Source organism: Microtus pennsylvanicus, chromosome 6 (genome assembly GCF_037038515.1).
Source record: "Microtus pennsylvanicus isolate mMicPen1 chromosome 6, mMicPen1.hap1, whole genome shotgun sequence".
In the NCBI taxonomy this organism is placed as follows: domain Eukaryota; kingdom Metazoa; phylum Chordata; class Mammalia; order Rodentia; family Cricetidae; genus Microtus; species Microtus pennsylvanicus.
The window spans coordinates 108,080,593-108,212,812 of NC_134584.1; the positions used below are offsets into that span (position 1 = coordinate 108,080,593).

Here is a 132,220-nt window from a genome sequence, read left to right on the forward strand (position 1 = left end):
CGTTCGGACTGTCCACTTCGATCCGCTGCCATCCACCCGCAGCCGGACACACCTGGCGGGCACGCCCTCTACCTGCCCAGGGCCACCTGGCGCCCGCGCTCCGTGCCCAGCGCTCGGGGCTCGGGTCCCTGCGGGCCAATGGGGAGGCGGCTCCGAGCACCAGCAGCGTCCCACCGAGTGGCCAATGAGAGCCCGGCATGCAAATGAGCAGGTGCGGTGGCGGCGGGCCCGTTGCGGCGGCCCGGGCTCCCGAGATGTTAGAGACGCGCTGGGCGGCCGCGGAGCAGACGGCCGGGCTCCGAGCTCCGAGCTCCGCTCTCCCGCCATGGCCCCCGCTCCGCCCCCCGCCGCCTCCTTCTCCCCCGCCGAGGTCCAGCGGCGCCTGGCGGCTGGTGCCTGCTGGGTCCGCCGCGGGGCCAGCCTCTACGACCTCACCGGCTTTGTGCGGCACCATCCTGGGGGCGAGCAGCTGCTGCGGGCGCGGGCTGGCCAGGACATCACTGCCGACCTGGATGGGCCACCTCACAGACACTCGGACAACGCCCGCCGCTGGCTGGAGCAGTACTACGTGGGTGAACTGCGAGTGGACCCTCAGGTACCAGCCGGCCCGGGGCACACCCCACTCCCTGCTTCCCACCCCTCCCCCAGCCCGCCACTCCAGAGAGCCCAGATCACCTGCCTGCCCTCTTGGAGAATGCAAGGTGACAGCGGCCGCCCTCCCCACCCTCCGCTTCCCCAATTTCTTTCCAGGTTGTTAACAGGTCACTACCCCCTTTCCTGCCGCCAGGAGCCTGCCCTTCCTTCCTCTTCCCAGCGCTAGTCCCTGACCTGGCTGAATCCTCCTTTCAACATGTCCCTTCTGCAGCCTCTGCCCCTTGACAACTTGGATTCCTGATTCTGGCCCCAGCCACCACCACCACTTTTCTCTCTTCTCGTCCTTCTTTTTTATCGGCCTTTCTGGTCTTCTCTTTCTGGTCTTCTTTCTTGTTTCAATAATAGGTTCCTGGGGTCACCTGACCTCCCGAGCACACCACTCTCTTGATTCAAGGAGGCACAGCAAAATAAAGTTCTGCTCAGCTAGCTCCCAGGGCTCCGGTGGGTGGGGGAACTGGACAGAGTTCTATAGATGATATCCTCCAGTCCCTGGTTTTATTTCTATCCTAAGCAGTGTTGTGGGTGTGAAAGACTGAATGTGCCTAAGCCAGCTTGCTAAAGAAAAGAGCTCTATCCTTCCAACCCGATGCTAGGTTGTGTACTGTTGCCTGGTCCAGGCTGCTTGGGTTTTTACCTTCAACACACCTCATTTTAGGATGTGAACACAGAGGTTCCATGAGGTTCTATAAAATGTCTGAGATCAAACAACTAGGTGGTACAAAAATCAAATCCAGAATCAAAGCCGTCTCCATCCCGAGGATCCAAGGGCTGGGAACACAGTCCCTATCTACAGAAGTCTTGGTAGATTCAGGTTCGAGCCAAGCTGATGCCTTGTTTCCAAGCCTGGCACAGGACTGGTGATTAGATGGGAAGCAGCGTTTGTTCCTTGTGGCTTACTCTTGCTTCCAAGTGCGTTTAGCTCTTTGGATGAAAGGGCAGGTGGCGCACTGTTCTAGGAGACCTCTCTTGCTGTCTTATCTAAGCCTTATCTTATTCAGTCACTTGGTTCTTAAGTGGGTTGACAACACTGGCTAGGCACCAACAGACATTAAAGAAAACATAGTTCCCATTCATAGAATGAGCATGCTGATGGGGAAAGGAGGGACCCTATTACCCACATGATAATTATTTAAATGCATCTCATTCATATGTATAATATTTACATGTTGAGTCTGGCTGCAGATTTCAGAGAACAGGTTCAATAAGAGCTACCTTGAGAAAGTGACATTTTTACCAAGAGCTAATTGAAAGATGGAGCTTGGCTAGACAAAGTGGTGGGAAGAACATTACAGACTGGGGGGCTGGGGGCAGCATGGATGAGAAAAAAAGAGTATGATACAGCCAAGAGACAGCAATAGGACCAAGGTGACTAAGGGTTATCAGGCAGAGGGAAGAGGTGGAAGCCAAAAGTCACTGGGGCTTGATCACATGACCCTCAAAGGTTGTGGTCCAGGGCTTGACTTGTGGTGCCACGGAAAAGCCAGAGGATTTAAGCAGGGGAGTGGCATGAAAGATTTGCATCTTTGGAAGAGTATTCTGGCTCCAGTGACAAGAAGGAATGGAGGGCACTCCAGGGGATGTGACGAGACCAGAGGGAAGGCAGCTGTTATAGCGCCATCACCTTGAATAGAAAGAGAACGGAGATTTCATAACTGAAGGATTTGAGAGCTTTCATAAAGTGCCCAGACTTGGCATTCCACAATGGGAGCCCAGCATGCTATGGGAAGCTGGTGTTTAGTGTCAGGTCTTGCTGAAGGAACAGAAAACTTAGCCAAAAATTGAGTACAGACATTGACAAGAGGTTGGGACCAGAACACTGGAGACCTCCAAGGCCTGTGACAGCTGACAGGCCTGCATTGTTTTGTAACCGTGTTCTACAGACAGGAGCCGGAGGATGTGGCCTTTCTACTCGGCACCATCCTGAATGGCACTCCCACCCTGGATGGCCTCACCTACGTACTTTGCCAACCATCCAGCGTTAGGGTTTGATTTTGCTTTGTCTTGTCCTGCCTGACCCCTAGGGATAGCTCAGAGGCAAAACCCAGTTCACCTTTGCCTCCTACTTCTTCTCTTCCCTGTTACCGAAGAGTCCTGGTGCAGTCATGTTTCAAATATCCTTGTTTCCCAACCTGAGGATGTAGAAAGAATCTACCAGTCCACCTTCAAACCCACAGCAGCCACAGTTACTCACGGTCCAGTCTCCCGTCACTGTTGGCAGAGCGCAAATGCAGAACCGAGTTCAAGGTTCTCCTTATTTTAGCTTACGTTTTCTTTGGTGGGTTTTGTTTGTTTGTTTCATTTTGTTTTGTGAGATATCTTGCCGTTTAGGTCAGGCCGGCCTCAAACTCGACCCCTCTGCCTGGGCCTTACAAGTGAAGGGATTACAGACATGCCTTACTATAGCAGTGAAGGGGTTACAGGCATGCCTTACTATAGCAGGCGAAGTTCTCTTTAAACTGAAGGAGAAAAGCAGTCAAAGAAGAAATCAGGCAGGAGTGGGGTGTCCATTAAAAGAGATGACTAGATAAGCCCCCACGTTACCTTCTCTCCTGCTGGATTCAGGGTGCTGACTCCTCTGGGAGGTAAGAGCCCTCTCCTGTTGTGTGAGGAGCGAAAAGAAAATCCTGTGAACTAACTGTTGTCCCCCGCCCCTAGGGACCCTTCTCCAGCCTAGCCCTTAAGTGGGGGCACTCTATATCTTCTGTGGGCCCCCGTCACTTATCTCCCCTCTTCCCCACTTTGCCACACCCCCTATGTACACACTCTCTCACACACTCACACACACACACACACATTCACACTCACACAAAGGCACATACACGGAACAAGTCAGACTTGTTTGAGCTAACATACTGTGGGGTAGGGGAGATGAGCTGCTCACCTTGAACAAGTGAAAGCCATGGCTGATGGAGGAAGCTGGCCCCTGACTATCCTAGGCTGCCAGAGGCCAGTTGGATCAAGCTCCTTAGCCTAAACACTGACAGCTGTGCTCTCCCACCTGCAGACACGAAGCCCAGTTTTTGAGTTGTGATCACCACTTCCAGCAAAAAACGAAGCAGGGCTGCCGAGATGGCCCAGTGGGTGAGGGTGCTGGCTACAAGCGTGATCCCTGGGATCTGTGCAGTGGACCAGCTGGCCTCTGACCCAGCTCTGTGGACTCTGCACATGCAAACAATAAAATAAAAACATAATCTAAAGAGAGAAAGAGGCAAGGAAGGGATTTTGTGTCTAACCCTCCTGCCGATCCCACAGATGTTCCCTACTTTGGTCCCCCGTGAGTCTCGGTCACGGCGCTTTACAAACAACTGACACACCACTTGAGTTATAATATTTGATATTCATCTCTACATAGACTCAGTTTTTATTTTAGCATTTCCTGACCCTAAGTGATAAGACCAATGGAATCGCAGATCTTTTGTTTATTTGGTTTTGTATTTATTTTTTTGACACTGTGTCTTTCTACATAGTCCTGGCTGTCCTGGAACTCACTGTGTAGACCAGGCCAACCTCAAATTCAGAGATTCACTTGCCTCAGTCTCCCAAGTTCTGGGATGAAAGATGTGCTCCACCACACCCAGACTTTTAAATACTTCAAAATAAATATAAATTTTGTGGGAGGGAAGACAGGTATGATGTAGCCCAGACTGGCCTCAGATTCACCACGTAGCAGAGGATGACCTTGAGTTTTTGATCTTCCTGCCTCTACTACCCATGTTCCAGAATTAAAGGCATGTTCTATCATGCTCAGTTTATGTGATGCCAGAAACCAACTTAGGGCCCTGGGCATGCTAGGCAAACAGTCCATCAACTGAGCTACAAGTTGTCTCTTGTATCTCCTAAGACCGTCATGGGTACCACTTGGACCCGTATATAGGAAAGAGTGATATAAGACTTCTTAAACATAGTGTTCTGTGGGTCATCTGGGCTTTAATGGAATTGTGTATGGGAAAACGTATGAGTCTTTGTGTTTCTGGAGAGTTCTAGCTTTCATCACAGCCCAACCCAAGTCCTCTGACAACCACAAATCTGCCACCAAGGAAACAGTAACAGTCAGAAAGAGACCTGTGTTTTCCCCACATGGTATCACAGACCTAGATGGTTCTTAATCAGAGACCAGTGAGATATGAGCTACCTGCCTGAGAATACCCCCAAGCAAGGTAAATCTCAACTCTCCAGACTATAGCAATGAGGTAGCATAATGTCTGGAGGACTTGAGAGCCACATAGGATGTGTCTCTGAGTGACTGGGAAGCCCACAGCTTCTGCCACCTATGGTTCTGCTAGGCTTTGTCATACACGTTGAGAGCTTCAGGGCTTGAGTGATTAAACGGGAAGGGAATCTAAATACAGGAAGCCTTGGGGTCCCCTCCCTTCTCTAAAGCCCTGGAACATCTCCCTCCAGCACAACCCTACTTGGAGGTCTGAGCTGAAACCTAGGGGAGCTGGGAACCTACCTCCACATGCGTTGTGGGGTGGGGATAAGAGGTCGGCTAACTGAATTCGTTGTTAAGGGCTTCTTCACACAAGGGCCTGCCTGGCCCGTTAAAGGTTGCCATCCATTTCCAACTGCTCTGGCCTGCTGTAACACCAGTAAGTCTTACATGAAGGATGAAACCAGGGCCATCTAGTAGCACATCCGGAAACCTGGCCACTGATTACATGTCCAGATCCCAAGAGTGTTCCCTGGTATCACTCCAGACTGGACTCTTGGAAATCCAGAAACACATGAGAGTTATCACCTTTGGAAATACTGCCAGAAAATACCCCCAAATGATGCCCAGATGGCTTCTGTCATCCTTTCTCCCCTTGCTTTTTGGTGGGCCCTCTCTGACCCCATATGATACACATTGTTGCTTCACATGTGGTTTTGGTTTATTGAGACAAGTAACAGATACACCATCCTCTCCAAAACCTACCTTGCGGGCTGGAGAGATGGCTCAGAGGTTAAGAGCATTGCCTGCTCTTCCAAAGGTCCTGAGTTCAATTCCCAGCAACCACATGGTGGCTCAAAACCATCTGTAATGGGGTCTGGTGCCCTCTTCTGGCCTGCAGACATACACACAGACAGAATATTGTATACATAATAAATAAAAAAAAATATTTAAAAAAAAAAACAAAAAAAAAAAAACAAAACCTACCTTGCTACTGAAGCTGCCTTTGCCAGGGTCTTGTGAGCTTCCCTTCCCTGAAGCTGGCGGGTTATCCCCTGCTCCTCCCTGGCCTGGCAGCGGTCCTGAGGTTGACCTCTACCTTTGCCTCAATGACTCTTTTACCCCTCTTGGATACCTGATCCTTTTGGTTTTCTGCCTGAATTCATTTCCATTGCTACTGTAACAAAATGCCACAGGCAGAGATTTAAATCCACACCCGAGGTATCCTCTTACCCTGGAGGTCAGAAGTCGGACATGAGCAGGAAGGGCAGCATTTTTTTCTAGAGTTGCTAGAGCCACCTGTCCTTGCCTTTTCAGCTTCCGGGGTCAGCCTGTATTCCTTGAGTGACCACTAGCCGGTGTCTCATTACTCTAGCCTCAGCTTCCGGCATCATAACTCCACCTCTGGCTCCTCTGGCTCAATCCACCACTTATAATGCTTTTAGGCTTATATTGGCTACACCCAGACAATCCCAGATAATCTCCCCCAGTTCGATCCTTAATTTACACCTGCAAAGTCCTTTTGACAAGTGAAGTAACATACTTACAGGCTTCAAGTATGGACCCCGGGAAGAGAGAGCATTGTTCTTCCTACCATGCCACCCGTATCCCTGGTTACTATCTCTCAGTCTCTGTGGCTGCATTCTCTTGCTTTTCCTCTGCCAGAAAAGAGGGAACTGCTTAAAACAACCAAGGAGTTCGACCCAGTGGACCTCAGTGACTTTTCTTCTCCACTGCACCATACATGTGGAGGTAGGTTCCCAGATCTCCAAGCTTTCAGCTCAGACCTCCAAGTTGGACTGTGCTGGAGATGTTCCAGGGCTTTACAGCAGGGAGGGCACCTCAGGGCTTCCTGTAAGTGCCTTTTTACCCAGGTAAACCCTTCTATTGCTACGACCCAGAGGAAGATGTAGGACTCTTCAACACTGGCAGTGAGCTCTTGTCTCCTGGCAGCCAGCAGTACCTCCCAGAGGCAGCTCTGATCTTAACCTCTGCCACTACCAGCTGTTCTGTTCTGTCTCGGAACCTCCCCTAAAAGTCATTGCACTCTCTCGAGGGTGGCTTCCTTCACTCAGTATCTCCCCTGGGGATACTCAGTGTTTCTCCATCTCTAACCACAGCTATCTCTGAAGCTTGCCCTGACCTGAAGGATCCACAGACAAGTTGAAGGGGGAAAAATGGTGACTAATTGAAAAAAGAAAAGTAGGAGACTCGACAGGTGACAAGCTTGTCCTCAGGAGCCCCTTTAGTATCCTTTCTAGACACTCTCCCCTGCTGTGACTCTACCTTGGCCAGAGTCCCATCGTGCTCCTCATTGCAGCACTCTCCTGGGAAGGTCACCCCAGTGACCCACATTGCATGTGACAATTCAGATGAGAGCTTGGTCATGTCGTGGCATCCTCATTGGATCCCCGTGGCACCATCTCAAAGGTTTTGTCTTGTTTTCTCTTATCTCTTTCTCTAGAACATCCCTTTTCCTTCTCTGAAGTCCTTGTAGCATTTTACCTAGCCCGATTTATTTCTCTCAGGGGATCTTCACTGCCTGCCTTGTCTTTCGTCTTGTCTATGAAATTGCAAACTCTCTGAGGCGTGGACTTGTCTGCCTCACCCGAGTTTCACTGGCACACTTGTTCTTGCCTATGGGAACTACGAGATAATTTGAACAAGCCAAGGAATGGGGTGCTGGGAAAACTGGGTTGTGTGTATAACATAAAAGATAATAATTCAAAAATTAAAATGTATGGAAACTACTTCCTGTTCCTTTATTAGCTAAATGGGTTGGCATTGGTAGAAAGGAGGGAGTCTCTTGTTTCTGTCTTTGCTCGCCAGTGTTTCAGCCGGAGTGACGGGAGCATATTCCTCACCCAGACACTGCTGGTCACTTCCTTTCAGACTTCCTCCAAGGGCTAAGAGTGAATCCAACCATAGGAAATAGGAATAAAGCCAGTGTGGTACACATCTGTAATCCTGGTGCTCGGGAGACTAACACGGGGGGGATGGAGAGTTCAAGGCCAGCTCTGGCTGTATATATTGACCCTATCTCAAAAGAAAAACAATAGTCATCAATCAATCAATCAGTCAATCCGTCTGGATGTAGTGGTATGTGTCTGTAATCCCAGCACTTTGGAGCAGAGGCAGGAAGATTGTCACAAGTTCAAGGCAAGGGGAAGGCAATTGGGATACCACCTTGCTCTCAGGGTGTGACTAGTTCCCCAGTGGCTCTTAACACCTGCATGATATACATAGGCATGACACAGGTCGCCTGTATTTCTAGGGTGAGTTATCTTTTCTGATGACTTCTCATGCAAATTTCTCTAGAGCATGCAGTCTTTAGGTATGCCCCTCCCCCCTCTCTCACTGTGTGTGTGTGTGTGTATATGTGTGTGTCTGTGTGTGTGGTCTGTGTGTCATTCTCTGTGTCTGTCTGTCTCTTCCCCCCTCTCAGATTTATTTGTATGTATCTTATATGTATGAGTGTTTTGTCTGACTGTATATATGTGCACCGTGTTCATGCCTGGAGTTGATAGAGGTCAGAAGAAGGTGTCATATCCCCTGGGACTGGAACTGCAGACAGTTGTGAGCTGCCATGGGGATGGTAGGAATTGATCCCAGGTCCTCTAGAAGAGCAGCCAGTGTTCTTCACTGGAGCCATCTCTCCCGCCCCCAGGTAGTGGTGCTCAATCTTCTCTAGCTGCCGCCCCTCTAAGGTGGACACACAACTCTTGCTCTCCGTCTCTCTTCCTCTCTACAACAGAAAGAACACCCAGTCAGTAATAAAGAGGGGGTGTGGACAACAAGCCCAGTGCTCAGTGATGTACTTGCAAAGCTTATGACTGAAAAATATGAAGCCCCGACTTGGTGTTTTATAATGAGAAGCATTTCTCCAATACATAATTATGGGAATACTTTTACTTCCCATTTTTATAATATATTATGTGGTGTGTAAGTAGTAGTATCATGTAAGCCAATTTTAGGGGGTTTGCTTTGATGTATTTGAACTATGGTGTATACAAGAAGCCTGAACACCCTGTTATGGGAAAGCTAGTAGCCAGAATTTCCACTGTTACAAGTACATGTGGTTCTGTAGAGTGAGCTGGACAGTCGATAACATATCTGGTTGATTATTACTTACGTGAATTAGTCATAATTTCTTCTTGCACAGGAAGGGGAAATAGGATTCCATTGGCTACATCCTTCTCAGCTTGGTAAGACTCCTCAGCATTGCTTAGCGTTGCATAAGGCCCAGGTTTCCTACTGCAAAATGAGTCAGAGTTTTGGGGGAGATTTCTTTAGAAATCTGGTTTTAGCTTATGAATTCAAATAATACAACCCTATTAATTGTTTTCTAGTGGTCCCTATTCATATGTAGTAATGTAGTAATTCATATGTAGTGATGAAAATATAGGGCTGGGATGTGGTTCAGCTTGTAGACTATTTCCCTAGCATGCACGAGGGCCTAGGTTTGATCACTAGCACCCTATTAAGGCCAGCATGGTGGTGCATGCCTATAACCCCAGACTGGAGAGGTAGAGGAAGAAAGAGCCCACACACACAAGGAAAAGAAAGGAAAGAAAGAAGGAACGAAGAAGGAAGGGAAGGAAGGAAGCAAGGAAGGAAAAAAGAAAGTCTACAAACTAGGTCACAATTTACTCATGAACATCAAAGGAAAGACTTGGGGTGGGGGGTTGTTGTAGTTGCTGTTGTTTTCGGAATCCCATGTGCCTGAGTCTTACCTTGAATTCTCACCTCCAGCTTGTGCCTCCCAAGTGCCCACATCACAGGTGTGTGTACACATTACCATACCCATCTCCAGGGTTTGTTTCGTTGCCATTTTCTGAGACATAGTCTTGCCATGTAGCCCAAAGTGAGCTCCAACTCGGAACCTACCTGCCTCCGCCCCTTACAAGCATGTGCTACCACATCCTGATTGTTAACTCATTATAAGGCCTGCACTTGAAACTCCCTGCATTGGAATAAATGTGGCTTCTGTGATCGATAATACCCCAGGTCAGGGCGAATGCCAGATCAGCCTGGCTTTTTGGATGCTCTCTTTTGACCCTGGCAAACCCTTGGGTGTGCCAAGTTTAACCACCTTGGTGATATAGGGTGCCACTAAAAAAACAAACAAAACCTCAGCTGGTTCCGGGTTCTAAGTAGAAGGGCCATTGAGTTCAAGGATAAAAAGTCAAAGTGCCTTAAATGAAGGACAAGGGGATGGGAACTGGCTAGCTCTTAAAAAAGGAAAAAAAGACACTGGAATCAACACAGGCAGTTTCTCAGAAATGCAATAGTAAGCAACAGGCCAGTATCCATTTCTAAACTCCATTCTGAGCACCTCCCAGCAGGATTAGCTTGTATTGCTTTAGCAAGTTTATCTGAGGACCAGGGGCTTCTCCTAATCCCTCAATGAACAGGTTAGTCCCTTTGGGGGGGGGGGTCTCAGCTTTTAATTAGCTCACTTTCAATATTAACAGGCCTGGCTATGTCAGGTCCTTATTTACAGCAGAGTTGTGAGTTTTCTCTCATCTTCCCTGACTCATGAAACATGGATTTTCACACTGATTTTTCAATCTCACTCCACATTCTGCTATGTCACACGTAGTCAGATGATAGCAATCGCCAACCAGGAGAGGTGGGACACTCCGGTGGCCTGGGAGAAGCTGGAGGAGGAGCTGCTGATGGAGCAGCAACAGTAAGAGCACTGACTGTGAGCTTGACAGGGTCTGAACTCGATTGAACCGATTGTTTAGATTAGACTAGCTTCTGGAAGTCGCTGTATGGGGTTATCTTGATTAGACTGACCGAGATAAGTTGCTCCACCCTAAAGGAGAGCCTTGCTGTTCTCTGGGCTTGGATCCAAGGGTGCGTAAAGAGAAGGAAGCTGGCTGACAATGGGATTTGATCAATCTCTAATCCTGACCGTGGCTGCCCTGTGTGGCCGGTTACTTCAACTCCTTCCCTTTCCTGCTGTGATAGATAGACTGTACCCTCAAACTGTGGGCACCAGGAAAAAGCCTTCCCTTCCTTAAGTTGCTTTTGTCTGAATATTCTATCACAGCAACAGGAAAGAGGCTGAATTTCTATGTCATCAGCTGGCAGATACCTGCATGCTAAGTCAGTTTTGCCGCACTTTGTGACTGGAGTCTTTAGGGACTTGGGTAACTACCTGATGCCAGTAACTTATAGAACTAACAGTAAGGTGGCTTAAGTTTGTTAAGCAATTTGCATTTTAAATATATTTATCATAAATTATTTTTCACTTGAATTCCTTCTTAAGATTGTGTGTGTGTGTCTGTGTTTCTTTCTGCACAAGTTGATATGCATCACATGCATGCAGGAGCCCTCAGAGGCCAGAGGAAGGCTTCAGATCTTCTGGAACTGGAGTTACAGATGATTGTGAGTCACCACGTGGGTCCTGGAAAGGGAATTCTGGTCCTCTGCTGGAGCAGTAAACACTCTTAACCACTGAGTCATCTCCTTAGCTTTCCTTCCTTCCTTCCTTCCTTCCTTCCTTCCTTCCTTCCTTCCTTCCTTCCTTCCTTCCTTCCTTCCTTCCTTCCTTCTTTCTTTTTCTTTAAGACAGTGTCTCTCTGTATAGCCCTGGCTGTCCTGGAACTCACTCTGTAGACCAGGTTGACCTTGAACTCAGAGATTTGCCTGCCTCTGCCTCTGCCTCCTCCTCTGCCATCACACCAGACTCTAATTTCTTTTGAACCCTTGGAGTAGACAGAGCAGATTGTTTAGCTGAGAGAGCTCCCTGGGTGGTATTCCCGTTAATTCAATGGGGACAGCTGTGCATGACATTAAGCCAGTGGGGAGCAAGTGATTTCGTTTGGAGTAAGCTGGGGTGATTCAGGGTCCCTCTTAACCTCCTGCTTGGGCTTCTCAGCCTTCTGAAGATGGAAAGAGGATCCTTAGGTTGGTTGTTTGCCTTCCGGCCCTCATTGACTGTCTCTGCCTCGTGGACTGTGCAGGAGGGGACAAAAGGAGTGGGAACATTTTGCTTCTTTCCACGAGCCTGAACTCTGCCCATTGAGACGTTGAGTGTACATCTTCAGCTGGCGCTGACTCCAGTCAACTGACCTGGAAGTCAATCTCGACAGTCAGCTTAGATAGCGGTTTGACCTGAAGAGAGGGGAAAAGGCATGTGTCATGGCATGTATGTTGCACATGTGCCTTTGCAGAGTAAAGACGAATGGAAGCAAATCAGGTCCGGGAATGTGGCTCAGCTGGTAGAGTGTTTGCTTAGCATGCACAAGGCCTGAGGTTCTATCCCCAGTACTGAATAAATGAGGTGGCTCAGCACTCGGAAGCAGGAGAATTGGAAGTTCAAGGTTATCCTCAGCTACACAGTAAGTTTGATGCCAGCCAGAGCTACATGAGACCCAGCTCAAAACGAAAGGAAGAGAGAGGGAGCAAGGAAGGGGGTGGGAGAGAGAAAATAAAGTTAGTTCTGACTCCCCTGTCCCACCTTTTCTGAGTGCCTTTTCATGTCAGGTTATAGTTATAAAAAATGTCCCAGAGTAGATACCAAGAGAGAACCTGCCAGGTGCAGGGAAGAGGAGCGTGGCCTGATGGGTAAAACAAACACTGACAGACAGTCAGGCAGACAGCAGGCAGACATGAACTTGTTTTCAGAGGCAGGCAGCCTTAGTAAAGGGAGTATATGCTACATGGCCTTGAGCCTTACATGTGCCAAAACTGTGGCCTTCAAGAAGGCTCCCCTGGATTGTTCCAGATGGTGGGTATTGTACCTTCTAAAATGACCGGGAAGGAGCATCAAGTCCACCATATCCCAGATATTCTGGTTTCATGTTTCAATGGATAGTAATCAGAACTCACTAAAGACATTTCATTAGATAGATGGTTCTCAAAGGTTCATCGTGTTTGCAAGCATTCAGTGTTCTCAAAGCTGAGATAGTACCTTTTAAAAATTAAAATTGCACATTATTTTTCTAATTTATTTTTTATTTTATGTGTTTGGGTGTTTTGTCTGTACGTACGTCTGTGTACCCTGTACTTGCTTAGTGCCCATAGAGGTCAGAAGAGGTCATCAGATACCCTGGGACTGTTACAGACAGTTGTGACCCTCCATGTGGACTAGGAACTGAACAGCCAGTGATCTTAACCACTGAGCCATCTCTCCAGCCTCCGCACTTACTCATCTGTGCATGCGCATGCATGTGTGTGCATGCGTGTGTGTGCACTAACCACCATATGTATGCGGAGAGCAACGGTGAGAGTTATTACTCTCCTTCCATTATGTGAATCCAGGGAATTAAACTCAGGATTTCAGGCTTGGTGGCAAGTGTGCTTACCAACTAAACCATCTCATCAGCCCCCAAACCTGTTTTCTCCTTCTCATCCTCTTCCTCCTCCTCTTCTTTTATGGTTTTCCTTCCAGACAGAGTCTATATCGCTTCACAACTATATTTGTTTGTTTTGGTTTTTGATTTTTGGAGACAGAGTTTCTCTATGTAGCCCTGGCTATCCTAGAACTCTCTCTGTCAACCAGGTTGGTCTCAAACTCGGAGATCCACCTGCCTCTGCCTCCCAAGTACCAGGATTAAAGGCGTGCGCCACCACTGCCTGGCTTAAATTAACATACTAGTTACATATTGGTATACTCACAACTCAAATGACTGAAAGGAATGTGCAGACAAATGACTGTCCCTTTACCCCCAGTCCTCTCTGCGGCTGCACTGAAACACTGCACATGCACACATGGGTAGTCTTCTCCATTTCCCACTTAAAGGATTCATGCAAAACACATGGCTCAGGACCCTGCTGCATTCTTTACCTGGTGACATATTCTGCACCTCTTTCTATATAGCAGCATAGGAACATTTATCTGTTTACTTCATCTTTAACAGCTGATCCTCTTGATGTTTCCCCCTAAAACATACACATGCCTGCACAATAATTCTCAAATACTTGGAAATAAACTTGTAGCATTAACATAATAATGTGCATTTTGTATTTTGATGGATATTGTCAATCGCATCTAAAATGACTATACCGGGGCTGGAGAGATGGCTCAGCGGTTAAGAGCATTGCCTGCTCTTCCAAAGGTCCTGAGTTCAATTCCCAGCAACCACATGGTGGCTCACAGCCATCTGTAATGAGGTCTGGTGCCCTCTTCTGGCCTGCAGGCATACACACAGATAGAATATTGTATACATAACAAATAAATAAATAAATATTTAAAAAAAATAAAATGACTATACCAATTTTTTTCTTCTCTTTTTTAATGTTTCTAGAACTATCTTGTTGTTTTCTTTGTGAAACAGGTTCTCACTATGTAGCCCAGGCTGCTGTCAAAATCATGGTTGTCCTGCCTCAGCTTTCTGAGTGCTGTAATTGCAGACCTGAACCACTGAACCGCCAGTGACAACTTTGTGTGTGTGTGTGTGTGTGTTTAAATACAGAGTCTGTATTTAAAGATTCTACCACTGCGCTGCATTCCTAAACTTTATGTCAATGAGAACTCTGTCCAAACGTCAGTGAAAATGCTGGTTTCCCCGTGTCCTCGCCAATGGTGTGTATTATTTTCTTTTCTAAATTCTTCATTAATGGCTGAAGAAAAGCATTGTCTTTTTTTCCTTTAGAAAGTATGAGTTCAAAGTATCTTCCTGTTACTGACCTGCTACATCTATTCAGTAAAATGCCTTTCATACCCTCTCCCTATTTTTTACTAACTAGATGCTCTTTTTCTTTTGAAAATTCTACTCATTTATTCAGTGTGTGTGTGTGTGTGTGTGTGTGTGTGTGTGTGTGTGCGTGCGTGCGTGGCTTAGTTCTCTCCTTCCACCATGTGAGCCCTGGGGACAAACTCAGATCATCAGGCGTGGGAGCAAGCGCTTCCCTCCCAGACACCCACCTGCCACTCTGCTCTGTCACTCCTTAGATATAAAAGATCTTATCCAGTTTCAGTCAGCTCTATTACTAGTTTCCCTTTACTTTTCATTTGTGTTTGTTTTATTTAAGTGTTTTTTTTTTCCCATAAGAATTCTTGACATTTCCTTTAAAGAACAGTTATCCGGGGCTGGAAAGATGGCTCAGCCATTAAAGGCTAGGCTCACAACCAAAAACAAAAGTTTCTCAATTTGGTCCTTCTTACCAAGAATTCCTCCTTTAAGATTTTATACATTTTTTAAAAAGTAGCATTCTGTTAATAAGCAGTGCTTAATGTTTTTATCTGTGCTTAAATGTTTTGAGCTATGCTTTTCTTGTTATTTTTTTAAATTATTTTACTCCCTAGAATTTTTTTTTTGGATGTAAGAATCAAGCTTTTTAATTGATCATTCTGTTTTAATGTTTTCCTACTGGTTCTTTGAAGCTCACATTTATCACATACCAATAATTTGCATACATATTTAATACTTCCTGGGAGCTCCATTTTGTACCAAGGAAATCAAAGGGCTGGAAGTGAGGGCGGTGGCAGACTGCTTACATAAGGCCTCGGGTTTGATTGCCAGCACTCCGAAAAATAAACATCAACAGCAAAACACATTAATATCATTGTGTGCCAGTACATGCCCTAAGCGTAGCACTAGGAGGGCTGAGGCAGTCAGACCATGCTCTCGGGACTAGCCTAGTCTAGACAGTAAGACTGCATCTTTAAAAATATAGCTTTTTTATCTTTCCATTCCAAACAAGGGACTGCTCCACTAAGAAGAGCAAAGTGAAGGACAAGTGCTGAGGGTCACACTGTGCGGTGTCCCTAGCCTTGGGGACATAACGTAGGTGAATGAATCTAACCTCTAGAGGCTGGAGCAGCTCAGCTTGCCCTCAGCCCTGTGGTCAAAGAGCAAGTTCATGCTGGGGTTTGGAGGGTCCAAAAACGAAGGTTGGAGAGGTCAGAAGTGGGGGCTAGCTAAGAATTTTTGGAATGGCCATGAAATTCTGGAGAATGCAGAAAAGGGGAGAGTTGAGGAAGGAAAATGTAGCAGCAGCTTTGTCCTTGAACTCAGTGTTAGAGCAGGTCCCACACACGGCTCTGTGTTGGCAGCCTGGGGCTGCACACTCTGCCTACAGGTCAGGGTATGCATGTGGATGCCTAGAGGCTGAGAGAGCCGAGAAGTTGTCTTATTTACTAGCAGGGCACCTGATGTCTCTCCTGCAAAGTCCTGTACACCTCAGACCTCTTGTCCCTGCGGTCAAGGAACCTGGACACTTCTTTCCTCTTCCTGTTGTTTTCATCCCACAAGGAGCTTATTTATCAAATGCGCTCCTTGGGGGCAGGAGAAGCAGCTGCGTGTTAAGTGTGCTTACAGCTCTTAAAGAGGGCTTGAGTTCCATACCCAGCGCCCCCATTGGGTAGCTCATAATTACCTGTAACTACCAGAGGATCTGACATCTCTGGCCTCGTGGGCACCTGCACTCATATGTACATACACACATAATTAAAAATAAATAAATAATAATAAATCTTTAAAACAATGGACTCCTGGTGTAATGGAAACACTATATCTTGATTAGAGCATTGCCTTCACCTGTAAGATCTGTACATCAGGAGCTAGTATGACGGACGGCTCAGCAAATACAAACACTTGCCGCACAAGCCTCACAATGGGAATTCCGCACCAGAGAAGCATGTTGGAACACCAGATGTGGTGAAGTGTAGCTATAATTCCAGCATTCCTACGTTGAGATCGAGATGAGAGCCAGGAAAATGTCTGGAAGCTCATGGTCCAGCTAGCCCGGGGCACGCAGTGTGGTAGAAACTAGGGATCTTGCCTCACGGTGTTAACAGTTATCTTCAGACCTCCACACACACGTCATAGCACACACGGACGTATACACACAAAGATGATTGTGTCACTTGGAATATGAAAATAATACCCAATCAGAAAAAAAAAGAAGGCAAGTGAGCTTAACACAGATTTTGCAATTATTACCTCATTGCAAACAGCTTTGTAACTGCAAGAATTAGATATTGGTATGCACAAACTTTAAATAAAATTTTTTAAAATATTTTTTCCTCCCTCCTTCTCTTTTGCCGTTCCAGCTCTTTCTCAAACTCATGGCCTCTTTCTTTGACTTTATTCTCTCTCTCTCTCTCTCTCTCTCTCTCTCTCTCTCTCTCTCTCTCTCTCACACACACACACACACACACACACATAAAGGTACAGCCTACTGAGTCCATTTTGTGTTGCTTGTATTTTCCCATCTAATCTGCAATGTCAGCCTTCACTGGGATTCTTCAGGTCTTGTTTAGCACCATGCTGAGATTTCATGGTGTAGCTATATAAGTTTTTAAAGAGCAAATAGAGGATTGGGAATGGAGCTCAGTTAATAGAGTGCTTGCCTAGCTAGCAAAAGCCCTGGGTTCAATCCCAGACACAATTTAAATGAGTCAGAGTCATGGTAACACACACCTATAATCCCTGTACTTGGGGGGAGGGGGCTCTGTTAGACCCGTCTCAAAACAAGGAGATACTAGACTATGAATGATGAAACCTAGTAGAAGAGATGGGCTGTCAGTGGTGTGACTCTTTCAGGTGTTGCATGCTTGAATTTCTTCTCATAGGGAAATGTGGGAAGAAATGCTTAAATGAGTAGTTGCCTTGTAGAAATTGGGCATTGGTGTGCCCTTAAAGGAGGAGTGGGGAGATAAAATAACCCAGGCATGGTTACCCACCACAAAGGGACGTACTTCCAGTGATGTCATAATACTTTCCCAGATGTTCATATCACAAAGCACCACTGAGGTGCCTGAAAACAACGTTCTCACAGTCCCTTGTGACATCTGACATAAAGATGTCAATAGGATTGGTCCCTTCTGGAGGCCCCAAAGGTAAATCTGTTCTCCACCTTTCCTGGCTTCTGGAGAGGCCACCATTTGGCAATCCTGTCTCACAAACCTACCAATGATTGGCCCCCTCCTTGCAGGGTCGTTCTTGTGGTTCTTTTTGTCTCCAAGTTTCATTCTTCTAATGAAGATACCATTTGTACTGAAGTGAAGGCCCATCCTGCCCTACTATGACCTCACCTTACCTGGCATATATCAGAGACCTACTTTCCAAATAGTCCTGTCCACAGGGTTCAGGTAGATATGAATTTGTGGGAATGGAACATGACTGCTCCCCTTTAAAGATATGACCTGAGCACATGCAACTCAGAAATTCCTTAGGGTGAGAGAATATGAGGATTTTGATTGCTTGATCCCATTCTCCAAACCTAAGAAGTCAGACTCTCTGGAGACAAGACCTGAGGCATGTGTTTGTCGCACGTAGGCCGTGTAACTCAGGAACATCATGTTTGCGACCCGCTGTTCTGGAAAGCCAAGGGGTGGGGCAAGGTTGGACCTGGAGAAATGGGAAGTACTGAGGTTGGCTGGGGTTGTGTCTCGGGATATTAAAGAACCAGCAGAAGGAACTTGGCATGGGAAGTTACTCAGCGGGTACTATCCCAGCACCCCCACGCTTGCCCCCGGGGACAGAGCTCAACGACAGTGCCACCTTCCTGACACTGCATGGTTAATGGCTGTGAGGTCTGAACAAGACACTTTGCTTTGCAGAGCTGTGGTCTCCCTGCTCTCTGCTTCCCATCATGGGACTGTGTGTGGCCGCAATGAGAGCTGGAGAAACAGCATGTGTGTGGGTAGACTGTAGCCAAGATTCCGAGTCCCTTTTACTAAGAAGGAGGTAGGTTTCTGCCAGGTAGAAGGGGGTTTAAAACTAGAGTTGCTGAGTGCTCGGACCTCCTGGGGCACGAATCCTGCTCCCTAGAGAATTAACGATACTCTGGCTGCGCAGTCACCCTTCCTCATGGCCAGGGTTGGTGGGGTTTTCTGACCTGCTCATCTCGCCCTGTCTGTACTCGGACCTCAGACACCTGCCTTAGTCAGTGACGGACAGACTCCACAGGCAGGGATGATTAAGGCTTCAGGTGATCCCAGGGACTCTCAGGGTCACTTTCCCTTCTCTGTCATTTTTTTTTTCCTTTACAACCACAAACATTCTGCTCATTCTGTTTGTTTGTTGTGCAAGATAAAATGACCCACTGGTTCTGTCCCTGTGGGACTTACCTGGCAGTGGGCAGGGACAGATACAGCAATAAACAGGTGGTGATAAGTACTGTAACAAAATAAAAATATTCTGTGTGCACAACAGAATAATAGCCAGCGGTGCGACAGAGTGGCGGCCCCACAGATAAAGGTACTCACTAAAAAGAAAAAAAGGCATCCCTAGAGAACTGATGTTTGGTAGCTGAGAAGGAGCTGCCAGAAGAACGGTATAAATGTCATTTCAGGAGGGAACAGGAAGGGCAAAGGGCCTGAGGTGTGAACAGAAGAGGGGCTGTTACGAATAAGGGCAAGTGTGGAGGGAGGGAAGTGAGACGTGACCAGGGGTTCTATCTTGCTGAGACTTGTACGTCGCCATCGGAGATTGAGATTTTATTTCTAAGACTAGTAGGCAGCTTCTGGGAGGTTTTAAGCAGAAGGCTGAGGAAGTGAACTTCGTGAGATAAATAGTTTGATCTACCATGTGGTAGACTGAAGGGAGTTTGAGAGTTAGAGGCCATCACTGTTACCCAGGTCTGGACTGGCCTAGCTATGAGAATGCAGACTCTGGGATCATCCTGGTCACAGAATCATTACAGCTAACTGGTGACTTAAAGATTGAAATTGGAAAATGAAGTAGTTTTGGGTGGTGCCAATGGTTTTGATCGATGGAGAGAATACTGGGCTTGGGTGGGGTGGTTAGTGTTCACTGGGGCCATACTGCGTTTAAGCTACCAAGGAAACTTTTCAAATAGCAATTGAACACATGAGACTGTAGCTTGCTGTCCGCATGGCTACACTAACCATACATGGCTATTTCTGCTGGCTAGTTTCTGTCAGCTTGACATAAGCTGGAGTCATTTGGGAAGAGAGAATCTCAGTTGAGAAAGTGCCTCCTAAAGATTACCTGTAAGCAAGTCTGTAGGGGATTTTTTAAATTAGTGATTGATGTGGGAGGGCCAGCTCGCTGTGGGCAGTGCCACCCTGGAGTAGTGCTCCTGGGATGATAGGAAAGCAGGCTGAGCCAGTCATGGGGAGCAAGCCAGCAAGCAGCACCCCTCCATGGCCTCTGCTTCAGCCCTGCCTCCAGGTGCCTGCCCTGCTCGAGTGTCTGCCCTGCCCTTCCTCAGTGAAGGACTGTGACGTGTTTATTTCTAAGCTGAAATAAGCCCTTTCCTCCTCAGGTTGTTTTGGCCATGGTGTCTTGTCACAGCAGTAAAAACTCTAAGACACTATTTAGAATAAAGTTTCAAAAAGGCAACTCCTCTCGGGGTCTGCTTTGTTTTGGTTTGGTTTTGATCTTCAGACATGATCTCACTATGTAGCCCTGGCTAGTTGGGGACCCACTCTGTAGACCAGGCTGACCTCTTAACTCACAGAGATCCGCCTGCCTCTGCCTCCCGAGTGCTGGGATTAATGGCATGTGCCACCATACCTGGCTTCCTGTGATACATTAGACAGCTCAGATATAGGATATTTTCATCAGTGAAGAAAGTCCTGTTGGGCAGCATTGGTCTAGAACTGCAGCCTCTCTGGGATGAGAGTGTGTTCTTGGCTGGTGTCTGGGCTTCATTCACAAAAACCTGCCTGATATGTTGCAGTATGTGTCCACCATGGCTGTGCCACACAGACCACTCAGGAGGACAGCATTCTCCTCCGGGTTGTTCAAGGGATTCATCCCTCTGAGTTAAAAGCCTGTGTTCCCACCAAGTACAAAATGTGCTGTTTAACCATATAAAGTTCCAAGGGCAAGCTCGCCAGACCGTCTCCCATCGCCAGTTAAAGGGTCCCCTGTGCACCTTGCCTAACTAATTTCAGCAGCATGCAGTGAGTAGGCCTGGAAGTGGTCAGGTTAAATGTGAGTAAAGGGAACATAGGCCTATAGGACACAGGAAAGCCTGTGTTTCAGAACCAAACATGGTATCTAAGATAGGTACTCCAATCCCTGTAAGCAAAAATATTCTTCATTTTAAGAAAGGGGCTAGAGAGCTAGGCTGGGGGAGTAAGGTGAGGCATTTAGGCGTAAGGCACATAATTTGCTGTTGGTTAGGAGGTTGGTTTATCGTTGTTGTTTTTTTAAAAAAAATTTCAGAGACTATTATTATTGGTTCTTACAGTGAAATTATAGGTGCAAACAATGGCAGAACAAATATTGCCTTAAATAATTAGACTATGAAAGAGAAGTGTAGGAATATTGCCTCTGGGGTGGTCGTATTTGAGGTCATTTATAGATCAATGGTTTTTGTCTCTTTTGAAAAAATAACCAAGGTCTGGGTTGTAGCTCAGTTGGTAGAGTGCCTACCTACCACACACCCTGCTTTTCCTCCCCAGCACCGTGTAAATGCACAGACACTGGGCATTGGCGTGTGTCTGTAGTCTAGTACTCAGGAGAGAGAGGCAAGAAAATCAGGTGTTCAAGATCATCCTCTGCTGTATAGCAAGTTCAAGGCCAGCTTATGCTACATGAGCCCCTGCCTCAAAAAACAAAGTGGCAGTTGTCATCAAGTCTAATCTGAATTTAATCCCTGGGTCCCACGTGGGAGAGAGAACCAACTCTGACCGCCACACATGTGCCATGGCGTGCACACCTGCACATGTATGTGTGCACACACAGTAGCTAAAACTTATCAATACATTAGAAATAGTCCAATGCAGTATTGAGAGGACAGTCCCTCCAGCTCAGGATGTCACGTAACGGCTCTGAAGTGTGTTTTAGATGTGTGTTGGGTCAATGAGGTGATATAGGTTTTAGATGGCTTCCTAGTATTTTCCTGGTGGTAGCACATCCCATAAAGATCCCTGGTTATCCGTGAGATAAAGACTCAAGAGAACGTAGTCTGGGTGATCCCTTACCAGTTCTGCAAAAGAACATTTCAAGGCGCTGACACCCTGAAGCTGCTGGTGTTCTCATCTGAACCCAGACTCTGGTCCTTTCCATCCAACTCCAGCAGCAGAGGAGGAATCTTGCTAAGGAGGAGCCAGACACCTCAGGCAGCTCCCCTGTCCAACCTCACCAAGCCCAGGTTGTGACTCCAGGGGGGAGATTTACCCCCACAGATCCCTCCAAGCTCCTAAATAAGACATCCCTCGGGCAAATGCACCCGTCTGCTTGACTAGGGAAGACTTTCTCTAATTAGAAGTTGGAGGTTAGGGAGGACCCACAAGGACGCAAAGAACCGTGGTGAGATATGGAAGAGAACTGAATGAATAGCACGATGGAGCATAGTGGTCCATCCCCTGTAATCCAAGCACCTAGGCTTGGGTAGGATGATGGCTGTGAGTTCAAGGCTAGCCCAAGTTACAAAGTTAGTCCTAACTCAAAACCCCTGTCCCCAAAATAGTTCATGGGAGCTGTCAAGATCTAGTATGGGTATTCTAGTAATATTTTTCATATATAATGCTTTTATTTATTCTTTGAGCGTTTCATACATGTACACGATATATTTTATCATATCTACCCCCAACTCCCTGCTCCAACTTCCTTCCCCCACCTCCCCACACAGAGCCTGCTCCCAACCTCATGAAGTCCTGTTGTCCTTCACCACCAATAAACCACTGAGTCCAACTAATGCTGTCCATATGCATACGTGTGTGGTACCATCCACGGCTCATGGGCAACCTGCCAGTGGCCACACCCATCTGGTGAGTTTCGAGTGGTAATTTAGTATTATCAAGCCACTGGTCCCTTTTCTGGTGTCCTGGATTTTCTATATAAGTTGCCTTCTGCTTCTGAGGACAAGGCTGCAGGTGATGGCAGCAAAGGGGCCTCATTTCATGACTAGAAGCAGTGTCACGTTCATGGTAAACTGAAGTCAAGGGCCTAGTGCCAGGCTGTCACTCTGTCCCTTCCGTATGTCTCAATCAGAATCAGGTGGTCAGACCACAGCACAAGCTTCCTGCCAATTCTTTATGCTTTACTTCTTACCAAGAACCCTGGGATAGTGACCTGGCCCTAACCCTGCCATGACTATGAGAGGGTAATCATGGCCCTCCTTTGAGGCTTCAGTGGCTTGTCAGTTATCAGATGTGACCCTCAAGGTACACAAAAGATTAGCCAGAGATGAGCCTGAAGACCCTGACTTCTGATTTGGACACAGGGAGACAGAGAGCAGCTTCTTAGAAGTAGAAGCTAGCAGGCCTTGCCACCTTCGTTACTATTAAAGTTTCCAGTTCTCTTAATAGTCAGCTCCCAAGAGGCCTGCAGAGCCCCAGAGGGTGGGCTTGTCAACACAAAGCCTTCCTAGCAAAGAAGGTCCTGGCACCGTCATCTTTCTCTCTGGAGCCTGCCCCTTGCACCCAGCCTTGGGCAGTGTGCTACCAGGTGTGTGGAGCCGCCACCTCCTCTGTGCCTGCGGCGGGTGGAGGCAGCTGGACACAGGGCCAGGGCCACCAGTCTCATTTCACAGAAAGCGTTTTCAAGCACAACCCAGGCCAAGGGATAAAAGGACATCTGTCCATCCCTTGGTGCCCAGCCCCAGCTTTCTCAAACAACATTCCTTTATGCGGGTCCCCCCTCCCTCTGCAGCCCCCGCCTGCCATACACTGCCTCCTTTCAGATGGCCTGTATGGCGGACTTGTTTGTTTGCGCTGCAGCACGCAGGCTTTCTGTTGTTCTTTACTGTTCTCTCCCCATGCACCCTCCGAGCACACCCTCTCTAGGGAAGACAGGAGGAATGCTGGGGGCAGAGACAGGGACCTTGGCTAGGAGTTTGGAGACCTTCAGGGCAGCCCTCCCAGAGCAGACTCTTCCCAGAGACTGATCATCTGAGAGATCTTGCATAGGTTACCTGGTCCTCCTGGTCCTCAGTTTCCCCATCTGTGCAACCTCCTGTCGGTCCCTCAGGGAGAAGTATGTTGATACCACTGAGATGCTAGCTCTCCGTGGAGATGTCCTGGCTGTCCCAGGAGCTACGTAGTGGGGGAGGAGATGGGAGTACAAAGAGCAAGGTTTGTGCTAAAGGGAGCAGCAGTTTTTGATCCACCCCCCCCACCATCCCCAAGCGTCGCTTCTGTCTGATGCACAACACTTCTAAGTGGAGAAAGCTGGGGAGTGAGTTCTCAGGCCTTAAAGAAGGGGGAACAGACTCCTGCTGAGCCAGGAAGGGAGATAGTCGAATGTCCCTTTTAAGAGCTAAGCATGGGTTACCACTGTGGGCCAGGGAGGACTGTGTAGACCAGCAGACGCCTTTCCAATGTCTTAGCGTAGGGTGAGGTGTAGACCCTGACTCCATATCACCTTTGATGTCTCCTTCAGTGTGCCTTTATCTTCTAGGGAGTTCCCTCTTCCCCTGTGGCCTTGTCTGGATCCCCAGCAACTCTGAGTAAGACTTGAGTGACTTTCTACTAGATTCCATGACAAATTATTATAGCGTAAGTGTTTAGACAACAGGAATGTATAATCTCAGAGTTCTTGAGACCAGATGGCCACTGCCAAGGTGCCATAGGACTCTAGTTTCATCTCTATTACTGTGATTAAATACTCCAACCCACGGCATCTTAGAGGAGAAAGGGGTTTATTTCATCTTACAGATCACAGTCCATCACTGAGGGAAGTCAGGATGGGAACTCAAGGAGGAATCTGTGGAGAAATGCTGCTTGCTGGCTTGTTTGTTCATGTTTACTTAGCTTTTTCATACATTCCCAGGACTGCCTACCTAGGGAATGATACTGCCCACTGTGGGCTGGACCCTCCTTCACTAATCAACATGACAGTCCCATGTAGACATGCCCACAGGCCATTGCGGTTTAGGCTGCTCCTCAGTCCAGGCTTTCTTCTCTGCTGGCTCTAGGCTGTGTCAAATTAGCAATGAAAGCTTCCTATAGCATCTGGGTTCCTTGTGAGGGCTGTGAACCGTTGCATCCTAGGCATCACCACAGCTTCTGGTATCTCTGTCAGAATGCTTTTCCTTGGCTTCCTGACTCATCTTCCTTGACTGTGCCTTCATCTTCACATAACGTTCTCCCCTGTAGCACCCTTTGCTTTGAAACTTCCCCGTTGTATAAGAATATCAGTTACATCAGAACATACTCTAATCCCCCCTTATTTCCCTTTTAATTATGTATTTACAAATACGATCCAATTCTGAAGCGCTGAGGCTTAGGAGGGTTATGAGTGGGAAAGTGAGACCCTGCAGGTGATATGGCCTGTGGCTCCTTCCCAGAGACAAGGGAAGGAACACTAGTAAAAATGAGCATCTACTGCCACATCAAGTCCCTGGCTTCTCTTGAAGTTGATCCTTGTCATTCTGCACTGGAGGGAGGAGGAGGTCCAAGGTCTCCCTTCATGTACCTTAGACCCTGGTTCTTCAAGTAGCAGCCTATCACCCAACACACCCAGGGGCTGGGTACAGGGCTCCCTACAGGCCTGTTTCCCGTGGGTGCAGCCCAGCCTTTCCATCCAGATTCCTTATTCTGGGAATTTGGGGAAGAATAAAATCCTTGTTCTTGGCTACCCCTTCCCCTCCTTCCCATTGGCTCCCCTGTCCCTTCTCCTCAGTGAATAGGACACCCACATTTAGCAGCTCACCAGGAGATTTCCAGCGTTCACACCAAGGGCTGTGTGTATATTCATGCATGTCAGTTTCAACCATAAAATCTGTTGAAAACGCAAGTCCAGGCCTGGGGCTAGAACCCAGTAGAGCATTTCCAAGCATACATAAGAAGTGGGGGAGAGAAAAAAATGTCTAGAAATTTCATATAAAAACCCAGTTTTCTGGATCTTCTTAGAAATCACAGTGTGATGAAACAGGACCCATCTCCCATGACCTGAACCTCCTCCTTCAGAGCTGCCCCCTCTCCACAGGACACGGCCCTCTGTTTCTCTGTACTGTCCTCATTCTCATCATTTCCCCCAGCTCAAGATCATGTGACCTGAGCATTGAGTAGTACTACCCTTAATGTCTGCCTCCTCCTCTGTGCCAATGCTTGTAGCAAAAGGTATCTCATGCCCTATCAGCTGGAAGGGATCTAGACCCACCAAGGAAACACACTTACTTCCAGGGGAAGGTATTTCCAGAAAGATTTAACTACTCAGAGGAGACCTACCCTGAATGTTGGTGTCCCTGAATATAAAGGAGGAAGTGAGCTGAGTACCAGACTCACCTCTGCTTCCTGTGTATCTGGTATGGCCAGCTGCCTCATGCTTCTGCCACCAAGCCTTCCCCACCGCAAGGCACAGTATCCTCATGCCAGGAGCCAAAGTAGCCCCATCCTTCTGTCTGGTGTCTTTACAAAGCTTTGAGAAAAGTAACTCATACCCTGAGTTGTTGTTTCTTGGTGGCTCTGGTTTGAGGGGAAATTTGTGCAAGTGTGTCTCCACTTGTAGAAGTAAAGACTAGACCATTCCTGCATAGAAACTGTCTATGGAGTCATGAGCCACACCCTGCTGTACTTGACACTGTCACCTACTTAGGCTCTGAAGGTAGGAGTCAGGGTGCCCGGGACCTTCAGGGGCTGCCAGTAAACACCTGCCATTTGTGTATTTGTGTCTAATGGGGCTGAACTTGCTGTGAGGAAGCTGGCTGGGAAGGAAAACCCAGAGCCATAAACAGGACTGTGGCCACAAGAACAAGTGACACCTCGCGACCAGCCAGTGAGTGGCATTGAGCTGAGGGAAGCTATGGCAGGAGCTGCTGTCTTCAGGCTTCCCTTCCACGTGGTCACAGACTACGGCGGGAAGGATTTCAGGAAGTCAAAATGTCTGCCTCACTCCCCACAGTGACTCTTAGCTGGGAAGGAACGGTGCCAGCCTCTGCCAGGTCCTTGGCAGGCTGCATTGGTGACTCCTTGTAGCTGTCTTTCTCTTTCCAAGGAAAATCAGCCTGTGGAAGGCCCTGGAGCTGTCTTCTCCTGCCACCCTTCCCACATATAAACCTTCCTTATATCTTCTCTCCTAGACAGCCATTGATCTGCTAATACATGACTGTCTTCTCTGTTCAGCAAGTATTTGCGTGCCCTCCTGGGGCGCGTGCCTCAGGGGCCCCATTTGAGGCCCCTATTCTAGCTCAAGAGGCAATCAGCAGGCGAGTAAGATAGAAAGGAAGTGAGCTGCTTCCAGCCCTGAGCATCTGCACGTCTTCCCACAGCAGAGAATTTGGGCAGGACCCAAACACACAGGACTCTCTCATGTCCCACGAGTGGATCATAAGAAAGTGGTCACTTGCCAGGTGTGATGGCAATGCCTGTGATCTCAGCAGCCAGGAAGCTGAGGCAGGAAGATGATGAGTTCAAGTCCAGCCTGGACTTCAGAGCAAGATCCTGTCTCAGGGTCCTCTTCCCCTAAAGAAGAAAGGTGTCACTAGACGGAAAGGACATGGTCTGTCATCGCACGCATGAGTGCATGTGTTAACCCTTCTTGTGAACGCCGGTATACATCTGACTACAAAATTCCTCACATTCCAAATACTGAAACTTGTCCAACCTAAAGTAATCAACCAGAACAGTTTTCTTTGTTTGGGATTCTTTACTGGTTTATAAAGGTCCCTTTGGCATCCTTCCAGGATCAAGAAAGTCTTTTAAATGCATGGTGGAAGTTTCCCCCCCCCCCCAAAAAAAAGTTTAAAGACTTTTAAAGTTAGGGCTGTACCCTATTTCCCTGGGGTGACCTTTGCACACTTCTGATTCATGGTCGGTGTTTGCTTGTGGAATGCAAAGGTGAGCCCAGCCTGACGACAGAATAAACACTGGCCTGGAAAACAAGAGGTACATGTGTTGTCTGTGTGACGGGCTGCTGCCGCCAGGTCTCAGTTCCTGAAGTACCTGGGGATGGGACCAGGGGAACCTCATCCAGAGGATCTTCTGTTCACATGTAGAGAAGGTTCTCTAGACCTTCTGGGACCTCATTGCTAGTCTTGAGAGAATTACTAAAGGAAGATATGGCTAGGGGGGAATGTGTCTAATCCAGAATGTTCCTGTGGCTGGTGATGCCAATGTGTGGCTGACCCTAGCTCTCCTTGGAGTCTCTTTCCATGCTGGATGCCTGTTAAGTCTTGTGATACTGACTCGGGCTTCTGCCAGAGAAGAGTGTTGACCCATGATGCCACCCAGAAAGGGCTTTGTTCATGAGGTCACTCCAGGAGTTGTTGAAAGGATGACACTTATGGTAATGCTGCCTGATGGTCCTCATGCCTCCTTGAGGTCCGACTGGGCTGGGGCAGTGGAAGAGGTCACACCTATCCCTTCCCCTTTGTCCCTCTTCTCCTTCAGGGTTAGTGCGCTCCCATTGTCAGCCCTCACTCTGGGTGTGGTCTATGACTCAAAAGAACTCTCCGGAAAGAACCACTCGCTACTCAATACTGGGATGGGAGCTGGTGAGTCACTCTTTCCTGTGACAAAGGACTCTGTCTCCTAGCTCTTAGGAGGAGCAGGTCCCCAGGGCAGCTGTCCCTTGGCTTCTCTCATTTAAAACAGAAGTTTCTGAACTGAACAGAAAAGCCTTAACAGTTTTGTTTCCATTTGTAGCCATCATGTCTCTGTCCAACTGGACTTCCAATCACTTTACAAGTGGAGCCTTAGGATTGGTTCGAAGTGAACACCTGGCCTGTTTCCTCTTATAGCTGCTGTCTGGAGCCCACCCACATCAACCCATTTGAAGCAGGAGAACAAGTGTGAAAAATGGATGCTCGTGAAGTGAGATTTTATTCTGGAACTTCTGTGCGCTGAGCCTCTTGTTCCCAGAGTTGAGATAAAGTTGTCAGCTGCTCTTCTTTAGAAGAACCTGCCCTTTGTGCTGTATACCTGCATTTCCTATATATTTGGTATTGGATCTCCTCTTGTTTGGGACGTGTGGCTGATAGTCATCTTTAAAAATGCTTTTATTTGTGGAAAAAATACTGGTATTTTATATGAGCCTTCGCTCTGCTCAGACAGTGTATGTCCACATGAGTTTTCACCCTTGTAATCACCCTTGTATGTGGCCACTGCCTGCCCTTGCCAGCCTGGAGTAGCACTCCAGGATGATGTGTTCCTTGTCTTGGGGACACCACTTTCTCAAAGAACCAGATTCCTCTCTGCAAAACAGGGTTAAGGCACTACATTTGTTTAACATCTCCAAGAACATAAGCCTTGATGTCGTCCCCCTGCCCCACCTCCAGCATTCAGTCTCAGTGTTTGGCAGGAAGTCTCAAGAGTCATTGGCTGTTCTGTGAAGTATGAGCCTGCTGAGGGCATGTGGGTATAACATTCGGTTTCTGCAAGAGTCCAGTTAGAGAAACAGCAGGCAGCAATCCAAAGGTCCCTGATATAAGCCCCTGAACAAATGATAATCACCCAAATATTTGAAAACAGAGGCAAGAAATGATGCCAAAGGAGGACAGTGAAGACGTCATCTCTGACTCAGATGACAAGGGAAGAAGAGCATGATGGGAAAGAGAATGTGCTGGAGTCCCTTTACTAGGACTAGTGCTCCTCACTAGATAGAAGGCTATAGGAATGTCATTGCACCTACTTCATGCAGTGTTATTGCTAGGGAGGTTAAAGGGCCAAACATACAATAAACATTCATGAGATATTAACCCGTCGTCTCCTAGACAGGGTGACATTTGAGAAGGGAGATGTCAGGGATGTTAGAAAATGGGAAGTCATCCTTTCGATTTGCGGGAGAATGCAGTCACTGCAAGGGCACAACAGAAAAGGAGACTGGGGTTATCATGGAAGGTGTTATAGAGGGGAAGTCACAGCTACAGAAGAAGATCTGTGCAGGACAGGAGAGCGAAGGTGTGAGGGAAGACCCAGAAGGAAAGAGGGGGCCACGGGGATGCTTACAAACCTCTCGCTCCCGAAGGGGAGGCTGGGAGGGAGCCAAGAGTCCCTGTCCCTGCACACTCTCCCCCTTTTCTCATTCCTCACATCTCATGTTTTCTGCTGCCTCCGCTTCCTCTCTTGTCTCTGCACGTCCCCGTCCTCGCCACACAGCTCTGTGTTGCTCCAGTGATCAGCGCTGCCAGTTCAGGTCACCTCGGTATTGGTTAGTTTTCTCTCTGCTGTGATAAAATATCCAACAAAAAGCAACTCAAAAGAGGAAGAGGTTATTTTGGCTAAAAGTTTAAGGAGATAGAGTTAGTCACGGCAGGGAAGGCCTGGGTGGCAGTTAGAGGCTGGTCATCTGGTGTCTGCCATCAGGAAGCTAAGACTGCTCCACTCTCTCCTTTTTACCCAGTCTGGCACCCTAGAACATAGGATGGTACTACCCATATTCCCAGTGAGTTTTCCCCCTTTAGCTGAGCCCAGAGGTGTCCAACCTATAGTCAGTGGTTCACATGTGTCCCAAGATATTTAGCCCAACATAGTTCCAGATGACAAGATCGTGTTGCAATGTCAGAAAGTCAGGCATCCTGACTGCTAAACTTTTCTGGAAACATTCTCAAAGACAACCCCAGAGATGTTCCCATGTAAGACTAAACCCAGAAAAGCTGACAATGAAGATTAGCCTTACCATACACACTCTCCGACCCCATGCCAACAGCAGTCACTAAGAAAGCTTCAGGGTTCAGTAAACTGAAGGAATGAGCTGATAGAGCGGTGGCCAAAAGGCGTGATGTTGTCTCAGTTCCCATGGTCTGTGAGAAGGAGGTACGAGTTCTGTTTGGTCCTACATGTAGCCTGCCATACGTTCCTTGGGAGAGAAACATGGACTCAAAGACATGCTAAGAGATTCTGTTGTGTCCCAGGACAGACTGGGGAAAAACAGATGGCATGAGGTGGAAACATTGACCCTCTTCAGATGTTCTTGGACCTATCAGGTGAAAGAAGGAATTGTGTAGCCCCAGAGGGGAGGAACCAGGGGTGATTGCCAGGACCTGGAGGCAGCCAGCCAAGCATACTAGGATGTGTGCCGAAGACTGGAAACATGAGTCAGGGGAATACTTGGTGCTTTCCTTCTGTTTGTAGCTGTGTCGGGTGGGTGCCTCAATCGGTTCTGTATATGATGCTCTCAGTGTCTGAAGAGTGTAAGCATAGGCAAAAACATTAAATGGTAATATGTGTGAAAACCCCTTCCTAGCCAAGACCATCCTTTGGTCTTGTTAAGTTACAAAGATGGCATTTCAGTGGGCAGGACTGCAGTCCAGAGAAGGGGTAGAATACGCTGAGAAAGGACTTGGGATGTATTAGTCAGGAATCTCCAGAGGAACAAAACTTATAGAATGAATCTCCCTCTTTCATATATATATATATATTTCCTTCTGGGTCTTCCCTCACACAGGGTCTCACTCACACCTTCGCTGTCCTGAAGAGAGTGCAAGCATTGTCCTGCACAGATCTTCTTCTGTAACCGTGACTTCCCCTCTATAACACCTTCCATGATAACCCCAGTCTCCTTTCATATATATATATATATTTCACATAATATATAATAAATCACATACACACACATATATTTGTACACACACACACACATATATGGGATTTATTAGAATGTTTTACAGGCTGTGATCCAGGTAATTTAACAATAGCTGCTTATGAGTGGAAAGTCCAAGCATCCAGTAGTTTTTTTAGCCCAAGAGGCTAGATGTCTCAGCTGGTCTTCAGTGGATGCCAGAGTCCCAGAGAAGCAGGCTCTAATGCCAGGGAAGGAATAGACTTGCTAGCAAGAGGGAGAGCAAGCAGGTTGGGGGGGGGGGCGCTCCATTCTTCCATGACTTATGCAGACTACCCACAAAAGGTGTAGTCCAGATTAAAGGTGTCTCTTCCCACCTCAAAAGATCTGAATTAAAGGGGTATCTTCCCACCTCAAATATCCAGATTAGAAGTGGAACTTCTCACTTCAAATGATTTAATTAAGAACAAAATCCCTCACAGGTGTGCTCATGCATTTGCATTTTAGTTCATTCCAGACATAGTCGAGTTGACAACAAGAGTAACCATAACATGGAGCAACCAGAAGAAAACAGCCACCTTGATAGCACAGTGGCTAAAGCCCTCGGGAGTATTTTGAGATTAAAACAGTGCTCTAAGGTCGTGCACGAAAGCTCACATCTGTTATCCCAGTGCTTGGGAGACCAATGTAGGAGAAGCACCACCAGTTTTAGGTCAGCCTGGGCTACCAAGTAAGTTCCAGGCCCCTGAAGGGAAAAACAAACAAACAAACAAAACAACCTGAAAATCGAGGGAACTTGAAAGGAACAAGAAAGGTAATTGAATTTCTGACAGAGAAGGAAGAAAACAGTTTATGAAGAATATCTAAAGAGTTTCTTTTTATAATGTGCTGTAAAATTCCTCTTTCTGTTCCTCAAGAGAATATAAGGTGCATAGATAGATAGATGATAGATTAGATAGATAGATAGATAGATAGATAGATAGATAGATAGATAGATAGATAGGTAGGATAGATAGATAAAATTCAACCAGGTGGTGGTGGTGCAAACCTTTAATTCCAGCACTTGGAGGGCAGAGGCAGGCAGATCTCTGAGTTCAAGGCCAGCCGGATCACAGAGTGCATTCCAGGATAGCTAAGGCTACACAGAGAAACCCTGTCTTAGAAAAAACAAAACCCATAAGGGACTGGAGATACCAGTGGTTAAGAGTGCACACTGCTCTTGCAGAGGCCCTGGGTTTGGTTCCCAGAGCCCACATGAGACTGCTCATAACCACCTGGAACTCCAGCTCCAGGGAATCTGATGCCCTCACTTGGCCTCTGCAGGCAGTCCACTCACACGCACATACTCACACCTATCCACATAATTAGAAATAAAACTACCTTTTCAAAATCCAAGTATTGAAGCTGTGTGTAGTGGTATATGTCTGTAACCCCAGCCTATGAGAGGCTGAGATGAGAGCATAGTAAGTTTGAGACCAGCCTGGGCTACAGAGAAAGACTATGTCTCAATTAAAAATACATATATACATAGATAAAGAAGCAGGTATTAGTCTGATAATTAGCCTACTTCTGGAATGCATCTGGGTTTTCTCTAGAAAATACCAACATGGCCGCCATCACCATCAAGCTCCCTTAGACTTATTTGAAAAGAGAAATGTAAGCATAGTAGTAAACCCAGTGCTGCGCTGTGGGGCATGCTGGTGCATACCCAGTCCCCGGGAGGCTGGCACAGACGGGGAGATTGAGATGGGTCTGGCCTGCATTGTGAATTAAAGGGTAATCTGGGCTACATACTTTGTCTGAGGAAAAGGGAAAAAATCCCAGCTGGTTGCTCAAACCTCCTAAACCTCTTGCTAACATCTGGCTTCCCAGAGTCACTAGGATTGTGGTTGTTTGGGGGCACAGAGACTTGGGAAGCTCCCTCGGGCAAGGTCCGTCCCTGCCCTTCCTAGAGGGAAACCTGAGTTTTACTTCTGTGTAAGCCTGCTCTCTCTGGCCCCAATCCCATGTGACGTCAAAGCTAGCCAAAGCTGTGTGATTTTTCCAGCACATTCCATCTCCTTCTGGCTTTACCTCTTTGCTCGTTTAAATTAACCTTGAGCCCACTTGGGCACACCTCAGCTCGCTCTGTCCCACACGTGACTGCGATTGCTGGAGGACCAGTCTCCCTGGCTTCCAACTGCCTGTCTTTCGTGCAGTCACGTGGACCAGCCTGTGACCCACACAGTCTGGTGAGTAACCAAGCAGGGAGAAAGGAGAGGAGGGCCGTCACCAGCTGTGGCACAGGGAGCCCCATCCGGTGTCCCGGGGGCCACTCTGTGACTTGGTTTGCCTGACACTTGCTGGGCCTGGCAGCTACCCCTGGCCACTCTCACTTCCTTATGTTTTGCTTACTCTTCCAGATCTTTCTGCATCTTTCATTTTTGTTTTGAAAGGGAGAAGTACAAAGAATAATGACACCCACACCAGTGTCTCTAGTCACAGAAGTACTTGCTGTCCTTGGATTCCACCCACCCCAGTTCCACCCGTGGGGTTTCCCCATTCCTAGCTCTCCTGCTAGGGACAGTTGGGGCTCCATTCTCTCCCCCTCACCCTGTAAGTAATTTTGTGTCTCTCTTTCCAGGATCCCATGGAGAATGGTGCTGTAGCCTCTGCAGGGACTCAGAAGACAGACACTGCTGTGGAGCCACAGTTCAAAGTGGTGGACTGGGACAAGGTAGCTGGCACGGGACATTGGGGATGATTGGAGTTACAGGGTGGGGGGAGGTATGTGAAGCTATGATGTGTGCCCAGGGAAGATGAAGAAGGGCCACTGGGACCCACAATGCCCAAGTGTGAGCTGGGACAGCAAACCTAGCTGCAGGCATTGGGGGCTGCGGAGGGCTTGCTGGTGGGAAGCTGGGATAAATGGTGTATGCTATCTCTGCGAGAAACCCACCCTACATGACCTGGAATAAGACAGGTCTCCCATCAGGAATCCTGAAGTTATAAAGGGGCTATGACAGGATTGACATACCCACCCTGGCCAGTGTACATGGAAAATCTACTCCTAGCACCTATGATCACTCAGGAAAGTCCCTTGTAGATAAAGAACCCACAAGTCCCTTGTGGCAAAAGTTACGTGGCAGATAGGGCAGAGGAAAGCTGAAGGTGTGTTCAGAGTCTGACAGCCAGCTTCTTTTGTCCTCTAGAGACCATGCAGATCCTAATGCTATAAGGTAAGCTCTGGAAGAGTAGAGTGGGGGCTCCCCACAGAGAGCACAGAAAAGCAGCATTGCCTAGAGGGGCCTGGGTGAGAACCAAGCTCAGATGTTATTTCCGGGTCACACCACTGTCCCCAAGTTGTAATCTCTGGACATAGACATGAGTGCGCATGTGTGTCCTCTGCCTGCAATGGACACCAGAGGCACAGAAACAAATAGGACAGCTATCCCCTCCTTCTCCAAGCAGTTGTGACAGCATGAGGAGATCCAGGAAACACAGGTGACCAGAGGAGAAGGGACATGGGCCAAAGGAGCTTCACACAGCTGGCTGTTTCTTGCACCCCTTTGACCAGGACTCCTAAGGCTGTGGCCCCATTACTTGGAGAGATCCCTTATCTGTGGGACTCCCTCTGGAGAGCTGCCAGCCCATGACAGAAACATGTAGTGCATGCAGTGTGAGAAACTGGGAGATTCTTCCATGCCCCATCCCCTCCAGAGAGCCATGGGACCAAGAGGAAAATAGGCCAGCAAGAGGAAAGACTTGTCCAAGTCACAAGCAAAGCCTTGTGTCAGCTTGTTAGGACCCCCTTTCTGGCTCCCATTCCTGGACGAGCTCATTACTCATCATTAGCATAAGGTTGGGCAATGATTGCCCATGGTGGACAGAGGAGAAGGGTACTCAGTACAAATAGCAGGCTTCTCTAATAATCTAGAGGATTTGGGATTGCTCGGCATATGAACAGAACAAGTGAGCTGGACACCTGAGTGATACATGGACCCCAGGAGCTAGAGTCCAGACATTGCCTTGGAACAGGAGGGGCTTTGATGAGGATGAGGGTTTGGGGCAAGACCAGGGATAAGCCAGTGTGTTCTCACTCAGGCTGTGAGTAGCCATCGGAAGGTACTTCAGGCACAAGTCCTTTTAGCCAGCACCAGTGAGACTGGCTTAGGGCTTGACTCTTGGAAGAACATACTGCAAAGAGCTCACGGGGGCTATGTCAATGTGGCAGCCTATACAATATCTTGGGAACAAACTGCTTTGTGACAAGTTGGGGACATGATACACACACACTTCACCTCCTGCTCCAGAGAGATTCCCCCATGGTCTCCCTGAGCTGTGGTTCAAGGCTGACCCTCAGCCAACGCTGTATGAGGCAAGAGGATGATCTAGTCCACTGGGCTCTTTCACCATTACTTACACAATGAGGAAGAAGGAAAACTATACAGAAGGGAGGAAGGGTGCCCTCCTAGTCCCAGCCTAGCTCCCAGCACATCAGACAGACAGCTGGGCCTGACTCACCTTCCCCACCTCTTTTTCATTGTCACACACACACACACACACACACACACACACACACACACACACACACACTCACACACTCACACAAACTTCTTCTACCTTCTTCCTGTGTCCCTGGACTGAGAGAGAAAGACTAAGAGTGGCCTACAAGAAGGGGTCCATACTACTCTGGCAGGAAGCAGCCACCCACCTGGGTCCCCTTGGTACTGTCCCCACCCCACCTCACCCCATCCACCCTGAGGAAAGCCACCGCAATGCTGAGCTCTCTGGGTAGAATAAATAGTGCTCTCTCCTCCCCTCTTCTCCTTTCTTATCATCTCTTTCCCTGCCTTGCCCTCCCCTTCCTTCTCTTCTTTTCATTTTTGCTCTTCTCTTCCTAAAAGAGTCCTCCCGCTCTCTCCTCACCTGATTGCATCCCAGCTCTTGGGGAAGGAAGGGACTAGGAGAGTTGCCGGCTGTTTCTGACCTGGTTGGGGTAGGTCTCTCTTGAGAAGCTGTGGAAAGACTCCAAGTGATTTTGCCTCCCCTCCACCAGAGGGTCCGCAGGCCAGGAGTGAGTTTGCAAGGGTAGGACTCCTTAGTTTTGTATTCAAGGTGAACTCTCTGAATGCTGCCAAGGAAGGGAGCCATGGGCTGCCAGGGCCCAGCTTTCCTGGCCTTAGAAGCTGGGGAACCAAGTGGGTCAGGCTGGAAAGAGTGAGGAGAAACTCGGCTGATCATGCTGGGCCGGGGGTAGAAGAATCTGAAAAGACAGCAGAAATGAGCAAAAACCAAGAAACTCTGGTGCCCCACCCTGTCAGAGGTGAGGTCCATCTGACTTTCAGGCTCTGTGTGGAATTTTACCAGAATGATCTAGATTACCCCTTGAATCTCTCAGCTGAGTAGGACTTCCTGAGAAGGAAGAAAAAAAAAACCAACTAGATTGCAACTCCTTCCCATACCTCAGTCTTTGTTTTCTAGAACCCAGCTGGCCTGGTGACCACAGCTGCCCATAACTCTTGACTTCTGGGCACACCTTCTCTTTTCAACCTGCTTCATCTGTAGGCTACTTGCTGCGCTCTTCTCAGAGCGCTCCCTTGTTAGCCTTCCGTGCCAGTTCTGTTTCAGAGGGCAGGGGGATGCCAGCCTTCCAGGAAGCAGTTAGAGCAGATGGGGTTTAAGGGGTCTGCTGAAGGTCCCCCTCCAAACACCCCTCGACAACAAATGACCACCAACTTAACACAGCTTTGGCTTGTTCTCTGTTGTTGTTTTCTCTCTTTCTGAGACATGTTCTCACTGTGTAGCCCTGGCTGGCCTGGAGCTTTCTATGTAGACCAGGCTAACCTTAAACTCAGAGATCCACCTGCCTCGGCTTCTGCCTCCCTGGGTTCTGGGATTAAAGATGCGCGCCATCGTGCCTGACTAAATTACAGCTTTGCTCTCCAGTTCGTACTTGAGCGGGAATAAATGTAGTGAAGAAGTTCATGAACCATCTGTGATCTCACTGGCTCTGTTAACACTGTCAGCAGCTAGCCAGGCATGGTGGTGCAGGCCTTAAATCTCAGCACTTGGGAGGCAGAGGCAGGCAGATATCTGAGTTCAAGGCCAGCCTGGTCTATAGAGTGAGTTCCAGGACAGCCAGGGCTACACAGAGAAGCCCTGTCACCAAAACAAACAAACAGAAAAGAAAAAAATAAATGCCAAGAGCCAAGGGATATAGTCTTCTGCCAGAGTTACTTGGCCAACAGCTAAGCAGCCTAGCTGGCATGTTAACCGGAGGTAAGCAATCCAGATAGCAAGTTAGCCGCAGTAGTTACCTGGGCTGACCATGCCCGGTGAGCCCTTTCCTGTCTACTCCCATGTGTCTTGAAATCCTTTCACCTCTCATCTGGCCCAAAGTGAGTCTCTCTGAGCCCTATGACTGGAAGAGGAGATGGCAGAAAGGAAGGTCAAACCCGAACAGGTTCTGGTGGCCTCTCCAAAGGCATGAGTACATCTCCTTCCGTATCCTGCCTCAAATTAAACCAGACTCCAGCATAATCAGCTTCCTTTACCTTGGAGAAGCTGTCCAATGTAGTCTACCCTTTTCCACCAAGAGACAGGTAGAAAACCATCCCCCAGGTGTGTCACCAAGAAAAATGCATTGGTGCAGCTGGGGAGATGGTTGAAACATTAAAGTACTTGCCATTAACAAGCATGAAAACCTGGGTTTAATTCCCAGAACCTACATGTATATATCTGTAACCTCAGCACTAGAGAGAGGTAGACAGGACGATCCTTTCCCAGATCTCATGTCCCCTGAGTGGAGAGAATGCGGAGTACCAGAGAAGAAATCAGGTGACCCAGAGCTACCACAGAGGTCTTGAGATTGCCCCACTTCTCTGAGTAGGAGAGATCTGCACCAATCCTGGCAGGACCCCAGCCAGCCAGCTCGATACTCCAGCTCGCTGACACTAGGCACAGCTATGTGCTGGGAAATTCATAGCCACAGGCCCCTGATTCCACTGGCTGATGGGCTAGGTCTCCAGGTGCTAAGAACTCAGGCTCTGTGCTCCATGCTCAGGATCAGGCCCAGCTCTAACTTCTGTGGCTGAGCAGACAATCTTCAGTGTTCTGGCCTGTAATATGAGGTTATCACAGTCCCCAGTCTGATGAATAAGGCTTATGAAAGATAATGAGTATGGGACCAGAGCCCAGGATGACTTATCACTAGGGTGTAGAAAAAGTAGCCAGGAGTCCTTCGGGACTTCTTGTCCCTCACTGCTCTCTCCACTGGCCTGCTGCTTGGAGGCCCATCCTCTGCTTCCCTGGCTCAGAAAGCTGTCCTGGAGCGGATGCCTGTGGCCCAGGTGGACATTTCTTTAAACAATTGCATGAACTCATGGCAGTGGGAGGAGCTACCAGCACCCAGCAGTTGCCACCTCCTGTTCTTACTCCCTGGGGAAAGCAGAGCCTGAGCACTTGCCTCTGGGTTGAGGCAGCTCTGGAGGAGTGTCCTGTGCCACCTGGGTCCAAGAGGAAGGGCATGTAGGGAACCAGAAGAAGAGCAGAGCAAGCCCTCCTCACCCTGGCAGCAGGCCCTCTGCCCACTCTCTGGGTAGCAGGCTGCCCTTTCCTCCTGCTGCATGCTGCTGCCAGCTGCATTCCTGGCATAGCCAGGAGCAGCCTCCCCCTTCCTGGCTGGGCAGGGGCAGAGCTGCATTGGGGGAAGGGCATGGGGTACACAAGATGTTTGGCCTAGATACTCACTGATTTGCATCTGCATCCTGGGCCCAGCCTGTTGCTCAGGTCTATGAACCACCAAAGAAGGCCTTGAGGCCGGCAACCTGCCCACTCCAGAGTAGTTTCTGAGCATGTTCTCACGTTCATCCACACAGCACGAGCCTTGCCTGTTCTGAGCATCAGGTCCCACAGACTCAAAGTGAGGGTAGCCATGGAAGTCTTCAGATGCCTAGGAGCTGGAGGCATGGTCTGCATCTTACTTTTCTTTCCTTTCCCCCCACCACCCTCATCCAGTGGTCCTAGACCTTTCCAGTGCCCAGACCTCCCCTCTGCCCGGAGCTTTAGTCAGCAGAGCAGGAGGGCAGGACTAGGGGCCAACAGGGGCCAGTTCTGAGGAAGAAGCCACTCGCATGGGAGGGCAGGGAGCCAAGAAAGTGCCTGCCTAGTAAACTGGTAAAAAGGGGATGAGCTTCTTTCTACCTCATTAGAGCCCACCTAGGCAGTCAACCCGCATTAGCCTGTCTCAAAATCAGTTTTCTACAGCTTCCATGTTGGAAATAACCAGCAAGAGAGAACCTGTGTCTACCTAGTAGAGACACTGTCTTTCAGGAACCAGGACTAGACGCAAGCTGGAAAAAAAAAAAAGAAAGAAAAGAAAAGACAGTATGCATATAGCAGCCAAATAGGCCTAGCACTAGGTAAAGGTCCCAGCTCTTGGGAAATCACTTTGAGGGTGCTACAATACCAGGGGAAGAAGCCAGACATGATAGCACATGCCTGTAATTCCACTACTTGAGAAGCAGAGATGGGAAAATTATCTCAAATTTGAGGACAGCCTAGTCCACATGTTGAGAGCTAGGTTATCCAGGGCTACATCACGTAACAAGCCCTGTCTCAGAATACACCGCCAGGAGCCTGTGAGATGGATCAGCCAGTGAAGGCATTTGCTGCTAAGCCTGACAACCTGAGTTTAATCTACAGGACCCACATGGTGGAGGGAGAGACCAACTCTGGAGACTGTCTGTGCTAGTGCACTGTGACACACTTTCACAAGAGCATGCACACATGCACGCATGCACACACACACACACACATAAATAAAAAGTAATTTATAAAAACAGCAAAACAAAAACTTATGGGAGGAGATAAGGAGTTTCACATCTAGGATCAGCCAACCAACTCTGCTTCATGAACCAGTCTACTGGGCCTCAATATATTTATCCCAAACATAGGGAGAAAGTCAATGGGCCTGCACTTCTATACCTGTATGGACATCTTGCTTTTCTCCCATCCCCAGAATAGTATGATAGAGACCCTATGCTAAAATTATTGATGTTGGCCCTTGCTGATAAGAGGGATTTTTGCAGGGGTAGAGGCAAAGTTTTTAACCCCCAGAGTCAAATGACTCTCCTTGGGTATCAAAGAGGACTCCCTCAGATACAGTATGGGGTAAAAAAAAAAATGGGCAGATGTCGGATAGTGGTGGTGCACACCTTTAATCCCAGTACTCAGGAGGCAGAGGCAGGTGGATGGATCTCTGAGTTCGAGGTCAGCCTGTTCTACAAAATGAGTTCCAGGACAACCAGGGCTACACACACACACACACACACACACACACACACACACACAACAAAAGAATGGGCAGATGACAGGTAGCCTTGGCACAGCAACCTGCTCTGTATAGAGGCAGTCAGGGCCTACTGGTCTACCTGGACAGTGGCTAAAATCATGTGTCCTGGTCAAACAGGCAACAGAACATCAAGGGCAGACCACATTTTTGGAGAACTGTGCTCTATAAACACCTCTTCAGCAATTTAGTCCCAGCCTTTCTTCTCCTCTATCCTTGTGGCTCAGCTACATGTTTCTTCTTGTGTCTCCACTGAATTAAGGTGATAATACTGCGTTACTTTCTTAATGCTTTGCAAAATAATGGTAAAACAGATCAACATAAAAATTGCTCAAACCTTTGTTATGTAGGAAGAGGAGGTCACACATTTGAGTAATAACTATAAGTGTTTTTTTTGTTGTTGTTTTTACATGTATTTACTAGGGGGGTATATGTGTGCCGTAGAACTTGTGTAGAGGTCAGAAGACAGCTTGAATCAGTTATTTCCTTCTACCATGTTAGCCCCAGGGATTGAACTGAGGGCCTTAGTGACTTAACCAACTGGGCTATCTCACTGACCTCTTCCCTGCTCGTTGCTCTGTGTAACAGTCCTAGCTGTCCTGGGACTAGCTCTTGTAGACCAGGCTGGCCTCAAACTCACAGAGATCCCTTGCCTCTGACTCCTGAATGCTAGGATTAAAGGCATGTGCCACCGCTGCCCAGTGTTTTCTTAAAAGCTCTAAGGCCAAATTAGATGTACAAATGAAACTTAGGCATATGGATGCCATGTGTAACGTGCAAGCATGGAACATGGAAGATCCCAGGGTCTCATCTGAGACAAATGATGATCAAATGAAAGATGCAGGAATCACCCTACAAAACTACTAGAAGGAAAAATTGAGGGACATCACTAAAAACCAATGGAGGTATTAATGTAAAATGTCTTAAAATAATTAATCCAGGAAGGATAAGATGGCTCATCAGATAACAGTTCCTGCCAACAAAACTGGCAATCTAAATTCAATCCCTGGGAATCCACATGATGGAAGAAGAGAACTGAGTCTCCCAAACTGTCCTCTGACCTCTACAAATCTGTGACATGCATGTGCCCACACACATATCCATGCAAACAACATGAGTAAATAAAATGTTTAAAATTTCATAAAAATAAAATACAGAATTATGTCAAATAAAAAAGAAAGGACAGAGGAGATAGAAAACAGCAAGAAAGAATAAACATAAACAAATTTGGGATAGAGGGAGGAGTCATTTGGCAAAGTGCTTGCTGCATAAGGGTTAGAACCTAAGGACTTAAGAGCAAGGAATTCCCTACAGTGAGTGGACAGTTCAACAAGAAGATGTGACAGGGTGGCCTTGACAGATGACCAGGTTCAGATCACATCCGTAAATGACAGTAATTATAGCACCTGTTCGGTTGGGAATGTTGAGACATGAGTGGATGGTTTAGGCCGTGTAGAGTTTTTACAATCATGATTGACATATAACATGTGTTCCGTGAGTGTTGAGATTGGGGCAAAGCTTCAAGCTCTCATGTGACCTTGCCCAGCCCCTTCTAATGTGAGGCTCAGCAGGCTGGTCACTGCATGACAAGGTATAAACATGGTGTACTAGAAGGTTCCTCCCATTCTTTTGCCTGGTATAAAGTGAGCATGTGTGCATAGTTGGAGACCCAGGATGGAGATACGGAAGCCATGAGACTGCCCGCATCACTGGACCAAAGGCATGAGGTTAAGAAGACAGAGTCAGGAAGGGAACAGCAACCAAGTGAGGTCTGGGCCTTTTTCCCTGGTCACAAAGTCAAGAAGACTGGTGGCCTTACCTGCCTGCTCCAGAACACCTCCCCCCTTCCCCAAAGCTGTGATGGCAACAGTAGAGAGGCTCCAGAGGACTGGGAACACCTGAAGCCAGTTCCTGAGAGAGCTGCCGGGGCTGAGCCAGCTTTGGCCAGGAGACATGCGAAAGATGAGCAGGCTTCCAGATCATTGCAGGGTCTCTCTCCCAGGCTTGCTTGCTCTTCCTCTCCTTCCCTTGCCTGCCACTGCCACCCTTCCTCCTGTGCTGGCCACCATCCTTTGATGAAGAATGATCTCTTGTGTTGGAAATCCTCACTCTGATTTTTGGGTTGTTGGACTACCAGCTTTACTTACAAGAAGCTGAGCAGCTCTGAGGGGTATAGACGCTGCTTGCTCGGGATCTCACAGCTGGTAAGCAGCAAAGACAGGATTTCAGTGTGGGCCCTGACTTTAGGTTCCTTGTTCTTTACTGTTTGGAATCCACATTAATCTTATACACGAAGTCACCAGAAATCTTCGAGTACTTCTCGTTGCCTATAGGTAAAGCCTCTGAACTCTTTGGCTTTGTATTCCTATAAGTAAACTTCAGGCACATTTTTTTTCATTATACGTCCATGTTAACCCACGCACACATATTGTATTCTTGCCGACTGTGAATAAGAACACAGTCAGATATGATTTAAATCTCTGTGTATGCATGTCGTGTGTGTGTGTGTGTGTGTGTCTGTGTGTGTGTGTGTGTGTGTATCACAAACACAAATAAGGTCTTTGGAGGCGGCAGAGATGGCTCAGGACCCAGGTTTGGTTCTTTGCACTTACAATGGGCAGTTTATAGCCACCTGTAACTTCAGTTTCAGGGGATGCAGTGCCTTTTTCTGACCTCCAGGGGCAGCAGGCATGTGCACATGCACACATACATGTACACACATACACACCCATGCAGACTAACACTAACATGCATAAAAATAAAATAAATAAACCCTTAAATTTGAAAAGTAAATAGGGCGCCTCAGCTTTTCCTTGGGGGTGAGCCTGCGAGTGCTGCTGAGGTTTGTGTAATGTGTGTCTGGGGACAGCTGGCCTGGCACATGAATCCCCACTCCTGGACCTCAACAGGGTGTCCTATTAAGCCCTCAGCAAATTTCTTTCTGCAATCCACAGAGCAGTGTCCAGGAACTGATCTGCAACATGAACCACAGTTGTTTCCACATCTGTGCCCATAGTCCCTGAAATTAACCCCACCCAGCCAGCCAAATCTTCCATGTTGATGAATAAACCCCATATCATGTTCAAAGTCTTACTTGCTTACCCTAGATCTGGGCATTTGTGACAGTCCTCTTGCCTCTGAATCGTGGCAGCCTTGAATCAGCACTGAACTGTCTCGCTCAGTATGCTCCACCCTGCAGAATACCTTCCACAGATATTGTTATTATCTGTTTTATAGTGGAGGGAACTGGGTTTCAGAACATTCAAATAATTTCCCCCAAAGTGAGTGGTAGAGCCAGGATTTGAACCCAGCACTGGCTCCAGAGTCTCAACTCTAAGTACTAATCTGTGTGAAACAAGTTAGTTTGCACACCTGTTGATTCTTTCCAGAACCTGGCTGACCTATATGCACACTTGCAATCATCAAAATACACAAAAATCAAATGTAAAGCAAACTATTGAATGAATAATTACTTGAATAAATAAATGGACGAGTGAATTATTGAGGTCAACATCAAGAAGAAAGTCTGCAGTGGAGGAGTGGGGGCCTTTATTTATGATGCAGCTCCTGGTGATGTAGAATATATTGGTTCTGGTATGTAGAGTCAGCATGGGCCCTTCCTTAGACATCACCAATAGGCTTCGACCTACCTAGCTCTTGGCTTGGCCATACTCTATGCTGCCTGGGTCATTAGTTGGGCTCTGCTGGCAACTCCAGACTCTACCAACTTAGCAACTCCAGTGGGAGGAACAGGTATCAGATGGCTCTGGGTCCAAGCAAGCTTAGGCCATGAGCCTGATCTGGATCCCACACCCAGGGACTGAAAGGGACAGTGGGGTTAGATCTGGGTTCCCTCCTCCAAAACTACTGTGTGTGTGGCTCCACACACACCACATGAGCCGAGATGATGCTAGGGAATAGGAAGCTATACCCAAGAAATGGATATCAGAAGTACGAGTATCAAAGGTCCAATTTGTCTCTTGCAGGACCTGGTGGACTGGCAGAAGCCTCTCCTGTGGCAGGTGGGCCACTTGGGAGAGAAGTATGATGAGTGGGTTCACCAGCCAGTGGCCAGGCCCATTCGCCTCTTCCATTCTGACCTCATCGAGGCTTTATCCAAGACTGTCTGGTGAGCACTGTGCAGGGTCTGAGATGTGAGCACCAGTAAAATATAGAAGGGGAGGGAACAGTTGAGTCCTCCTTAAAATAAAGGCTATACTGTAAACTTGGGGGGGAGGTGGGACAAGCTGTAGCCATAATCAATTCCTGCACACGGTTTTATCCACTATCTGGTAACACCTACCGTGTGCCTGTGCCTGCTCTTTTCCAGACTCCTGTGTAGGGTTAGAAGCCTTTAATGCATCTGTTGACACTTTCCCTGCAATTAGTTCCCCCTGCCCCAAGAAGACAACGTCTATCTAGCTGTCCAGAGTCAGTCACCATGTACCCCATAGTTCTTTTCTGCCCATGACTCATCTCAAGAGACAAATCCAGGCCAGGCAGTGGTGATGCACACCTTTAATCCCAGTGCTCGGTAGGCAGAGGCAGGTGGATGTCTATGAGCTCAAGGCCAGCCTGGTCTACAGAGCAAGTTCCAGGATAGCCAGAGCTATGTGAAGAAACCCTGTCTCTTAAAACCAAAGGGGTGGGAGTGGGGGGCAAATGGACTCACAGCCTCTCTTTCCTCTCCCCTGCTCCTCCCACCACTGTGCCTTTGACCACAGCTCTCCATGGCTTTCTGCGTGTACTTTGGTATCTCCTTGTCCCGCTGTAACTAAAATGTGAGCCTCAGAGAAGCTAGACCCTGTTGTCCCCCCTCCTTCCATGTATCTCTCACCCTGATGGCCCTCCTGCAGGTACAGTGTCCCCATCATCTGGGTGCCTCTGGTGCTGTACCTCAGCTGGTCCTACTACCAAACCCTCAGCCAGGACAACATCCGACTCTTCACGTCATTCACAACAGGTAACGACAACAAACTGCCTTCTTGCTGACTTGTCTCTGTGGGTCTCGATGGCAGGAAACTGTGTTCTCTGTGGTCTGGAGTTTCTATGGGCATAGAAAACCGTGTCACAAATACTTCAAAGTGGGGTTAGGCATAGAACAAATTGTCCTCCCCAACCCCACGGATACAAAAGTCAGTATCACAAACATCATCATATCATCAAGTGTCACAGCATGAAGGGAACGTCTCACTGAGCTTAAGAACAGAGAATATGCTAGGTATGGCACCCCCTACCCCAGGAGTGTCAGCCTTGGAAAGCGGAGACAGGAAGATCTTTACAAGTTGAGGCTATCTTTATATATATTAGCAGCGAGGGCTGCATAGTGAGGCCCTGTCTCAAGTCAAGAAACAGAGAATACACAATCTAGAATTCCTCACTGAGAGCCTAAATGAAGACCAGGCATGGTGGTGCACACATGTAATCCTATGCTTCCAGAACAAGGGCAAGGGAATTACTTACTGTAAACTAGAGGCCAGCCTCATCTACCATAGCATGTCCAAGGCTAGCCAAGGCTAATATATAATATATAATATATAATGAGTCTCTATATCAAAAGACAATAGATAGATAGATAGATAGATAGATAGATAGATAGATAGATAGTAGTAGAGAGGTAGAGAGGTAGATAGATGACAGATAGATAGATAGATAGATAGATAGATAGATAGATAGATAGATAGATGAAAGGTAGATAGACAGATAGATAGATAGATAGATAGATAGTAGAGAGGTAGAGAAGTAGATAGATAACAGATAGATAGATAGATAGATAGATAGATAGATAGAAGAAAGGTAGATAGACAGACAGATAGATAGATAGATAGATAGTAGAGAGGTAGAGAGGTAGATAGATAACAGATAGATAGATAGATAGATAGATAGATGACAGATAGATAGATGACAGATAGATAGATAAATAGATGATAGATAGATAGATAGATAGATAGATAGATAGATAGATAGATAGATAGATAGAAGAAAGGTAGATAGATAGATAGATAGATAGATAGATAGATAGATAGACAGACAGTAGAAAGGTAGATAGATAGACAGACGGAATCAATATTATCAGGTGGCACAGCTGCATGCTGATGAGCCCATGTTCACATCACAGACAGAAGGAGAACTTGGGAGAAAGATATTGAAACACCATAGGCCATCTTCAAAGCTAAGGGTCACACAACAGAAGCTGAGCCTGTCAGGGACACTTGATCCCCTCTACTTAGTGTGTAGCATGTGCCAGACCATGTATTTTCCTGAGACTCCTCTCAGCAACTCCACGGAAGAAGCACTCTCAGAGTTGAGGAGACAGTTACTCCCAAAGGTACACATGTGTCCAAACACCACATAGTACATGGTTAGGTGCATGCTTATCTTCCAGGTTTATCTCCTGAGATTTTTTGAGAGGAGGGACTGGGAGGTAACTCGGTTGGTAAAGTGGTTGCTTCACAAGCATGAGGACCTGAGTTTGTCCCCAGCATCTATATAAACATCCAGGCTTGGGAGTGAGCACTTATAATCCCCCAACTCAGGAGACAGAGACAGATGGGTCCCCAGGCTTCACTGGCCAGCCACTCTAGCCTGATTGGCCAGCCTCAAGTTCCAGTGAGAAACCCTGTCTCAAAAATCAAAGTGGATGGCTCTTGAGGAGGAACACACCCAAGACTGTCCTCTGATCTGTACAAGCATGCACACATACTTGCAGACGCATGTGCATTTGCACACACAAATGAACACATGAAGTAGAGCCTGGGGGAAGGTAAATGAGTCATTCGGGGTCATATGGTCACTCTGCCCACAGGACACACAGACTCTCTGCTTACCTCGGCCTCCAGGCACATGCCTCTTCTCCTGCCCAGGTATCTACCTGGGCACCTTAGGATACTGTCTGGGAGTATCACTGCTTCCCTTGCCTGATCATAGTTTGTTCCTGACAAGGCACCAGACAGTTTCCTTCCTCCACACACAGAGGCTTCTCTTCTTCCTACATTCCCTGAGGACAGCAAGTCAAGAGCCTCCCACAGTCCTGGGGCCCTCAGTTTATCTGCCTCACCCAGGATAGGGTGGGGGATGAGCACAGTGTGGAAAGTGCCCCCGCGCCCCAGCCCAGAGCCCAGGGGGTTACCGTGCATATCCCACTAGCCACAGATACCCTTTTCGGCCCACGCTGAATAGCTCAGGCACAGCACAGGGCTTGTTGCTCAGAGGCCTGCTCACTGAATTGCCCACTGTCTGCCCGGCACTCCCCTAACAATTACCAACAGTGGCAGGGCCGCCAGGGCTGGTGGCCAGAGGGGGAAGGGGACGCTAAAGCTTTGGCCCGGGTCCCTCTGCTGGATTCCTCCAGAGATGCCACTCAGTACCAGCTCCGGCCGGATGGGCAGACTGGGTAATGCTGGGGTGAGGAGGCGGGAGGAGGCTTGACCTATAGGAGAGAGCTGTTCTCTATGGCAGGGACCGTGATTTGAGAGCTCCACAGCACCACAGACCTCTGCAGACAGCTAGAATGTGCCCGTGTGATAAAGGTCCAGTGTGGCAGGCCAGTAAGCTGAGGCCTCAGTGCCAGCAACAGAGGCATGGGAGACGCATTGCCTCATGCATTCCTCATCCTGCAGGTCACCATGCAAGGCACAAGTCACATGCAAATAAAAGAGCTCACAAAGCAAGGCAAAGGGACACTTAGTGGGGTCCCATGCAGCTACCGGACAAGTGATGCACTGGGATAAACACTAGAGTGCCGAGAGTAGTGTAAGCTCAGGGGAGACAGAATTTCAGAGAGGGATGGAGCGTATGGGATCAATCTGTAGCTGCATCTCTTGTTCGTTCCCAGATGAAGGGTCATTACCAGTCATCTAGAAATTCACTTGGAGCCATTTGTCAAAATGAGGACTGGTCTGACTCTGGCCAAAAACCTGGTGGTCACTCCTGCTTCCAACCTGCCCAGGCTTTCTCCCTTCCGCAGCAGCCCCTGTAACCATTGGTCCTGTGCCTGCCTACAGTGTGCAGATCCCCTGGGCCCTTCGGCGGTCCCTCTCAAAGCTGTCTCCCTCTGAGCCTGGTCAGCGCATAGGGTGGCACAGATCAAATTTCATCCAGGAACAAACCTCCAGTGAGGGGTTCTCTGCTGTTTCTCCCCTGATAAGTGACTAGGAGCCTGCTGTGTTAAGCACTGAACACATAAAGAAGACCTTACTCAGGACTGGGGAGATGGCTCAGAGGTTAAGAGCACTGGCTGTTGGCTGTTCTTCCAGAGGTCCTGAGTTCAATTCCCAGAAACCACATGGTGACTCACAACCATCTATAATGAGATTTGGTGCCCTCTTCTGGTGTACAGACATCTATGTAGGCAGAATACTGTATACATAACAAATACATCTTTAAAACAAATTTTTAAAAATTAAAATTAAGATCTTACTCATAGAAAACCATATCTCCCAGTTGGGGGCAAAGAATCAAATGATATCACAGTACCTAGTGCTTTAGGGCAGAGCAAGATGCACAAGCCAGCCAGAGTGGGTGAAGACAGATGTCAGGGACACGTGGATTGGCTCCCCAGGGACAAGAAAGGCGGAGGGACTCCAAGAAAGAGAGCATCAGCAGTCTGTATGCGTGGGAGCCACTAGCGGTTAGATTTGGCCCCTGGACAGGTGATATGGCTGGAAGATCAAAACTTGAAGGACATGGAATGTTGTGTTTGGCAGGACTAGACTTTGTGTAGAGGCCATGAGGTATCACAGAATGGTTTAACAAGGTATAGAAGCAGGAATGGAGGCCTGATACTGCCCTGGGGTATAATTTGTGATAAGGCAGTGGGTGTCAGAACAGTGAACCGGGGTTGGAAAGATGGCGCAGCAGCTGAAGAGTATGTACTGCTCTTGCAGAGGACTTGAGTTCAATTCCCAGCACCCGTGTCGGGCAGCTGTAATTTACCTTTCTGTAGTTCCAGCTCCAGAAGATCACGCACCTCTAATCTTCTTGAGCACCTGCCTCCCCACACACTTAAAAATAAATATCTAGGAAGAAAAATAGTGAACTGAGATGGCTGAACAGACAGACAGACAAATGGATTTAAACAACAGACTGTGCGTGGTGGCGCAAGACATTGTCAAGAAAAACAGCTATATATTCCTCTTCCCCACACAGCATGGCTTCAGCCATATAAATAAGCAAACAAACCAGATGCAAATGGGGGTGAGATCCACACATCATAAAACTAACCATGTTAGCTTGACTAGCATAGTGGCCTTCAGTGCAGGCACCACCTCCATCTAGTTTCAAGCCCTCTCATCGCCTCAGAAGGAAACTCAGACTGGATGGGCAGTTGCTCCCTACTCTCCATCCTCCTCCCCACAGTGTCTGCCCCTCTGCTCTCTGTGTCCACAAATGGACTTGTTCTGGACTTTCACACGAATGGGACCAGGTACTCTGTGGCCCTTGCTTCTGGCTTCTCTCACTTTGCCAAGGAGATTTGAAGTGGGTGGAGGTGACAGGCCCTGGTAAACTTCTGGGTGTTGGAGAGGAAAAAAACTGAAGGTTTTGGTAAAATGTGGGTGTCCCCAGAGGAGAAACCCCAATGAGTATCCTGGAGGGGTGGGGCCCAAAGGAAAGGAAGACAGTTTCATTTGGGAAGAGTTAGCTCTGGAGTCCTGTGTACACCATGTGAAGACACGTGGTAGCACGTGGCCAGCCAAAGGTGTGGTGGAAGCGTAGATCTGGGGGCTGCTATACTGGACTAAAATCAGTTATGAAGCAGGGATTTTGGAAACACAGGCACAGTTTCCACGGTAGAGCCTGAGAAGGGACATCCAGTCCCATCTCTTGAATGATGATGGGCACACAACTCAAAATTAGCTAAAAACCACTGGGCTATATCTTTATCTTTTTACATATAAAGATAAAGGCTCTCCCCAGACTGGTTTTGAACTAATGATCCTTCTACCTCAGCCTCCTAATTACTGGAATTACAGGCATGTACCACTATGCTCAGCTTAAGAATGGTATCTTAATAAGACTATTTTTTAAAGAGAGAAAGTATAGCTTGTGAGGAAGGGGGATGTATAAGTTTTTATTACCGTGACAAAATGCCTAACAAAAGCAACTTGAAGTGAGGGTTTAGCTTGGCTCCCAGTTTGAGGCTAGTCCATCGATGCTGGGAAGTCTGGGTGGCAGAAAACCACTCAGTTGGTCATATAAAACCACAGTCAGGGAGAATGAGCTTCTTCTTCTTCTTCTTCTTCTTCTTCTTCTTCTTCTTCTTCTTCTTCTTCTTCTTCTTCTTCTTCTTCTTCTTCTTCTCCTTCTCCTTCTCCTTCTCCTTCTCCTTCTCCTTCTCCTTCTCCTTCTCCTCCTCCTCCTCCTCCTCTTCCTCTGCCTTCTCCTTCTTCCCCTTCTTCTTCCCTTTCTCTTTCTTCTCCTTCTCTTTCTCCTCCTCCTCCTTCTGGTTTTTTGAGACAGGGTTTCTCTATGTAACCTTGGAGCCTGTCCTGGAACTTGCTCTGTAGACCAGGCTGGCCTCAAACTCACAGAGATCCACCTGCCTCAGACTCCCAAGTGCTGGGATTAAGGGTATGTGCCTCTACTGCCCAGCACTTCTGCCTTTTTATTCAAGTCTAGGACCCCAGTCCAGCAGACACTGTGATCACATTCAGGATAGTTCTTCCCTGTTCAGATTAAATGTTTCTAGAAACACCCTCATAGAAGCACACAGAGGTGTGTTCCCATGTTTTCATGGAGATGTTAAATCCAGCCAAGTTGACAAAGAAAATCAACCATCACAAAGGGTAAAACCAAGAAGAAATGGAGGAAACTAGACAGGAGCAGAAAGAAGGACTAGAGTTGAAATCTAGAGATCAAAAATGAAAACAGGAATTACACCAAAGAGTAAAAACAGGCATGTCATTAGAGGGCTGGTTCTCAAGGACTTTGACCTTGAAGATATTTGCACAGCCTTCCCACCTCCATCCAGGCACAGGTAACTATACCTGCATAGCCTTCCCACCTCCATCCAGACATAGGTAACTATACCTGCACAGCCTTCCAGTCTCTATCCAGACAGATAACTATACCTGCACAGCCTTCTCACCTCCATCCAGACAGATAACTGTATCTCACCTCCATCCAGACTGATCATTTTCCTCAGATACTGTGATTTCAAGTCTATTGGCATTTCCTTATTTAGACTTTCCTTTTCTTCCTGCCCACCCACTCACATATATATGGTCCTCATTAGGAAAACCCCATCACTCTAGTAAAGAAAGGGGGGGGGGGTCGCACTACAGATCCTCAGAGCCTCCTCTCCACTTTACCACAGGGCTTTTCAGTGTGACCTGCCCATAGCTACTAGACAGAAGGCAACAACACCCAAGATAGCCTTGGCAAGGTCTCTAGAGCCACCAGGCACAGTTGTGCATGGCATCCACCAACCATGAGCATCTCTCTGGCTCCACTGCAGACTATTCCGTGGCGGTGCCCAAGTCCATGTTCCCAGGCCTCTTTGTGTTGGGCATGGTCTTCTGGACCCTCGTGGAGTACCTCATCCACCGTTTCCTGTTCCACATGAAGCCCCCCAGCGACAGCCATTACCTCATCATGCTGCACTTTGTCATGCACGGCCAGCACCACAAGGTGAGCAGTGTGGGTCCTGCTCCAGGCCCCAGCACATGCAGCCAGCTGCAGGAAGCCTTGCAGCTATCGCCAGCTCCCAGGAGTCTTCCTGAGAACCCGGTTCTGGGCTTGGAGTTATGAAAATGGAGGATATTTGAGATTTTCCAAGGGTCTGACTAGGTTGGGCATTCTAATCTGAGCCAGGCAGGGACGATGTATGATACTCTAGGTTTGTGCACACACCACGAGATTCTATGCATCACCCAAATTCATCATATTTAATGTTTACAACTCATTCATTCAGCCAGTAATGTTCTTTGAACACTCCAGGTATGGTACTAGATCTCAGTGAACAAAACAGACAAGAGCCCTCGCCCCTGTAAGGGTATCTACTGAAGACGGTCTTCCTGTGCTTCTATCCCACAGTGGGAACTGACGCCTGGGGACACCAAGGAACTGAGTAACCCTCCCTCTTCCTTTGAGGGTCAAGGGCCAAAGACTTAGGCTCTGATTCTCTGATTCACTGTAAACCTTCCTCAAAACAGCTTCCAACTGAGAAATGAGGGGTGGGAGCATCCTATTCAACTTCCAGGATCCTCTCACTATGGACTGTATTAACCCAGGTTACTGGTATGCGGCTCTTCCATACAACACCAGGGTTCAGTTTCCAGGAAGCCCCTCTGCAAAGGGCTTGGTACATGAGGTCAGGACTCCTGCTGTAGCTAATAAGTGGTCCCAGGATCATGGGTGTCCTTGGGCAGTTCTTCAGGTATCATTCTGGCTAGGAAATGAGGAAAAGGACACTTTCTTTGGGTCCTTCAGGCCTTGGGCTGCCTATGATACCCACACCTCTCTGCCTACAGGCACCCTTTGATGGCTCCCGCCTGGTCTTCCCCCCAGTGCCAGCCTCTCTGGTGATTGCCTTCTTCTATGTGTTTCTGCGGCTCATCCTGCCTGAGGCCGTGGCAGGCATCCTCTTTGCAGGGGGTCTCCTGGGCTATGTCTTCTATGACATGACCCATTACTACCTGCACTTTGGCTCACCACACAAGGGCTCCTACCTGTACAACATGAAGGCCCACCATGTCAAGCATCACTTTGAATACCAGAAATCAGGTAAGACTGAGCCTCCCAGGCTTTATTTTTGTTTATTGATTTATTTGGCAGTTTCTGTCCCAACTAAAAGCCAGGCTCCATTCAGGAAATGGCATATACAGAGTGCTCACTTGTGTACTCAGCTATGCAGAGAGGGCAAACTCGGAAATCAGTACATGGCAAAGATTATCTTAGACAGTGGTAAGTGCCATAAAGAAAATAAAGCAAGAAAGCATTGGGCTAGGTGTGGTAAAACCTAGGTTAAACTCAACACTCTGGAGACTAAGGCAGGCAGATCTCTGTGAGTTTGAGGTTAACCTGGTCTACATAGGGAGTTTTAGGCTCGTCAGAGCTATATCCTAAGACTCTGTCTCAAAAAAAAAATTAATAAAGAGATAAAAGGAAAATTCATGATATATTTAACTAGCGTAACCAAAGTATTATCATCTTGTAATTAACATAAAAATCATTAATGAACTATCTTATATTCTCTTACACTATTTTGCAGAGAGAACATCTTAATTCATATGCTAAATTTTCGTCAGAAATACTTGATCTATGTTTTTCAATAAAATCTATAGTTAAAAAGACAGATTCACAGATATAAGTTGCTCCAAACACACTTCTGAGTTATTCAGTAACTGTGTCAAATATATGTGTTCATATCAAAACTTAATTTGAATTGAATGGAATCATCAATCAGTCCCTCTGAAGCCCTAGCCACACTCCCAGCACTCAGTAGGCCAGCGTTCACTGTAACTACCATGCTGGCATATAAAGCCCTAGATAAAGAAATTCAAGGAACAGGACGCTGCAGATGTCACTAGAGCTGAGACCCAAATGAAAAAGAAAGCCGCTCTGATATCTAGGAAGTGGCACTTCCAGGAACAACACCCCAAGGCAGGAATGAACTTGACCTTGCAAGGAAGAGGGAGAAACTGAAGGAGAGCAATGTGGGGGGACACAGGCAGGACCAGGCCCACCCAGGAGCTCAGGACATATAAGGAATCTGGGGTTATACCAACTGTGTCTTGGGGAACACTAGAGACACAGGTGTTTGGCCCTTGGGAAGGCTGACGGGGACAGATACTGAAATTTTCCCTAGTTCTACAAGTAAATTTCTTTCTGCTCTTCCGTCAACACCTGATCTTCTGCCCCATTTGTCTCCCTCTGCAGGGTTTGGCATCAGTACTAAATTGTGGGATTACTTTTTCCACACCCTCATACCAGAGGAATCCCACCCGAAGATGCAGTGACAACCGCCAGACCCTCTACTCTGCCCTTAGTCTAGCCCTGGCCCCTACACCCTGTCCTACCCCCGCCTCCATCCAGACCCTACCGAGATCAGCTTGGCCAGGCAGGATGGGCTGTGTCTAGCCCTGGAGCTTGGTGGAGACCTTAAGGCAGGACTTCCCTTTTGGCTTGCTGTGTGAGGATAGCATCCTCTTGATAGCCAAGTGGCCCTTGGGGACAGGCTCATTCTCAGAGAATTAGAATGCCCCAGTGGCATTCCTACCTAAGTTTCAGCCCTCAGTACTGACTCAGGGTCCAGACAATGGCCCCAAGGGGCATGAAGGAAACTGACCCCACCTGTGCCTTAGAACCCTGGGCTCCCTGGGAGCTTCCCTATGCAGCAGAGGACCAGTGTCACAGCAGAAGCATGGCGTGTAGGCCTGTGGCCACATCTTACTCTCCTGCCCTCTCTTGAGAGAGTTTGGTGGTTCAGAAGTGAATGAAGGGCTATCCCAAGAAAGGACAGCACGATGCCTCCCACGGGCCACTCCCAGACCCCAGGATAGCCATTCTGGGCCTTGCCAACCCCAGATACCAGCTCTACTACCAGCTGCCTCAGTGGAAGTAATCGGCACTCATCTACCTGGGCAAAAAGGCTGAGGGTGGCTGGCATCCATTGTGAGGCGGATAGGAGCCCCTTGTCTTTGGGAATCAACAGCTGCTTTCTCCATCTCTCCTATGCCCCCAAACCACAAAACTGCTCCCCAAAAGAGGCTGGAGAGGTCTCTGCATTGGTGAGAGCCCCAACCCAGCCTTGGCCATTCTTGGCTTCCACCTACACAGGTGGATGCCTGCCCCAACTCAGGACCCTCCCAGCAGTGCCTCCTGAAGCCAAGAAGGGGCTTTCACGTGGTGCCTTATTGCCTTCCCCGCCCTGAGACCATTCTTCTTTGTAACCAGAGCCCTCCCCGCTCCTAAAGTCTTATTTATAAATTACATAAATATTCTTAATCTGACTCCAAATGAAGTAGCTGGTCAGATGGCCCTTTCTAATCCTGTGTGTTGAGCTTATGTAAAGAAAAAAAATCATCTTGCCTTCCTCTTTGTTCCTTTCTTACCCGCAAGACATTACTACTTGAAACTTGTCAAAAACCCAATGGGTGCAAAGACTAAAGAGAAGCAGTGTGACTGGTCCTATGATTTGTACTGTTTACGGTGAAGCTACCTAGAGATTTTGAGATAAATATACAAAACTGCAGTTGTGAAATAAAAATGTAAATAAATTGTATATTTTGAAAAATAAAAACATTGAGAAGAAACCTGTTAGTGTGTGTGGGTAGTGATTGGACTCCATCATGATTGGGAAGGAGGATGTTATTACTCTGGGCAGGTTGTATACAGTGCTGGGAAATGAGATAATGCAAAGCTGACTGGCAGGTCAGGTATTGTGGCTCACACCTTCAACCCCGGTAGAGGCAGAGGCAGAGGCAGAGGCAGGCGGGTCTCTGAGTTTGAGGCCAGCCTGGTCTACTTGCTGCTGTCTACATGCTGGGTTTTATGGTCTGAATGGCACTTCCACCATGGAGTAAATTGTGCTAAACTCTGGAGGCCTGTTACGGGTCCCAGGGATTGAATTCAGGTCACTGGGATTTATGACAAGTCCCTTACCTGTCTGACCATCTCACTTGCCCTCATATTTAGTCTTATTACTGATTTCTTCAGACTTCTTCATTTACTGATCTACAGACTTACTTCATTTATTGATCTCTTGAGACAGCATCTCTGGTTGTTGCCAGCATTCCGAAGGGATCTCTCTCACAGTCTACCTTAACATACCACTGGGAGGATTTTGATTTTTTTTCTTTATTTCTGAGAATTTCATACATGTATACACCCAAGTCTGATCATATCTAATCTCCATCCCCCCGTCCAACTTTTCCCATATGCCCCCAGTATGCTCCCTTTGAGTTTCATGACCTATTTTTAATAATCCATGGGCTGGTTAGTTTTTTGTCAGCTTGACACAAGCCAGGGTCATCTGGGAAGGGAGGACATCAACCGAGAAAATGGCTCCATCAGATCGGCCTGAGGGCATGTCTGTGGTGGCATTTTCTTGATTTATGATTGATGTGGGCAGTGCTACCCCTGGGAAGGCGGGCCTGGGTTGTATAAGAAAACAAGTCAAGCTAGTAAGTTCCTCCATAAGCTTCTCTTTCAGTTCCTACTTCCAGAATTCCTGCTGGCTTCCCTTCATGATGGATTGTGACTGGAATGTGTAATTCAAACAAACCCTTTCCTCCCCTTGTTATTTTTGGTCACCCTATGTTATCACGACAATAGAAGGCAAACTAGAACAACCTGTTAAGTCCAGTTAGTGCTGCCTATATCCATATGGGTGTGGGGCCATCCCTGGGATCATGGGTAATCCTCCAGGTGGCCACATCCTCAAAGACAAAATGAAACAAAACAACAAAATAAAAATGTCCTCCCTCAGCAACTGTCCACTGTCAGCAGTTCTTCAGTATAGACTGGAAGCTGACAACCATCTACTTCATCTAGGCTGGGATCTTAGCTGGGCGGATCTTGTGTAGGCCTTGTGCAGGTAACCGCAGATGCTGTAGGATCATGATTTCAACAGACAGCACCCCATTGCACTTCCTCACCCTTGGCTCTTACACTCTTAATGCCTCCTCTTCTGCCGTGTTCCCTGAGCCTTAGTGATTAGAACGTTAATATAGATATCCTGTTTAGGACTGAGCATTCCACCTCTTTTTCAGGAGGATGGGGTGCAAAACAGGGTTTCTTTGTACAGCCCTGGCTGTCCTGGAACTCACTTTGTGAAGGGGAACACACCAGATGAAGGGGAACACTAATAAAGTAATCCCACACAAGCTCCTAATAGGATATAGTAAGGGGTTCTTTATTTAAGGGGGGACTCATAGATAATAACAGGAAACAGAAATGGAATCCAGCATCAAGGTGTGAGAGCAGAAGTGGGGGGAGCGCAGGAGGGCCAGCATCTTTTTGGTACCCAAGGTCATGCCGAACCTGGTCCAGCCTCTCAAAGGCCATTGACTGAAGGAGGTTCCCCATCACCTCCCCCTTTTGTCTAAATAAGAGCGTTCTAAACCCAATACAAAACTATATACAATAAAAACAGATATCAAGTATAAAAATTAGAATTAAACCAACATAAACGATATTTGTAGGCTCATATTTCTACACTGAATGGCGGCCAGACTTCCAGGCCATAGTTTGCACCTGCCACACAGGAGGTGGTCACCTCTCTAACAAAGGGTCAGAATATGCTAATGTTGTTCTGCTCCTTCTTTGTAATTTGGAAGACACCTGGAATAGAGATGTTTATTTGGCCTTCATGACAGAGCTGGCACACAGAGCAGAAAGATAGAAAGACCTGACAGAGCAGGCATAGGTAGATGTATAGACGTGACCACAGCCATTTACCTGGTTATCTAGGAAACAAAATGCTAATGAATTTCCCTCTCAGTTTATGTTTTGGTATAAAGGCTGTTTGGAGAATAAACGCAGAGGAATTTTCAGGATGTGAACTCAGGATTTCATGAGGGATCACTGAAAATCTCCCTCCTGAAAAAGTCATGTGAGTTGTGTCTTTAATCCCATGCCTCCCCTCTGGTCCGGAGAAATAATTTATGGTCCGGGCTGGCACCGGACCATGACAGATATTAAGCAAGAAACATATACTAAATGTTTCAATAATATTTTTCTATCCTAAGGAGTCTAAGTCTTGTATTAGAAATGGCTTGACTAAGTTGTAAGAGGAAAGTAACTACAACTATCTAGTCTTCAACACCATCAAAGACCTGAGATGGGAGATATTATTACTTGAATAGGCAAGAAGTACAATAAAGCAACTTCCAAAATGTGCAGTAATTGACAGAGACAGCTGGCTACATGGGCAATTGCCCAAAGTCTCATTTACAGCGTTGGAGCAACTAATTTTGGCTAAGACCATTTTCAGAGGCAGGAAAGTTTTCAAAACCATCTTACCCTGTCTTGGCAAGATTTGACAGTCTTTTTTCCTATATTCTGCTTGTCCAGTCTGGACACTGTGTATTGTTTAAATAACTTAGGGTTCTGTTGATGTCAACAGAATCCTAAATTATTTAAATGCAATATAGTACAGTTCTTTGAAGTGGTTGAAGATTATCTATCTATGCAGAATATACTCTCTATGCATGTAAAGAACCTGATTAATCTAACTATAAGTATGACAAACATGGATGACTTTTGACCTATAATAAATACCTGTATAACTTAAAGACTAAGACTTCATGTTAGAATATTAAACAATCTTTAAATAACTGTGCAGCAAATGAAGACAATGACCTCAAAATGTAAACAATGTATAAGTGTCTTGATTGGGGGTAGAAATGTATAATGAAATATGATAAATTTATCCTAAAATTGTGTCAATATACAAAATGTCTTAAGCAAAGGTAGAAACATGCATGCATACAATCCAACAAAATAGCTTACCATAGGTGTACAAATATTGTAAGCAGAAATAGGAGCATAGTCAATATAAAAAATATAGTTTGGGGGCTGGAGAGATGGCTCAGTGGTTAAGAGCACTGGCTGCTCTTCCTTCCAGAGGTCCTGAGTTCAATTCCCAGAACCACATGGTGGTTCACAACCATCTGTAATGAGATCTGGCGCCCTCTTCTGGCGTGTGTGCATACATGGAGGCAGAGTGTTGTATACATAATAAGTAAAAAAATAAAATTAAAAAAATATAGTTTGAATTTGTATCAATATGTAAGAATCTATGCCAATGTAAATTGACTATAACTAATAACTCAAAAGTATTCACTCTATTACTCACTATTATTTTTAGTATGAGCTTGCTCACACTAATCTACCTATTATCCCGTTCAATTCCCCTTTTTTTGTGAGATTGCTGAGCCTACAAAATTTCCACCCCAACCCCAAACCCTATATACCAGTTATAATCAACCCCTAATTGAGATCCCTAACCCTGAAGACAAACTTTGTTGGGAGAAGGGCCGTCGTCTTCTAGAATTACTTCCAATTGTCATGGGGTGATGTTCTTTCTATGTGTTCCTCTGAAAGTAAAATGATTATTAAATTCCAAGATTACTATCCGATAATATTTGCAAATAGTCTCTGAGTAATCTGTAGGGTTTTTCTGTAGTTCTTATTTGGAGTTCTGGCCAGAACATTGTAAGAAGGTGCATCATTTCAGCTAACCAAGTTGGAATCATCTTGAGCAGCTGGTATCCAAAACTGCTCTTATAGTAGCGCTATCAGTATCATGACATCATATCAACCAGGGGGAGTCGTTGTCGTGGGGCCCCTTCTTCCTGGAAACTTCAAAGATTACTGAAGGAAAATCTATTGTTCATTGTGGAAAACTTAAACATTATTCATATAAACATATATTCAATGGAAGAGGTGATATAGACAAAAATAGGTATAGAGAAAAGTAAAATTTTTCCTAAAATCTTTCTTCTTTCTGTCCCATACCAGATGGCTCCTGACATGAGACAGAAACTCTGAGGTTTTTTTTTTTTTAACAACATGCTTGGATTTAGAGAAGGACTGCCATTTTTCAACTCCAAAACCAGCTTTGATTTTAAGTGAGTCTATTATTCTACTGGTTAGTAGATGTGTGTGTGTGTGTGTGTGTGTGTGTGTGTGTGTGTGTGTGTGTGTGTACAGAAAATGAAATTTTACCCTGCAGATGACCTGTCCACATAAGTCATATTTTTCTTTGCTTGGTGATCCTTTCTGGATAGTTATCTTTTCCTCTTTACGCATCTAAACATCCAGGGTCTTTTTGAAGAATGTTATCCTGCAAAGACAAGAACAGGACCCTGCCTCAACCCTTATGAGGTTTTCTTACCACCTGTTCGATTGTCACCTCTGTGGGTGAGCTGTTATTTCTCTGTCTCAGGAGGTTTCTTCTTTTCAAATTAAATCTTTATTAATTTTGATGGTATCCATAGCTTTTCTTCTCCTGGTTTCCATTGTGAGGTCAACACATCCTTAAAATATACAAGCTTATTTAATTCAGAAGTTTTTACTATTATCCATTCTCTCTCTCTCTCTCTCTCTCTCTCTCTCTCTCTCTCTCTCTCTCTCTCTCTCTCTGCTGCTATTGTTCCTTTCATTGGTTCTTATTCTGCACATGATTGCAAGATACGAAATTTGTCCAGTAAAGATAACGTCTCATCCTTGGTCATTATTTGGATGGTGTGCATATTGCCTTCTTAGAGAGATACCCTATCCATTAACCTATCATAACTTTTTAAAAACAGATTTTGATTTTCAAATTGAAATTCAACAGTATGAATTCTTTCAGATAATTTCTCAGCACCATTTGACATGGATTGAATTTTGTCTGTCAAATTAATGTTATCCTTTTCAGTGGGCTGTTCACTACTAGTCTGTAAAAACTATCATTTCTAAATGTATCTCATTCTTGGCTATGTTATCAAACCATTTTTTAAGGATACAATATGAAAAACAAAGCTAATCCCCAAAATCAAATAAATGGATGCATAAGAAAAATCATGACACCTGGGCACAGGGAGGGCATCAGAGCTGGGAAATCTCTAGCCTCCTCATCCATACTGGCTGATCCAGGCAGGGATGCTGCTGATGCTGAGAGCACAGGAGTAGGCTGGCAGGTGCTGGGCCAGCAACCCAGGTCTGGGCATGCTCAGTGGTGTAGGCAGGGTTCCAACAGCAGCACATTTATTGGCTGTCAAGAGAAGCCTCCGGGTGCTTGCATACTCGGCCAGCTAGATTGCAGGCTGGGAGTTTGCTGCCCTTGGGAGGACCTGGCTGCTAGGCCAAATCCCTCTCTCCATGTGAGCCATGACCAGCCTCAGCCACCCTGTCATCTTCAGCCAGGCCACCCACTCAGTGGTGTGGGTGCTGCCTAAGTCCCTGTGTCGCCACACGCTGAGGCGCTCCCAGGGTGAAGAGATAGATTTCGGGTGCCAACACCAGCTCTGTGTGGACATGCTAGGCAGCAAGCTGGGGCTGCAGATGGTGCAGCTTCCGGCCAACGGCCTACGAGAACCTGCCCGACTGCTGTTAGTGAAGGACTTGGCTGGCAGCCGTCATCACCTGCCCCGAGGCGCCCAGCCGCAGGAAGGAGACTGACATGATGAAAGAGGCAATGGAGAAACTTCAAGTCAACATCGTGGAGACAAAAGACGAAAATGCAACCTTAGATGGTGGTGATGTCATATTCACAGGCAGAGAATTTTCTGTGGGCCTTTCGGAAAGGACAAACCAGCTAGGCGCTGAAATCTTGGCTGATACTTCTAAGGTCTACACCGTCTCCACAGTCCCTGTGGTCAATTCTTTGCATCTGGAGAGTTTCTGCAGCAAAGCTGGACCCAACCTGTTTGCATAGGGTCCAGTGAATCTGTACACAAGGCCCTCAAGATCATGCAGCAAATGAGGGACCATTGTTATGACCAAGTCTCACTGTGCCACCAACTGTGTAGATCTAAAGATCCCTAACCAAAGGCCCATCTTACTGCACCGAACCCCAGAAGGGCACCCAGAAAGTGTAAAGGTTCGTGAGAAACTGGAGAGCCATCTACTGATCCCCGTGAGCAATTTGGAAATGGAGAAGGTAGATGATGGTTTACTCACCTGCTGTTCCATTTTTATTAACAAGAAGGCAGACTCCTGAGCCAGAGTCCCTTCCCGGCGGCCAGAGAGGTGGCCCAAGTTGGGCTGATGACTCTGTACCCACTTCTCTGTTTTCCTTGACAATCTATTGTGCCACTGTGCTGCTAACTCTTGTTTACAGGAAACAAAATTAATTCCAGTTTAAACTGCTTCATTTTCCACGCCCTTCTTCACCTCAGCGGTGGTGCCTAACCTGTGGATTGCTAAATGAATTAAACAACCTAGGAAATACAGAACTAACGAATTATTGAAACGTGAGATTAATATAGTGTGGGAACATTCAGTTTGGTGATTGTGTTATTAGTGTGGAAATGGTTTAGGTGCAGGGTATTCTAAAGGCTGTCTTCCTGATCAGAAAGATAAGCAAGGGACTTTTCTTTTCTGTATCATGAATCGCCTTTGGTTCCTGTGAAATTCCCTGGCCCGTGGATTTTTATCATTCTCCTCTCTTGTAAAATCTGAAAACCTTTCTTCCAGGTACTTTCTTTGGTTTTCTGTTTCCGTCCATTTGCATGCAAAATTCAAGAAGTAATTGTTTTTTACTGCTGAGTAGTACTCTAATATGTATATATTCCATACTTTCTTCATCCATTCTTTTTTTTTTTTTTTTTGGTTTTTCGAGACAGGGTTTCTCTGTGGTTTTGGAGCCTGTCCTGGAACTAGCTCTTGTAGACCAGGCTGGTCTCGAACTCACAGAGATCCACCTGCCTCTGCCTCCCAAGTGCTGGGATTAAAGGCGTGCGCCACCACCGCCCGGCCATCCATTCTTTCATTGACGGGCATCTAGGTTGTTTCCAGATTCTGGCTGGAACAAACAATGCTGCTATGAACATAGTTGAGCATATACTTTTGTTGTATGATAGGGCATCTCTTGGGTATATTCCCAAGAGTGGTATTGCTGGGTCCAGGGGTAGGTTGCTCCCGAATTTCCTGAGAAACCACCACACTGCTTTCCAAAGTGGTTGCACAAGTTTGCATTCCCACCAGCAATGGATGAGTGTACCCCTTTCTCCACAACCTCTCCTGCAAAGGCTATCATTGGTGTACTTTCTTTGGCCTCTCCCTCTTATTTCATAGCCACCTTGACCTTGGATTTGTCCAAGGTCTTGCAGTCTGGGCACCTTCCTGAAGGTCCATCTTGGGTGCACTCCTCCTCTGCCCCGTGGCCACATCTCCTACCACCACCAGCAGCCTTTCCTTCCCTTAGAGAAGCACAGTGGGTCCTCAGCAAAACTGTGGTCAAAATCAGAATGGCTGGTTGGGGAACAGGAACCTCACAGAGGTACCTCCTGATAGAGTTTGCAGGAGACCTGAATGCCGGAAGAAGTTGTTACCACACCTAGGAAGGTAAATTCAGCCCCTGGTGGTTGATATGGAATGCTAGACCAAGCAGCCTGGAAAAACCACTTGGGACATCTTAGAAAGACTGAGCAAGATGCCATGATTTTGCCTCATGACTGGTCCTATAGGAGCATGGAAGAAAGTCTTTCTCTGCCCCACCTCACCCCCTCTTTTTAGCTTCTTTCTGACTCAGCTTGTACCTACCCCCTTACAATCTCGAAAAGCCATTTTCTTCAAAAGAGGCATAGCATCTAAAATGGTTATTGCTGGTTTGGTAAGAGTCAGAGGGAGCTGCCTCCACCCACGGCCTAGGTGCACAATCAGGAAACGGTTTCCAAAGTCAACCTCAAACAATGTGTTAGTCTCCCGTGAAATATCCATGAATGTTTCCTGTGGAATTTGGCTGAGACTTCTTTCCTCTCTAGCCTTCAGATTACACAATCTCCAACTTGTACAAAGCTGAAACAGGTCTCTTACCGAGGACAGGGTGACAGTAAAGGAGGAAGGCTGAGCATTCCTTTCCTTAGAGCTGGAAGAATCAGGCTAGCCAGGGGCATGGCACTTTACAGGGAACAGGGACCCAACCAGGCACTTCGTCAGACTTCCGGGCACTACCACCTTGGCTGCGCAGCCTGCAGTTTGCCATTCGGTGTTTAAACTGGGAAGACAAAGAAAGATTCCTTTCGGCTCTATCCCTCCTCACCTCCCTTTGTGATCAGTGGTCCTTGTCCTGATGAGCAAAAGAGAATTGCCTTTACTGCCTCCCCCCCTCAGCAGATGGAAGAGTAACTCCTTAGAAATCAAGATTTCCTTTACCACTGTCCCTCTTTTACATTTATTTGACAACTTTCTGAAGAAATATGTTCCGTCTCTTCCTTGTTGCCTAACTTTACACTCATATCACGCGCAAATATCTAACTATGAACATCCTGTGAACGAACCGTATCTTGATCACTATCACATTCCAAAACATCTCATCATGGATGAATAATATGTTTTTTTCCAAGTTCTTATATGTTATTTCTTATTTAGTTGTTCTTATATGCTCTTAGGAGCCGATTACTAAGGCCATCATCTCTCCGTCTCTAAGGAAAAATGAAACAATCTAGTTAATGGTGTGGTTTATGTAGGGCTGCACGTTATTCTTTGTGATCATTCGCTCTTTAACATGCTACAGAATTCAGACATGATTTCCATGGGGTGTCAGGTTTGTGCCTTTTTATCTTCTTGCCTGTCTTCTTCCAGGCAACCTCTGGTTTTCCAGTCTGTGTGCCAAAGCTAGTGCAGTCATGACAGAGTGAAGTGTGGTTGTGCTGTGGAAAAAAAAGGACAAATCTCAGAAGCCTTGCAGAATGCCATCCATAGTGTGAGCAAAATGGTTCTTAAATTCCTAATGTAACGTTGTCTGTTATCATACAGCTTTCAAATTTATTAATTTACTTACCTCCTTTAGGAAATTTCAGTGAATTGTTCTAGGTGTGATCATCTTTATTGGCCAGCAGGTGTCGCAGTTGCAACCGTGTGTAGGTGAGAGGGCAGAAAGATGCGAGCAGTAAGCCCGTTGCCCTGCTTATATAATGACAAATTTGCTTTGTTTGATAAATTTAAGAGCAATTAAAGAGATTCCATACACGGAGAGAGTTTTTTTGTGGTCAGAATCAGAAAGAATAAAAAAAGCTTTCTGTTCGTCTTGAGCCATGATGTGCACAGCGGACAAATGTAAAGCCGCAGGCATCTTGGTGTGAAAGAAATAGCGGGCTGCGGTGAGAAAGTTGGAGTCCTAGGCAAGTTGCAGGTGAGAAACATGTCCAGGCTGGCGAACTGGGAATTCTGTGGAGCGAGGAGAGGGTGCCCCAGTAAGCGTGGACTTATTTCCACCTGGGTGCCAGATGAAGAGGACCACACAAGATGAAGTAATCCCATGCTAACTCTGAATATGGTATAGAAAGGGGTTCTTTATTTAAAGGGGAACTCACAGATCACAACAGGGAACAGGAATGAGTTCAGCATCCAGGTTGGGGGTGCATGGGAGGGCCTGCATCATTTTGGTACCCAAGGCCACACCCAACCTGGTCCAGCCTCTCAAAGGCCATTGCCTGAAAGAGGTTCTGTTACAGTTTAGATAAAACGCTGTGCAGTTCCCCGAGGGGTGCGGGCCATGAGGGGCAGCTGGGTCCCACCATCCGAGGCCTCAGTGGATCCCAGGCAGATGGGAGGTGACAGGTGAGAGACCTTGGCAGGTCGGGTCATTGGTGGGGAAGCCGGTCCCACGAGGAGCCGCGGTGGATGATGGATAGGCACACCATTCAGAGAGAGGGTTAGGGTATAGTTTATTCAGTGGGTTATGGGAGGAAAGGAAAGGGGGAGAGGGGAAAGAGGAGGAGAGGAGAGGAAAGGAGAGGGGAGGAGAGGAGCCACAACAGCAGCCACCTCTCCTGAGCACAGGCTGGAAGAGGAAGGAAGATGCCCTTGCCTTGGCAGAAGTGGGCGGGGCTTGTCTCTTAAAGGGACAGGACAAACCATTACAGGTTCCCCACCAGCTTTGTACCAGGCTGACCTTGAACTTAGAGATCCACCTGTCTCTGCCTCCTGAATGCTGGGACTAAAAGTGTGCACCACTACCCCCTGGCTACACTCAATCTCTTATTCTCAGTACTGTGACCAGTTGTGAACATCCCTCCCATGTCTGCTGTCCTGGTACAAAAGCTTCTCTGAAAGCAGCCCAGGTCTACAAATACAAACATGAATATTTAGAAGGCAATTTGATAGCATAATCACGTAGCAAAATAGCAATGGCAGATTCTGCCCTAGTGCTCTGACCTCCCCAGCTTTGACCAGGATTACAGGAGCAGGTATGAAATTCCCTCCAGTGAAACAGGCCTCACATCCAATCGGAAATCGGTTAAGTTACTCTGTAACAGCCATGCCGCTATTACACCAATGGGCATATCTTCCCTGGCAGGTTGGTAATAAACCACGTAGTGCCCAGCCGTGGGTAGGACCACTGATGTCTTTTCTCCTTGGCAATTTAATTGCACCTTCAGTCACTATGACAACCAGCCTACAGGAGAAAGTTTACTGTTGCTTTGAGACTGATCTCTCTATGTTCTGCAGCCAAACTGTGTGGTGTCTCCAGCAATAGGGTCTTACCTCAGTGGGTAGCCGAGGGCAATAGCATTTAAACAATTTGTCCAGCCCCAGCAGAAGTTCAAGAAAGCTTGCTCAAAAGAACTATTTAAATTCTGATCAGTGGGGGGAAAAAATCACAGGTTGACATTTTTAAAAAATGATTTATTTATTTCTACTTTATATGCATTTGTGTTTTGTCTGCATGTATGTCTGTGTGAGAATGTCAAAGCCCATGAAGGTAGAGTTACAGGCAGTTGTGAGCTCCCATGAGGGTGCTGGGAACTGAACCCAGGCCCTCTGGAAGAACTGTTAGTGCTCTTAACCGCTGAGCCATCTCTCCAGCCCACAGGTTGATCTTAATGATTTAAAAAGTTCCCTTTCCTGATTCTCTATCAAATACCTAGTGCCTTGCCAGGGCTCGACCCAGGGTCACCTTGTTTCTGTTCATCATGACCTCAAATCTACTGTCTTTGGGTCTTTCCTACATGGCTGGAAGTACTGTCCCCCTTAATTTTATTCTATAGCATCCTTATTTTAGCTCTTAACTCTGAACTCTTCCTTTTGAGCTTTGTATATTTTCTTCTTGTGCCCAGAACAATAACCAACTTGTAGCAACGGCTAGTGTAAGTCTGCCCTGTCTCCAAGAGGTCTGTCTCTGCCCAGTAGCATTTGCTCAGTGCCTCTTCTTCTGGTCCCTGACCTCTGCTGCCCTCTGGTGACAATGTACAGCCCTGCTTCATGATGAGCCTGCAAGAGTTCCTGTTCGGAAATTCTAGAACTTTCCCATCTTGGTCTCTGGACTGCCCTTCCTGTCTCATTTCCGGTTTGAGAAGGGAAATGGAACGCTATAGTATGGATTTCCAAACAGCCACAACGGCTGGAGCTTTCTTCACGGGCATTTGGCCTGTGAGAGACAACTTTGAGAAGCATAAAGACTACCTGAAGACAAGACACAGGACTGTTTCCTCATCAGTCAACCCCTCCCCATGCTGGCTGAGCACTGTCTTCAGGGGCATCATCTGTCTTTAAGGCTACCCCCTGTCAATCTTCTGCCTTAGTCCATTTTATGTAGCTATAATAAAATGCCTCAGACTGGTCTACAAAGTAAGTTCCAGGACATCCAGGGCTATACAGTAAAACCCTGTCTTGGAAAGCGGGCGTGCGTGCGTGCGTGTGTGTGTGTGTGTGTGTGTGTGTGTGTGTGTGTGTGTATAACCACTAATCCCTGAAGTCTGATCCTAGATGTGTATAAAAAGTGCACATCTGTAATTCCAGCTCTGGAGAATGGGAAAAGGCAGGTTCTTGGGGCTCACTGGCCAGCCAGTCTAATTGAAATAGTGAGCTCCAGGTTCAGTAAGAAGTCCTGTATCAAAACTAAGGTGGGGGCTGGAGAGATGGCTCAGTGGTTAAGAGCATTGCCTGCCTGCTCTTCCAGAGGTCCTGAGTTCAATTCCCAGCAACCACATGGTGGCTCACAACCATCTGTAATGATGTCTGGTGTCCTCTTCTGACCTGCAGGCATACAAGCAGACAGAATACTGTAATATATATATGTGTGTGTGTGTGTGTGTGTGTGTTGGGGATTGAAGAGATGATGGCTCAGCAGTTAAGAGCACTTGCTCTTCAAGAGGACCCGGGTTCTCACATGGTGGCTCACAACTGTCTATAACTCCAGTTTAGGGGATCTGATGCCCTGTCCTTACTTTTGCAGACAGTCACTTGGTACACATACATATACACAGGCACAACACTCATGTATGTAAAATAAATAAATAAATCTAAAAACATTTTAAAATAAGATGGTAGGAGGCATAGTGATGGCTCAGTGGTTAAGGGCACTGGTTGGGGACTCAGATTTGTAGACGTACGTGATAAAGTGATCCCACACTAGCTCAGAATGGGGTATAGTAAAGGGTTTTTTATTTAGGAATAAACTCACAGATCTACAGTCCTCTGACAAGCGGGGAGCAGGAACCAAACCCAGCAGCCAAGAGAGAGAGCATGAGCGAGCACGTGAATTTTTTAGTACCCAAGGCCACGCCCAACCTGGTCCAGCATCTCAAAGGCTATTGGCTGAAGGAGTTCCCCAGCACTCCCCCCTTTTGTCTAAATAGCAGTTTCAAACCCAATAAAACTATATACAATAAGAACAAATATCAAGTATAAAAATTAGAATTACAACCAGCATGGTATTGACATAAGAACAGACAGGAGGACCAGTGGAACTGAGTAGAAGACCTGGATATCAATCCACACATCTTCAAGTACCTGATCTTTGATAAAGAAGCAAAAAATATCAAATGGAAAAAAGAAAGCATATTTAACAAGTAGTGCTGGCATAACTGGATATCAACATGGAGAAGAAGAAAAATAGACCCATATCTATCACCATGCACAAAACTCAAGTCCAAATGGATCAAAGACCTCAACATAAGGCCAGCCACACTGAACCTTATAGAAGAGAAAGTGGGAAGTACACTTGAATGCATTGGCACAGGGAACCACTTCCTAAATAGAACCCCAGCAGCACAGACACTGAGAGAAACAATTAATAAATGGGACCTCCTGAAACTGAAAAGCTTCTGAAATGCAAAGGACATGGTCAACAAGACAAAACAACAGCCTACAGAATGGAAAAAGATCTTCACTAACCCCACATCAGACAGAGGTCTGATCTCCAAAATATACAAAAAACTCAAGAAATTGGACACCAAAAGAACACATAATCCAATAAAAAAAATAATGGAGTACAGACCTAAACAGAGAACTCTCAACAGAGGAATCTAAAATGGCTGAAAGACACTTAAGGAAATGTTCAACATCGTTAATCATCAGAGAAATGCAAATCAAAACAACTGAGTTTCCATCTTACACCTGTAAGAATGGCCAAGATCAAAAACACTGATGACAACTTATGCTGGGGAGGTTGTGGGAAAAAGGGAATACTTCTGCATTGCTGGTGGGAATGCAAGCTGGTACAACCCCTTTGGATGTCAGTATCGCAATATCTCAGAAAATTAGGAAACAACCTTCCTCAAGACCCAGTAATACCACTTTTGGGTATATATCCAAAGGATGCTCAATCGTGCCACAAGGACATGTGCTCAACTCTGTTCATAGCAGCTTTGTTTGTCATAGCCAGAACCTGGAAACAACCTAAATGCCCCTCAATCGAAGAATGGATAAGGAAAATGTGGTACATTTACATGATGGAGTACTACACAGCAGAAAAAAATAACGACAGCTTGGATTTTGCATGCAAATGAATGGAACTAGAAAACATTATTTTGAGTGAGGTCACCCAGACACAGAAAGACAGTTATCACATTTACTCACTCATAGGTGGTTTTTAGACATAAAGCAAAGAAAGCCAACCTACAATCCACAATCCCAGAGAACTTAGACAACAATAAGGACACTAAGAGAGACTTACATAGATATAATCTACACGAGAAGTAGAAAGTATAAAAAGACAAGCTCTTCTGAGTAAATTGGGAACATGGGGATTTTGGGGGATGGTTGAAGGGGAAAGGGGAGAGGCAGGGAGGGAAGCAGAGAAAAATTTAGAGCTCAATAAATATCAATAAAAAAATTACAAAAAAAGGAAAAAAATATTCAAATAAAAAAAACAAACTAAGATGGTGGTGCAATTGAGGAAGAAACCTAATGTTGCCCCCTGGCTTCCACACACCTGCCTGGGAGTGCACACACATGTGCATGCGGGCACCGATCCCATTAGAGTCACTGAAAATGTCTTCAGATTTTCTTAGTAGGAAAAGATGCCTTTATTTAATTCTGCTAATTTCTCACCATTTTCTTAGTTCTGCTTTACATTTTAAATCTACAATCCTTTGGGGTTAATTTTTGTATAAGGGTTGAGGTTTAGGCCAAGTTTATTTTTAGTTGTTGCTTCATTGCCATTTGGATACCAAATATTTATTAAACAAAAAATTGTAATACATGAACTCTCAAGTAAAAAAAAAAAAAGCCAGGCGGTGGTGGCTCACACCTTTAATCCCAGCACTCGGGTGGCAGAGGCAGGTGAATCTCTGCGAGTTCGAGGCCAGCCTGGTCTACAAGAGCTATTTCCAGGACATCTAGGACTGTTACACAGGGAAACTCTGTCTCAAAAAAAAAAAAAACCAAACTGAAAATGGGCAAGAAACACAGACATTCACCAAAGGGGCAATACTATAGCAAAAAGCCTATGAAAGATATTACCATCTTTAGGCACCAAGGAAATGCCAACTAAAATCACTTTGAGATAGCCACACCCCTATTAAAATAACCAAAAATTTAAAAAGCAAGAACTAAACCAAAGTAATAAGTTGTCCCACTCAATCTGTGGTCTAATGGAGCATGTGAAGGGTTAATCCACAGCAGCACATGAAATGAGTGTGATGTTAAACTGTAATCCCCAAATCCATGAGGGAGAGACTGAAGGATCAAGAGTTCCAGGCCAGCCTGGACTACTTGAGACCTTATGGGGAATGTGTGTGGGGAGACAACAAATGAGAAAGTATCAAATAAATGAGAAAAATTAATAAACTAAGCCCCCAGACAGCCTCCAACTGTGTAGGCCTGATGTGGGAAGTCCTTCTGTATATGTATTGTTTTTATTGGTTAAGGAATAAAGAAGCTGCTTGGGCCTATGACAGGGGAGAATAGAGTTAAGCAGAAAAACTAAACTAATTGGCTAATAGGCCAAGCAGTGTCTCTTTCACTCAGGCTTCCCTCAGGGTGACTATCAGTCAACTTCCAGTTGTCTACAAGACGTTGAACTCTCAGCTCCTTCAGCACGATGTCTGCTGCAGTCGCCATACGTGCATCGCCATCGTGATGATAATGGACTGAACCTCTGAAGCTGTAAGTGAGCACCCCGATTAAATGCTTTTCTTATGAGAGTTACTACGGCCTTGGTGTTTCTTCACAGCAATAGAAACCCTAACTAAGAAGTTGGTACCAGGGACTGGGGTACTGCTGGGAGAGGCCTGACCATGTGTTTCTTTGGGGGATCTGGACTTTGGGACTTTGGGCTATGAAAGCAGTGAAATGTTTTAAGCACTTCATGATGAGCCATCCTAGTAGGAGCTTAGGAAACAGAAGTACCAATGGTTTCTTGCACTGTCAGGAGCACACTCCAAGAGGTTTCAGAGAAGAATTTCAGTATGCTGCCTAGAGATCATTCCCATGATATTTTGATGAAGAAAGTGGCTGCCTTTTGCGCTTGTCGTAAGAGTCTGCCTGAGGCTAAAGTGGAAAGTTTTGGGTTAATTCTGTTGGCAGAAGAAATGTCAAAACAGCCTAATATAGATTCTGTCATGTGATTATTAGTGTTAACTCTAATAAAGATTTATAATGAAAAGGAGCAAGCTGAGCAGGGTAAATTACAAAAAGTAAATTTTGAGGAGAAAAAGAATATCAGAATGTGGAATGAAGCTACTAAATTCTGTGTTCAAGGATTAAGAAATGAAATAAAGGGAGTGGTGACCTCAGGGCAAGATCCCTTCCAGGTAAATTTCCAACTTGTGGGATGAAACTAAACAAAAACTTAGAACCTGATATGATGGGACACACCTTTAATCCAAGCATTGGGAAAACAGAGGCTGGCAGATCTCTGAGTTTGAGGCCAGCCTGGTCTACAGGGCAAGTTTCAGGACATCCAAGCTTAGGCAGTGAAAGACAGAAAGCTGGTGAAGATATTAATGAAAGAGGGTTCATGTCCCAGTCCCAGTAAGCAACAGCACTTGGCAGCTCTGGCCGTGTGGTTCTGGCTTTAGAGTTAAGGATAGAAAAACACATGTTATTGAGTTTGCCTCCTCACCTAAAGAAAGTCACCGAGGCCAGGCGTGTGTCACCGGTCCCCCTGAATGGAAGACTAGTAGAGAGGCCATTGTGTGAAGCTGTGAGGTTGGAATCTGGATTGCCTTGGAGAACCCAAGATGTTAGAGATGCCAGAGCCATGGGATAGCTGTGAGGAGAGCTGCTAACAGGGAGTGGAGCCAGCCCAAGAGAGAGAAGTGTGCTGCAGTCAGCAAAGCTGAACTGAGCTGGAGATCTGAAGAATGTGTTGATGTCAGACATGGAGATGCAGAGTTTGGAGTTTGCCCAGGTGGTTTTCCGTCTTACTTTGGTCCAGTATTTCCTCACTGTGTTCCCTTTCCTGCATTTTGAGATGGTAAGGTATATCCTGTTCCATTGTATGTTGGAAGTATGTGATTTTTTGTTTACAGGACAATTACAGTTAAGAGATAGTTAAGAGATTGCCATGCAACTCAGAAGAGACTTTGGACTTTGAAACAAGCTTGAGACTATTATAGACTATTACACTATGGGGACTTTTGAAGTTGAACTGAATGCTTTTTTTTTTTTTTTTGAGACAGGGTTTCTCTGTAGTTTTGGAGCTAGTTCTTGCAGACCAGGCAGGCCTTGAACTCACAGCGATCCACCTGCCTCTGCCTCCAGAGTGCTAGGATTAAAGGTGTGTGCCACCACCACTAGGCTCTGAATGCATTTTTTGCATTGTGATATGGCTATAAACCTTTGGGGCCCAGAGCGTGGAGTGTGGCGGCTTCAAAGAAATTGGCCCCCAAAGGGAGTGTCCCTATGAAGAGGTGTGGACTTGTTGGAGGAACTGTGTCACTGTGAGGGTCTCTTTTGCTCAGGGTTCCCTCTGTGTGGCTGCCAGTCGACTTCCTATTGCCCACAAGACTTAGGCCTCTCAGCTGCTCCAGCATCACATCTGCCTGCACGCTGCCGTGCTCCCCGGCGTGATGATAACGGACTTAACCTCTGAAGCTGCAAGCGAGGCCCCCATGAAATGTTTTTCTTATAAGAGTTGTCGTAGCTACGGTGTCTCTTCACAGCAATAAAAACCCTAACTAAGACACCACACGATCCATTTCTAGTCTTTCCCGGCTATCTAGCCTTAGTAGTGAATGGCATTTCTTATACCAGCTAACTGAGGATATAACTGACTTTAATAAAACTCAACTCAAACCATAGCCAAGTTTTGAGATCACCTTAGAGAAAAAAGGAAGTGACTTCCCCCTGCTTGGGAAGCCTCCCGTTCCCTTACCCAAGTGCCACCACTCCCCATCTCCTGCCCCAGGATTGTCCAGCACAAAGCACATGTAGGAACCTCCTCCATATTTCTAGGGCTTATTCCCATTTTTATTTATTTGCTGCGTTTGGTGTGTGCGTGCGCGCGCGAGCATTTGTGTGCCAGGGCCTGCGCACACGCGGAGGTCAGAGGACAACTTGGAGCAGTCAGTTCTTTCCACCCTGTCATCAGGCTCACTGAGCCATCCCATCAGCCTCGCTTCTTAAATTCAATTTTGCTGGACTTCCAGGCCATCCCATACATTGGTTATCAGGGCTCCCTGTAATCTTAATTTTCCAAACCCTAAATTTGAGGCCCCAAGCAGAGGACCTGGGAGTACTCAGAGAGTTGCCTTTTAACGGATTAGGAGAAAGGACCCGAGTCAGGTAGGAGCTTCAACTGGGAGCTGTTCAGAAAGCGGGTGTAGGAAGCTGGCAGAACACCAGCAAAAGTCACAGAGGAACCTGGAGGAGGAGTATCAATCCCGCACCGGTTTACGGAGGAGGACTCTGGACAGAAACAGCTGTCCAACAGGTTGGTTGGGAGGATTCCGCTGTGGCATGATTGCGTCGCCCCAGCTTTGACTTTCGGCGGGAACAGCGTTTTGTGCGAGTCCCTCGGAGGCACCGGGAGCGCTCAGGCTGCACCGCACCGAGGGAAGAGGCTCTGGAGACCGGAGAACTGCTCCGGACTAGGGTGCATTCTCTGCTGGGCAGAAGACCGTGGTCCAGGAGCAGCGGGAGACTGATCCTACTGCAATTGCGCGTAGGACAGAGGGGACAATCGACCCCACGATCACAAGGGTGAGCCCGCAGGATCGAGAGAGCTAGAAGCCGTGGCTGGAGGAAGCGGGGAAAACCGCAGAATCACAGATTGGACTTCCTGGAATTCAGGGGTGAGTTGGTTTCGATTCCCTGACTCTGTTAGAGGGGCTGTCTGTCTGCAAAGATCTTTGCTCGCCTTCTGTCAAAGCAGGACGGATCTCGAGGAACGGGGTTTGAGAAGAGGAAAAAGGTAGGGACCCTGCCCAGAGGTGCTGAGTAGGTGGGTACTGGATAGGACAATCTATTTCCAGGACAGACGATTCAGGGTTTTTGTTTTGGTTTGGTGTTTTTCTTCCTTTTTTTCTTTTTTGTTTTGTTTTTGTTTGTTTTTAGAGACAGGGTTTCCCTGTATAGTCCTGACCATCCTGGAACTTACTTTGTAGACCAGGTTGGCATTTAACTCACAGGAATCTCCCTGCCTCAGCCTCTGAGATTAAAGGCAGGCACTACCACCACCCTCACCCCCTACCCCAAACTGGATTCCAGTCTTTAACTATGAATGCCCACTTCCTTTTCTAGGGCCCATTTCATGCAAGGATAAAGTAATCTGATGTAATGTTTGTAAAGGGATGTCTGTTTTTTAAACTGTTAATTTATTTATTAAGACAAGGTCTCACCGTGTAGCTATGGCTGCCCTGGAACTCACTGTGTGGTCCAGGCTGGCCTTGAATTCATAGAGACATCTCTCTGTGCCCCCCCCCCAAGTATTGAATTTAAAGTTGTGTGCCCCCAAGCCCAGATATGTCTGATACTTTTTTAGTGGGGGATGGTCGGGCTTAGAGTAAGTTGTTATTACTACTTCCAGATTTTTCCCCTTTGCTCTCATACATCCAAGGAAAAGTAGTGAAGGCAATGTGTTCTGCATCTGGGAATGGCTGGGCCCTGAGATCTACTGATTTTCTGTAAGAGTGCCCTGACAGTCTGTAGCAATGGCTCAGATGTAAAGAGTACCCTGATGTTAACACCCGTGCCTCCTGCCCAGTTCAGTGGAATCCAGTGAGCAAGGAAAACAAAAGCCCGTGGATTGCCACGTACTTACTTTCAGTTTGACAATTTGTGTTCACTTTTTTTTTTTTTTTTGATTTTTCAAGACAGGGTTTCTCCGTAGCTTTTGGTTCCAGTCCTGGAACTAGCTCTTGTAGACCAGGCTGGCATCGAACTCACAGAGATCCTCCTGCCTCTGCCTCCGGAGTGCTGGGATTAAAGGCGTGCGCCACCACCGCCCGGCCCTGGGTTCACTTTTTGACTCATGTTTTAAAGGCCACACCCGGACTTTTACACTAGTGTTGGGGAGCCAAGCTCAGACCTTCAAGTTTGTTCAGCAAACACTTTATGGACTGAAAGGAAACACTCTTCGACTTCCTTGCAAAATTTAAAATCAGGAGGTCTGACGTGAAAAATCCAGATTCCTGGCTGTCAGGTGAAATTGAGAGACCCTTTGTCCTTGCAGAACAGCAGGTATCCACCTGCTGAGTAACCTCTGCATGTGTTTAGATGGAGCTGGAGTGGTTTCCTCGACCATGAACCCAAGGGCCAGTTTGGGCCTTTTTTCTCTATAGGATTTGAAGAGAGGATGTGAATGGCTGGACTCTTCCGTGTGTCTGAAACAGAGAGGTACCAAGGTACCAGGATAATGAAGCCGAGGGTGGAGAGGTCTAGGCCATTTTGAGATACAGAGCAAGAGCCTGTCTCAAAACAAAACAAAAATGGAGAAGTGAAAGATAAACCGAAAGGCCACGTCACAGAAACTAAAAGGAAGCCTTTCGGGTTTATTTTTTTAGATTAATCGTATTATTTCTTGTGTGTGAATGTTTTGCCTGTATGTGTGTGTATGCACACATGTGCACCATGGGCATGCCTGGTGCCTGCAAAGGTCAGAAGAGGGCATTGAATTTCCTCTGAAAGAACAGCACGTGCTCTTACCCACTGAGGCACCTCTCTGGCCCCAGGAGCTTCTCTTCTCTTCTGCACACTCAGAGCCTTAGCCAAGGCTGGCCAAACACTCTACCATGGAGCTATAATCTCAGCTTTGGGTTTTTTGGAGACAGAAGGTAGCTGGGGCTGGCTGTGAACTCGTGGTCCTTCTGCTTCAGCCTCCTGGGTGCTGGGATTTCAACAGCAGCACATCTGCCTAGAAGTATACTCCTTTGTAGCACTGTTTCTAAGGCAACTCACGCCACTGGTTTGGGCTGCCTGCTTGGCCCCTGAAGTATTTCTCATACTTCCAAAGAACATCTGTGTTAGGATAGACTAGATAATATGACCAAAATACCCAAAAATATAATGGCTCCCATACAGCTGAAACTGCATCTTAAAACACACAGTTCATAGCAGAAAGTATGGCAACAATGGCAGTTTTCCTCCAAAAGCAACTATTCAGGAACCCAAGATCTTTTCCTTAGGGTACCAGTATCCCTGAAACCCTATCCTTGCAAACCTGTCTCATCCTAAAGTAGCACAGATCCCATCCACTCATGACCCATAGTTAGGCCTCTCAGAGTGGCAAGAGGTTGAGGATATAGTGCTAGCTGACCAATACTTCCAAGTTCAAGCTCTATTACAAGGACAGAATAGATTTGACAGACGGCAAGCTCTCTCTGCCTTACGTGGTAGAGGCATCCCCTTTCTGGCACTGAGATCATAGATACCCTTGACCCTCAATTAGCTGAGTAATAAATACACCCAGGATTGTGGGATTTCAACCAATCTGTGGGTCTCTTCCAGGTATGGATAAATTGGGACAGATCATCTCCTTAGGCCAGCTCATCTATAAAAAGTGTGAAGAAATGAAACTCTGCCAGAATCAGTGCCGGCGTCTAAAGGAGCGTGTGCGTGGCTTGCTAGAGCCTCTCCAGAGCCTCCAGGCCCAAGGAACAAACAATCTGCCAAAGAACATAACTAAAACCCTGGACAAGTTTGAGACTGTCCTGCAGGAGGCTAGGCAGCAGATAGAAAAGTTCAGCAAGAAGTCCAGTATTTGGAAGTTTGTAACTGCGGGCAATGACAAGATACTCTTCCTTGAAGTAAATGAGAAGCTGAGAGATGTCTGGGAGCAGATGATGCTGTGTCTTCAGGTTGATCAACAGAGCTCTGCTTCAAAAGCATCCTGGCTGCAGGAAGATCAACAGGATGCCAGAGAGGATGAGTGAGTATTCCAAAGACTGGGAAAGAATAAATGGGGTTTGGGTGATGAAGTGGAGGAACAGATGAAACCAGGGAGCATCTTAGCCTCACTTTGATTTGTCAAAGAAGAGGAACAATGGAGGAGTTTGAACAGTTGCATATACTTGTGACTGAGAAATCCTGCTGTATGATAGAGGCTAGTGAAATCTGGGGAAGTCTTTGTGGAGGAGGGGACACATTGTTACATGCTTATGAGTCCCCTTTGCTTCTCTGTTCACTCTTTGATGTAATATATGGAATTCTAATTCATATCTTACCATCTTGGCTTCTATGGGACTCTTTTTCTTGAAGTGAAAATTGTCCAGTAAAAAGAATTAAATCAACAAACTAAGGAAACGTGGATTGGGTACAGCATGCACGATACTGTTCTAAACCTTAGGGATAAACTCATGGAGTGTAAAGTCTGCTGATAGGAAGCTAATTTTCTCGGAAGCCCTTGAAAGTCACAAGGTAAAGTAATGATACACAAGAATTCAGAAAGAACGGACAAGACAGACATTTCCATGTACACCTTGACTAATCCATACAGAGACGAGATTGCTCTTGTGGCAGAATGTCAGGAACGAGACCTAGCTGAGCTATAATCTTTCAAGCCTCTACTTGCGGCACATCCACTAAAAATAGCCATCCATCTGATAACGCTCAACGTGAAGAGACAAAGGCATACGGTTCGTCCTCTATGTTGCTATGACTGTATACAGCTACTACCTGGAAGTCAATAACTCAACCTACCTGAGAGTCAGAACGGAAGCAGGAACTGAGTTAGGAGATCACATTAGAGGGTAGATGAGTTAACAATAGCTAGAGCTATAATGGCTCCTCCCCTTGAACGTCATGGAAAGCCAGGCTCTAAAGAAGTGAGGCACGGACTAGCCTGCATGTAGAGGGTGAGAGTTGAGCTTAGGCCACCAGGAGAGGAAAGATAAGGGAAACAAGGAAACAAATATGACCTTCTTGGACTTATGATGACCCAGTGATATGAGTCACAAACATGGTTAGCTAAGCGTTAAAAGAGGTTTGTAGGAAAGGAAAGGAAACTGATACAAGATTAACTTTTTATCAGGCAAATTACAGGCTGATGGCCACAGACAGCTGTTGATGTGTGCTATGAATATGTTTTATTACCATTGGTTATTAAAGAAACCGTGTGCTATGAATATGTTTTATTACCATTGGTGATTAAAGAAACTGTTTCAGCCAATGGCTTACTAGAGTAAAGCCAGACTGGAAGTTCAAACAGAGATATAGAGAGAAGATAGGCAGAGTTAGAAAGACACCATATAGCTGCCAAAGGAGACAGATGCCGGAAAGCCAGAACCTTACCAGTAGGCCACACCCTCGTGGTGATTCACAAATTAATAGAAATGGGTTAATTTAAGATGTAAGGGTTAGCTAGGAATATGCATAAGCTATTGGCCAACCAGTGTTGCAATTAATATAGTTTCTGTGTGATTATTTTGGGTCTGGGTGGCCGGGAATGAACAAGCAGCCTCTGCCTATAAGCCAAGATACGGCCTTTTATGTGATCACTAGGAGAGTTCCCACAATAGTATCACGAGACATAGCCTGGCCTAACTGTGTGCCAAGGGGCATGGAGGCATGAACTAGGCAGGACTATAAATGTATCCTAGAGCTACAAGGGTGGAGGAGGCTTATCAGGTCTGTCTGAGAGAAAAGATACTGGAGGGGGGGGAGCGGGAATGGCCTGAATTCTTTGATAGAGAAAGCACAGATCTATAACCCAATACTGAGAGTTGGGCAGAGAGAAAGGGAGCAAAGAGGTGAGTCTTGTAGTGTCAGCTTGACACAACCTCCAGTCATCTGGGAAGAGAGACCTTCAACTGAGAAAATGCTCCATCATGTAGGCAAGTCTGTGAGGAATATTTTTTCACTAATGATTGATGTGGGAGCACCTAATGCACTGTGGGCAGTGCCACCCCTGGGTTGGTGGTGCTGGCCGTACAAGAAAGCAAGTGGAGCAAGTCATGGAAAGCACGCCAGTCAGTAAGCTGTACTCCTCCATGGTCTTCGCTGCAGTTCCTGCCTCTCGGTTCCTGCCTTGAGCTCCTTGCCCTGGCTTCTCTAGATGAGAGACTGTAATAGGTAAGCTAAAGAAGTGGAAGTGACTTCTGATCACGGCATTCATCACAGTAACAGTGCCAAGACCAGAACAGAAGCACACGTGGACACACCCTTTAGATGCTCAAGCTCAGAGGAGTAACTGTCCTATTGCTCTGATATGGGGGTGATGATCCATGCCCAGTCAAGTTGGCAGACCAACATCGAAGTGGGACAAGTGAGGAGAGTCTTAAGCAAATGAGTTCTTTTGTGTAATAAGAGAAACCAAGACATCTGTAATCCATTCAAATGCCCACCATCAAAGAGAGAGAGAATCAGGGATTGGAGAGGACGGGCATATGGTAGTATAGAGAGGTTGGTTCAGCTAGAGGGCAGGACTGACTTCCAACCTTTCTAATCATGAGAAAATGCTGATCCACCCCTTCATGGTGGCAGGAATCATGTGGAAGCCATTAACCTGGAAGACAGGACTGACATCCTGCTCGCCCTTTATGTTTCGGTATGGGTGATGCATTCACAGGGCACCACATACAAAAGATTTTTTTAAACATTTATTTATTTATTATGTATACAATATTCTGTTTGTGTGCATGTCTGCAGGCCAGAAGGGGGCATCAGACCGCATTACAGATGGTTGTGAGCCACCATGTGGTTGCGGGAATTGAACTCAGGACCTTTGGAAGAGCAGGCAATGCTCTCAACCACTGAGCCCTCTCTCCAGCCCCCAAAAGATTTTTTAAAGGCCCAGAATAGCTGGGTATAGAAGTGTATGCCTTTAATCTTATCATTTGGGAGGCAGAGGCAGGAGGAAATCCCTGGGAGTTCAAGACCATCCTGGTCTACATGATGAGTTTCAGGTCAGCCAGAGTTACATAGTGAGATCCTCTGGGGGTGGGGGCAGGCACGGGCAGAGAGGCCCAGCATAAGGAGTTAATCTTCCCCTCATCCCTGACCTCAGGGGACCTCTTTTACATCTCAGACACAGTCTGTATTATCTTTTTCCTGCTCTCTGGAGATTTACATGTATGTATTCTGATTCTTCTTCTCAATAGATAATCTTGAGTATTCTTCCAAATAAATTTCCATAGGTTTCTCTAGTATTCCTTGGTATATATGGACCAGATATATTGAACATGCAAATTATAGCCAATTGTTCACTGTTATAATTTCATAAACGAGCATCTTTGTGTGTGTTTCAGAATAACTTTAGGATATAGTCCCAGTAATGGAATTACATGGGTAATCACTGAGTTAAAGGCAATGATCAAAGAGATCCACACAGCCAGACTTCGGGGCATTTCCTCTGCATTTGAAAATAGAAAGATGAGTATTAATGGTAGTATTTCCTGCCGTATGATTATTTAGAGTTAAAATCTGACACCTTGGTGATTTTAATTAGCATTTTTGTTTTGATGCACATATACTTTTTGTTTAGGGCTTGTATTGTTAATCACGTGCTGCCCCTTCTTCCTGCAGAACAGAAAATCTGCGAGCTCTCTTGATGAAGGTGAGCATTGACGTGGAAGAAATCAAGGAAACTCTGAAACAGTGTAAGTTGTCACATGCTCTGTTGCAGTGGATGCTCCCGAATTAGAAGTTATCTGTTTGCTAGGAACTCCAGCCTACTCTGCTCCTGCCCTGTCCCGTTTTCTCTGCTCACAGGTTTGGGGATATGGAGAGGGATTTTTTTTTTTTAGCTTACTACTCTCAGGTCACATTCCATCACTAAAGGAAGTCAAGGCAGGAATTCAAAACAGGAATTTGGAGGCAGAAACTGAAGCATTGGAGAAACTGAAGTAATGGAGGAGTGCTGCCTACTGGTTTGCTCCTCATAGCTTGTTCAGCCTGCTTTCTTATAACACCTAAGACCACCAGTCCAGGAGTGGCACTACCCACAGTGAACTGGACCTTCCCACATCAATTGTCAATCAAGAAATTAGGCCAATCTGCTATGGGCATTTCCTCAACTGAGGTTCCTTCTTTCAAAATGACTAGCTTGTGTCAAGTTCCCATAAACCTAGCTGGCCTTCAGATGAAAGAACAATTTGTCCAAGTCTATCTTGATGAACCAAAGTATTACCATTACTTGCAGGAGCATGGGTGAGAAGCTGCTTATGAAAGAATGATGATCTTGGGCACTTGAATGACCTACCCCCCCCCCCCACACACACAAGTTACATGAGCAAGAACTTAGGAAGGCTGGATCGCTGGTCTCCTACAAGGGTCTCCTCTCACCCAGCAATGGTTTACTATGCAGAGACTGCTGTGAGCCCTGTATGTTTCCAGAACTTCCTCAGTCTTGTAAGTTTCCTATGAACTCCACGAACTTCTGAGGAAGGAAATGCATCAATCTAGGAGGGATCAGTCACACAACTGACAGCAGTATAGTTGCTGAGCTTGAACTGTCTCTCTATTTGATCTGAAAAGACTGGACATAACGCCAGGTCCCTAGTGTTAAGCTGTGTGGCACCAGGAGTAAGGAGAACTCCAAGGTAAAAGAGGCTGGCGTTAAAACCAGAAAGATAGGCAAGATCGAAAAAGGAGGCTAGAGACATAGTTCAATAATAGAACACTCACCAAGCACACACAAGTTCCTTGGTTCAATCACAGGCATCATAAGAAAGAGAAAAAAATAGGTTGGAAGAGGAGGTCAATGAAGTACACAAAACAATACTACTAACCTCACATGTGTCTCTACACGTACCGCAGACACAGAGGACCTTCTACCTGGAGTTGAGTCCACTGGAAGCTCTAGCCATGGTTCATGGTGTGGAGCACCACCATCCCCGTCACATCACAAAGAGGCCACTTCCCTGACTACACCTTTATCACACTGACTTTTTGTCTCCTTCTGTCTCAGGCTCATTACAACCCACACAGAAGATCCCACAGGAAAAAATCAAGGAGATTGAGAAGGAACATCTTACCAGCTCTCCATGGACTTTACTGAAGAAAAATGACCTCAGCACATTTTACAGAGGAGAGTATCACAGATCGCCAGTTACCATCAAAGTATTCAACAATCCCCAAGCCAGAAGTGTCAGGTTGGTAAGCTGTAGCTTATGAGTCTCACACGTATCAACATTTATTCTCTATAAGTTCCCAAGGAGACAGCTATATTTTCCCCATTATTAAATGGGGCAATCAGGCTCTAAAGGGTTAGATGACTTAATCTGTATTATTACGAAACAGAGGATATTGGACTGGACAATTGGTTCAATATAGGGCTTGTTGCTCTTACAGGGGACTCAGGTTCAGTTCTCAGCACCAATATCACAGCTCACAAACATCTGTAACTCCAATTCCAGGGGGTCTGACACCCTCTTCTAGCCCACAGATTCCAGGCACACAAATGATACAGACATACATGCAGGCAAAACACTTGTGCACACAAAAGGAAAAGAAACAGACTAGCGTTGAGTAACTTTCTACCTCAGCTCTAGAACTTTCCCCCTTGTACTCATGGATTTATGTATCATCCAGAATTTATAGTCTTTTCTGGACATAATGGTGTCACCCCTTAAAATCACAGCACACACGAGGCAGACACAGGCAATCCCAGTTCAAGGCCAGCCTGGTCTATATATAGCGAGTTCCAGACTAGCCAGACATAGAGACCTTATCTCAAAACAACAATTATTACCTCATAATCTTGCTTCTCCATTCTTCATCCCCCCCCTTTTTGGTGTGGTGCTGGGAATTCTACAGACAATGATTACAGTGTTTTATTCTTGTTTTCCTGTAAAATATACTCTTTCGTTATTCTGTTATACAGTATTGATTTCTCACAGGTGACAAAGTGGCATGTCTGTTGGCCACTTGCCTCACTTTCTTGACTCAGCATCATGGAACATGAAGTCCTTTCATTTGAAGTGAATCCATTTGATATCTCAGACCACATTTTGCCTATTTCCCATGATGTAAACCATCTGCTTCCAACTGAAAATAATGCCACCATACATAGCCCTTAATGAATGTATGGCAATTTTGAGGTACTGGGAATTGAACCCTGAACTTCACACATGGAGGCAAACACTGCCACTGAACTACACCCCACTACTTGTATAAGAATTTCTTGGGGCTGTAACTCCAGGATAGGAACTGTTGGATCATAGGCTCCACAATACCTAAGTTGGCTAAGTACTCCCAGAAAGCTTAGAGGGGGTGGATATGGCTACACTCCACCTGTGGTGCCTGAGAATGCCTATGTTTCATGTACTGACTGATCCCTGGTGTTTCTAAATTTGATTTATCCTTGTAAAGTGAGATCAGATATGAAAGCATTTCTCCATTTACTAATACATTTGATCACTTATTTATATGTGCTTAACCATTGCAGGTTTTTTTTGTTTTTTTTTTTGTTTTTTTTTTTTGGTTTTTCGAGACAGGGTTTCTCTGTGATTTTGGAGCCTGTCCTGGCACTAGCTCTTGTAGACCAGGCTGGTCTCGAACTCACAGAGATCCGCCTGCCTCTGCCTCCCAAGTGCTGGAATTAAAGGCGTGCGCCACCATCGCCCGGCTACCATTGCAGTTTTTAAAACTTTTTTTAAAACACCTCCGTCCACTATTTACATACATGTACACATTAGAAGTTAGGATCTGCATGTGACAGAGAGCACATGATTTTTGTCTTCCTGTATCTCGCACAGAGGTGAGTGCGCACCCACGTTTAATGCTGCCGCACTCACAGTAGCCATTTGACTTGCTTTTCTGTAAATTACCTCTTCATAGCTTCTGCCTTCACATTTGCAACTTCTGGGTTTTTTTTTTTTCGCCTGTATTAAATGTTTGTGTTATTTTATGTGCATGGACAATTTTTCGACATGTATGTCTGTGTACCGCTTGCATGCCTGGTGTCTGAAAAGGCCAGAAGCTGATACTGAATCCCCTGGAGCTGGAGTCATGGGTGGTAGTGAGCCAACATGTGAATGCTGGGAATTGAACCCAGGTCTTCTGGAAGAAGAGTCAGTGCTCTTAACCTCTGAGACATCTCTCCAGTCCTCAGCTTTATTTTTTAAGTTTATGTGATATTATCAGTCTTTTTATGTGATATTATGCAGGGTCTAGTTTTCGTTTATCCACAGAGTAAATCAGTTTTCTCTGTATTGTCTACTAAATCACCCATCCTTTTCCCCGCCAATGGGCAGCACCACACTTATCCTATAAGTTTTTGTATAAACATCAGTCTAGTTTCTATATCTCTGATCTGTCCCAAGGGTCAATTTATCTGTTTTTGCATCAGTGAACGTACTGATTGGGCCTTTGAGGGGGGGTTGGAGGAGTCTGTTGATATTATTACTAATTTGTCTTGTAGCCCTGGCTGGCCTGGAACTCACAAAGATCCTCCTGCCTCTGCCTTTGGAGAACTGGGGTTGATGGCATGCATCATCATGCTTGGCTTTGTTAAATTTATTCCTAAATTTCTTGCTATTTTTTACACTATTGTAAAAGAAATTATTCTCTTTTTTGTTTTCATATTTTTCATTGCTAGCACATTGAAATAGTCGATTTCTATATGCTTTGGTCCTGCTCTGCTTGCCTGATCTTGGACAAATGTCGTTTTCTCTTGGAGCCTCACACAGTGTGAACTATCAGACTGGGCTGAGTTAGTGGGTGCTGGGATCCTCTATAATAACTGATGCCCACATTCCCAAGGCCATGTTCAGGAAGGGATTTTTGTTTATAAATTTTCAATTAATTTCCTTATTTTTGCTAATCAAGAACACACATCACAGTTTTTTTTCAGGACATTTACTAAAATAAAATATGACTAGTAATAAAAACTCAACATCTTAATTTTCTATATAAGTCACAAAAATACAGTTCTATCAAATACCAGATAATACCAAATAATAGGATTAAGAAATACTATCTTTCTTGTGACAGACACGGAGGGAGTAATTCTGCATCTGGGAAGTTAGACTGGTAGCCAAGCCCATCAACGATTCTGGGATCCGAGAGTGTCTCAAGCCCCTACTACACCACACATTCTCTGGGGGACTGTCAGAGTCCAGATGCTAATTTCTCCTCTCACTCTCCTAGTACAGTGAGGCACGCTTTCCACAACGAGATCACAACCATGAAGAAATTTGATTCTCCCAATGTCTTGCGTATATTTGGGATTTGCATTGATGAAACGGGTAAGGAGGCTTCCGGGATTGGTCAAGCTTTTGACTGCCTAGAAGATGCTGTCTCTGTTTTAATGTGTTACTCTTTTTTTTTTTTTTTTTGAGCTTTAAAGATAATTACAGATTGATAGGTGAGCATTTAAGAGGTTAGAAAGAAAGTTGTGCCATCTGGGTTAGGCATGGAGATCAGCCACATGGTGTACAAACAGTCACGTGATGGGGAGGAAAACTTTAGAGACTGTAAGAAAAGCTCAGGTACCAGAGGAAGTGTTCCTCACCTCTGGCCAGCATCCTAAAGAAAGGCAAGAGCCAGGCCTTTGAAAGGCCGCAGGCTCCAGAGACTCAAGGTGGCACTGTGTTACATTCTAAGGGCAGCTCCTAGGGTGGCAGTGAGGGACAAAGAGACAGACTCTCTACTGGACAGACAGACAAGGAGAGGGCCATGACTAAGGGACAGACTCCCTGGTAGGCAGACAGACAAGGAGAGGGGCCATGACTAAGTCAAAGAAGACAGACTCTGAAGATGGGCAGCTCCTTTCTCACTCTCCTGACCAGACTCAAGACCAAAGCCAAAAACAGAGACTTGGCAATAGGGCACATGTGACTTCACGCCACACCTCTCCAAACGCTGCTTTACACAACATTTGTGAGCGAGCAATCCTGTCTTTGTTCCAACTGACTCATCCCAAATTAGGAGAGGAAGACCCTTCAAAAACGTTAAAAACCCAGCCCAGGAGAAGAGACTGGATTTTCAGACTCTCGAGTCAACTGATTTGCAGAGGAGAGGGTGTTTCTGTGTGCTTGCTCTCTCTACCTCCACCACACACACACACACACACACACACACACACACACACACACACACACCTGCCCTCTTTCTCTTTCTCACGCCTCACGAAAGCCATTCCTTACAGCTGACTCTGCCTGCTGTGTTTGAGATTTTTCCCCACTGCTACCTGTCTCAAGAGTTTTCCTGCCCTTTAATTCTCTGACAGAGAAAATAAACCCCATCAAGACCCCTCACTGGTAGCAGTGAGGTTATTACCAATGTTCACTATTTCTGTTCTAGTTCTCCCTTCTCCTTTCAACTAACGGAGCTGTGTCTCCCCTTCCCTATCCATTGAGAACCCAGGGGTTGCTTGTTGAGATGCTAACCTAAGTCAAGGGTATGTTTTGTTTTCTTTCTTTTCTTTCCTTTTTTTTTTTTTGTTTATTTTTAGACAAGTTCTACTTAAGTAGTAGACCTGGGACTGGTTCCATTGACCAGGGTGGATTTGAACTCACAGAAATCTGCCTGCCTCTGCCTCCAGAGTCTGAGCGCTGGGATCAATACAATGGCACACCACATCCAGCCCCTTAGCTTTTCATTGTTTTTTGGTTTTTTTTTTTTAAACAGGGTTTCTCTGTAGCTTTGGAGCCTGTTCTTTAACTGGCTCTTGTAGACCAGGCTGGCCTCGAACTCACAGAGATCCACCTGCCTCTGCCTCCCGAGTGCTGGGATTAAAGGCGTGTGCCATCACCACTTCCCGGCTAGCCCCTTGGTTTTTAATGTGACTTTAATTGCTTCTTATCCTTTAGCTAAAACTAAGGGTTACTATGGCTCCATTTCCTCTCGCAGCATGGAAGTCCTTGCTGTTCATTTTTGCTGTTGTTGCCTAGAGAGAGGACAGCAACATCTCCCTTCTGAAAACTACTCCATAGCCTTAATCCAACCTAATCTGTGTGTGGAAGGGACTGACTGGTGAAGAGTTTAGACCAGAAGTCAAAATCCCAGGTCAGAGGCTAGAAATGAAAGAAATAACTCCTCCAAGGAGAGTAAGTCCCCCCAGCCATCTCCGAAGAGAGTGTTATTTCAGTTTCCTTTAGACTGAAATGTTGTACTTTAAAGTCAAGTTGGTCTTAGGCTGGGGAAGAAATGAGGCTTGCTTTAGAGCGAATGTATCACTACAGGAAAAAGCTGAGAAGGGACTTGTGACTATAGGAGTCCTGAGTGAGGCTGGATCTTCACCGCTGTCTGCGTCTTTTCCTCTTTTCCTAGTGAAGCCCCCTGAATTCTCCATTCCTCTTTTCCTAGTGAAGCCCCCTGAATTCTCCATTGTCATGGAGTACTGTGAACTTGGAACCCTGAGGGAACTGCTGGATGAAGAAAAGGACCTCCCTCTGAGTGTGCGCATCTTCTTAGTCCTGGGAGCAGCCAGAGGCTTGTACAGGTACCAGAAGGGTTAAATAGTCACCTCAAAGAACTGGAGGAGTCGGGCTGGAGAGATGGCTAAGAGCACTGCCTGCCCTTCCAAAGGTCCTGAGTTCAGTTCCCAGCAACCACATGGTGGCTCACAACCATCTGTAATGAGATCTGGTGCCCTCTTCTGGCATACATGCAGACAGAATACCGAGAATACTGTATACATAATAAATAAATAGATTTTAAAAAAAAGAACTGGAGGAGTCTAGCCAGGCAGTAGTGGGGTGCACCTGTAATCCCAGCACTGAGGACCGCACTACTAATGCTCTCAGAGGTGATGGGAGGACGGGCCAGAAGCTCCAATTTCCCTTCCTTCCACTGTTTCACTGCAAACTCTGATGCTGAGCAGGTGCCTTTTTCGAGGTTGCCCACAGAGAGCCACCCCCATGAAAGGCAGGGTACTAGCCAGCCTCATTATCCCACTACACACTGTTTATGCCAAGATCATTAATACACCCTACCTTTGGTTGTCATCAGGCTACACCATTCAGAAACATCCAACCAACTGCACAAAAACATCAGCAGTTCCAGCTTCCTGGTAGCTGAAGGCTACAACGTAAAGGTGAGTACATCCTCCAAGGTCTCCTTGAGTTGGTCAGAGCTTAGCTATGGTTGCTGCCTAGAAGAGGGTATTGCAGAAAGGCCGCACCTTCTTATTTCTCTCGAACTGAGTGCACCTCTTCACCTGCTTATACAGCTTTCTGGATGCCCACTACAGAACAAACTCTGCCCTTGCCTCCCACTCGGATGTGCTTACCTTCCTCCCACCCCAGAGCAGGGATGAGCAAAGAACCGTTTCTCTTAGACATTTAGACACCACTTCTCCATCACTGAACACCTACCAGGGCATCTGCTTATGATCAACTGGGCATTCAGAATCAGAGGATTGTCGTGGGCCACACTTGTCATTTGAGGTGACTTACAAGGCTTCACAGGGAGCACACCTAGCTAGCAGCATCAACTCCTTCTCTCCAGTGGGGGCCCTCACATTCATCCAGGCTTTGCTCCTACCAGTGGCTAAAGAAGGAGGCTCCCATTGGCTGGGTATTGAGCCATCCAGATTTCGAAGTCTCATGACTTAAAATAGTCAATGTCTCATAACTTTATAGACATAACCTGCAAGGGACAAGCTAGTTCCTATGTATAATGGTTGCTACAAAGTACAGCATGCCTGTTAGGTATTTATGCCCCCCAACCCCTACCCCAAAGCAATTTGTATACCAGCAATAATTTTTATAATTAGGTGACTAAGAAGCATAGGTTGATGGTCTACCTGTATCAGTTTTTCAGGGGAACAGAGCCGATGGTTAGCTGAAAATCTACCATGACTTGTTTCATTTGCTCAGAGGAAGAAAGGGGTTTGTTAATTCGTTGTCCAAAACCCTTCCTCCCTCTCTCTCTCTCTCTCTCTCTCTCTCTCTCTCTCTCTCTCTCTCTCTCTCTCTCTCTCTCTGTGTGTGTGTGTGTGTGTGTGTTGTTTGTTTGTTTTGTTTTTTGAGACAAGGTTTCTCTGTAGCTTTGGTGCCTGTCTCCCAAGTGCTGGGATTAAAGGCATGCGCCACCACCACCGGGCTTGCTCTCTCTCTCTCTCTCTCTCTCTCTCTCTCTCTCTCTCTCTCTCTTTTAATTTTTAGTGATAGAAACAAATACAACTGAAACTAAAGCTGCTGACAGAACCCTATGATCTCTCCCATCTCTTGTCATGCCTCCAACTTGACTTTGAACTCCCATCTGGCCTTGAGTTTCAGAGCTGGGTTCCAGAAAATGTCCCTGTTGGTGACCCTTTTGTCCAAAGGGATATCTGTGGAGAGCCTTGAGGGCATGAGGTGATTGCAATCATAAACTTTCACCAGAGACTCAATCTGACCTCCTGGTGCTTTTCTTCTTGTCCATGACTGCTGTCACTCTGCCAGAGGCAGCTGTCAATCCCAGGCACCTGAGCATGGCTATGCCAGGGAGGGGGGCCAAGGTGCCGTCATCAACATTCTTTGCTATGGCAGCCTTATATCCATATTAGCATCCAGCCAGGATCAGTGCCTCTTTCCCAAGTTTTTTGAGTTTACTCATTGTCTTAGTTAAGGTTTCTGTTGCTGTGAAGAGACACTATGGACACACCAATGCTTACAAAGAAAAACACGTAATTAGGCGGCTTGTCATGGTGGGACTTGGCAGTGTGCAGACAGATATGGTGGAAGTAGCTGAGAGTTCTACATCTTGCAGGCAACAGGAAATGAGCTGAGATGCTGGAAGTAACTTGAGCATATATGAGACCTCAAAGCTTGCCTCAGCGGTGACACACTTCCTCCAACAAGATCACACCTACTCCAAGAAGACCACACCTCCTAATAGGGCCACTCCTTTTGGAGGTCATTCTCTTTCAAATCACCACACCCATTTCAACAGCAACCAACAGGCTCCCAGCACACAGGTGCACAGCTTGCTCTTCCTTCCAGCCTCCTGCAGACAGAGCCTTTCTGCCTTTCAGATGCCTTCCCCACCTAAGTGTCTTCTGCTGTTCTGTTTTGTTTTTTTGGAATAGGATCTCACTATATGTAGCTCTGGCTGTCCTGGAACTTGCTATGTAGACCAGACTGATCTTGAACTTACAGAATTCACCTATCTCTGTCTCCTGAGTGCTAGGACTAAAGGCGTGTGGAATCACACCTTCTGCCATCTATCTGTATCTCTCAACTTTTTCTTGACCTCACCCTTAGATTTGGGTACCTGGCTGACTGTGTCAGCCTGTTCTCTTTCTGCAAACTGATGATGCTAATGTCAGCTCCATGGGGAGCAAAAACATGCGCTCCCTTAGTCATGCAGTGACATCTTTAGGCATGTATGACTTCCGGGGTGACAAAGATAACTCACACTTTTCATGCAAAATCCAAGCAATACCGTGCGAAGACAGACAGAACAAAGGAGTTCCTCCTGCCACTTCTACAGCTGCTCCTGGGGAAAATCAAGCCATGATGGAGCTCTCTTGCCCCTCCCCCCCTCGCTGATTGGAGTTGGGTCTTTCACTACGAAAGCCCTAGACCTAGCAGTAGTAATAAGTACGTTCAGTCAGTAAACTTACCAAAGCATACAGGGACCTTATAGCCGTTGTTTCAGAGACTCTTCCCTACCACCTACCCCATTCTATTGAGAAGAGCTGTCCCAGAGAAGAGCTTCTCTTTGGTTGGCACAACATGATGAATTGAACCTATCATGTCAAGCCTAGCCTGAAAGCACCATTGGAAATAAATCCCCTAGGGAAAAAGCCACCCCAGCTCCACCTTCTACCTCCCCACCCTGGGGCTTGCCGTTTCGACATCTACCTCTAACTCATCTTTCTGTCTAGCTTGCAGGATTTGAATTAAGTAAGACGCAAACTTCCATCAGTCGGAAGACAAAACACACTAACGCAGAGAGAAACCATCCAACGGCATATACCTCCCCTGAGAGACTGAAAAATCCGTATCTTAAATATAACAGACAAGATGAAATATATAGGTGTGTGCATGTTTTTGTACAAATTCTCACTCAGGCAGGAAGGACAGTATAGTCCCTGGTGAACTCCGCTTCGGAGGACCATCTTAACTCTGTTGAACAGGGGGCCGGGGTGCAGGTCAGTGGGGCAGTACTCCCTAATGTGTGTAGGTTCTAGCTTTGATCATGCAGTGGGTGTGGTGGGGTGTTGCCTGGAGTCAGGCAGTAACCAGAAAATTCAGTGTTTTCTGAAATGGCTCAAGGAGCATGGGAAAAGAAATATGTTACATGCTTAAATTTTTGGTTTCATTTTTTTTAAAGATTTTACTTATTTCTTTATTATGTATATAGTGTTGGCATCAGATCTCATTACAGATGGCTGTGAGCCACCATGTGGTTGCTGGGAATTGAACTCAGGACCTCTGGAAGAGCAGGCAGTGCTCTTAACCTCTGAGCCATCACAGCGACCAGAAAAGGGCATCTGATCCCCTGGAATCAGAATTACAGATAGCTGTGAATTGCCATCTGGGTGCTAGGAACAGAACTCAGGTCAGCAAGTGTGCTAAACCATCAGCATCTCTCCAGTGATGTACGTGTGCTAAACCATCAGCATCTCTCCAGCAATGTACGGAAGGGTGGCTTGCACAGGCCATGACACGTGTATGAAGTCCAGGCAATAGCTTTTTGGGTCATTTATCTCCTCCTACCTCTACTTGGTTTCTGGAGGTCAAATTCAAAAGAGTACCGCGAGGCAAGTTCTTTGCCCACTGAGTTGGGCCACCTGATAAACCCTTGATTTTCTTTCAGCTTTGGAATCGTGCTCTGGGAGATTGTCACTAGAAAGATCCCATTCCAAGGTAAAGAACATGAAGGCTGGCCCTATTGGGGTTGTAGTTGGATCAACCTTCTGAGAGACCAGAAATTCCCCCTTAGTGCTGCCATAGCCACTTGGTTAATACAGGGATTCCTTGAACCGGTTAGTAGTCACTAAAAGCTCTGTTGTTTCTTTGTTTACTTTCCTTTCCTTTCTTTTTTTTTTCCCCCATGTTTGAAGTCCCTCGTTCTAATCCTAGCTATCAATGTCCAGAGAGAAGTGAGTGAAAATGAAGCCACTCATCCTCTCTCTTCCATGGTAGGTTGTGATTCGAAGAAGATCTACGAGCTGGTAGCTGAGGGCCAGAAGCAGGAGCCAGTGGGTGAAGATTGCCCTAAGCTATTGCAGGAGATCATTGGCGAGTGCAGGGCCTATGAGCCCAAACAAAGGCCCTCTGTGGATGGTAGGATTCTTATGAGGAGTGGGTGGATGGGGGTGGTAGAAGGGCAGAGCAGGGATGGGAGGAGAGGAGGGAGGGAAAACTGTGGTTGGTATGTAAAATAAATTTAAAATGATGAATAAAAAAAAAGAATGCAAGCCACACATTTATTTCACAATTGTAAAAGTTGGGTTTTTTTGTTGTTGTTGTTTTGGGTTTTTTTTTTTTCTTAAAGCTCCAGGAGAGAAATTCACACCCAGGGGTAATTCTGGGTGTACCCCTTCAGGGGACATTTAACGACTTCTGAAAGCAATTTTGGTTGTTGCAATTCAGGTCTAGGGGAGGCAGGGTGTGTATTCTTGGCATCTAATGGACAGAGGTTGGGATGCTATACCTAGGACAGAGCTAGAGGTGTACCTCAGTGTTACTGTGTGTGACTCGTGGATGGGAGCCCTGGGGTCACAGTCCCCAGCAGCACACACACAAAAGCTTAACATGGAGCCCTCAAGTGTATAGGACATCCCACCACAAATAAGAATGATATAGCCCAGATGTCAGCAAGGCGGGGCTTCAGAGATGGAAGCAGGTTACTTTTCTCAGGCCTATTTCTTTACTTCCTCCCTCCCTCCCTCCCTCCCTCCCTCCCTCCCTCCCTTTTACTCCTTTTTTCAGCATCCTTGGGATTATTTCTTTGACTTACTTAGATGTTTTCAAATACTTTAAAAAAATATTTATTCATTTATTTATTATGTATACAGTGTTCTGCCTGCATGTATGCTTGGATGACAGAAGAGGGCACCAGATCTCATTACAGATGGTTGTGAGCCACCAAATGGTTGCTGGGAATTGAACTCAGGACCTCTGGAAGAGCGGCCAGTGCTCTTAACCTCTGAGCCATTTCTCCAGCCCTGATTTAGCCTTTTGTAAGCCTTTTTTTTTTTTGGTTTGGCTTTTTTTGTAGACAATATCTCACTGTACAGCTCTGGTTGTCCTGGAATTCCCTATGCAGAAGACCAGGCTGGCTTTGAACTCACAGAGATCCCCTTGCCTTTGCCTCCCAAGTGCTAGAATTAAAGGTGTGTGCCACCACACCTGGCTTATATACTTATTCATATGCGTGTGTGTGTGTGTGTGAGAGAGAGAGAGACAGAGACAGACAGACAGACAGAGAGAGAGAGAGAGAGAGAGAGAGAGACCCTCAAGAGGGCATCAGCTGTCTTTTATGCATCTTCACCTGTTGAGAGCTGAACTGATGCAAGGCTTTCCCTGAGGTTTGGAGAAGGATGACAATTCCTTCTCTAAAGCAAGGAGTAAACCAGGCAGTGGTGGCGCGTGTCTTTAATCCCAGCACTCAGGAGACAGAGGCAGGCAGATCTCTGTGAGTTCAAGGCCAGCCTGGTCTACAGAGTAAGTTCCAGGACTGGCTCCATAGTTACTGAGAATCCCTGCCTCAAAAAACCAAAAATATAATATAAATAATATAATATCATATCATAAACATAATAACCAGAAATATTCTTTATAGAGTGGGTAATGGCCTGTGGCTTGGGCCTTGGGAGAGCTGATTCTAAGAACCCAACTCTTCCCAGTGTACAGGGCTCTGGTTATCATTCTCAAGCTTCTGTGTGCTTGGTCTGTAATGTTCTTGAGATATCCCTTGTGCAACGTTATTTGATTAACTTCTTGTTGACTTTGTCTCACTGTATGATAGCTGCTGACTCTGTCCCATGTCTCCCCTGGAAACAACATATAAGATGCCGTACTACTTCATAAGCTTCCTTGGCGTAAGACATAGCTTACGCAAGCCTTCCCACTCCCAAACTTTGGTATCTTCTCTACTTTCTTTTCATCTGATCTCCTGGTCCTCTCTCTCAATACCCTGTCACCAAAGAATGACTAGGTCATTTACTTTTTCTTTTTGAGGCAGGGTCTGTTCTTGAGCCTGGGGGCTTCATTTTCTCAGCTAGCCTGGAAAGCCATCAAACCTCAGTAATCCTTTTGTCTGTGACCCCCTTGGAGTTGGGGTTACAAATGTTTCAAGATTATAGGCACACACATGATGCCTCATTTGGGATTTAGGTTTTCATAGGTGGTGTTTTAGGAGTCTGTGTGTGCAAACAGTTTATGCACCAGCCAGACAAACAGTTTCTGTGTATTTTCTATTGTAGACATGCGTTTGTGTTTCTAGCTTGGCTGTCAGTAACTTGCTCTTGTCTCACTTTCTGTTCATTCCTTCATAGAAATCTTAGAGAGACTGTCTGCAATTAACTGAGGTGTGTGTGCAAACCTAAACGGAAGACTCCTGGACAAGAAGCTGGAAGAGAAACAAACTGGACATTTGTCTTTCATATCTGTTAGTATCAAGTTTTGCTAGGTGCAAAACTTTTATTTTTTAAATGTAGTCTCACCATGTAGCCCCTGTTAGCTTGGAACTGGCTATATAGAACAGACCGAGTTCAAACTGAAAGAAATCTTCTAGTTTTGCCTCCTCAATGTTGGGATTAAGGGCATGGGCCACCACACCTGGCAAAGTTCTTATTTGTTACAAATAGAAAGCAACTCCATGGGGCTGGAGAGATGGCTCAGCAGTTAGGAGTACCGGTTGTTCTCCCAGAGGACCCAGGTTCAATCCCCAGCACCCACATCGCAGTTCACAAGTCCTGTTCCAGAGAATCTGACACCGCATACAGATACACATGCAGGCAAAACACCAATGCACATAAAATAAATTATTAAGAAAAAAAGATTAGAAAGAAAGAAAACAATTCCAGCCTAAAGTGGTAGCACATGCCTTTTATCCAGCACTTGGGAGACAGAGACAGGTGGATCTCTGTTTGAGGCTAGCTGTTTACATAGCAACTTCCAGGACAACCTGGATTGCATACAGAGACCGGTTTCAAAAAACAAACAAACAACAACAACAACAAAAAACCAATTCCAGCTATAAAGAATTCCCAGTATTTCTAAAACTATATTGCTAAGATTAACTGCAGATTATTTACGAAAGTTGGTAAATGGTTTTATGTCCATGGCTCTTTTCATGATTTGAGGGATCCTATCAAGAAATGGCCTCTATTTCCCCAGCATTTGAATCTGAGCCGGCTAATGGCTTGATTGTTTCAACAGCATGTGGAAGAAGGAACAGTGGACCACTTCCAAGTCTAGGCTTTAAAATATTCCCTCCCTCTCGTGAAACAGTGCCCACCCATGCACAAGAGTGGTAGGCATGCTGGTAGATGAGGAGGAGATACACAGAGTGGCGGCAAATGGTCCCATCTGAGTTCACGCTAAGCCAGCCAGCCAGTCAGCCTGGCAATTGACCCAGTTGCATGAGGAAGCCCAGTTAAGATCAAAGAGCTACCCAGCTGAGTCTACCCCACTGCCAATTTACAAAAACATGAGCTCAATAAGTATATCTCTGTCTTAAGCCGCTAAGTTTTGGGGTGTTTGCTACACAACGGTAGTAATAGTGAACCCTGCACAACCCTTCCCTTTGACCACTGAACTAAATACAAAACTTGCTGTTTGGATGTCCATGGCCTGGCCTCTGATCACGTCTGACTTTGTCCATCAGGTCCTAGAGATCTCCATATTGTTGTGATCTAGGGACCAGTGATGGTTGTTCAGTGATGTTGTTGTACAGAGTACTTGTACAAAGCCCTGTGTTTGATGCCCAAAAGTCCACTTAGTGGTAGGTAAGGCAGAAAGATTAAAAGTTCAGTCATCACCTGGTGGTGGTGGCACACACCGTTAATCCCAGCACTCAGGAGGCAGAGGCAGGCGGATGTCTGTGTGTGTGAGGCCAGCCTGGTCTACAGAGATAGTTCCAGGACAGCTAGGGCTGTTACATAGAGAAACCCTGTCTCAAAAAACAAGACAAAACAAAACAAAACTTTCAGTCATCACTGGACGGTGGTGGTGCACACCTTCAATCCCAGCCCTTAGGAGGTAGAGGCAGGAGGATCTTTGTGAGTTCCAAGCCAGTCTAGTTTGGCTGGTCTACAGAGTGAGTTCTGTTCTTCTGTCCTTCTACAGAGGACAGCCAAGGCTACACGGAGAAACATATCTGGAAAAACACACACAGCCAGGCGGTGGTGGCACATGCCTTTAATCCCAGCACTCGGGAGGCAGAGGCAGGCAGATCTCTGTGAGTTCGAGGCCAGCCTGGTCTACAAGAGCTAGCTCCAGAACGGGCTCCAAAGCTACAGAGAAACCCTGTCTCAAAAAACAAAACAAAACAAAAAAATAGAAAAACACAAAACAAAACAAAACAAAAAAGTTTAATCATCTTCAGCTACATAGTAAAATGAGGTCCCACAATGACCAGGATCAGGACAGCTAAGAACAGCATACCTCGGAGCTGGTAATTTAGAGACCCAGGCTGTTTGTTTCTACCGCTTAGAGCAATAAGTGTAAACTTCAGCCCTAGGCCCATAGAAACTGCAGCATCTGGTGAATGTGCTAATCAGATCAGGAGCCATTAGCTTCCCTCCTGACTGTTTACATAGGTTGTTGCCTGGTTACCAGGTGTCCTCTGTGCAGGCTGGGAGAAAAGGTGTGCACCACCACTTATCCAGCTTGATGGGGTTTTAAAAACGATTTATTTTGATTATTTCTATTTATGTGTAGGGGTGTGTGTGTGCCTGCATGTGGGCACATACATGATACCGTAGTTTCCTTCAGAGATCATCAGAGGTATCAGATCTCCTGGAGCTGGAATTACAAACAGGAGATGTCTTACATAGATGCTGGAAAACAAAGTGAAGAGAAGCAAGAGGTCTTAGCCACTGCCTTAGGGTTTCTATTGCTGCAAAGAGACACTGTGACCATGGAAACTCTTACAAAGGAAAACACTGAATGGGCTGTCTTACAGCTTCAGATGTTTAGTCCATTGTCATCATGGTGGGACAAGGAAACATGCAAGCAGACATAGTACTGAAGCTGAGAGTCCTACCTCTTTATCTGCAGGCGACAGGAAGTGGTGTGAGACACTGGGCGTGGCTTGATCTTATAGGAGACCACAAAGTCCACTTCCACAGTGACACAGTTCCTCAAACAAATGCATTCTAGTCCAACAAAAGTCTTACCTCCTAATAATGCTACTCTCTATGAGCTGATGGGGACCAATTACATTCAAACTACCACAATCACTAAGTAATCTCTCCAGTCTCTTGTTTTTGTTTTTTTAGGACAGGTTCTTATTCTGTAGCCCAGACTGTCCTGAAACTCACTACGTACCCAGGCTTATTCTAGTTGATCCTACTGTTTTAGTTTCCTGAATGCCAGGATGATAGGGGTGCACTAACACAAAACACCACGGCACATAAAATATAAATAAATATAAGTTGGTACTGACCTTGGTAACAAGTTTAGAGAAGAAAATATACAAAGTATCTATTATTTATATTGTCCTCTACCAATTTTACTAAAAATTGGCTGCTGAATTAATAAACTAAAAATGCGGCAATGTAATCTGTGCCTGAAGCTTTGATTTTAAAAACATAGCTGGGTGGTGGTGGCGCCCGCCTTTAATCCCAGCACTCAGGAGGCAGAGGCAAATGGATATCTCCAGCCTGGTCTATAGAGCTAGTACAATTTCAGAAACATCTTTGAAGAATCTTATGTGATGACTTATACTTCCAAGAAATTTTATTGGAGTAATTTAAAGTTGAAGAAACTGTACAAATTCTTTTTTTTTTTTTTTGACCATTGAAGACAAGCTGCCCAACCCTGTATGAGAAAAAAATGAACTGAGTTGTCTCGTGGCTCTTACGGACTCCAGAATTCTGGGGACAACATTATCAATGATATCATTGATAAACTACTATATTATTTAATGAAGTCTTAGAGAAAAGCAGAGGACGTCACTTTTTTAAAATAATATTGATTATGTACACGGTGTTGGCATCAGCTCTCATATAGATGGCTGTGAGCAGCAGTGTAGTTGCTGGGAATTGAACTCAGGAACTCTGGAAGAACAGTCAGTGCTCTTAATCTCTGAGTCATCCCTCCAGCCCGAGGAAGGAGGGGCTGGAGAGATACCCACATGGCAGCTTTCAGCTGTCTGTAACTCCAGTTCCAGAAGATCTGATACCCTCACACAGAGCATCCGTGCAGGCAAAACACCAATGAATGCTCGTAAAATAAGAATAAATTATAGAAAAGGAGGAGGAGCGGAGGAGAGGAAAAGAAGAAAAACGGATGAGGAACTCTCTTCCTCGGGTCTTCTTCCGGCTAGACGTTTCAAATAAATGCAAAACAGTTAAGGAAAAAAAAAGAAAAAAAATGCTCACGCTCTACCGTACAGGGGCGGGGCGCGAGATGACGGACATGGATTTCTACCAATTATAGGAGCATTTTTCGCACGAGGTTCTCGCCAAGTTAGTATCAAGAGCTGGCCAATGAGAGAGCCACTAGTTCAGCCAACGCCGACCAATGGAAGAAGAAGAAATAGTATTGGTCGCCGACTTCGGGGACTGACCAATAGGAGCTCGCTGAACCTTGGCTCGAACGGGGCGCTCGAGGAGTCTGAAGAGTTGTTTGGCGCCGGCGGGCGCCGAGTTTTGCGCGGCAACGACAGCAGAAGTCGCAATCGGTCGGAGCGTCCGACCTGGTTCCTGTAGTTTAAGGTGAGGCAGGTACCTGCATCTCCTTAGCCCGGGGCCTCTGGGTGCGGATCATCTTCCCTTGGCCTGTGTCTGGTCGCGGGGCCTAGTCCGGTTGGCTGAAGGCGGGTTGCGCACTCTGCGGTGTCCTTCGACCAGGGCTGGGGACCTCGGACTTTCTTCCTTGCGTCCCGAGGAATGTGGGGGGTCTGGGGCGAGAAAGGCGGAGACGACGAGCTCTGCGGAAGGAACTGAAGCGGGGTTCCGCTTGCGCGTTTGGGGGCCCCGTGCGGCATAGTTCTCCAGGTACCTCCGGTGCGCTCGAGCGCCAGGTTCTCTTTGGCCCTTGTCTCTAGCTGTGTTACAGAACTGCAATTTTACCAGGCCAACCGAGCTGTGACGTGTGTATTCTCGTTATCTCGTGGCTGCGGGTGAGCAGACTTGGACAGACAGGTTAGGAAACTTTAGGTTTTCCAGAAACTAAAAGGGGGAGCCTGGATCTGAACCCAGGTCAGACTGAATCCCCACCGACTCCAGACGCCCTGTTTATTGGGGGTCGTCGCCCCCGCCTTCTGGTTCTGAAGCTTCCTTGTAAGATGGCAGATGTGAAGTTCACCTTTTGAGTGCCGCTGACATTTCGTGGCCATCACGCTAGCGTTTTTTGTTTGTTTGGTGTGTGTGTGTGTGTGTGTGTGTGTGTGTGTTGTGACGTGCTGAGGGTAAAGAAGAGTCGGCGGGCAAGTTTTTTTGTTTCAGACAAAATCCTGGGTTCGTGCACAGGATTTGGGAATGGTTGTGTTTATTGCTTTCTTCCTACGCGATTAAGTTAGCTAACTTAATTGTAAACTTTAAATAGCCGCCTGTAAAAAGTGGTCTTCGGAGTGGACGGTCGTGTGTCCCTCGAGTCTGCCTCTATTGATCCGATCCTGTCTTTTGTTTGCATAAGTCTGAAGTAATGTCTCTAGAATGCATCTATACCTAGCTTAGGCTTGCTTGTTTGTGATGTCTCCCTCTGGAGCCCGGACTGCCCTCAAATTTGAGACTATCTTCTCTAAGGACGGAATTATTGTTAGGACACTAAGCAACGGCAGGGTCTTTTAAGATAATTCTTGTAAGGATGTCTGTAAACCTTAGAACACATTAAAAGCGTTAGTTTACGTGTTTTCGAGGAGTAGTGAAAAATTTTTTAAGCATAGCCTTTTTTGCATAAAGAGTTGAAATTGCTAGGTTCTTTTATAGAAGTCTACTGCGGTTTTAGTAGTGTATAGGTCCTGGCATGTTCTTAGTTGTTGTAGTTTTGGTTTATCATTTGTTGGAGTTTTTTCCTTGAGAGGATACAGCACCAGCTATGAAATCGATGCTGTGTGGAATTCTCTGCTGTTACCTTCCATTTGAAATCAGAACAATGGTTGCTCTCTGCATGAGATGGGAGGATTTCGTTTTAAAATATAGAACCATACTGAAAATTAGAATAAAAAATTCTGTGCATTCATTACTCAGATCTAATAGGTCTTGGACTGTGTTTTTTAATTAATTAAATTTACATAGATGTATGGTTTTGCGAAGTAGTTCAGGTTTCTGAAACCTACTTTGTAGTTCAGAATAGCCCAGCTCACTATTCCCCTGCCTCTGCCTTCACCCTGTCGGTGCTAGGATTACAGATATGTCACCAAGCCCAGCAAATTTAGCTTTGATGTATTTGCATATGTGCCAAGGTTAATCCAAATACCTTTGTATACTAGGCTAGTACTGAGCTTCAGTCCCCAGTCTCACTTTCCCTTTTTCTCAAAGAAATTTAAATTTTATCTTACAAATGTAAAAATGTCTTCTGTGGTGTGGCTGAGAGTAGATGGTGGGTAGAGTTAAGTGGTAGAGCCGTACGCTTAATGTGTACAGGGCCCTGTATTCAGTCCCAGTACCACATGTACCAAAAAATGGCATTTCTCTATATCCTTTGTCACTTTTGATGTTATGAAAGATTAATATTACCTGTTAGGTATAACATTTTGTTTGTTTTGATAAATGTCTTTATGTTGGTTGAGACAAAATTGCAGGGTTTCTGGGAGATTTCTTTTTTAATACAATATTAAGCCTCCTTATTATAGGTCTTTATATTTTGGGACATATATACTACACACACACACACATATACTATGATTATAGGAAAATGATTGTAAATGGTTTGGTTAGTTCTGGTCTTGTCTTGTAGCCCAGGATGGCCTTGAATTCATGGTGATCCTCCAGGCTCTAGAGTTGGCTGTCAAAACATTTCTTACTTCATTAATTTTTAAGGTTTTTCTAATTTGCTAAAAAGAATCTTAAGCAGAAATTCTAAAAGACTGCTTATATCGACTGTATAATTGTTTTGGTTTTTTTTTAGTTTTTTTTTAAACCTATTTTACTAATATGTTTTACAAATGCTTTATCTCTAGTGATGGCTCAGGAGGCAATGGACTGTGATCTTCAAGTACCATTAGATGGTACTACAGGACAGGCTGCTCCAACTGACGTTACCAGCCAAGGGGCACCCCTCCTCCCGCCTGCCCCAGCTGAAGTGGTCAGCAGCCAAGGAGGAGCACTTGGTCAGCATGTCCCTGCTGAAGTGGTCAGCAGCCAAGGAGGACTGCCTCCCTTACAGCCTGTGCCACCAGCATCCATTGATTTGACAGAGGATGCCCAGCTCTCAGAAGGCAATGTGGAGGCAGTCACTCCAGGAACTTCAGAAGCGCGTAGACGGGGATCTGGTGCTAACGAGAGTATCCGAGCTGCGACGGCAGTTTCGATGAACAACTTCATTAGTGGGCTGCAGAGACTCCATAACATGCTGGAGCTGCTGAGACCGCCGCCACCTTCAAACCACAGCGTGGGGCCAGTGCGAGTGAGGAGAAGAACAGGGTCTGTTTTAAGGGCCAGAAGTGGAGGGTCTCAGAGGCCAGATGGTAACAGGTAAAATATAAGTTAAATGATTGATGCCACTTTATGAATTGTGAAACTCAGATTCTAGGCACACCCTCGGTGCTAACTCTTCAGAATCCCCACTTCCTGGTAGATTGGATGGAATTAGTGCTCGCCTTGTTTACTTCTTTTAATATTGAGGGGATGGTTGCAGTGATGTGCTTTGAAATCTAAAGGCAGGTTTGTCAGCAATAATATTCATTGAAGGTGGCCCCTTTTGTTTATTATTTCTTTAGTATGTATTCAGTGTTTTGCCTGTGTATGTGCCTGCACACCAGAAGAGATCTAATTATAGATGGTTGTGAACTCAGGAGCTCTGGAAGAATAGCCAATCCTCTTAATCTCTGAGTCATCCCTTCACCACCACCTCCCCTTTTATTTATTAATTAAAATGTTTTCAAATATGTATGGAGCGTGTGCATACTTAGGTGTGCATGGTTATTAAGACAGGGTCTCAGTTGAACCCAGGGCTCTCCCATGTGGTTTAGCTAACTAGCTTGCTCTGGGAATCTTGTCTCCATGAGTTACAAGGGCCCTCCCACATTTACACATGTTCTGGGTATTTGAACTCTGATGCTTGTGCTTGAATGGCAGGTGATTTACCTGCTGAGCCATCTCCCCAACTGTGGTGTGCTCCCCCTTTTAAGATTTATTTATTTTTGCTTTCTGTGCCGATATCGCACCCGCCAACATGGTGAACGTTCCTGTTCCTAAGACCCGCCGTGCATTCTGCAAGAAATGTGGCAAATACCAACCCCACAAAGTGACCCAGTACAAGAAGGGCAAAGATTCTTTTTTTGGGGGGGGGGGTTGTGTTTTGTTTTTTTTTTTTTTTTTTTTTTGGTTTTTTTGAGACAGGGTTTCTCTGTGGCTTTGGAGCCTGTCCTGGAGGTAGCTCGGTAGACCAGGCTGGTCTCGAACTCACAGAGATCCTCCTGCCTCTGCCTCCCGAGTGCTGGGATTAAAGGCGTGCGCCACCATCGCCCGGCTGGGCAAAGATTCTTAATATGCCAGGGAAAGCGGCGTTATGACAGGAAACAGAGTGGCTATGGTGGGCAGACTAAGCCTATTTTCCGCAAAAAGGCAAAAACTACAAAGAAGATTGTGCTGAGACTGGAATGTGGGGAGCCCAACTGCAGATCTAAGAGGATGCTGGCTATTAAGAGATGCAAGCATTTTGAACTGGGTGGTGATAAGAAGAGAAAGGGCCAAGTGATCCAGTTCTAAGCTGACCTTGTTATGAAGACAATAAAATCATGAGCTTTCACTCAAAAAAAAAAGATTTATTTATTTTTAAATTCTGGGTATTGTAGTGCATATTTTAATCACAGCCTTTGGCAAGCAGATCTCTGAGCTTGAAGCTAGCATGGTCTATATAGACCCTGTCTCAAAAAACAAACAAACAAAATTAACTAATTATAGGAGGTGGATTGTAGAATGCTCTGGGGTGAGGTGGATTGTAGAATGCTCTGGGGTGATCTTTCTGTACACTGTAAATATGTATTCCTCTCATTGGCTAATAATAAAAACTCTTTGGCCAATAGACAGCCAGAATAAGGTTAGGTGAGACAAACAACTCAAATGAAGAGGGGTGAAGTCAAGAGAGATACAGGCCAGCTGCCCAAGAGACAACATGCCAGCAGACTGATAAAAGCCATGGCCATGTGGCAATACATAGATAATAGAAATGGATTAATTTAAATGTAAGAGCTAGTTAGTAATAAGCCTGAACTATAGGCCAAGCATTTTATAATTAATATTAAGCCTCTGAGTGATTATTTAGAAGTGATTGCAGTGCGGGATGGAACAGAGAAACCTCCATTTACAAAATAGGAGTTGAAAGATGTGTCAGCCAAGCCATTTGACTGGTACTGACATCCATGTAACCTGCTCTGCAAAGTGAGTAAACCTCAAAGGCTCTGCAGTTCCCTGCAAGGAACATGGATTCTGTAACAAGATGAATACAATACTAAAACATTTTCCTGAAACTGTATTTTAAGCAAATTCTACACTAAATATGTGTAACTGAATTCCCCTGGACTGGTTTCTTTCTTCTGAACTATATTTGTGCTCTTTGTTTTAAGGTAGGGGTTTTTTCTTTTGTCCTTTTTACATGTTCTTATTCGTGTATATGTATATGAGCACACTCATGGCACAGCATGGATGTGAGGTTAGAAGACAATTTGCTGGAGTTGGTTCTGTCCTGCTATATGAGTCCCCAGTTAAACTCAAGTGATTGACTTGCTCATCCATCTCACTAGCATTGAGTAGGGTTATTTAGTTAGTTGGTTTTGGTGATTTTTCTTTTCTTTCTTTTTTTTTTTTTTTAAGGAAATAAAGTCTTTTTGTATAGCTCAGGCTGATCTGGTAACAGCCTCCTACTTCCACTTCATGAGTGATGAAATTATAAGTGTTGCCACCATGCTGGCTTCTGAATTTCCAAAATTTAGATGAATTTCTCTCTATAATGTTTGCCATTGACTCACCTGCTAGACTTCCTGGGGCCAAAGTGAGTGGCTTCTGCCTTAGACATAGCCAAGAGGCCAATTTGAGGGAAAAATTAAATAATGAACTGATCTTGGCAGCAAGCCCCTAAGCCAAGCTTTAAAACTCCATCCTGCTTGGTTCTGTTGCCAAAGCCATCATTCATGAAGTATTACAACTCTAATATGTGAAATTGAATTTTACCCTAGAGATATTGATGAATAGGATAGATCAGAGCACCTGTTATCACAAAACTAAGGAAGACTAGGACTACAGATGATAAAACCCAAATTTTTTTTTAACTCAAGAACAGGGTGGTCTGAAGAGATGGCTCAGTGCTTGGCTGCTCTTCCAGTGGACCAGACCAGGATTTGATTCCTAGTAGCAGCTGACAACCGTCTGAAGCCGGTTCCAAAGGATCTGACGTCCCTCTTCTGACCTGTACTGCATGCAGGTGGTACATAGACATACATGCAGGCAAAGTGCCATAAATGTAAAAAAATAAATAAATCTGAAGAGGCCAGCTAGGTGTGGTACATGCCTTTAATCCTAGCACTTTTTAGTCCTGCAATAAGGATACCTTATCGTAAAACAAAGCCAGATGGTGGCACATACCTTTAATCACAGCATGCACGGAAGCAGAGGCAGACTGATCTCTGAGTTCAAGGCCAGTCTAGTCTACCAAGTGAGTTCCAGGGCAGCCAGAGATACACAGAGAAACCCTCTCGAGAAACCAAAACCAAACAAACAACAAAAAACCAAAAAGAGGGCTGGCGAGATGGCTCAGAGGATAACAGCAGTGGCTGCTCTTCCAAAGGTCCTGAGTTCGATTCCCAGCAACCACATGGTGGCTCACAACCATCTGTAATGAGATCTGGTGCCCTCTTCTGGCCCACAGAGATACATTCAGGCAGAATATTGCACATATAATAAATAAATAAATAAATAAATAAATAAATAAATAAATAAATAAAAAAAATGAAAGCTGGTTAAGAAGGCCCAGGGGTTGTACCTGAGGATAAAACTCTTTTAAAAAAAAAAAAAAACCAAAAAGAACTAAACTAAGCTTGATTTAAAACAGGTAAAAAGCATTTGTTGTTGTTGTTAAGAAAGCTGTTTCAGACTTGATAGAGCTTACCTTTCATGCACTAAGTTCTGGGTTTGATTCCTAGCATCAGTGAATTGGGAATGGTAGTGTATAGGTTGTTTTTTGTTTGAGACAGGGTTTCTCTGTGTATCTTTGGCTGTCCTGGAACGAACTCTGTAGGACAAACTGGCCTCAAGCTCTGTCTCCAGAGTGCTGGAATTAAAGGTGTGTGCCATCACTCCTGGCTGTAGAGTATACCTTTAATCCCAACACTTGGAAAGTAGATCTGGAAGATCAGAAATTCAAGGCCATCATTGGCATGTTAGCAAGTTAGAAGCCAGGTAGGAGTATTTGAGACCTGGTCTATTAAAACAAACAAGCCCCCCAAAAAAACCCAACTGGGTGTGGTGATGCTTGCCTTTTAACACCAGCACTTGGGAGGCAGAGGCAGGTAGACAGACCTGTGAATTCAAAGCCAGGCTATTTGAGGCTACATAGACCCTGTTTAAAAATGGGGGTGGGGAGGACACAAAAATGTTCTTCTGAAATTGTTTAGGATTGGATGTAGAGATCCAGCTTGGTAAGTCTGGACCTTGTGCTTACGAGGCACTATATCAAAAAAAGCAGAATAAGGACTATAGAAAATTTTCTTCTCTCTTGTCCCTCTTCTGAAGAGGCAGGCTGGTCCTTGCCTCTTCTTTCTCTCTGTATTTCTCTTTCTCTCCCCTGCCTCACTCCCTTTATTTCATTAAAACTCCCACATAAAAGAAAAAGAAAGGAAAATTTTTCTCCTTAGAGTAGTAACAGTGTTTGTAAAATGTGAGCTAAGTTTTCATGACAAAGTTGGCCATATCTGTAGTAATCTAAGGGTGATTAGTGAAGGAAAACAAGCGACTCTTGGTACATTTTGTAGTTCCCTATTCTCATCCCTTTGTCCAGCACCATGGTAGCCTTGGATAGACTGTGTGACAGCCACCGTGGGAGCTCCATGTTGTTGGAAAGAATCCTCATTATGTGATGTTTGGTGGTTGGTTTCCTAAAAGACTCCATGATTGAATGGGGGGGGAGTATATTTAACCAGTATTTGCTTGATCCTCTATTTTTTCTTTTTTTAAGAATTTATTTTTATTATTTTAAATTATGTGTCCATGTGGGGATCTGTGATTAAGTATATGCATTAGAGTCCAGGTACTCAAGGAGGCCAGAGGCATTGGATCCCCTCGAACTGGAGTTACAGATGGCTGTGAGCTTCCATGTGAGTGCAGGGTACTGTATCCTGGTTCTCTGGAAGACCAATAAGTGCTCTTAACAATGAGCTATCTTTCTAGCCCAGTTATATTTATTTTTAATTGTTTGCCTATGAGTATGTATGTGTATGATATATATGTCTGGTGCCCATCAAAGTCAGGAGAAGCATCAGAGCTCCTAAAACTGGAGTTACAGATAGTTGTAAGCTGCCATGTGGGTACAAGGAACCATACCCAGGTCCTGTGTCTACTGAGCCATCTCTCCAGCCCTAGAATATGTTAGTTTCACTCAGTTTTCAATGGAAACATTTAATGGCCTTGAAATAGACTGAAATAACTTGGAATTGTCTTCATCATTAGAGATTATTCTTGCAGTGATGGTCCATTGTACTATAATTCTTTTGTCCCTATGTCCACGCAGGTTGAGAACACCAATGTATGCCTACTTTCAGGTAAGCAGGTCTCAGCCCTACGTACCCGCCACTGCCCCTGATTCACAGACCAGGAATCCCACATCAGGAACTGATTCCGACAGTGATAGCGCTGCAGAGAATGAAGAGGTTGTTGTCCAGGCAGAAGAACCCGAAGCTAACATCCCAGGTCTGTATTTTATCCAAAACTAAAATCCACATAGCATAGATAGCTTTCACTGGCTATGGTGACATTAAAAGACTTCGATCTGTCTCATGATTTTCTGTAATTTGTGTTCCAACAAAATAAGTCTCTCTGTAACGGTTCTTCACAGTCCCTTTTACTTTTTATACTGAGATGATCCACCCACTGCCTCACTAATTAAACAATTACTAGAGCCCTTTAATAATGGCTAGACCAAGAGCAGGCTAACACCTCCAAAATGTCTCTTGGTGCCAAAGTTGAGAGGTACATCATTTTTAAAGATAAAACCACAATTATATCAATGTCAGAGGAGATTGGAGTGAGTGACCTTGTAGCATCTGTCTTTTTCCAGATTTTAGCAGTGTTTGCCAGACATAAGATTACAATTATTGATACATGCTTCTCTAGTTGTTTTAGTTTTATATTCTACCTTGCACAAACATTTAATTATTTTGGCTAATAATATCTGGACCATGGTCAGGGTCATGGACAGTCCCAAAAGTGTTGCCAAGATAGATGTGACCAGAAGGCTGAGAAGTATCTGGGCAGACATAATGTGGAGTCAGGACAAGAAGAGATTACCTCAGTAAACCTGAGGAAGTAAATTGTATATTTAAAAGTTTTGTGTGCCTATGTTGTTGGTACAAATGTCTATAATGCCATCATTTTGGAGGCTGCAATAGGACGATGTAATGCAAGATTAGCTTGGGCTATATAATGATAAATTCAGCCATCTGAGTTGTGACTTTTGTGTCTTAGTATGTTTTATTTTGTGTAAATGGAATTTTATTTAGCAGTTGGTAAGCAGAGACCCCCTAAAGTAGATTTTCTGTTTTCATTTAAAAGCCACTGATACCCAGATCATGTTCTTTCAATACCTTTTCCTTTAAAAATCTTTTTAGATATTTTTAAGAATTTATTTTTTATGAGTGATTTACCTGCACATATGCATGTGTATCATGTACATGTCCGTGCCCAACGTGGTCAGAAGAGGACACTGGATTCTCTGAAACTAGAGTTTTATCAATGGTTGTGAACCACCATGTGACTGTTGGGAACTAACCCCGGTCCTCTATGAGATCAGCAAGTACACTTAACTGCTGAGCCCTATCTCCAGACCCTGGTTTTTTTTTTTTTTTTTGGTTTTCAAAGACAGGTGTCTCTCTATCCTGGAACTCACTTTGTAGTCCAGGCTGGTTTTGAATTCACGGAGATGGACATATATAGTGAAAAAGATGAGAATTAATCAACTATAAAGAACAACTATTGAGGAGTTTTTAATATAAACAGGATTATCTATTATTTAGATGGTAGTAAGAAATTTCTGTTAATTTTTAAAGATATATTAATGATAGTGTTTATATGAAAAATGTTTTTAGTGGTATTATAAAGGTTTTCCAAGTATTGACACTTTAGGGTTTGTCTGGTTTTCATGTATACACAAAACAATGGAATAGAGCTTAAGAATTCGTGAGTTTTTTATATTACTTTTTAGATAAATTTTATTTGTATAAATGTATTGCCTGCATATATGAGAACTACATGGATGCCTACTGCCCACGAGAGAATCAGATTCTCTGGAACTGAGGTTAGGATGGCTGTGAACTGTCATGTGGATGCTGGGAATTAAACCTGGGTCTTCTGCAAAAATAACCAGTGTTCTAGACCACTGAGCTGTCTCTAGCCCTGATTTGCTTTTTAAAACTGAGTGTTGGATATTTTGTCTACTTATGGAATATCCAAAATAAGTACATAGTAATAATAAATCACTGATGCTATATGGTAGAAATGACATCCTTTGCAGAAATATTATAGATTCAGGTGGGCAGCTGCAGTGAGGCTCTCTGTTAGCTTCTCCTACCTAACTTCTGTCTTTTGTATATTGTCTGTGCTGTTTCTGGATACAACTTGGTAGAACACAGAGTTATCTCAGCAGAGCAAGAAGCTACATCTGTCACAGGAGGTGAAACAGTCCGTGAAGAGGTAACAAGATTTTTCTCCCCCCCACCCCCCCAGACAGGGTTTCTCTGTGTAGTAGTCCTGGCTGTTCTGGAAATAGTTCTTGTAGACCAGGCTGGCCTTGAACTCACAGAGAACTGCCTGCCTCTCTGCCTCCCAAGTGCTGGAGTTAAAGGTGTGTGCCGCCATCACCCGGCCTCATTTTCTTTTTATAACGTCTTAACCTGAAGTTAGTTTGGCTTTTAAAAACTCCATCCTTGGCCTGCTAAGTACTACGGTTTCAAGCATATGTCATCACATCCAGTTTGAACATCCCTTTAAATAAAAGTTAAGATTTTCATTTTAAATGAAACTAGGTTAAATTAGAAAGCCTTGCAGGCTTTGTGAATGAGATTTTCAGATGTGGTTTCTATTTCAGTTATTCATTGTGTGACTTTCTTCTTTGGGTAGCCCTGGCTGTCCTGGAACTCTCTCTGTAGACCAGGCTGGCCTCAAACTCAGAGATGTGCCTGCTTCTACCTCTTGAGTGCTAGCATTAAAGGCATGCACCACCAAGCCTTGCACTGGTTGGTTGGTTGGTTTGGTTGGTTTTAGGACAGTCTTATTAGGTAGCCCAGACAGGCCTTATTTTAGTATTTGCATATTTCATAAGGATACATTTTAGTCAACTTCCTGTTATGCACCCTATTGCTTCCTCCCCCCTCCCTTTTTTTCTTAAGTTTTTCTTAAATAAGTCAAGAGTATCATTGGACAGTTAACAAATAGTTGTGATTATACTCGAGATATATTTCTAGCAGAGACTGCTATATCAAAGGAAAGTATGTTTTAATTTGATAAATGAAACTTGCATTTGAAAATTTATGCAGACTCATGCCCACAGCAACAGTATGTAAGCATGTTTTCTTTTCTCCTTGAGACAAGGTGTTACTTGGCTCTCCTGGTTGGCTCAGGGTGGTCTTTGAATTTGTAGCAATGCGTTTGTCTCAGCCTCCCAGGTGAAGGGATAACAAATATACATCCACAGTAGTAATTGGTGTCATCAGGTAACAATTTATGCCTGTCTGATAAATAAAGAAATAGTTTCTTTAGTTGAATTTAGTAACTATAAATGATTGCTTATTGATCAGTGTGTGTGCTGTTTTTTGTTTGTTTTTGTTTTTCCGAGACAGTTTCTCTGTAGCTTTGGGCCTGCCTGTCCTGGAACTAGCTCTTGTAGACCAGGCTGGCCTTGAACTCAGAGATCCACCTGCCTCTGCCTGCCTGCTGGGATGAAAGGCTCACACCACTACCGCCATCAGGCTTTTGTTAAGATTTTTATGTTCTTTGTTTTGTCATATTTTTCCGTTGACTGGAATAAGCTGGATGTTTTAAGGCTATAGGAGTTGATGATTAGTTTAATTTTGCATGTATAAAGAACTTCCTTGGGCTGGACACATGTCTTTAATCCCAGCACTTGGAAGGCAGAGGCAGGCGACTCTCTGGTTTACAGAGTATGTTCCAGGACAGCCAAAGCTGTTACACAGGGAAACCCTATTGAAAAGCAAAAAATTAAAAGACAGAACCTTCTTGACCTGAACAAGGACGACACCAATAAATGCTAATGTAGAAAAGGGAAAGCTATGAATGAGGCTTCGAGCCTAGACAAAGAACTGACGGCAACTAAAGAATGCTGAAAGCGGGAGAGATAGTCTGCCCCGGAGGAGTACACCAAGTAGTTATCCAGTACCTGATAACCTGGATAGCAATTCAGTTTCAGCCCTGAAAACACACCTAAAAGTAACATTATGTGACTAAGCAGGATGTGTTTATATTGTGTTATGTGTACATACATACAAATTATGTATATATGCCCACATGCACATGGGTAGCAACAGTAAAGAAGAAAAGGCCATACATGGGGGGGGGGGCACGACATTAGTGCACATGATGTCAGTCCAGGCTGTATATTAAGATCCTGTTTCCAAAAAGTAAAAAAGAGCCTGCCTACTATCTGATGTTGATTATCGTGATTTCCAGAATGTTTTTACTTCACTTTCTGTAACTTTGGACTAGTAACTGCTTTTCTTTATTTGGATTGGAAAAGATAGAGATTCAAACAATTTTGTTAAATCAATAATAGGAGGCCAGATAGGTAAAGGCACTTCCTGAGATCCACGTGGTAGACAGAGAAACAACTCCAAAAGTTGTCTTCTTTACCACACATGAAATAATGGGTGAATGAATGGAAACAAAAGGTTTTCCGGGTGTGGTGATGCTACCTGCTTGTAGTCCCAGCACTCAAAAGGCTAAGTGGAGAGAATTTAAATTTGAGGCTAGTATGGTTCAATATTCAGGCCCTTTCTCACCAACTGTTTAAAAAAAAAATCAGTGTTTCTGGGATGTAACTTCATGGTAGAAGACATGTTTAGCATGTATAAAGGTTCCACCATACCCCCAGAAGTAGATAGTGTATATAGTATATGATGTATATTGTGTTAGGTTGTATTTTATAAAAATGACATGTATCTAGTAGGTGTTAAACATTCTTCTCAGCTTTTCAGGTAGGTTTATATCATTTTGGTGCAGTTTTATGTAGTAGTTTGCACACGAGACTGTTTTTGCAGTTTCTGACTTGATTGCCTTTCAACTTTAATCTAGAAGTCTCCCCAGAAACCCGACGTTCTATCTTCTGTGGATGATGAAGAAGGGGAGACTTGCACAATATGTTTGGAACAGTGGACAAGCGCTGGGGACCATCGGCTCTCAGCCTTACGCTGTGGGCACCTCTTTGGCTATAGATGCATTTCCAAGTGGCTTAAAGGGCAGACACGAAAATGTCCTCAGGTAAGGAACATAAACAAGGACTTTGTATTAAGTCAGAATCCCTAGAACCATTCTGATTGTGTCTCACTGGACTCTTTAGTGCAACAAGAAAGCCAAGCACAGTGACATCGTTGTTCTTTATGCCCGGACCCTCAGAGCTTTGGACAACAGTGAACAGGAGCGCATGAAAAGGTAGGTGAGAGTGAGTGAGATAGATAGTGTAGAGGTAAAGGCACGTGCTCCCAAGCCTTGCTCAGCAGATTCAATAACCAGGACTTAATGGTGGCTGGAGAGAACTGACTTCCACACATGTATGTATACAACACACAGTAAATAAATGTGAGAAAGGGGAAAAATTTTTAAATCTGCTTAGATGCCAGGTGGCACACGCCTTTAATCCCTGTACTCGGTAGGCAGAGGCAGGCGAATCTATGAGTTCCAGGCCAGCCTGGTCTTCAAGAGCTTGTTCCAAAGAAGAAAAAGAAAAAAAAAAAAGAGCTAGTTCCAGGACAGGCCTCAAAGCTACAGAGAAACCCTGTCTCGAAAAACAACAACAAAAAAGCCCCCACCTAGAGTTTCTCTGCTTCATTTTGTTTCTTTGTTTCTTGGGTTTTGTATGTATGTGTGTGGTGGTGATTTGTTGTGTTTTTTTTTTTCCATATAGGGTTTCTCTTTGTAACCGCCCTAGCTGTCCTGGAACTAGCACTGTAGACCAGGCTGGCCTCAAACTCACAGAGATCCACCTGCCTCAGCCTCCCGAGGGCTGGGGTTAAAGGCGTGGGCCACCACTGCCGTGCGTGCGTGTGTGTGTTTTCAAGACAGTTTGCTATATAGTCCTTGTTATCCTGGAACTCACTCTGTGCCGTGCTAAAATTAAAGTGCACCACCATTGCCCCTGGCTAGACTTTTCCAGTTCTTTGTGGTGCCCATTTGACCCCTTTGTTACCTGTACAAGCCTTCCTTTGACTGCTCCCAGAACTAGGAGGATGTGCACATTCAATCCAGAGGCACTCTTTGCTTCTTTTTTTTTTTAATAAATTTATTTATTTATTATGTATACAATATTCTGTCTGTGTGTCTGCCTGCAGGCCAGAAGAAGGCACCGGACCTCATTACAGATGGTTATGAGCCACCATGTGGTTGCTGGGAATTGAACTCAGGACCTTTGGAAGAGTAGGCGATGCTCTTAACCGCTGAGCCATTTCTCCAGCCCTCTTTGCTTTTTAAAGCATATTTGATAAAGAAATTATCTAATTTCCTTACTACTCTGACGTTTTTCTAGTCTCTAATTTGGGATTTCTGAAGATCATTGAGGTTATAATCTCAGGCGCTGGTACTTATATAATCACATTCTACATGATTTATTGTCTATATAGCATTAAAATGTGAGGCTGGAAGCCAGAGATCATGGCATCTTTACTTCTAGCACTCAGGAGGCCGAGGCAGGCAGACCTCTGAGTTTGAGGCCAGCCCTGATCTATATAGAGATGAGGATAGTCATGGCTACATAGAAAGACCCTGTCTCCAACAAGTAAAGTGCAGTGTGAAGCTGAGGTTGGGAAGTATAGTGGTAAAGCATTGCTTAACATTGTGAGGCCCTGGGTTTCATTTTAGCACTGGGGGATTAAAAACTCTTTTGAATAAAGATCTGGTTTTGCATGGTTGTCCACACCTGTAATTTCAACACTTCGGAGGCTCATGCAAAATTTGTGGGCGATTAAAAACAAGCCTGAGCAAATAGTAAGTCCCAGGCCATAGTAAGACTCATCCTTTTATTTGTTTTGGGGTTGGTTTTGTTTGTTTGTTTGTTTGTTTTCCGGGGGGAGACAGGCTCTTATATGTACCCTTGGCTGTCCTAGAACTCACTATGTAGATTAGGTGGCCTCAGACTCAGATCTGTCTGCATACTTCTGCCTCCCAAGTACTAAGATTAAAGGCATATGTCACCGTGCCCAGCTAAGACCCATGTTCTCACATAGTTAATGTTTTTCTTTTCTTTTTTTTTTTATAACTTACTTATTTTTATTTTATTTGCATTGGTGTTTTGCCTGCATGTATGTCTATCTGAGGGTGTCAGATCTTGGAGTTACCGACAGCTGTTGACTGCCATGTGGGTGGTAGGAATTGAACCTGGGTCCTCTGGAAGAGCAGTCAGAACTCTTAACCACAGAGCTATCTCTCCAGCCCTCAGTTAATGTTTTTCAAATGGTGACATGGTCATGGGAGATAGAAGCAAGAGGATCAAGGTCAAGACTGGGTACATAGCTCACTGGTAGAGCTCTTGACTGGCATCCACAAACCCCTGGGATCTGTGGGGGAAATGCCTAGCAAGTTCCAAACTGCCGTGCTACAAAGGCCCTCTCTCGAAAGAAAAAGGAGACTAAAGTTTAAAATACCCACCATTGAGAAAATTGCAGACATGTATTAATTCACATTTTACTGATAATGTTTGAATCTTAAGTATCTAAATACTTAGAGCTGGTGATGCCATTTGGGAGGTTGTGAAACCTTTAAGAGGCCAAGATTAGCTGGAGGAAATGGTTCACTGGGCAGGGAGGGCCTTAGAAGTTAACTTACTCAAGTTGTAGCCTGGATTGTCTACTTCCGGGTTAGCAGATAATGTAAGCGAGCCTTTGTAGAGCCACCAGGTGCTGTAGGATTACCTCATACTGTGTGCTCAAATAAATACTTCCTCAGATTGTTTCTTACTGAGGATTTGGTCACAGCAATGATAAAACTACTTTCAGATGTTTAACAAATACATAGTTATCCTACTACAGGCAATTCTTTTTCCCCTTCTGTGTTTCTTTGGAGCCTGGAACTCGCTCTGTAGCCCAGGTTGGCCTCGAACTCTCAGAGATCCACCTGCCTCTGCCACCCAAATGCTGAGATTAAAGGCGCGCGCCACCCCTGCCCAGCGGCAATTATTTATAAAAGGGTATTTGCAAAGATTTACTTAATGAAAACAATTTTTGTTGTTAATAATCTAGGTCAAGTACATTAATTAGTTGAATAAACTGATATATCTATGTGGTATAGTATTAGACAATGCAAAAATTGTTGAAGTGCACAGGTCTAAAAACATCACTGTGACTATATTTTGTAAAGTATTTTTTCCCTTTTTTTTTTTTCATTTGCTTCCACAATTTTCCCTCCTGTGGAGCAAAGTCCTGCACTGGGGAGACAGACTGGAAGATTTCAAGTCCAAGTCAATATATAGTGAAACCCTGTTCCCCAAACCATAAAAATCAGTCATTAAAATGCATACTTGTGTTTAAAAAGCAAAGTTCAAACTGGGGATATAGTTTAGGGTTAGCCTAGGATAGACTAGAATGTACAAATCCCTGATTTGGATCCATAGTGCCACCAGAAAGTGAAGACAGTATCCACATGACTATCGATGGATCCTGAGACTTGAAAACAATTTACTCTAGCCTCTTTAGGAAGAATTAAAAAATTTCAAAATGTAGCCAGGCATGGTGCTGCATGCCTTTAATCCCAGTATTCAGGAGGCAGAGGCAGGTGGATCTCTGATTTTGAGGCCAGCCTGGTCTACAAAGTGAGTTTCAGGACAGCCAGGGCTGTACAGAGAAACCCTGTCTGAAAACCCTCCATCCCCAAAACAAGAAAGGAAAAGGATAGAAAAAACAAAGTAGTCATGGGAGCTGGAGAGTGGCTCAATGGTTAAGAACACTGGTTGTTCTTCCAGAGGACGTGGGTCAATTCCTAGCACCCACATGACAGCTAACAACTGTCTGTAACTCCTGTTCTGGAAGATCCTAGGGAAAAACAAAAGAAAAAAAATGAAAATACCAGCAGAAAAAAAATTAGTCATCTTTGTACTCAGCTTTACCAAATTTTAACTTTTTGCCAAATTTGTTTTGGAGCCTTCCTAAAAAGAAGTCAGTTCTAAGCAAACAAGCACTGTGCTTTTCTGAAGATGAAGAGAGAGGTAGATGGCCTCATGGTGGATAGCATGAGTTCTGTGTGAGACCTACCTAGGCAACCTGTCCAAAGTGCTGTTTAAGAACTGTGGAGGCATTTGTTGTGGCATTTGTTGTTGTTGGAGATGGTCTCTAAGTTGTCCAGGCTGGCCTTGAACTCTGTAGACCAAACAAGCCTGGAATTGTTTCAGCACCTGAATAGTAGTGACAGGCCTATGCCGCCAGGCTCAGCCTGTGTGGGTTTTTGTTTCTCTGAAGCTACATCCGTCTCGTGGTTGTACTTGTTTCTGCTACTTTAAGATCAAAGTGTAGCTCTGATCTTTGAAAATTTTGTCAAATTGGCTCTTAACTCTGAAGTCTGCTCTCATGGATTACCAAGTGCTGTAGTGTAATCTATTAAATACTGTGTTCTTTTTGCACAAACTTTTCATAGCTACCTATGTCTTAAATCAAGGATGTTGTACATCACCTGTTTTTTTTTTTTGTTGTCATTTTTGAGCCAAAGTGTCATATAGTCCAAGAACAATGGCCTTGCTCTTAGTAGACAAGGAGAACTTCCCACCCCCACATGCCTTTTAAAGATTATTTTTTTTATTGTGTACGGCATAGGTGTTTGGTCAGCACAAATATTTGTGCACCATATATTTCCTTGGTGTTCTCAAAGGACAGAAAAGGGCCTCAGATTCCCTGGAACTAGAGTGCCAGGCAAGTATGAACTGTCATGTGGGTCCTGGGAACTAAACACTGTCCTGTCTATACAAGAGTAGTAAATGCTGCCAGGCGATGGTGGCACACGCCTTTAGTCCCCCCACTTGGGAGGCAGAGGCAAGTGAATCTCTGTGAGTTGGAGGCCAGCCTGGTCTACAGAGTGAGTTCCAGCAAACTGTGTCTCAGAAAAAGAAAGAGTAATAAATGCTCTTAACTTCTGAGCCATCTTTCCAGCCCACTGATAGAGTGTTTTTGTTGTCTTTGTTTTGAATTAGAGTCTCACTCTGTTAACTTCTGAGCCATGTCATTCTAGTCTTTATATCTTTTTCTCTTTGCTATATCAGTGACATGGAATTTTGTTCTTGTTTTTGTGTTTCATATTTTGAAATTATGTTTAAGTACATGCCAATTTGTGATTATATATTGTTATTTTTTATGTCTTTTCATGCATTTTACCTTCATTCTAATTGACTTTTTGTTAGAATTTGCTTAATGTAAACTTCTTTATTTTTCTAAGCTTTAGCTGTTTTAGTTCTGTTCATTTGTCACTTAATTCACATGCTTTGGGACAAGCCACAGATACACCAATAGATAATCTTTTTCACATTTAGGTTCAATCTTTTATAATTTACTTTAGCTCAAGCAGTGAGTTGGTTCTTTTCCTCATTTTCTTAGGCTATTTTTAGTCTCCATTCCATAGTGTAAGTCAAATTTCTGGCTTCTATTGCTTCCTTTAACTCCAAACCCCAGTGGGCTGACTGTTTAGTCCCACATGCTACTAGAGAGATCATTTTTTACATCACTATATTTACAAGGCATACTTACAGTAAAGCGTTTATTACAGTGTGAATTTAACTGTGTCCCTTATGGGATCCACTTGGATCCAGTACAATTGAAAATACCAAATCAATGCAGAAAACAAAAATTTATTGAAATTCAGCCACTACTTACTGATTAGGGCCCAGAACGCAGGAGCTGAACTGCGACCCCAGCATGAAAACTATGAACATCTGTGCCAAGTTACAATTAGATTTTCACCAATCAGGATTCAGGGATCAGGGACTTTCCTAGGAACATATCTCTGGTACACTTATCTTCTTCTCATTGGTTGGTTTACTTAAGTATGGCCAGATGATTTGCCCACCATTCTGGTCTCAACTTGCCAACCAGGATGTTAGTAATGTCCAGTTACCCAGGGGGATCTGGGGAGGTCATGGGAACTTACACTTTACTTGCCCCTTATTCAAAATGGAATTTCTATCCAGAATGGCTTCAATTTGGTTCCTTCTTATCCTGGAAAGTCTTTTTCCTAAAACTCAGCTGCCCCTTACTTTTTCCTTCCAGTGACTTACTGAATGAACAAATGCTCAGGAAGCAGGCAGAGTTAGAATCTGCACAATGCCGGCTCCAACTTCAGGTCCTCATTGATAAATGCACCAAACTCAATAGCCGTGTCCAGGTGAGTTTGTCCTTTCTAATTAAAAAACAAATTTAGAATCAGAATTAAAGACACAGGCAATTTAAGAGGAATCTAAATATTACTTAGGTTTATCTCAATGATGGGACATTTGCCCCAAGTCCATACTTGTGAATTCTATGAGGACTTCAGACATAGAGCAACCACAAAGGACTATTGATATTTGGGAATTCTCTGCATTCGTTATTTCAGTTACTTGGTGAAATTGAAATGCAGTTCTTTGAGATTCTTGGTAACATGTTTATGATTGGCAAGAAATCTTTTATCCAATCAAGAATTCATTCTTGGAACCTGGAGAGATGACTGAGTTGTTAAGAACGCTGGTTAGAGAGAACCTAGGTTAAATTCTTAGCACACACATGGCAGCTCATAAGTGTCTAACTCCAGGTCCAGGGTACCTGACTCTCTGATACAGACATACATGCAGACTAAACATCAGTGCGTATAAGTAAAAATAAAGAAAAACATTTTTGAGAGGGAAAATAAAAGAAAAGCTTTCATTTACAAAGTCTTTCCTTGTAGGACTTAGAAGCCTTTGTTATGCAGCATCAGAATCAAATGCAGCAGCGCAAGGGCTCCCAAGCACTTTGCAAGAAATGCTTGCCCTCCCGCCAGAACCAGCATAAATACATCTTCCAAAAGACCTTTGCAGTATCTCAGACAGGAAACTGCCGAATTATGGCATATTGTGATGCTTTGAGCTGCCTGGTGGTATCACAACCGTCTCCTCAGTCTTCTTTCCTGCCAGGTAAAGAATTCAGAAACTCATCTTTTGTATTCATTAGTAGATACTACTTGCTTCTCTTCCCTTTTTGAAGAATCTTGGGCTCAGTGGTAGTTAAACACTGATAACAGGCTATCAACTCACTTTTCTCTGTTAGTTCCCTATTAACTGAATGCAGGTGCTTTGGGTGCCTCAAAGATAATCTTTCACAGTGGCACAGCCATTAATCCCAGTACCTGAGAGGCAGGCGCAGACAGATCTCTGAGGGCCAGGCCAGCCTGTTCTACACAGCAAGTTCCAGGAAAGCCAGGACTACAGAGAGACCCTGTCTCAGAACAAACAAAAAACATGTCTTTCATAGCTGGGTCTACTGACACACACATGCACACACCAATTGTCTTAGAATTCAGGGGCTTGAGGCAGAAGTTTGAGGCCACTGTGGTCTATGTAGTGAGATCCTGCTTCAGACAAACAAAAAATGTCTCTTTTAGCTACAAATAGTACAAGTAGTATGGCTATTTTCCTTTAAAAAATTATTTCATGGCTGTTGCTTTTATTTTGCAAATTCATTTGTCAAGAATGTAGAAATAGGAGTTGGAGAGATAGGTCAACGGTTAAGACCACTGGCTGCTCTTCCAGAGGACCCGGGTTCAATTCCTAGTACCCACATGGCAGTTCACAACTGCCTGTGGCTTCAGCTCCCTGGGAGCCGACACCTTTACACCAATGAACATAAAAAAAAAAAAAGTTTAAAAAAAAAAAGAATGTAGAAATAACCAGTAGTCATATCAATGTGAGGAAGAAGATACATGGTCACCAGTATCATCCAAAGAGAATATTCCCTGTGTATGTCAGTTACTATACCAATTCATTCTAATGTTCAGCAAATTCAAATTTAAACAAAATTTAGTATTTTGAATTGCAAATAAGAGAATTTGAGGACTGAAATAGTCATTTTATTAATATATATTAATGGGTAGCTGAAGATAACTCGGTGGTTAAGAGCACTTGCTGCTCTTTCAGGCAGGAATGTCGTACTCTTTTGGAGTTCCATAATTCAAAGCTTAGCACCCATGTTAGGTGTCTCACAACCACCTATTACTTCAGTTCCAAGCCTGACAGTAGTGGCACATGCCTTTCATTCCAGTATGTGGGAAGCAGAGACAGGTGGATATTTGTGAGTTTGAGGCCAGCCTGGTCTACAAAGCGAGCCCAAGGCTCCAAAGCTACACAAAAAAAACCTGTCTCGAGAACCAAAAAAAACAAAATTGGTTCCAGATCCAGGGAATTTATTGCCTTCTTCTGACTTCCATGGGCACCCACATATGTGTGCATATACCCACATAGCACACAGAGACAAACACACATTAAATAGCTGGGACAGGACTGGTGGGAATGGAGAGACAATTAAGAGTAGTAAATTTCATTAATTCTTCTTCCCGAGTTCAATTTCCAGCCACCATTGTGGCAAGTCACGACCATCATAACTTGTAACTCCAGTACTGGGGATCTGGCACCCTTTTTCTGGCCTCCAAGGGCACCAGGCATGTATATGGTACACCTCACACATGCAGGCAAAGCATAAATATAAAATAAATATTAGAAATAAAACTTGACAGGGCTGGAGAGATGACTGGCTAAGCGCACTGGCTGCTCAGTTTAGATCCCAGCACCCACATGGTGGCTTACAACTGTCCCTAACCCCAGTGCTAGGGGATCTGATGCCCTCTTCTGACCTCTGTGGGCACCAGACATGCATATAGTACACATGCATACATGCGTGCGAGGCACCCATACTCATAAAGTAAAATAAGTCTTAAAAAAAAAAACTTGTCATCTGCCAGTTTGGTGGTGGCGCAAGCCTTTAATCCCAGCACTTGGGAGGCAGAGACAGGCGGATCTCTGTGAGTTCGAGACTAGCCTGGTCTACAAGAGCTAGTTCCAGGACAGGCTCCAAAACTACAGAGAAACCCTGTCTCAAAAAAAAAAAAAAACAACAACAACAAAAAACTTGTCATCTTAGTTTCTATAGCCTTTTGTCTTTGTTCTTTATTGCTCATATATATCTTACATCTCCTGTAGGTAAAATATGCTTGATATTTGTCTAAACAACTGTATTTTGGCTATTTGAGACTGGGTCTTGTTATTTAGACCAGGCTGACCTCAAACTTTCAGTAATGTTTTCCCCCCCTAGAGACAAGGGTTTTTCTGTGTGTAGCCATAGCTGTCCTGGAACTCTACAGACCAGGCTGACCTCGAACTCAAAGAGATCCACCTGTCTCTGCCTCCCAAGTGCCAGGGTACACAGAGAAACTCTGTCTCAAAAGGAGGGGGTACAAATCTACGGAATATTCCTTTTCATTGTTTGACTAGCTGTTTTCTAGGGACTTGGATTCCAAGAAAGGTAATAAAAGATTACTTTAAAAATTACTTTAAAGATAGATTTTGCCTTAATTTACTTTTATATGCCTTTTTTTCAATTCTCTTCTTGGTAGGTTTTGGTGTTAAGATGCTGAGCACTGCCAACATGAAAAGCAGTCAGTACATTCCTATGCATAGCAAGCAGATCCGTGGACTAGCTTTCAGCAGTCGATCCAAAGGCCTTCTGCTCTCCGCTTCCTTTGACAACACTATTAAACTGACCAGGTAAGTGATCGTAAGATTGGCCTGGGCCGCTGTGCATCAGATTAGTCTTAGTTCTCTTATTTATCTGAGGCATTGTCTCCTTTTAAAAGTATATAAGCGGGGGCTGGAGAGATGGCTCAGAGGTTAAGAGCATTGCCTGCTCTTCCAAAGGTCCTGAGTTCAATTCCCAGCAACCACATGGTGGCTCACAACCATCTGTAATAGGGTCTGGTGCCCTCTTCTGTCCTGCAGGTATACACACAGACAGAATATTGTATACTAAATAAATAAGTATTTTTTAAAAAAAGTATATAAGCAACAGGTGCATACCTTTTATCCTAGTGCCCAAGAGACAGGCAGGCAGATCTCTGAGTTTTAGGCATAATGAGTTCCGGGACAGCCGGAACTATATAGACAACTATATAGAGAAACTGTCTCAAAATAAACAAATGAATAGCCAGGCAGTGGTGTCACACGTCTTTAATCCTAGCACTCAGAGGACAGGAACAGAAGCAGGCGAATCTGTTAGTTTGAGGCCAGCCTGGTCAACAGAATGAGTTCCAGGATAGGCTCCAAAGCTACACAGAGAAACCCTGTTTTGAAAAAAAAAAATAATAATAATAATAATAAAATAAAAGTCTATAAATCCTATGTGGTGATTGACCCCTGTAATCCTAGCACTTGGGATCCTGAGAGGCATGATGGTTACCATGTGTTTGAGGCCAGCCTGGGCTCAATAGAGAATTCCAGGACAACTTGAACTACAGAGTTAGAACTTGTCTAAAACAGAAAAGTGAGCATCAAGTGGGGTGTGATAGGAGAAGCCTCTAATCCAGCACCTGAAAGGTGGAGACAGGAGGATTGGGACTCAAGGTCAGCCTAAGATAAGGAGTGCGAAAGAAAAAATAAAAGTGACATAGTAGTCACTAAGTTAATGTATAACGACCTGAGATGGTTTTTGTTGGCTTTGGGCCTGGAATATTCTACACAAACATTCTGTCATGGCACCACTGTCTGTCATCTTTATTTTTTACTATATCATTTTTTACTATAATTGACCTAGGCTAGCCTTGACCTTGGAATTGTCCTTCCTCACCTTTTGGGTGTGGGAGTTGAGACAGGATTTCTCCGTGTAATAGCCCTAACTATTCTGGAACTCGCGCTGTAGACTAGGTTGGTCTTATACTCCTAGAGATCTGCCTGCCTCTGGAGTGCTGGAATTAAAGGTGTGTGCCGCCACCACCACCTGGAATTCTCAACCTTTTGAATAGCTGGTGTTTCAGGTCTGCACCAAAGATTGGATTGTTCTAATTCTTTAGAATTTCATTAGAAAAAATACTTAACTCACTTTTATTCATGTGCATGTGGGTGTTTTGCCCTGATGGATGACTGTGCACCACCAGAATGCAGGGCCTTCAGAGGCCAGAATAGGGTATCGGGTCCTCTGGAACAGGAGAACAGCAAATGTTCCTAACTGCTGAGCCAACTCTCCAGCCTCCAAATAAAATCTTGTAAAAATGGGTGAGGGTGTGCTAGAGAGGTGACTTGGTAGTTACAAACACAGACTGCTTTTCCAAAGGTTCCAGGTTCAGTTCCCAGCACCCACATGGCAGCTTACAACTGTCTTAACTCCAGTTCTAGATCTGAAACTACTTCTGCCCCCCCCCCCCAAGGGTACACAGACTTCACATGTGGGCAAAACCCCCATATGTATAAAAAAAATAATTTCATAATTAAAAAAATATACAATTAAAAGGTCCAGACATGATGGCGTACGTCTTGATGCAAGTTCTAGACCTGCCAGGGCTGCATGGTGAGACCTTATTTCAAAGCAGGGACAGACTGAAGATACAGCGCAGTGATAGAATGCTTACCCCACCATGCATTAATCCCTAGGTTCATTGTCTACCACCCCAGGAAGCATATGTGTTGGGGTGCTCTTCTTACACAGTGTTATTAATGACTACTGGGCTGCTGAATTATAATTTTTGTTTTTTGGTTTTTTTTTTTAAGATTTATTTATTATGTATACAGTGTTCTGTCTGTCTGTATGCTTGCTGACCAGAAGAGGGCACCAGATCTCATTACAGATGGCTGTGAGCTACCATGTGGTTACTGAGAATTGAACTCAGGACCTCTGGAAGAGCAGTCAGTGCTCTTAACCTCTGAGCCATCTCTCCAGCCCTAATTTTTGGTTTTCCTTATATTTTCTACTTTCTTGTATTGCTTACTGATTATTTGTGTGACGGTTAACTGTAGAGAAAATTCAGTAGAGAAGAGAATGTATCATTTGTGTATTCCTTCAGTTTACCCTTTCATTTCATTGTAACTCAAGAATTAAGTTTGCAGACCAGAAAGCAGGAGTGTTTGGGAATTGAGAAGTGTGCAATTGCCAGAGGAAATAATGAAGTCCAGATAGTTTAGGGTACAGATAAGTTCTCAATAAATATTCCTTTGTTAAATGTCTTATTATTAAACATCACCATTGTATACATGGTTTTCTTAATGTATAGTGGTAAAATCTCTTAACTCCACAGCCTAGAAACAAATACTGTTGTGCAGACTTATAATACTGGACGTCCTGTTTGGAGCTGTTGCTGGTGTCTCGATGAAAACAATTACATCTATGCTGGACTGGCCAATGGTTCAATTCTGATATATGACCTACGGAACACAAATGCCTATATACAGGAGTTAGTTCCTCAAAAAGCCAGGTAGGAAAAACTTGTTTTTATGTAGATCACAGCATTCTTTTTAGATTGTTAACTGTATTAGTTCATTCCTCTGAGTGTCTCAGCAATTGACCACCAATCTAAGCTCTGGTGCTTTCACCACTTCAGAATCAATAGAATTTGAGGTAGGGTGTGGTAGTGTGGTACACCTTTAATCCCAGCTTTTAGGAGGCAGGAAGATCTCTGAGATGAAGACCAGCCTGATTTACAGAGTAAATTTTAGACAGTCAGAGCTACACAGAGAAACTCTGTCTTGAAATACCAAAATAAAGTGTTTTTTTGGTAACTTCTGCATTAAAATCATAGGAACACAGCCTGTGGGTTGGTATCTGTGAAAAGATTTTTAGCATATAGTATTGTTCATAAACTTACAGGTGGAAATTTAGAAAATCTAACCAAAGCCAGGCATTGGGGGCAGGGCACATCTTTAATCCCACCTAGCATCAGGAGGCAGAAACAGGTCAGTCTCTGAGTTGGAGACTAGCATGTTCCAGAGAAAGTTCCAGTATAGTCAGGGATATACAAAGAAACCCTTTCTTTTAAAAAGAAAAGAGTCTAACCAGTGCTGGCGGCTTATACCTACCATTCCAGAGCTTAGCGGGTTGAGGCGGAAGAGTTATTACGAGTTTATGATGAGAAGTCTAGAAAAGTCATCTTTTCTGAGTAAAGTCTTCTTACAGTGCGCTTTTTTCCTTTTTAAGTGTATCATGTGTCCTGTGGAAAGTAGGTACAGAATGTTATGTGTATTTCCTTTTTCTTTCTCCTATAAAGATAGCTAATTATTTTTAAAGGGTGCAGGAAGCTGGGTCGTGGTGGTACCCGCCTTTAATCCCAGCACTCAGGAGGCAAAGGCAGGCAATTCTCTGTGAGTTCCAGGCCAGCCTGGTATACAAGAACTAGTTCCAGGACAGGCTCCAAAACTACAGAGAAACCCTGTCTCAAAAAACCAAAAATAAAATAAAATAAAGGGTGCAGGAAGACAGTCACCCTTCTGTTTGATTTCTATTGAGACCGAAATGTGGCCCAGGTCTTCTGGTCATGAGGTCTGGAGCACAGTATTGGATTTGGAGTGTGTGTCATCGTTTTCTTTTTTGCCTTCAGATGTCCTTTGGTGTCCCTGTCATACTTACCCAGAGCTGCTGTGACTGCATTTCCTTATGGTGGGGTGCTGGCTGGAACCCTGGAGAATGCCTCCTTCTGGGAGTTAAAAACAGACTTTTCTCATAAGCCTCATGTGCTTTCCTTGGAGCCAGGGGGCTTTGTAGACTTCCAGACAGAGAGCAGCACCCGACACTGTCTCGTGACTTACAGGCCTGGTGAGTTCTGAAGTTCTCAGGGACCTGCTGTTTTGGTGGGAGTGGGCCGGGGATGTGGATTTGTACAGGAAAGAAGACATTCCTTTGAGTGGTTTTGGTAAACATCTCTAAGGCTGACAGGCTTGTTGTATTGCCGCTCTTGGTGCTACAGTGAAGATGATGGCTCCCATTTCCTCCATAGAGTCTGCTTCCCTGACATGCATTTGAAAACTTTCCGCCATGTGCTTCTGGAGTCCATTGCATTCACCTTCAGACCACTTTCCTTTGCCCCTCACGTCAGATCCAGGTGGAAACCCAATCAGGTTTTTAATTGTTCCATATTTGGGTCCAGCGAAGTTAAGTAAGACTGACAGCCATGGTTTTATGGGAGTATCGAGGCATCTGAACTCCACTGCCTCGCCTTCAAAACAAAACAAAACATAAAAACTTTATTCCTGATGAAGCATGCTGATGGTCATTTTGGTAAGGGTTTGCCTTTTTAACTTGGACTTGAGGTCTCAAGAGAATGGCTCTGGCTATGAATTCTAGCTCTGCTCTAATGGGATTCTGAATATTTAGTAGTGGTTGGTTATGGTGTGCCTTTCAATCTTTGTCTTGACAAGCACCTAGTATCTTAAATTCTGGCCTGTAACTGGGTATCTCTCACAGGAAATTTGTTTATATTGGTGGACACCTTTGTTGTGGCTCTTACTTGGTCTGAGTCCAATTTATTCCTACCTAGACAGCTGTTGTCTGGGATAGCCCAACCAGATCAGAAGACAGGTTCAGATGAGACACAAAAGCAGCACAGCAAAACTCATTAAATAACAAAAGGAAGTTTACTACTTAAAGCTCCAAGGAAAAGAGCCATGCTTTGTAGGGCTCTTGGGAAGAGGCGGAGCCATCTCAGTGGGTACAGAGGAAGAAAAGAGCTTGTAGGACTACTGTCTTTATTAAGGCTTATGGATATTGTTCCTTAAAATTTCTGGGCAGGGGGGAATTGGCTAATTTAAAGAAAACTTGAATAGGGAAGCTTATTCTATGACTGATGTCGACCATTGTGCTTTATTTGTGATCAACAGTTTTGGAATGTGTTGAGTTTTAGTGAGAATATGTAGCAAACAAACAACCACTTGGGATTTTTTATTTTATTTTATCTTATTTTTGAGGCAGTTTTGCTGTGTACTCCTGGCTCTGGCACTGGCCAACCTCAAACTTCAGCCTCTAAAGAGCTAGAATTATTGACTTGTTAGTTCACCATGCCTGGTTAATGGAGAAGCCTCTGTGTGCACAGATTTTAAGTCAGACCTAAAAATGGGTTTCAAGGTAGATATGTCAAGTATTTCAAGTTGTCCATCAGATCGCCTGGTTGTGAGTCGATCTCATCACTGCACATTTGCTTTATCTGGGACACTGTTTCAGTTGCCGCTCCTGACATTTTGGCTTTTTACCAAATCATGCTGTGACTTCCATAGAAAGCTTGGGGGTTGGGGCTGGGAAGATGTCCCAGCAGTTAAACACTGGCTGCTCTTCTGGAGGACCTGGATTCAATTCCCAGGACCTACGTGGTGACTCACAATTGTCTGTAACTACAGTTCTAGGGAACCCAACACCCTTACATGGACATATGTGCAGGCAAAACTCCAATGAAAAAAGAAAGCTTGAAGGCGGGGGTCCCACTCTGTTTCCCAGCTTTTATCTGTCATTCAGAAGTACTTTAGATGTAACTCTACTTGCTATAGCTAATGGAGTCCTCAGTGGAAGAAGGAAAAATGCCATTAGAATTACCTGAAGAATCAATTCCCCAGGAGGTCTCAGAAGATATAGTCTTTATTCAAAACCAGTATATTTCTAGAGTTGTTTCTTGGGTAGGAAAAACCTTTTGAAGATAACTTCTTTTTTCCTAGCCAGGCTTCTGAGTTTCATTGGTGCTGTGTTGTTGTATTTGCTTTATAGGTCTCATGGGTTTAATGTATTTACCTTTCTTTGCCTAGCTCAGTTGTAAGTGAGGTTCCAGTACCTAGTTAATTTCTTTTGTATCATCTCCATGAGGTAACGCCTATTTCTCTGTCTCATAGATAAAAGCCATAACACCATGCGAACTGTGCTGTTGGAGATGTCTTACAAACTAGATGATACTGGAGAGCCCGTCTGTTCCTGCCTTCCTGTGCAAACATTCCTTGGGGGACCCACTTGCAAACTATTGACCAAAAACGCCATCTTCCAAAGCCCAGAGAATGATGGTAATGTCCTAGTGTGTACTGGGGATGAAGCATCAAAGTCTGTCATGGTGAGCCTATTTTTATTTTATATTTAAAAATAGTTTGGGGGGCTGGAGAGATGGCTCAGTGGTTAAGAGCATTGCCTGCTCTTCCAAAGGTCCTGAGTTCAATTCCCAGCAACCACATGGTAGCTCACAACCATCTGTAATGAGGTCTGGTGCCCTCTTCTGGCCTTCAGGCATACACACAGAAAGAATACTGTATACTAAATAAATATTTAAAAAAAAATAGTTTGGGGTTTGAAGCCTAGACCTAGCGCAGTGGTAAGGCACTCTCCTGGCATATCCGAGGGAGTCAGTTTCAAGCACCGCTACTCCAGTCTAAAGGTAATGAGGCAGAGAGCAATACCAGAAGACACCTGTGGTTTCCAGATGCACGTATGTGGGCACTAGCCGGGCGATGGTGGCGCACGCCTTTAATCCCAGCACTCGGGAGGCAGAGGCAGGCGGATCTCTGTGAGTTCGAGACCAGCCTGGAGCTAGTTCCAGGACAGGCTCCAAAGCCACAGAGAAACCCTGTCTCGAAAAACCAAAAAAAGAAAAAAAAAAGAGAAAACGTATGTGGGCACTATAAATATATACACATATACGCTCAAAACTGTCGCTGGTATGTAATGATTACACCAGGTAGTAAATAGTGTGAAGTAATAGCACAAGTAAAGGGAAGAAAACAGGATTGCTAAAACGTTGAAGTTTAATAGGAAGTTGACTTATTTAGTAACACGTCAAGTGTGAATTTCAGGCCAGCCAGAACTGCACAGACCCTTTCTCAAGAGAAAGGGAGAGTCTGATGGTAGTTTATTATACCCATTTTGTTATTTCAATATAATTTTTTGAGCCATTGTATACTCACTATATAGATCTTGCTGGCCTCAAACTTGTCTCTACCTTCAGAATGCTGGAGTTCAAGGCATGTCTGGCATACCACAAGGTTTAAAAACTTGAGTGTATGATGTTAGGGGTGGTGAGTATGTGCTACAGTGCACAGGTGCAGGTCAGAGAGCAACTTTGTAGACTTGGTTTTCCTTCCACCTTTACCTCGGTTCTAGACATCTAACTCATTAGGCTTGCATGGCAAGTGTCTTTTCTTACTGAGCCACCTCACCGGCACTATTTTAGATACTTTACAAGTTTCTTGTAATAAATGTTCTAGAAAAGAAAACACTTGCTAGAATGTATGTTCCATGGCTGGAGAAATTGCTCAGCAGTTAAGGAGCATCCAAGGATCCAAGTTTGGTTCCCAACACTGAAATTGGAAGGCTCACAGACAGCTGTAATTCCAGCTCCGGGAGATCTACCTTCTTCTACAAGTATCCCACATAGACACACAGAATTAAAATAAATATTTTTTTGATATAAGTTCCGTGAAGATAGAGATAGTGGTCTTTTCTCAATTGACTCTTCTGTCTCTAGAGGAGACAATATTTAAAAGACTTCTGGCACACAGATGAAAGAAATGAGTCCTTGACTTGCTTTTCAAACCAACTTAAGATGTGCTAGTTTTGAACGGTGTTAAGGTTAGAGACAGTTCTCGCCTGGGCTGACTAACTGCTGACTTCCATTTCTGCTTACTTTTTAAGCTGTGGAATGCTGGCAGTGGCTCGTTGCTGCAGGACTTGAAGACTGATCAACCTGTCTTGGACATCTGCCCATTTGAAGCAAATCAGAGCAATTATTTGGCCACCTTAACTGAGAAGGATGTCCATTTTTATAAATGGGAGTGAGCATCTTGAGACCCTCCAGTCATGCTGCTAGTTAATGTTAAGTATTATTCTTAGCACCTAGTAGCCCTGAACAAAATACCTGTATATATGCTGTAACTACAACTTTTGGATCATGGGTTCATTAGGATTAGTGTGATTCTAGGTCACAGAGACACTAAGATTGTGTATGCTATTTGCACCAAAAGAGTACCTTTGTGAATCTTGCCTGAACCATTCTTCATTTAAATTCTGCAGATCTTACAGTCCTCTCAGCTGTTATTTAGGATCTGAATATCCACAACATTTTGGGGCTTGTGATACCCAACCTGCCTGAATTGTCTTGGGTAGAATTTGAATGCTCAACCTTTTAGTAACTTGATCTCACTCACACCTCTGCACTGTTTGCCCCCTTGTTTGGTACTTCTCGTGCGGTGTGTGTTGCATCAACAACAGTTACATTCCAGGTGTACGTACTTTCTAGAATGTTGACAAGTCCATTGATGGAGGTGGCTGAGCTAGCTGTATGTAGAGCCAATGGCTAGAGCTTGTGTGCATTCGGTTCATTGCATTGTGGGAGGTAAAGAAAAGGACCAGTTGTTGGGGCAATTGTGAAAGACTTAACTTTTTCTAGTTAGCTTAGAATCCTTAGCGGTTTTTATTCCCCACCAAGCCAGTGCTTAAGGACATACAGTTCCCAGGTAAAGGCTTCCTTTCCTGTGTGTGTGAAATGTCCGATTCTAAGTTCCTTTGATTTTTTTTCCAATCATTTCTGCAAGTATTGTTAATAAAGTGATTATTCTCAGGAAGGTAGTAGACCTGGACCTGTGGATGGCAGAAAGGAAGACACTTAGAACTTGCATTCTGCTGGTCCTGAACTGTCCAGCGTTTAGAGTTATGCTCAGGTTACATTTGTCTGCTTCGCCTCAGGCTACTCCATTAAACCACTGCCTCTAGAACACCTTGGTCTCAAGGCGCAGACACCATGGCCGGTTGCCTCAAATACTTGTTGGGGAGGCACTATCCTGTCCTTTTTATTTTTAGTAAGCGTTCTGTCCTATGTGTCAAACTCCGGAGCTGTTTTGGATCTTTATTACCAGCAGGGAACTGTTAAGGTTAATTTTCCTAGAGTTCCAAGTTATGGCTATATGTATTCAATGAAACCTTCTATTTGAAGATACTTAGGAGTTTTTGGCTTTGTTTTAATTTTAAAGCTTTAAAGATGTTGGCTTCCACAGCTTGGGGAAAAAGCCCCCCTCTCTCCCGCGCTTTTAAAAGTAGCTGCCTAGACCTGGAGCTTCAGGGGCAGGATAGGACTGAAATTAGATAGAACTCGGGGAACTTCAGCAAATGGCCACAGAGAAAGCGCCGGGTGTCAGGTTGGTCTGGGGCAGGGTTAGAATTTGACTTGCCTTGAAGAATGTTTAACTAAGGCTGACTGGTTAAGTTTACTACCACAGAAGCTAAAATAAATATCAAGCTTTGCCACATTTTGCATTTCCACAATAAATTTGGCCAGGACCTCACAGTTGTTGAGTTTTTGCTCTACCGCTGAGCTGGATCAGAAACCCAAATCTGATTTGGAAGCAGATTCACATGATGGTCTGATTCTCTAAAGAAAACCTTCTCCTCTCCACCTCTACTTGCAGGAACCTTCGTCTCTAGACCCAGACTCTAATCTTAGCACCAGCAGGACGTTTGTTTTTAAATACTATCATAATACTTTGGAATTTCTGAATATTTGCTGTGTTTCTATGTTTGTTGTAATGTTAGCAAAATAAAGGATTTGCCATGGATAACATCAACTTCACTGTCTTGTGCCTGTGTCTACTAGAGTATACCTACCTCTTGGGAGAGGGAGGGGCATAGTCCTACTCTAGTATATTCTCTATCGGGTCCAGTACTGGATTTGAGTTACACAGGATGATCCACTAGACCTGAAGTAAGCATTTAATTTACTGTCTATTTATTTATTTGTCTGATTTACTGCTACTGAATCAGAGTCTCTTGTAGCACAGGTTGGACTTTCCCCACGTAGGAAAAACTGACCTTCCTTCTACCTTTATCTGCCAAGCACACAGATGTACTTGCAGGTGTGTTCCACTGTGCCCAATGTAAATATTTTAT

General features: G+C 45.1%; 3 protein-coding genes and 1 pseudogene across 7 annotated transcripts; all 4 read left to right on the forward strand.

Annotated features, from left to right (window-relative positions):
• Positions 1–239: 239 nt before the first annotated feature.
• Fa2h (fatty acid 2-hydroxylase) lies at positions 240–55,686 on the forward strand. Its single transcript, XM_075977305.1, has 7 exons — positions 240–595; positions 33,749–33,841; positions 44,443–44,585; positions 45,313–45,419; positions 51,912–52,084; positions 52,927–53,179; positions 54,335–55,686. The coding sequence occupies exons 1-7, from the start codon at positions 326–328 to the stop codon at positions 54,412–54,414; spliced, it is 1,119 nt and encodes a 372-aa protein (XP_075833420.1). The 5' UTR covers positions 240–325; the 3' UTR covers positions 54,415–55,686.
• Positions 55,687–61,273: 5,587 nt separating this feature from the next.
• LOC142852969 (N(G),N(G)-dimethylarginine dimethylaminohydrolase 1 pseudogene) lies at positions 61,274–62,107 on the forward strand (annotated as a pseudogene).
• A 12,024-nt stretch (positions 62,108–74,131) lies between these two features.
• Positions 74,132–98,325, forward strand: Mlkl (mixed lineage kinase domain like pseudokinase). 4 transcript variants are annotated; one of them, XM_075977308.1, is made up of 12 exons: positions 74,133–74,571; positions 76,060–76,267; positions 77,225–77,645; positions 81,239–81,312; positions 82,623–82,806; positions 85,805–85,902; positions 87,965–88,100; positions 88,610–88,694; positions 91,473–91,624; positions 92,408–92,457; positions 92,737–92,877; positions 95,094–98,325. In XM_075977308.1, the coding sequence occupies exons 3-12, from the start codon at positions 77,227–77,229 to the stop codon at positions 95,123–95,125; spliced, it is 1,371 nt and encodes a 456-aa protein (XP_075833423.1). In that variant the 5' UTR covers positions 74,133–74,571; positions 76,060–76,267; positions 77,225–77,226; the 3' UTR covers positions 95,126–98,325. The 4 variants fall into 4 exon arrangements, with proteins under 4 accessions (XP_075833424.1, XP_075833423.1, XP_075833421.1 ...); XM_075977306.1 differs by lacking the exon at positions 76,060–76,267; XM_075977307.1 differs by lacking the exons at positions 74,133–74,571; positions 76,060–76,267 and adding an exon at positions 74,576–74,690.
• A 574-nt stretch (positions 98,326–98,899) lies between these two features.
• Rfwd3 (ring finger and WD repeat domain 3) lies at positions 98,900–131,898 on the forward strand. 2 transcript variants are annotated; one of them, XM_075977311.1, is made up of 14 exons: positions 99,356–99,482; positions 101,891–102,006; positions 102,055–102,404; positions 107,653–107,831; positions 109,762–109,829; positions 112,443–112,628; positions 112,708–112,799; positions 118,604–118,718; positions 119,259–119,484; positions 121,956–122,106; positions 124,623–124,799; positions 125,919–126,133; positions 128,191–128,402; positions 129,974–131,898. In XM_075977311.1, exons 2-14 carry the CDS (start codon positions 101,893–101,895, stop codon positions 130,115–130,117), a joined length of 2,229 nt encoding a protein of 742 aa, XP_075833426.1. In that variant the 5' UTR covers positions 99,356–99,482; positions 101,891–101,892; the 3' UTR covers positions 130,118–131,898. The 2 variants fall into 2 exon arrangements, with proteins under 2 accessions (XP_075833425.1, XP_075833426.1); XM_075977310.1 differs by having other exon boundaries at positions 98,900–99,482; positions 101,891–102,404.
• The last annotated feature ends 322 nt before the right edge of the window (positions 131,899–132,220 follow it).

Excerpts from the sequence above, each read along its gene's own strand:
- Fa2h (XM_075977305.1), top strand. The coding sequence starts at position 326 with ATGGCCCCCGCTCCGCCCCCCGCCGCCTCCTTCTCCCCCGCCGAGGTC. Across the intron at positions 596-33,748 it reads AACTGCGAGTGGACCCTCAG|GATCCCATGGAGAATGGTGC; the intron begins GTACCAGCCGGC and ends CTCTCTTTCCAG. Across the intron at positions 33,842-44,442 it reads AAGTGGTGGACTGGGACAAG|GACCTGGTGGACTGGCAGAA; the intron begins GTAGCTGGCACG and ends TGTCTCTTGCAG.
- Mlkl (XM_075977308.1), top strand. The coding sequence starts at position 77,227 with ATGGATAAATTGGGACAGATCATCTCCTTAGGCCAGCTCATCTATAAA. Across the intron at positions 91,625-92,407 it reads AGACAAGATGAAATATATAG|CTTTGGAATCGTGCTCTGGG; the intron begins GTGTGTGCATGT and ends ATTTTCTTTCAG. Across the intron at positions 92,458-92,736 it reads TAGAAAGATCCCATTCCAAG|GTTGTGATTCGAAGAAGATC; the intron begins GTAAAGAACATG and ends CTTCCATGGTAG.
- Rfwd3 (XM_075977310.1), top strand. The coding sequence starts at position 101,893 with ATGGCTCAGGAGGCAATGGACTGTGATCTTCAAGTACCATTAGATGGT. Across the intron at positions 102,405-107,652 it reads CAGAGGCCAGATGGTAACAG|GTTGAGAACACCAATGTATG; the intron begins GTAAAATATAAG and ends ATGTCCACGCAG. Across the intron at positions 128,403-129,973 it reads AAGCATCAAAGTCTGTCATG|CTGTGGAATGCTGGCAGTGG; the intron begins GTGAGCCTATTT and ends TTACTTTTTAAG.